A 121,737-nucleotide genomic window follows, 5' to 3' on the forward strand; every position below is an offset into this window, starting at 1 on the left:
CCCCAAAAATGACACCTTCTCCCTTCTATCTAGGGGAGAACACAAAACTTACAATGTGAGCAATTTAGCTGTCTCTGGCTGTAATGAGTGTCTCTGCCCTCCATGATGTTGAAAGGGAACAGCTGCCACTGAGGTGGAGGTGCTAGCTCTTAATGACAGACTTGTTGTGAACCCCAGCGGTTATGCTCCTGACACTCCAGCTGATACAGGGGCCCTGGCATTTAGACTGATGCTTGCGTGGCCATCAGTCACAGTTCCTCTGCCTTGGCTGCCCTGACCCTGTTTACAGCAATCAGTGCAGTTCCCCTTCAGAGCATAGGAGCGTAGGGCAGGGCCCTAAAATCATCTGCACAGCCTATACTGCTGTTTCAGTTCAAATGTAATCCCTGTTTGCATTTGTTTTGATTTGTCTTTTTTAAACACATCATCTCCCCTTTAGCTGTTAGAAATTGGCTGCTGTTTTTTTTTTCTTTTTTTCTTTTTTTTTTTTGACTTGGCTCACTTCTGCTACCGACGAGCACTTAGAGACGACTGGGCCTGAAACAGCTGCTCCTCATTTTGAGAGCTCTCTTGATTTCCCTCAAACACTTTCTCTTTTGTCCCTTGGTAATGCAGCCAAGAAACCGAGCTCAGATTTGAGAAGAGAGGGAGTTAGAGGTGGAGATAGAGAAGCAAGAAGGAGACAGAAAGGAAAAGAATGCAATGGAAAAAGAGCGAAGAAAGTAAGAGACTCAAAAGTAAGACATGCCGTGGAGAGAGAGTGCTGAGGCGGTCGTAAATCACGGACAAAAGGAGAGCACAAGAAAGAGGGCAGCGGAATGAGTGGAGAAGAGGCAGTCAGAGCCACGACGTGAGAGAGTCAAAGACAGTTAAAGAGAGGAGAAAACATTCAAGGAAAAACAAAAAAAAACAAAAGAGAGTGAATGAGTAATGAAGTATGAGGGCCACGGTACTGAAGAAAGAGCAATGAGTGAAGAAAGAGCCACATTGATGAGGCAAGGAAAGACAGAGAAGGATAGATGAAAAATACTTTTTTTTTTCTGAAAAGGCTATTGGCTGTCCTGGATTCTTCTTCATTGCCTAACTACAGAGGAAGCAGAGACAACGCTGTGAGGTCTGAAATAAGTCAGCATGCTGTCTCAGCTAACCCAGCTGTGCTCCTCTCTCTCTCTCTCTTTCTCTGCCTCCCTCCTCCCCCACATCCCGCACTACTCCTTTCCCCAGGAGAAGGGCTGGCATTCAGGGCATGAGGACTGGCTAAATGAACCTTTCCTTCTGCCAGGGAACAACCCATAGCAACTTAAGTCTCTGTGGACCGCTGACCTCCAACCTCTGAAATCTGCTGAGGATAATGATCTCATGAGCTGGAGTGGAGCTTCCAGCAGATGAAAGGTTGAGCTGAATGGGACAGAGAAAGAGAGAGAGAGAGAGAGAGAGAGAGAGAGAGAGAGAGAGACAGACAGACAGAGAGAGAGAGAGAGAGAGAGAATGGAGAAAAAAAGAGCAAGGTGCCTCATGGCAAGTGTTTCTGAGGAGTAATGGCTGGCTTCTAAAGGAAGGGGCTTTTCCAAATGAACTCAAATACAACTCTGAATGTTTCAAACCTTTTGCAACACCAAAAGTTAAAACTAAATGTAAAAATTCCAGCAGGCAGAACAAGTGAGAGCATGCACTGAGTAAGGAAGTGGGTATGGGGCTCATTGTGTTGAAGTGCAATGAAGAGGTACGACATGTGGTGAGTCAGGAGAGAGAGAACTGGGGAAACTTTAAAATCACATATGGTAAAACCCTGAAGCCAAACTGACAAAAAGAAAACACAGTTACAAAATGCGTGAAATACAGGTGCTCACGTGGAAACAGAAGGGTACCTGCTGGAGGACATATTCTGATATTATCGCTTGATCATTGCCAGTAACATGTTTAAAATGGCTTAATGTGAGCAAAGCCCAATATGTGTGATTGCTGGATGCACAGTCCCTCATTAGTATGAAAGACCACACTGAGAATTCCCTTCAGATTCACTTCCAGGACTTGTCCTCTATGACACTGCATCTAATTAAGCTTATCCTGTCCTTCTCTGGCCAACTCTCCATTATGATCTGCAACAATAACTCCAATTAACCTTGAGTGACGCAGGTCATCTGCAAGCTAATCTGTTCAATTGTACACAGACGGCTCCCACACACACGTCAAGTGAAAGGACAGGCTCATAAACAGACCGTCGGCACCGTGACGAGAGATTTTATGGTGATAATGACATTACCGTGGCACAGTAAAACTGCACGGCAACCGATACGAGCATGTACAACTTGAATTATGAGAAGAAAAAAAAACAAAACAAAGGAATTTCTAGGGATTAGGAACCAAATTGAGAAAACATTCTATCTTTTGGTCTGCTGTACTTTATACAGTCAGATAGATCAGTAATGTTTTCCACCAGAAATGACTGATCTGGTTTGCATTTTGCTCAATTTTTAAACTGCAAGCAGGCATGTATGAGCCAAAGTAGACCTCAGTCTTTGGACAAAAGATGCAATTCATAGAGGAAAGCCTCATTGCTATTATTGTTATTATTATTATTTTTCAATGCAAGACTAAAAGCTGACAGAGAAGGTTGAAGGCTGCACCTGTGTCTCAAGGCAATATGTGCTTGCTACTTGTCCTCTTAATTGCTGACAACCATTTCCTGCCTCTATAATCACACCCATAATTTTCTTGTTCAACTGCCTTTAATTTCCCAGGTCAACACAGGCTGCAAGAGCACAATAAAACCCCTCATTTTATTTTTTTTCCTTTGCTGTATTAGAGAGAGAGAGAGGGAGTGTGTGTGTGAGAGAGAGAGGTCAGAGATAGAGAGTGAAAGAGGGACTAGAGGGGCTGAAAGGCTCTGAAATGTCAGAGTCCAGGCTAAATTCCTAAAGGCTTCCTATTGAGATGTCACTTTCGCTACAGTGAGGAGAAGGAATGCTGGGAGGGTCTCTAATCCCTTCTCTTATCTGCAGTTCTCCAGAGGGGCCAACAAGGTCAAGCATCTAATGTCCGGAGCTGGAATAAGAACACAACACATTCCCCGAGGTGTCATTTGAGGGAGGTGAGACTTAACCCCAGAGCAACTAGAGGCTATCAAATACTAAATCATCCTGTCCTATGGGAGTGAATCAGTCACCCATACTAAAATAAATATGAACTACAACAGCATATCTTTGTTTATTCTGTTACATATTTACTGTTGATGAGGGTTATTCTTACAAATGAGTAAATAAAAGATTTAAATATTCATATAGTCCCATACAAAGCAATACAATAAGCTCAGAGTGAGTCTGTTTAAACCTTTCAGGCACCCAAACAAACAAGAACAGCTTAATCTAACCTCGCTGCTTTTTCTGAACAATGATTGACGCAAATGGGTCACTCCCAGCCCAATCCAATACCATCTCTGTCTGATCACCCTGCAGGCTTCAGCAGTCAGAGTAACAGGGCAACAGGGACAACCACACCTTGACCCCAGAAGTGGACAAACCACTCTGCCTCAGCTCAAATCCCCACAGAGAGAACTGACAATGTTTGGGCATAACTTAACAAGATTCAGATTCATCATCAAAACAGAATACAAGCCAGATGAACAGTTAGATTCATTACCAAAACAGAATGCAAGCCATGTTCATAGCAAAGTCATGCTTGTGTATCAGACAAGAGAGGCACATTTAGCACATTTAGGGACAATGGATATTGTTTTCTAAAGGCTACAGAGTTCAAAGTAGTAGTCTAAAGAGGGTTTTGTTTTTTTGTTTTTTTGAGGTCTTTAAACCTAGATTATTCTACATGTTTGCTAAAGAGCATCTTATGTTTATTTAAGATAACACGCATTTTCGTATCTCATATTGCCATACTGTTCCGTGTACATGATATATTTGTTTTATGGGTCTGACACTCATAGAACTACCTCACACTACTATGAAACAAAGAGAACTTTTGTTGAGTATTTGGGAATAACACTGTACCACTGGCAAGACCACCAGTGCACTGAAATTTAGGCATCATCAGCATCAAGATAGTCAAACACAATAAGAGCTTAACTTCTGTTATTTATGTGTAATCAGAGCAACATAAACTCACATAGACTCCGCAGGTCAAGAGTTTAATCAGCCACACACTCATGACCAAGAAACACCCACACAGAAAACTAAAATGTCATGGGAATTACAGATTGTCAGTGGCATGGAGGAAATCTAGGCCACAAATGACAAGATTTCCACTTCACTGCCTGTGTAGAGGAGGAAATGTTGTACAGCCTTATTAAAACACAACTGAAGACGGTTTGAGCAGTGACATTAAGTGAAACTGAGGCAGTTTTAATTTCTCAGACTTAAAAAAAAAAAAAAAAAAATTAGTATGTATCGCCACCAACAGTGAGGGGGAAAAAAACTTGCCAAAATGCTTTTGGACCAGTGAAGGCATGCTCATGACACCCTAGCTCTCACTGTTTTGAATAATGCAGGTTGCAAAACAAAAGATTATTAGACTTAACTGAGGTCATAGCTCCAGTCTTTTTTTTTTTCTCCCTGACAACCAACACCGGCACTGCTCCTACAAACATTTGGCAGGACTTATCAACCTTATGCAACACATTCTATGGGCTATATATACACATACATACATGTATATATGTATGTATATACATTTTTTTTTTTTTTGCATGTCTGTCAAACTTTTTATAAGCATTCTCTGTTTCCCTGGGCAGAGACGAGTTAGAGATGCAGCCAATCACAGCCCTTGTTCAGAGATGACATTCCTCACATTTTCACCCCTGAGGCTTTTCTGCCACTCCTTCTGTTTTCAGGAAATTAAAAATAAAACGTCTAATCCTCACACAGCTTGGCTCAATCGAGCCGAAATAAATGCGTGTATTAATGTAAGCTCTGCCACGACACCTCCATGCAAACAAGATGAGGTGAGATGGAGGGCGCGTTCAAAGCATTTTCTCTCTTGAATTCAAACGCTTTGAAATGGAACCCTTGTGTTAAAAAAAAACAAAAAAAAAAACAGGGTCCACTTAGTTACCATGAGCGACGTAGCATTAGAAGTAAACATCAGGCTGTTTCAAAGTGAGCAAATGCAACTCCTTAGATGTCTGCAAAAATAACATTATAACTCAAAAGAGTCACAGCCAAAAAGCAGAGAAAATATGTTTTGCTTTTTTTCTTTTTAATATTTCATTCCTGGTGTTTGTGCAGAGATTGGGAGCGTCACGGTGTATGGCCAAATCTGTGCCGTGAACACTTCAGTGCTCTAATTTAACATTCGCATTTCAGCTTTCTTTCGCTGTTCTAAATATTGAATGGGTTGTCATCCAACCTTACTTTTACAAAGCAGGTGGAAAGAGGAAGAGGACTAAGGAAGAATCCAGGGGATGAGAGGGAGCGAGAGAGAGGGAGAGAAAGAAAAAGAGAGGACCTAACAAGGGCTGATCCACAGCCCTATTTAAAGTGCTGTTAATCAGACACAAGCATGAGGCTGAGGTGAAGCCCACTTGGATCCCAGTGTGGGTTATGGTGTCAGGTGTCGAGGCAGATGGCTGCATGCTTTTGATAGGTCTTGCCAAGAGGCTTCACTCCTCCCCCGGGCCTCTGTGCTGCTAGGCAGGGAAGGAGAGATCGAGGAGAAACGTTGCAGTGGATGTGGTATCGCTGCAGAGTGTGGAAGTGTTAACGCTGGACTAATTTACACCAGACGTGAACTGATTTCACCTCCTCTGCTGAATTTCCTCTCTTCGTTTTCTCCTAAACAAAACAGATTGTAAGGCTATTACATGCAAATATTTCCAACTTGAGTGTGCAACCCTGATCCCAAGGGGAAGCCAGCAATGCACTACTGAATGCAAAGAACTGTGCCTTTATCATTGTCTGTGTCTAGAGTAAATCACAAAGAACCAGAGACCTTAGCTGTTGTTTTTACCTCACCCAGCTAGGCTAAGATTTTACCGCACCCAATTCAAACAACTGAGCTTATCGTTCCAGTACTAAAAACCAATAGGTCTGACTGTTCACCCCGTGTCTGAGAACCACCCAGACATCACATCACCCAGACTTGCCCTGTGGTGCTTTGACCCAACCTTTTAATCCCATCTCCCCTTGCACAAACAGTTTGTACGGAACACACAGCGAAAATCCAGCAAAAACAATACAGTATGTAACAGGAATAACTGACTGTCTGCGAAACTAAACCTGTTCATCACGTTTTGGTGAAGACAAACTGCTCGACGAGCCTGAGCAAATCGCAAGGTTAGAGACAGGTGATTCATGCAGGATGTCACAAAAGTCAGTGAAGCAGAAGTGTGGTAGACTCCACTAGCTGGCAACAGTTCTTAGAAATGTCTGCTGCGATAAAGGCCAAAGGCTTGCCTTTCTATCGACCTAAAAATCCCGAATCCCTGTATCTCTAAAGTCTTGTGCTGCTGCGAGATGACACATAACCCTCTCCTGCTTCATTTCCACACTTTTGAAGGAAAATGGGGAGAGCAGAAAAAGTAAACAATTTTCTCCACGCCGTTAGAGATGTTCCAGGCAATTACAGAATTCAAACAGCTGAAAAGAATTGCATGAACAAGTTTGGTCTGACCAAAAGTATTGGCAGTTTGACCATATTTCGAGGAAGAATTTCCTTAACGTAAGAATTTAACCACCTTTATAAGTATACGGCAGTCTTCTTTAAATACATTAAATCACTCCTCTCTGCAATTGGATTGGAGGTCATACAGGGGTCTGGACAATTGCCATGAGAGTAGTCCTTCAGGTGCGGGCTTTCCTGGTAGAGACAAAACACATGCGTGCTCACACAAACACACACACAAACACACTTACACAAACACACAAACATGCACACACACACACACACACACACGCACACACACACGCATACACACACATAAAGTAGAATAACTGAGATTGCCTTTGGCCAAGCAATGCAAGGGTGTGGAGGGGCACAGCAATCCCTTCCTGTTTGCTCACAGGGCCACCAAGAAAGGCCTGGCCATCACTTGTCTCAGCAACAGATGGCCATTGCTAATCCCTATCTCAGTCCATGCATTCTCTCTTTAGCTGAGACTAGTGAACAATCCAGTCCCTTTTTACATTTGGCGCCTTCATACCTTTGTATTATTATAGTAACCACATGAATGCACTGTTACTTCTTTTGGGTTTGTCAACATACCAAAACTAGACACACAAACAGCCATAGACACATACATACAAACACACACAGACACAGACACAAACACAGACACACAATCATTCAAATTACCATCGTTGTTTCAAAGTGCTTCATAAAAAGGTAAAAAAAAAAACAAAAAAAAAAACATACATCTTATCAAATATATATATAACAGCCCTCTAAACAGTACAAAACTAAGATTCGATAACCTCTTACTCATCTGCAGACAGCCTGGTTTCCGGATACATCTTTTCCGGAAATTTGTCTAAAAGACGTATCAAATTAGAACTTCAGACAACTGATTTGGGTTAAGATAAAAAGTTAAACGCTTCCGGAGGAAAGAGGTCACACATAAGTCAGAATTTGTTTGGTCTACAGAGGTATACCATGTGAATCCCACTCCCTGAGGGATTCTTTGCTCTTGACCTTGTTTTGAGGAACTTGAACCCTATCAGGCCTTATTTCCCCTCCATTATCTCTTATTATGCAAACTATGCACATAATCTTCCTTAGCAGGCAGGATCCAGGCGGTAACGCATGCTCTGATTGTTCACTCTCCCTAGGGACTGGGAGAAGCACTGAGGGAGTTCTTAATAGGGAGCATTGCCATGAACACAAAACATTATTATTTTAACGTATGTACCACGACAGGCACTAAAATAAATAAAGAGGGCAGATCGGTAGGTTGTGGTCATGAATGACATACTTCAAAGCGTGGACAACAGAGGGGTATAGATCAAACTAATCCCACATTCCTCTGTGTTTCAATTAGGCCTCTTTCTGAAACATCGAATGTCTGGGACCTCGAGGAAGAGAGCAGACGGAAACAGGCAAAAAGACTTTTAATTAGCCAAGCCGCCCCTTGTTAAGACAAGGTGGAAGGCCCCATAGGGTTAACACAAAATGTGCCTCAATGCCGACAGGTGCTTGCCATGACTCAGAGGCAGGGAAATTAATCTACTAACACAAACAAATCGCCTTTCGGCTTGTTGTCTCTCAGGGGTGACAATACAAAGACCATTGATTTTAAACCCCCGCATAAGGAAAGTGCCTTCTACTGGTAGCCCTCTGTCACACATTTGAGCATTTGTCTTTAAAGCCACCCAGAGGGTTGGAAAAGCATTGAGGAAAGACCACACACGGCAGACAGCTATTCTTTCAGTGATTAAAAAAAGATACTCTCTAGATCTAACTAAGCACTGTTCAAATTCATTTTTACTATGCTCTTTGAATAAGTTTTCCAAGAATGTATCTATAACAGTATGCACCTCTAAAAAAAAAAAAAAAAAAAAAAAAAAGCAACAGTTCTATTGATATTCTGATACAAAAAGCAACATAAAATTGTGACCAGGATCCAAAATCTTTGACCCTCTCAATTCATTATAATAATTGTGTTACATTTGTCAGCTTAAAGGTCTGCAAGGATTCAGTAGAATTAAAGCTTTTGCATTTATTAAATCAAATCATTGGAATTAGATTGTTTAATTAGATGTATTATGTCTTGGGGTCCCCTTATGGGATATTTCATACTTTCTCCCTTTCCCTTTCTCTTTAATTCATGGACATAAGGTATACTTGAAGCACTATCTCATCATCTGTGAGGCAAACGTTCTGTTTAGATGACATCCACTTTCAAATGGATCATAACCTTAGCATGGGTGCTGAGGAACACAACACAGTCTGTTTTCTGAATAACTGAGTATTCACCGCAAAGCAGGGGAGAATAGCAAGGGGTACTTGGATGCAAAACAGAGGATCCCCTGCAATTGGGCATCAAAAGAACCATACTGAGGGGAGAAAGTAACCACAGATTTGCTGGGTTGACTGCCAAGATGATGGAGGGAACAGCTGGCTGTCAAGGTTACCACTCAAGAAAAAAAAAGGACCATTTTCTCCAAACCGTTACAAATTGACCAAGACAAATCCATTTCTGACCATAGCGAGGCTCTCAACGCTCTTGAGTAATGAGCACTTGTGGATAATACAGCTCAACGGCAATACTTTATCTCTAAAGTCATTCCTGAATAAATTCTTATAGATCTAGGCTATTTATTGATAAGATATAGATGGTAGTAAGTTGATATATCTGTTAATTTTACAGCTTGTGGCACTTTCAAGTAACCAGTCACACAGGATTTCAGAAACATTTCAGAAAGGTACAATTACAGGCGCACACAAACACCTCAGATTAAAATATGCGGTAAAAGAGAACAGACTGTCTGTTGCATGTCTCGTGATCAAACAAAGGTGTGTTAAATAATCTGTTAGGAGAAAATTAATAACAAACGAGTTGAGTGTGAGTAGGTTCTCCTACCACTCAATTATTTCTCGTTAAGCAAGACTTAAAATCTCTTAAAACTCATAAAAACGTAAACCAGGACGCTATTGTTCTCAGCTTAATTATGTAAAACTGACTAAATCGCATATTCTGTATCGCGAAATGCTAAGATGTTGTTAAAAATACTTTCTGTCCCCTGAGTTGACAACTCCCGCAAACTGTTAAATACGAACCACTGACTAAATCGTCGAACCAGCAGAAAGCTGTGAGGGGTTTCTACAGAAGTTCAACGAAGTTTAACACTATCTCCTAGAACAAAACCAAGGTTCTCTAAATCTAACTCCTAGCTAAGTATAGTATGATTTAATGTTACGTCTCAGAAAGTTGCTGGCAAAGTTCAGCTGGACGCAAAACGGTATAAACGATATGATATACGAACTCTTACCTTGTGGGAAATAAGTTGAAAAGTCCATTATATCCGCACTAATCTTTTGCAAGCCGCAAGTCCGTTCTGGTACTGCAGTCCTCTTAGTCTGAAGTGTTATTTCCACAGTAAGTCGATGTCTACAACGAGCTACCACAACTGAATAATTCACAGTATTCGTTGTGCCGCTGACAGCACCACCGGTAAAAGACCCGCCTCTACTTGACGCTGATTTGCTTACGGATAGCCAGACCTCTCCGACGAAGCTGTTCACTTGCCATCTGTATTGTCCTTTAATGCTTTAAATGTATAGTGTGACAACTGCCCTGTGCTGTAAAGAATTTAGACAAGGTGGTTTATAAATGATAGATCTAATCATTAGATAATTCTAATAATTTTCGGTATCGTTGGTTGGAAAAGTGTTTCGATTCACTATAAAAGAACAGATAGGTGAAGTCGCTTATTTATGTCCTTTGAAAAACACTGAAAATGTAAAGCATGGAATACTTGGGTTTTTCTACTTATGCCTATAACTAGATTTCAGAATTTGTAGTCAGTAAACATTACAGTGTAATTCAGCTATGTAGAATTTTACTAATTAATATTATCACATAGCATCATTTATTACATAAACAATGGCTTTTAATATATTTTTTAAAAATTGTATTTACCAATATGAGCGATTTCATATGCTTGAGTAAAATGTCATGCTATTTTTAGACTCTGACATAAGCGAAGAAGCGATGAGGTAAAAACATTGCCCCACGGCATCCATGTAATGATGAGGCCTGATTGAGGGAGTCAAAGGAAATGTGCTGTCATTGTGCGGGTAAGGCTGTGCATCAAAAGTAAACGGGTGAATGGACTATGAGGGGAGCATTGTAAGCATAAACTGATGCTGTTATCGTTCCGTTTTCTGAAGTTATTTATTTGTTATTTTGTTACACGTACAAAGATTGTGCCCAAAAACGTGTTCAGAGTTATAGCATGTGGCCACAGTTATTCATAATGTATCGTAAAATTAATTACTGATTAAGAATACACACAAACAGTTCCTCACCTCCAAATAACAGCCTGAATTGCAGATATTGCAGTTGCCTGATCTGGCCTTTACAACAGTTATAAAACCTTAATCAAAATTAACATCACTTTCTCTGCCCCTTTCGACAAACTGGAATGTAGTCTGTAAGTGTACTTGTGCACTGATAAAGTTCTGATAAAATGGCAGGTGGGGGTAAAATTTTGGGGGAAATCCATATAATAATGTACACATTAGTATATCTCACTTCAGCCACAGCTATATACAAAATGTGTAGCCCTTCCAAATCTGCACAGTTTTGAAAGTATTCTGGTTTGTCTCACCATTCCACTTCCATAGAGTTTTGGATGCTGCAGACAGTTAATCTTAGTCTAGTCGCAAAGTTTTTCTCATAATGAGCAAAATTATGAAATAAGAGTTTAGAAATAAGATTTTAGATCATTTCTTGTATGACATAAATTAACAAGAGCATTACTTCTTGGTTTCTCACATGTGTTGCTCCTGAGCTCTCTGAGCAATTGGGTTCTGATATGAAGTACCAGTAAGACCAGAAGGCCCTCTGGTGGACTGACAGAAAAATGGCGACAAGTGTAACCTTTTTTTGTCACTTGCCAAATCTCATGATCTCGAAACAGTTAATACAGTACAAGAATGCGGAAACATTCTTGTTTTGCAAATGTGTGATTGTAAAACATTCTTCGGTGAAGACAAGTCCCCGGGTCACCAGTGTTTTTCATGAAGTGCCTTCAGTCCTTGAGTAATCATGACAGATGTTCCTGAAAACAACAGAGGAGTCAGGGAAAGAAGTGCAGTCTGTGACTTTATGACTGTTCTTCTTTTAACGACTCTGATGGTTTTATACGGTGATATAAATGGTGATAGGTTTGTAGATTGTAACAGTTTCTTTCTGTCCAATAATTAGGCTGCTTAGTTTTGCTTCATTGTAAATTTCCCTAATAACTGCACAGGTTATCAGTGTTTCTTAAGTAAAGTAAGCATAGTTTTCCAAATTTTCCAAATCGCTGTTACACATCATTTTGTAGTGAAGCTATCTGTATAGATGCTTTAGTTATCTGTCTAGATTCTTTAGTTATGTTTCATTTTTATTGCTACAGAAATGTATTATGTCGTTATTTTTGAGAGAATGGTTACACATTCTTAAGATATAAAATGAGCAGTACAGTCAACTTTTTTGATACATATCTCCAGTAGATGGGGATATTGGCCAGTGAGAGATATTACACTTCAACATCCTGACAACAGATTGGATCCTTTATTCTAAGCATATAAAGGTTCATTTCTATCTTTAATGAACACCAATATCTTTTATACTGGCAGAGATTGATATAGGCATTGTTACCATAAATTATACAGGGACAGTAATGCTAAACAGCTAAGGGTTCCTAATTATAAAAGGTACAGGGTTGGGAATTTACAGTAAATACTTCATCACTGACTGCATAAACTCAGTGAGAAGAGCAATACCTCACCATGCCTCACCTGTTTTCCCATCCATCATCTCTTTCTCTGTAACCCAGTGCATTACCATTCCAGATGTCTCTCAGTTCCTCCTCATCTTCTTGAAACTGCGAGTGATCAGGCTGAAAGGCGTCTGCCCCATCCGGGGCATTTACCTGGATGCCTGACTCCACTTGAGACCTGGACACTGAACTGCCAGTGCACACTGTGCAGTCTCCATCAGCACAGTCTATGACACGACCAGTCTTGAGGGAGTTTGTAGATGTCTCTAGCCCATTAGATGAACCTTTGATTCCAAATAAATTTGAGGAGTTTTTGAGACCTTGAGCACGTCCGCACATGTGATACACGTGACTTCTGAGATCCTGAATCTTGGTGTGCACACTGAAACACTTGTGATTACATGCTAATCTGGCAGCGTCGGTGATACTGCAAGGGCTATTCAGGCAACAGTGATCCTTGTCGAGTAGATAAGGACCAAGTTCAGTAGCGTGTCCATCACAAGTCTTGATTTTGGTCTGCTGACTGTCAGTGTTTTCCTTATTTTCTTTACAAAAGACTTCAGTATTAGCAAAGATTCTCTTGTGCGTGGTCAGTATCTCACTGTCACTCTGGGTGCTCTCACAGGGAAGATCACCACCTTCAGTTTGTTGTGAACTAAAATTTGTGACTCGATCCAAGTTGCTTATATTCAGTTCATAACAGGCACTTAGATTTAGATGATGTGTTTTCTCTGGTATGCTATGAATGGTTGCCGGATGCATCAGTTCTGACCCCAGAAGAGTCTGGTTTTGAACACTGAAGCACGTTTGTGTTGATGCGGCTTTATGGTGTGAGTCAGAAAATACACTGTTGATCTCCATAGGTCCACATTCCTGTGGTTCACAGTGGTCTGATACATTGGCAGGACTGTGGTATTTTCTGAAATTCTTGGGCAGATTGAAGCTAAGTGTAGACCCCAGAGAAAGGTAAGAGCAGACACTCTTCAATGGTGGACAGGGAGAATCTGTCGACTTTTGGAAGCCATCTCCTAAAACAGGGATTGGGTCTGATTCACTTGGTCTCACAGCACCCATAACCAATGAATTCTTTTTTGCATACCCTTGAAGTTCTCCATGGATTTGGCTTTTCCTCTTCCTACCCTCTATTGGCCATGTGTGACATCTGTGTTTGGTCTTGCCTGATGGGATTGTTGCTATGTCCAAACCATGCAATCCAATAAGGCCAAGTGTGGTGTGCATTTGCAAATTCCTCTTCTGCTTTGTCATTGGTTCATTCAGAGTGATGGGTACATGCATCTGGGACTTAGAGCAGGCAAGTACAGTCTGTGGTGCAGGTATGATACAATTTGAAGAGGTTGAGAGGTTAGAGGAAAGTGAAGGAGATAATGTGGAGACATCAGTAATGTTCTTTTCAGCAGAGTATGCTGGGGTCGTAGACTCTGATACTTTATCTGTCATTTTGTAAAAGTCAGTAACATGTAGGTATGTGCTGACCTGGAGATTACACAAAACAGACAAACAGAACAAATGTTAAATTACATCTAAAGCAACAAAAAGAAAATAAAACATTGTCATGACAAGATATAACAGCTACACACTTATGTGGTTTTATCAAAACCATACGGCATTTAAATGCTTTTAAAAACCAGCTGTGATGGTAATGGCTAGACCATGACTAATCTGATTGCATGCCAAGTTAATAAATCCTACACTCTGGCAAAGGAGACCTTCACACTGCATTCCAGTTCTAATTGCTGCTCAGACCATGGTCCCCATAGTCCACTGGGAGACATTTCAAAGAATGTGACACCATGAAAACACAATTATACAGGAACACAGTATACAAAGCAGGATGCACAGTGCAAAGGACATAGCACTCTGCACTGATGTTAGATCTGTGGACAAGCCCAATACATTCTAAGGAACTGAAGAAAACCTTACCCTATGAGTTGCTTCAGCTGAATCCCCTTCTTCCTCAAGTTTCTGTTGATAATTTCTCCTTGTTAAGTCTTGATTTTGCGCCTGGTTGTTGCATGGTGTCTGTAGCAACTGAACTGTGCTTGAGCTTGGTGAAATTTGTGTCAGTACTTGGTTGTTGTTTGATGACTGCTTATTCTGCATCAGGCTGAAATCTGATGAAAATGGCTTTTGCATTTGGCATAGGCCTGATGACTGTTGCCATTCTTCTTGATACGTGTCTGGGTGCTGTTGAGTTTGACCATCGTTGTTACCTGGTGACTGTTCCCTGTGTACCTGGTTGCAGTTTGGTGACTGTTGCCTCTCTACCTGGTGAGTGATGTAGAACTCTTGATGTTGTACTTGACTGTTGTCAGGTGACAGTTGCCTCTTGTCTTGTTTACTGTTTAGTGACTGTTGCAAATGTATTTGGTTAGTGCTAGGGTCACATTGCCTTTCCTCTTGTCTGTTACCTGGTGATGGTTGCCTATGGACTTGACTGATGGAAGGTGACTCTTCATCAAAACTCAAAACAAGACAGATGCTGCTTCCTAGTGAAGCTGACGGAGGCATGTTAGACTTTAGACACAGTGGGCTCCTCAAAACTCCCATCTCACTTTTGTCTCCAGTTTCTGAAGTTCCTATGTTCTTGCTAGCCTCTGGATTAAGATGAAGTCCCTGAAAAAAAAAAACGATAAGATAAAAAAAAATCTTTTTAGATATCTTATGTTAAAAGTCATGGACAATTACTTAACTGTGGAAACTGAGTCCATTCTGAATACAGCCATGATTTTCAGTCCTTTGTAGAGACTGAAAAACCTACCTCCTGTTGCAGGTTGACATTCTTCCACTCTGCAGCTCTCTTTTGATTTAGCAACTCCCAGTTGACCTTAATCCATCCCAACATGCTTTGTAGTTCATCACTCCTCTCCTTAATCTGAATAGGAGTTTGCAAGGTAATGACAATGCACTTTGTACTCTGAGGATTGTACACTTAAGAAAGAGTGGTTTTAATAAATATGCAATCTTACAGTTTCTGCCAGCTGATGTCCATCATCCAAGAGACTCTGGCCAGCTGATGTAAGTTTATCAATCTCCTCTATTTTCTGTTCTATGCTGTGATCAAGTTCAGATGCTTCATTTTCTGTCAAGTTTAGAGTTTGACTACCAGAGAGGATGCGGGATCGGGTCTCCTCTGTCCAAGCACTGTAAGGCAAGGCAGATGGAGAACAAAAGAGTTGACTGACAAGTCACAGGGGAATTTAAACAATGAAATAGAGATATTCTATTAAAACTAAAGGCACTGCTGTACTGTATGAATTAACAATGATCTCCAGTTGAGGCAAGTATTTTCTACCTACATCATTGCTAGATAGTTCTTGAAATAGTTCTGCAGTTCCTGGAACTTGAACAAGCGCCCTCTATTCTCTGTCATGCTCCGACCCACTTCCTCCCAGGCCTGGAGAATCACTTGAACCTCTTCCTGGAGGAAGGCACACTGCTCTGGAGGAAGAGCTTGTAAATGTGTGGCAAGTCGTTCCAGCTCCTCAACTTCCATCTTATTCACCTCATAGTCCACCTGAAAATATAATATTTACATGTTAGTACAGCCCTAACAGCATTGAATGTAACAAAAGCCAAGAGAGGTTTGAATTTTTCACAAAGAGCTCTTGACGGATCTTTTTAAAGCAAACATCCAGAAGGTACAGTTGAACAGATTGGCAACAAGATACTGCCAACTATGCTGATTGAATTTTGGAACTGGAGAAAGGTGAGTTTAAAAACTGCATAAATAGAAATTGCCAAAAAAAAAAAAGTTTAAAGTTTAAAGGCTTCGTGACCTCCAAATCATCTTGTTGCTCCTGTAATCCATCTAGCCCACTTAAGTCAGGATCACAAAGGACAGCCTTGTCTGTTTCCAAATCCAGTATGTCCATACTGAGCTCAGCACAATGGGAGAGGAGTCGGTTTATGCGCAAAGTCAGGGTAGAGAGCTGGAGAGTAAAAAAAATCATTGAAGACATAACTTGTATGGTATTATATGATATGTTACTTTTCTCTTTCATCTTCTTATAGCACAGATGTCTAAATGATGACAATATAATAACTGATGATGATGACATAATGGATTAAGAGGAACTTCTTGCACTTCTTACAGTAACCAGAATACTTGTATTAGAAATGCACCCCACACACAAATGGTAATGGTGGGAGAAAAAATGAGCAAATAAGTAAGTTTTAAAACAAGTGGGGATGCAGTTTACCAGGTTTGGTATTTCTTTGATGGCTTGATGATGTGTGAGGGAGTATCCTCTTGTCCTGACTGTCTCTGTGACATTATCCAATTCTGAAAACATCTCTGGAGGGTTAGACTTGCAGTCTTGGTTATCCTGATGTTTGGGAAGAATCTGCAATGGTTTTACAGTTTTATGGCTGATGTGATTACTTAATTAATTTCATTCAGTTCAGTCACCTTTAATGACAGCCAGCTCTTTAAATTAAGTGTAATGCAGTGAGTAAGTTCAGGGAATCTTTTCAGTCAACTAATTATATTACACACTAATTAGTGAAAATAAAAAATACTTGAATGAAAATAGGAGTAGCCATACTAATAGCTATAGGACTAAGTAAACAATGCTGTCATCTAAACATGGAATTTAAAAACTTCAAGTGAAATAGTAAGGTATGTTTACCGTCTTCATTTCACAATTATTTTCATTGTTTAAGAGCTCCAGGAACCTTGAAAGCATCCCTGAATCACATGTGTCTATGTCCTCTTGAAGATCTTTGGTTTGCAGAAATTCTGGAGAGTTCTCAGCAGCTTCCTGTCCAATCAAATGATCTTCCCCATTTCCAGTGTCTATGTTTGTTTTATGTCTGTCTCGAAGTGCCTCCCAAATAATTTCCACCTGGTCAAGTAGATCCTCTATCTTGGTGCTGTCCTGGGCCCATACTTGTTTTGAATCAGTTCTGTCCTCCTGAGTCACCATGGCTACACTGTTTCTCAACCACAACAGAGTCTTCATACATATGAAAACAGAAAGGAAATATACAATGAACAATTTGCAGGTGAAGAGAGAGCCTACTTAAACACTTACACTGCCACACACAAAAAAACTGCTGTGTCTGACAAATTATTACCCAAATACAACAGAAAATATCTAATATGTAAATATGATGATATAGCACCTTGTCAGCTTGGGTTGTGGAATCATTCAGCATCTCACAGGATTTCTCTGAGTCCTCATGGAGAGATCTAGTTGTTTCAGTTATCTGGTCATTGCTGTTAAACAAATTCTTTACTGTAAGAGAATCTCTCAAAAGATATATAAAAAGTGAAAAATGTTTATCAAGGTTTTACCTTTTCCAGTCTTTTGTCTTGTTGTCCAGTTTAGTGTAGCTGGACTCTGAGGGTAAACAATAACTCTTTGAGGAACAGTCTTCAATTAGATTCAACTTCTTGAAATCCTGGGAATCTTGAAAACCCTACAGAAAGAAACATATATGAATTTACCCATAATTTTGTTCAAATGTACTTATTTATTTGTTTATTTGTTTGTTTGTTTGAAAGATTTAAACACAATTTCAAAACTCGTAATGCAGTCAACCGGCCTATAAGGTCGTACTGAGCTTTTTGAAAATAAGGCTGCTGACCTCAAATCCTCTGAGTCTGTTTTGCTCTTCTTTAATGTCTTTTCCCATTACGTCACATATTACATGTTCACCACTGCAGTGTGACTCAGTGACTGTGGTCAGAGAATCAGTGTCCTCTTTGGCTGGAGCCAGAAGGGGTTTGGAACACACATCTGCCCTCTGATTCCTGCTGGGTAAGAGCAGACACTAAATCTAGAACGCATGCCAGTGACGCAGAAGAACTACAAATGTTTTGATAGCAGAACGAGAAAAGTTCTTTTATCAAAGTATAGAAATAATGTTTGAGAAACTTCCTGTCTGTCTGTTACTCCCAGTTTTGTCTGCTCCTCATAGACCATTAGATCATCAAACCTTTGATTTTGAGTTCAATGCTCGCGACCTTATATGACAGACAATGTGATAGAACTGTAACACAAAAATGGCAAATTCAAACATAATCCACAGATTAAAGGAAGCGTACAACTGTTTGTCATGTAATGTTCACTTAGCCACCAGTGAAGCTATTGTTTTGGGGGGAAATTCTGGCAGGATATGCAGAGCATGATGTCATCCGTAACTGATGTATTTAGCTCATGGTTTCAGGAAAGCAGGAAAGGATTTTGTTTTGAAAAGGAATGATAAAATCATCATTGAAAAATGCTAGGAAGGGTGTCAGGAGGAGTTTAGGCTGCTGGTTGGGCCACTGGGGTTGGCCATTCTATCAGACCTCTTGGATTGCATTTCTGAAGCAGAAGAAGATATTTTTTTTAGAAAATTCTGGCACAATATCGAATAACTTTGCCTGCTGTCTTTCAAAAAACCCTTTAAATGTAGGTGATATACATGGCTAGACCAAAAGCTAACATGTGCTAATAGACACGAATAAAGTTTTCTGACCAAAAAAGTATAACGATCTGTGCAATTTTCCAATATAGAGCTGGTGTAGTCAAGGTGTACTCTTGCATTCAGTTACTCCAAAACACACTCTGTTAGGCTGAGGTTGATGTCCTGTACTGGACACGGCTCTCTTCAAACCATATGTTAATAGTCCTTGCTTGGTAGTGTGGGACATTTCACTTCACCATAAAAGTTATTACTGTCAGATAACTACAACATCAGACCCAAGGAATCACCTGGAATACTGAGGGAGTATTTAGCAGTCACAGCTCTATATTTTGACCCATGTGTTATTTAAATATGTCATCTGTTATCAGCCGGTGTATTTGTCCCACTCTTATCAGTAGGAGAATCAGCTTGAGACCCATGTTATACTAAAACCATATTAGACTGAGCCAAGCCATGAAATTGTGCAGGTATTATCGCCATCTCTGGGTTCTTTTTTTCAGATTCATCACCATCTCCTCCTCCCCATGCATGCATACCATTGCGGTGCTATCAGCGGTGAACTAATATCCCCCTGTTCACGCTCTACCTGTCTCTCATCACTCCACCATTCCATGCATGTGAGCTGTACTAGACACACATCTGGCAGGGAGCTGAAGCAAAGCCTTTAGCAGATTTACCATATAAATTCCAAAATCTCCCCTATTCATCCATAGTTATTTTAGCAAATGCTCCTGCAGATTATTACAAAGGAGTCAATGCCTGAAAAAGACCTGACATGCTTGAAGCGCTTCTGTTTTATAATACTGTCAGTATTTCTGGAATTTGTTGCTCAAAGTTTTGCAGTTATCTCATAATGAAAACAGTTATTTCTCTCAGTCATTCGAGCCTTTGTGGTGGAGTAAAAGCTGTATCTACAGCTTCCTTTAAAGGCATAAAACAGGAACTAACTGCAGGTTGGGGTTTTAAACAACAGAGTGATATCATATTATCTCATTCAAAGACTATGCTCCTCAGTAACTTAATCTTGACTGGAATCATCTAAAAGATGTTAGCTCTGGCACCAATGTTGAACTATAACATAGCTCCACTCAACTTTCACAAACATGTTATGGACAGAAACATGATGGGTATTACTCTTTCGAGACTTCTGTTAAAACATCTATCTTTTCGAGTAAAACAACAGGGACATAATGCATTTTCTCCTGCTTTTGAAACATAGACAAGTCATCAGTGTCTTGTTTACCGAAGAGACTCCTGGAGAAGAGCCCAACTCTCCTTCACCTCAGCTTGCTTGCGTGTCACTCTAGTGGCCAGGGTAGGGTGGAGGTTCGACAGCCGAGACACAGACTCGTTCAGCATCTGGAAAGAGAGTTGTTGAAGGAGGGGTGGGGTCATGGAAGGAAATGACACAATTCATTTGGAGTCAATTTGTACACTTGGAAGGAAAAATGCCAGTCCTAAAACCTGCAAGACACTGTTAAGAGCAAAGGGGGGAAAAAAAATACTGTTGTAGTTTTCTGGAGCTTGGTTTCAAGGGAAAACCCTAAAAGAGTACTACAGTAATCTCCGAGACTATGTTGTAGTATTTATGACCCTGTCTCAACAAATCATAGCAAAAAATCCATGTTAATAGCGTCAGTGTGTTTCACAGTGGCTGTGGTATTATGCTTACAACATGTATATTAGCATACTCACTCTTATCTGACTGTCTATCTCCATTACTTCTGCATCTTTGCCACTCTCTTGAAAATTCAATGTTGGGAGACAGCTTCTCTATTAACATGTTTTTAAAAGAAAAAGAGAAAGAAAAAAAAGAAATAAATTGTGCATGAACTTAGTGCTTCCTCTAAATCTGTTTCAATAATCAGTTTAACGTTAAACAAATCAGTGGAGCTGAGTCTAATTACCTTGCGAGCAATGGCACTGATGATGTTGTCTGCCAGTTGATAAAAGGAAGAAACATCCAGCGCCAACATGAGATCCTGACGATAATCCCTCAGGAGAGATCGTAACTTCATCCGTCTGTCATAGAGATGAAGATAAAGAATATTAGTGATGAAACCGTCATCATAAATCATTACAGAAATGGGCAAACCCAATGAGGTGAAGAGGAAATTGAGAAAACATTTGTAATGTGGCAAGCCTTACGATTTCTCAATGTGCCCCTTGGCGTTCAGCTTTTCCTCTAATACATCCAACCCCAAAGTGGCGGGGTGAGTCTGCTGTGGCACATCCTGAGAGACATGCAGGATAATAAACAAACTGGTTCTGTATTTTTCATGTGAGGCATATCAAAGGACATTAGTGTAACAATTCAATGAAAGCCCTCATGATAATGAAGCAGTGAGGAGGTTCTTTTACCTGCTTCAAGTCAAGACTTGCTGTCAGTCGAATGAGTGAGTACTCAATGTCTTTGAGGTCTCGTTGTTCGTTCTGCAACACCTCCTCCGGTTGTTGTTGCTGTTGGTGCTGTGAGAATGTTGGGATATTACGGCATTCCCAGCTCAGGTCTTTTATCTTTTTCTTTATCCATGTGTCTGCCTGAGTAATCAGAATACAATTTCAAAACAAATAAATACATCCTAAAACAAGTTCTACAGCCACAAGTTTGAAAATTTACAAAAGCACAGGAAATGAATTTTTGCCTGTTCCTTTAACTCGGCACTATTTATAATGCTGTTGCAGAAAAGCTATAGTTAAGTAACAAGAGTGAATATCTTAGAAGAACAGTGGAAAGTAGAAACTCTATAAAGGTAAAAAAGTATTAAGGCAAACATCCTGGGAAAGTGACCTTTGACGGAGGCAGAATGGTACCCTCATAAATCCATTTATTTCATTACTTTTTTCCCTAGCAAGTACACAAAGTCTTCTCCTAAAACTTCTTGAGAAAAACATGGGAGTTGTTGCATTTCATGGCATGATTTCTGAAACATCACTCTCTTTCTGAACCTATCTCTATCTGTTTCTGTTCTGTAAGCCAGACTTGTTAAGCAACAATGACCTCATGCTATTCATTAAGAGATTAATTATGTTTTTATCTCTCCTAAATCTCTTACATCATGTGATACAACTGTCAAATAGCTCAGTGTAAGCAGTAGAATTTGGTATCCATGGTAACTGAGGTTTGTTAGACCTGCTTAATGTCCGTTGGATGACTATATCAACTGTTTTAGAACATGAGGTACATGAGAAAGAACAGATTATTTAGACAGTTTCCACTGGCAATGAGTAGAGAAGAAAAGACTTTAAGTCCTCACATTTCTGCATCTTTTTAAACATTGGTAAACAATTGAAACTTATTTCAGATATTGCTAAATTCTCTGATACAAGCTACAGAGAATTTAAGGCATATACTCTGAAGTGCACAGCACAATAGGATAAGTCATGCTTTGTGCCTCTTGGCCCACCAACAGTACATGAGCCTAGGGCAGTAAGCGATATTGCCAAAAGGTGATCTCATCTCCAAATAATAACTCCTCATGTTGCCATTCCTGTTCCACCTTTTTTCTGCCTTCTTTACTCCTGCACTGTGTGTACAATGTGAAAGCCTTTTGTTTAAACGGTTGCAAAAGGCAAACATCAAATCTGATGAGCAGTTCTTTACACAGTGAATACTGCAAAGATTTTACCCACAGTTGTGTAGCTTAACGTCCACTAATGATTGTCATAATCCTGTATTTCTGTTGCATGCAGTTTAGAACCTTTGAACAGAAACTCTGTCTTTTTCACCCATTTCCTACTAATGATTCTTAATTAGATTTATTTGACTGATGTAATTCATTCCATGGGGCATCATCAAGTTCAAAGGATAGTCTCAAAGAATGAAACGACCCTCAAGTGGTTTCAATAAGAGAAAGTTTATCAAAAATCACTCTAGTGTCATTAGACTTTCAGCTCCACCATGTCTGATTGCTATTTTCATCTAAATCACTTTCTTCACATCTTGGAGCATGTGAGTAATTTTTTTTGGTGGAAATTACCAGTTCTTCTGGCCTTGCGTAATGAAAGTCTGTCGATGATCTCATCTCTGTGAGTACAGAATGCAGTGCTCTGTAATAATCCACTTTTTCTGGCTTTTCACCAAGAGAAATACGCACTTGTGTTTATTTGTGGCTGTTTTGAGAAACAGCTGCACATAAGATTGTTGCACAGAGAAAGCTACTCAGAAATCTTTTGAAGTTGTTTGCATGAGAAACATCCAGAAGAATTCATTGCATAATGCATAAAAATAAATATGGTGACAACAGACAGAAATATCAATACAGAACTAGGAGCTTTCCCTGGGTAAAGATGTAAAACTGACCTTTCAAATAAAACAACATACAAAACCTCAAACATAAGTTACTAAAGTTACCAGCCATTACCAGCCCCATATGCTTATTTTCTATACACCAAATGGTTTGAACATGTCTGTCATGCAATGGCTCACTAACAAGAGAACATATTGTTCAACATGAAAAACCATTTGTTCAATATGAGAAAATGTGATCTCATACCTCCAGTTGTGCAGTGGAGCTGTCCTCAGTTCTCCCCTCAGAACTGACTGACACTGGAGTTGAACTGAACTTGTCTTTGCTCACACAGTCTGGTGTATCTGAGACATCGTTTTGGTTCTCGTTCTCCGTCTCTGCATTACCACATATTGCTATTTTCCTGATAGATCTGGAGGCTGCTGTTGGGGACACTGAGGTCCCCTCTTCATCAGTACTGTCTTCCTGAAGTTTCTCTACAAGTGGTAGACCGGGATCACTTGCCGACGTTTGTGAATGATCAAGGCAAAGAAACATTTTGTCATTTAGGTTGCTCTTCAGTTTGCCTCCATCCGCAGCAGAGACAGGAGGAATGATATCCACAACATTTGGACATTTTGACTCAGAGGGCACCGATAACTTTGTTCCAATCGTGAAAGGCTGGATCTTCTTCATTGTCCAGTGAGATGCCGATCCTATCTGACGGATATTTCAGAAAAGCATACATATGTAAAACTAAAGCTGCATTTCCTATTGTCCTAGACTTGGTAATATGCAAAGGAAAACTGGTAAGTCTTGTAAAGAGAGACAAGCTGACAAATTATCTATTTAGACAGTCCACTGGTAGTTCAAGGCAAGGTTGCGTGTCCTGTGGCAGGGTCCTGTGGTTCGTCGTGGAAACCAGGGTTACAAACAGGGAAAGGAGGTCTTCCACAGAGTCAACCAACTGCAGATACACAGAGCTGCACATAAGAGGAAAAGTAACTGGCGCAAAGCCTGACTGCACTGTGAGAAAAAAAGAGAGAAGGAAGGAGGAGAAAACGAGGGGGAGTTTTGTTAAAGAGGAGTGAGGTCATCACTTTCAGTCATGGTCTGGGCAAAGTGAGTTAGAGGGAGAGAAGGTTGTAAACTCAGGCTGTAAAAACTTCCTCCCAAAATAAAAAAGCTGCACAGATAAAGCTAAAGTAATATAGAAAAAAAATAACATTCTCCAAGGCTTAGCTCTTTTACTTACAGATTGACAATGAGATAATGCTCAAACTGCTAAGATACATAAACATTTTTGGCTCCCCCCATTCCTCTCTCTCTCTCTCTCTCTCTCTCCCTCTCTCGTCCTTTTTATCTTTCTGCGGCTTTGTGTTCTCCATGACACTTTTTTGAAAGCTAGCAAACACGTTTTATATCTGATCTGATCGTTATTACTTAATGTTTATGATCTTGACGATAAATGTCTGAAATAATTCGGCTCTTAAATGTTTTCTCTTTCGAAGTCAAACTCCAAATGACTATCAAATAAAATACATCTGCTTTAAGATAAGCATGACTCCTCTGCTCTTTGGCCAACAGTTCAGCAGTAAATTTTACGAAGATGTATGCATATGAAGCAGCTATGTGCAACTTTACTAGAAGGTCCATATAATTTAGTTATGTGGTATAGTATCTGGTATGGTTCAACACTCATTGTCTAAATATTTACAGAGCAGCAAGAGGGAAAACATTGCACATTCTGGCTGCAGACTTTGCCTGATTTGAACCATGTGTCCTTTGGAGATGGTGTTGGTGAAGACTACTGTAAGGTACTCGGGTGTGGAAACCATTTTCGTTCATTCCTAGAACACACCATCAATGCTGAACTTCTCTGTGAACCTCACTTTCAAGAATTTCCCAGAAATGCATACAGCTATAGTCACAGTTATAACTAACTGACTCAACACATCTTTCTTTATTTTGTGTTTTAGCTTGTTTTGGCACTGACTTCACATCGAGAATGGAAATTCACAGGCTGATGATTTGATTCAGTGGTAAATAAATGAAAATTTGATAATATTGTGTTGTCCCTTTCTGCATTAGCTCTGGAACAAATATCTTAATGGGTATGAGATTACAGCACTATAAATCACATTCTGAGGTTAAAGCAAATTCTGAGAAAACACTATCAAAACGGGTTCATTTTGAAGTACCTTAATCACATACGAGTGTCAGTAGTAATTTCAGATATACTTCTAATATGACATCTTAAAATTTTAATAAGTGAGTTTCTAAAGCAACATTAGAGATGTAACCTCATCTGGAGGTGGTGAAATAATGGTACCTTAATCGGTAGGTGCATCAGTCACATAAATGGCGAAATGATTTAATATGTTAAAGGGAACTGCAAGTCAAAGACTAATTTGCATGAACAGACTAACAAAACAGCTTCTAAAAACACAAAACAACAAACACGAAAATGACCACAAGACTATATTTATACATTCGTGACACAGTCTCAACAAAAAACACATGCCACTAGTTTTCATGATTGATTTTATAATAGGACTGTCATTCAGAAACTGCTTGTAAACAAGGCAAATTCACAAACAACATATAACATGGTATGGTGAGCAAAAACCCTGAAGTTCTGAGCAGTGTGGCCTAATGAGCAGTCTTTTACTCTTTTCCCTACATCTGGACGGATTTATGGAGAAAACCAATAGAAGCAACTCACACTGCCTGTTCCCAGCTGTTAGACACAGTCAGAGGATCTCTTGTAGCATGGGCCGCCATCTCATAGGAGTTACAGAGGTTATTACTCTGCTCGGTAGAATTACTACCATGGGATACAAAGTTATTTTAGGTGACCAGTTCAGAAGAAGTGATGTTCATCTAAATCACTTCTTTACATCTGGGAGCATGTGAGGAATGTTTTTATGTGGAAATTACTAGTTCTTCTGATCTTGAATAATGAGAGTCAATGATCTCATTTTTATGACTATAGAATGCAATGCTCTGTAATAATTCACTTTTTTCGGCTTTTCAACAAGAGATTTACACACTTGTGTTTATTTGTGGCCATTTTGAGAAAAACCTGCACAGGGAATTGTTGCACAGAGAAAGCCACTCGGAAATCTGTTGAAGGTGTTTGTAGGGGAAATATCCCAAAAAATTCAATGCACAATTCATAAAAATAAGTATGGTGTCAACTGATAGAAATACCAACACAGAATTGGATCTGCTGTAGTGTGGGTCACAGTCTCGTGGGAGGTAGAGTCTTACTCTGCATGATAGGATTACTGCCATAGGAAACAAAGCCATTTTAAGTGAACAGTTGCACCATGTGGCACTAACAATGTTTCCTTATTCTCATTCTGCAGTTAGCATTTTCCCCCTTGTACTCCAGAATGCAGTAAAACACCATGTCCTCACAGATCATCAGATCTAAACATTGTTTAACTTTTATAGGAAATTCTGGAACGTCACATGCAGAACATATTTACATCCTTCATCTCTCAAAGAACTTTCTTTTTTGAATGGTCCAGGATCCAAAAGAAAACAGGTCAAAAACAGGTATAACCCCAATCCAAAACAAACTGAATACTGGAGTACAGGGAAGTCCTTGTACATATTAGTAAATTATTAAATATTGGTTGGTGTTTGCAGCATTTAATTAGTTGAGCCAAATCATTCATTTTACCTTTCTTATATATGAATATCTTTAAAGTTCCTTTTGGGATCGTACAGACAGAGCATAAGGTGTTTGAGTAAGATGCAATGTACCAACTTGATGTTAAATTCCTATTGCAATAGTTCATCATCCTGCCTTCTGCTGACAGCACTTGAGCAAGTGTGAACAAAGAGTTCTGTCACAGACCCTTGGATATTATCTAGTTCTCATACTCAGCCTGTGAAGTAGTTTCACAGTTTTGATGTCAGAACAGTTGGTATTCCTCCTTTTTACTCACCCAGGGTTCTTTAAACTCCCTCTGAAGCATCACAGATTCATTGTTGCTCTGTAGATTCTCCTCAATTTGAAATAACAATAACTATATTTATTTTAGTTCAAAGCAATATTTCTTTTAAGAAAGACCTTTTGGCCAGGTATTGAGTGATTACCATGGGGAATCAGGTTTAACCGTTTGACTGAAACAGTCCTCTGCTCTTCTGTGCTTGAAAAGTCAGGGTATTTCTCTCTCTCTCTGTCTCTCTCTGTCTCTCTCTCTCTCTCTCGTATTCACTCACTTTAAAAACAGTAAGTTCAAAGTTACTGTTAACCAATATCAGACTTCTGAAATTATCCCATTTCATGCATTCCTCTGCTGTTCTGTTCAGTTCTCAAAGTCTTAGTTCTTTTCCTTAAATTAGATGACGCAGTATTGCCCCCCACCGGTGACATAATCAACAACACTGTCTCAAACATATTCCACGTGGAAAAGGAAGAGGAGCTAACTGAATAACAGGCTGGTATTCCGACGATTTGAGGTAACTATTACCACTGTTATATATATATATATATATAATTTTCTTTTCAACGCAGATGTCACATGTAAGGTAAACGATGTACCTGCTGACGTTCTGAGTAAGAGTTATTCGCTAACAATGCAGAAAATTAGGAGGCCTTAACGGAGCACCGGGCTTCGTTTGAGAGCAACCCAGAAAAGGCCCATTGACGTGGGTCTAGATAGTGGTAGACTAGCCAGATGAGTTAGCGCATTTCCATATGTTGAATTCCGGAAACTGCCGGAGGTATAAACAATTATCGTTTTGAATACAGTGAATTTTAAAGTTGAACATGATTGTCACTATTTCCATAATGAATTTAAATTTCCGGATAAGATATATGAAGCAAGTTAGTGGGCAAGTTGTGAGGCACATTTGTGTTTATCGTGTAATGTATTTGTCGCCACCTGTGATGGATTTCCATTTGAGATTAAGGTATTTATCGTGTCGCCATCTGTGTTTGAATTTTCATCAGCGATGGTCCCGAAAAGTTACAGACTGCGCAGAACTAAAAATCCAAAGAAATCAGCAACACTGTCACTTTGTGCGTTCACTTTTTTTCTCGCAGCAATTTGGTCATTCGTAAATGAGACTTCGTACTTTTAATCACATAATGCACATCGTCGCGCCACCTTTACATTTGATGTAACTCTTCTTTTCTCATCTCTCTCTTTTCAGTATCCTTTCATTTACTACATTACTATCTAAGTGGGTGATGGCCTCCAAAAAACAAAAACAAAGTGTTAACGCACTCTCTCGTGGTGCTGGCAAGGACGAGGCTGTCACAGCGACAGCTTTGCCCACGATACAGGGAGATAGTACCGACGACGATGACGACGATTTAGAGATGGAAAGAAACTTTGCTCTATTTAGCAAGAGAAGCGCAATGCAAACGGCGGGGACAGAAGAGGAAAGCAGCGGAGCTGAGGAAGATTCAAGCGATGCTGAGTCCACAGAGGGTGAGGACAAAGGTCAGCCTGATATGGATAAGAATGAGGAAGAGGAGGATGATGGCATCGAAGAAGACAACGATACAGACCCTGCAGAAATGGAAGGGGACTCAGAAAGTGATAATGATGAGGGTGAACCCGTGACCAGTGACAATGACTCTGATGATGCTAACTCTAATTCTCATCAGTCAGAGGGTGACAGTAGTTACGCTCAACTGGAAACAGAAGATGATGTTAAAAGAGGTAGAGTGGTGATTACGAGATACTGAATGAAAATTCATCTGTTACAGAATATGTGATCCTAAGCCTATCATGCAATAGCTTACTGTGTCCAAACCAATGACCTGGACAATCTATTACAACTCATGTGTTGGAAACAAAATAGATCTTGCTAGTGCTTGTCCCATTGTTGTGGAACAAGCTTCTCTTGGTGTCTTGGGCTTATGCTCACCTGTAATGTTGTTGTTTCCAGAGCTCTCCACAATGTCGTTTGAAGAGATCATGAAGCTCCAAAATAAAGTGGGTACTAAAGCGTACAATAAGATAGCTTACGGGCCAACCAAGAACAAGCAGGCACCCAAACCAATGAAGCGACTGAACAAGCACAAGTAATGACACCTTTGTCATCTTTAAATCAAGATTTTTATCATTGCTCTCTTGACAAAATAACTTAATTTCATTTACTACTGTAATATTGTGACATACATGTGTAAGTGGGTAAATGTAAGTCTCTAAGTAGTCTTTTTTCTAACTACTGCCTTTGCATTTTAGGCCCCAGGAGATTTCATCAAAGAAACCTGTTCCATTTCTCAGAAAAGTTGTACCTGTCAAGAAAGCTGTAAGTTTGGATGTCTTATCTCTGTACCAGTGTGTGTCCAACCAGTAGTAAAGTGTGGGTGTTACTGATTTGAATTTTTGTATCATGTTCCCAGGTATCACGAGATCCTCGTTTTGATGACCTCTCTGGTGAATACAAGCCAGAGATTTTCAATCAGACTTATAGATTCATCGATGAAATAAGACAACGAGAAAAACAGGTTTGCATTCAACCCAAAGAATTTCTTAATTAGTATTTGTTTAGATTGGTGTGTTCAATGTTCTTCCATGTTTGTTAAACTCATTATTTAAAGGCCACATATCCCCTGAAATATTCTACCGCAAACATTCATCTGTGTTTCAGATGGTGAAAAAAAGTCTAAAGAAGACGAAATCTGATGCGAAAAGAGAAGAGCTGAGAATGCTGTTGCGACGGATGGTGTGTCTGCGTTAATTTGTGTTTTCTGAGTGAATGACCAGTGTTCGTAGTTCAGACGGGCTCCCGGGTGCGCACGGACAGAGGCTCCTCTAGTCGTATCGCGCGTAACAGTTCTTTGTGTTGGCTTTGCAGGAGAACCAGGAGAGAGAACGTAAACGAAGGGACCAGCAGCAGGAGAAAGAGCTGGCATTTAAGAGAAAACAGAGGGAGCTGGTAGGCAAAGGGCATAGACCATTCTACTTGAAGAAATGTAAGTCTTTCCATCCCTCTTTCCTTTCTTTAGTTATTCATTGTTTTAAGAGGTGTTATTCAGCCCTGTATTGTAGGACTTCCTCTCATCTAAAATTTATTTTTAACTGGAAAAAACTCTAAAGCTTATAGATTCTCGAGTTACAAGCACAAAACAAAGCTTTTAATTCGGTTACTGGCAGTGGTTTGACTTTTGCTTTCTTTTATTTGTTCCTACAAGCTAAAACGCACTCTCATGGTTGATTGATGAGCACAGTTTGGAAAATATTTAACTGGCTAAAAGTCAATTTGTTGATCCTCTCAGGGATATTAGGCAATGGAAAATGCATTTGAGTTTGTCCCAGAGCATTAGCATCTTTGAGTCCATTAAAGAGTCTGGATGAGTTGAATATTGAGGGTTTTTTTTTTTTTTTAATTTATCTTTTTGTTCTGCTCATGCCCTTTTAGCTGACAAGAAGAAACTGGAGCTGGCTGAGAAGTATAGTGAGCTGAAAAAGAGCGGGAAACTGGAGAACTTCCTGAGCAAGAAGAGGAAACGCAATGCCATGAAGGACCGCAGAAAACTGCCAAATCCACACAAGGCATGAATGAATATGGACCAATAAGGCAAATGGGCGTGGCTATGTGCAGGTCAACTGGCCTTTTGTTAGACAGGTTCCTCAGGTTTTTGTCCTCTGTCTGACAATGCTCTATGGAGATAAAGGACTCTGATTATAAAAGGACTCAGACGATCACTTTTTGACAGTATCGCAAAAACTGAAGTGACTCACTGTTGACCTGTTTTTTTGTTGGGGTTTTTTTGAAGGCTTATTGTCTAATTTTTGCCATTTTGTTGTGACTCTCAAAAACAGGAATATGTGGAAAAATTGCTTTTTTATGGACTGTGATATGTTTGAGGAGAAACTGCGTAAACAAGAAGAGGCTCCAGAAAGTTTTGTTCACATTAAATGTTGAAAAGTTTGAAATGTTTGGTGATTGCTGGATGGGATGTAAAGTCTGTGTCTGGTGTTCTGACAATGTTGTCCCTATTGATTCTTGCCTTCTAATGTTTATCGTTGCCATGGCCATGACAGTCCGTGCCTCTGCTCCTCTGAACTGTTTGCTGTGTGTCAACACTGGGTGGAGCTGTTGAATCTTATAATTCAGCTCTATAAAATTCCCCCCAAAGTATTTTAAGAACTTCTCTGTCATTACTCTGAAGAAAGAGAAGCATGTCATTCTAGTTTTAAGAGACCACTGGCTTTGTGTTTGTAAGTGCTGTCTTTTTTTAAAGGCAGTTTTAAGAATATTCTTGTGCAGAAAAAAATCTCTTGAATAATTCTGAAGTGATTTTGTCAAGTGCTCACAGTTTGACTTCTTCCTGCATAATGTCCAGGCTTTCTGCTTGGTTGACAGCCATCTCCAAAGAATCTTTGAACAGTGGTCTGGAGATTTATAAAACATTCTCTCTCATTAGAAATTCCCTCAGGATACAGCACAGTCACATCAGGACGATTAGTCATGGCCAAGGTTAAAGGCCTCAATTAATCTTTAAATTGCATTTACGCTGAATAGATGGAACAAGTGTTGCTATATATCTTCCTAATTTGCTGGGTTTGGTGCAATTACACTCCATTACTTACAACAGTTCTGTGTAATTAATGAACCATGCCAGTTTAGGAAGGGATGTGTTGTGAAGAATTTTTACTCAAACAAAAACGGTTCCCGTCATTAGAACCAGAATGCAGCGTGTTTTGTTTTACAGAGTGATTGTGAGAGTTGGTGAAACTGAATGTTCATTTTTTAGTTTCTCTTTTTTTTTTTAATTCACTTTTGACATAATTACTTTGAAATCAGATGTCCAGTGTAGTCAATACACATTTACAACAATATACATCTTTTCCAGTGGTTGTTATCTTTATTTTCAACATGTTGAGTGATTGAAGTACGGTTTGGTTGAGAACAGAATCCTGCTCCATTAGTCATCGAGGGGTGTCCTTTGATTTTTTTTTTTTAATTTTTAACTAATATATTAATTAAAGTTTAATCAACGTTCACACTACTGGAAAATTTATCATCTGTAGTATTCTGTGTGACCCTTGGAAGAATTTGCCAGCTCTTTCTTTGGCAAGAATGAGGAATTGAGACAAAAGCAGTTCACATTATAAAAGACATCAGTTTTATTTCCTGACGGAAAGGGATTGTTTCATTTCAGCTTGGCCTTCAAGTAATGAAAAATGGATTTCATTGGAATTTCAAAAATGCAATACCTCTTTGTCTCTCAAAACCAAATTTTAAAAGTTTCATTTGAGGTGTCTGACGTTTTCCTCTATTCCTTTAAATTCACTGTGATCCCTAAAACACTTGCAATTGTCAGGGTATATGTAATTATCACAGAACCAGCGTATATGCCTATATGTGTATGCAAAAGAGAAAAACAGACTTACACATTTCCTTTTTGCATGACATCTGTGTCAGTAATTTGTGGTTAAACATTCATAAAAATGCATTCAGTACTTCCATACATTTGCAGTAACACTGGTAGTGCACAGTTGGCAGTTACGTAAAGATGTTACTCTTAAGTCATTCAGTAATCAATAATACCAATTCCCCCCACCAGAAATATTGTCTTCATTGTCTATTCAAGAATTTAGTATTGTGGCAGGCAGTAATAAAGAGGGCCAAACAAAACTGTTTGCAATGATATGTGGAATGGAAAATCTCTATCTGGTCAAATCACATGCTTAAACTTTTTATTCCTTTTGACTCTTAAATAAGTGTAACAACTGCAATTTTAATTGGTTCCTCCATTGATGAGTTATACTAAATACCATTACAGACTTACCTGCCGTGTGACATGAATGTGATATGAATTAAACGTAGAATTGTCGTCAACTGTTTCACATTAATTCAGCTGATAAACTAAAAGTATAGAATTGCCTGAATAGTAATAAACCATTTTCATTAATTAACTCGCCCAGGTATGATATTAGGACAGCTGATGCGTAATGAATAAGTACGTCAAACATCTTTTCTGCCGAGCCCTCTAAAAATTTTAAGTTTCCTTCTCCCCACAAAGTGTTTTTTTGGTTTCAGTTTGTCTGAGAAATTGAGGGAATTTTGAGTACTCCACACAAGGGTTTTACCGCCTAAAGGGTTCTGTGAAAAATGTATGTTGAATGAGTATTGCATTTGCTCTTCTGTTACAGGTTTCATAAAATCTCTTCAGCAGATGGAGAATGGAGTCTTCTGGGTAATTCACAAGGATTGCCATTCCACCTGTACAAAATTGTATGTTGTGGTCCAGTTTTATTGTATAACTGAAATTTTTGAAGCTTCTGTTGTTGAGTAAGCATAGTCTATTGAAATGTGAGGATACACAAATGTTTTTAGTGGCATATCCTTTCAATAGAGACAAATTCATTTCACGAAGACAAACTGATTAATTGCAAAGTTTAACATTTTCACTTTATTGTCATGATATTTTCTAATTTTGAATTTATCATCAAGAGTCATTTCCCCTAGATTATTAAGAGTTATGGTTAGATATATTATTCACTGGTGACAATGAAATTCACATCCAACTGCCAAAATGAAGGAAACACTTGAGTAAGTGAGGCAGGGATACAGTGTACACACACACACATTCATACATACATGCAGATAAGTATGTATATATATATGTGACAACCCTACAATTATTGGCATCAGGGTAAATTTTGTAAATTTTTTTATAGCCACTGCTTAGGTGCAGAAAGAATTTGTCAGTAACAATGGATTGCCCTCCTAATCCCACACTATCATGGCGGAACATTTCCTGGGGCTAAGCTGTTATGTTTTTGCTTTGTTGCTTGTACGGAGGGGCTGGCTGCACCACTAGATTCCAGTTAAAACAAACTTACCAGCCATGAGACATGAATGTAATATGAATTAAATATTCAAGACATATAATGCAATCATAAGCTTGTAAATGCTTAGACATCGACATATAGCATTTCAACACATGGTTTTCACACATGATAACAGGTGAGCGGTAAATGCGTAAAAGTCTTCAAAACCTTTCAATATTAGCTTTTTTATTTAAATATCCAATTTATGAAAACATTTCATTTAATATCTTCCCATCAATTAAACTGACAGTGGACTTGGCAAGGAATGTCAAAAGTGAAGAATAATACAATTTTAATCCTTTTTTTCTTTTTTTTTGCAGGAGCCAGACTGCTCGCTGACAGTTCTGATCTGCCGAGGTCTCTCTAGTCGCCTGAAGGCGACATCAGTCAGGCTTTGGTGGAAAACAAGATGGCTGTGTTTTTGAGTATGCCAACTTTGCTGTCAGAAACTCTGCCAAAAACAACAGGGAACATTTTGACAGTAATGTAACTGACACTGTCCTGCATAACTGTTTATGTTTATGACCGTGAAATATGTGCACTCTCAGGAACAAGCCACGTTTATGTAATCGAATGTCACATGGAAATTATTAAGTACAAAAAAAAAATCAACATCAAGCAGATAGCATACTGGTATCCTCTTGTGTTAAATTTTGTCTTTGCATCAAATTCATCCCATCCTCGCAACCCTGTTGAGATGCTTTGTTCTTTTAGGGCACAAATTTCTCCAACACTTTGTTAGAGTTCTCAGGGGTGGTAAATATTTAGTGATATCCTGTGTATGATAGCTGCCTTGAAGCAAAAATTTCAAAACATTTTCACATGGTTTTCTGGATTTGTATAGTGTGTTGTAGCACGATCTCCACTGGACATTCATGCAGCTCTCAAAGCAACATTTTAAGGTCAAACAGGGAAAAGTATTGGTCCTCTCTAACTCTCTAAGCCCTAGGAAGTTGTCTGTTCTTGTTGGTCTTTTTAGATGTACCCACAAGTGGTGCATGACTTTTGAAGGAGTCACCCAGCTCTGAGTGAAAATAGTGATTTATCTCCACTGTGGCTGTCAATGGGTGCACTCTGTCAACTACCATTACTCTTTTAATTGCCATCATTAGACATTTCAGGAGTTGTCTGAGTTCTTAGTTGAGTGCATTGAACTGTGTTTTGTGAGCAGAGAGGCTAAGGTGGTGCTTGAAATTGCTTCTGATTATCCAGTGAACAACATCTCATCTCATAAGCTTTGACAGCAGGGCTCTCTTGATTGAGTCTTTATTCATTAATAAAGGTGCTCTGACTCACTCTTGCCTGACTGCTCTGCAAAAATACTTAATAAACAAAATGCACACAAAGGTTTAATACCACTCTGATTAATCTGTCGCAACTTAAATGGATTTAAAAACTTTTTCTCTGATCTCTTCTTCAGTCTTGATGTCACAATTAATGAGGCAACAAAACTAATTTTAAAGGACTTGTTACACTGTTCTGGCCCCTGTTTTTCTTCATTCAAAGGTGAATTACTCTCCATTTCATCATTTTCCACATGGAGTTTGTTAATGCTGATTTAGTTTGAATAATCCATTTGTGATACTATGACAGACAGACAGTGCTGGTCTCATTGGTGTCTTGGCATCAAATGTCTTGAAATGGAATTTTGTTGAACGTGATCCGGTAACATCACATCTGTTACTACATTGCATTTGTAATGAGTATGGAGTTACAGGAGGAATGTTGAGAATGAGATCACTTAACCAAGCTACACCAACCTGGCAATTACACCGGATGAGATTATATTTCATTATATTCTATATAGTAAGTCATTTTATTGTACTAATAACAAGTTTGTATCAAAATATCGGACTTGAATCTTTGCCAAGCGATACAGCGCAGGTTCTTCCAAATTACTAGCAGTTTGTGTATTAAATTGTGTGTACCACTGGGGGTAACAAGAGGACTGATCATTTTGGGGAGAAGTATGCCTACAGCTGGGAGATTACTCACTTCATGCAAAGCCATCCAGCACCACACGCGCAACCACACTCAGAAACCACATATCAGTGCAAAACAGGTGACTGGTATTTACAGTCACTTACATGCAGAAATTGAGAGAAACACCGCCATATACTTAGTGCACCGAGCCTGTAGCACATAACCAATACAGAGGCAAAACAGCAGATAACAATATGATACACACCTAAACATGCAAAATATGTTGGCTGATCTAGAAAGATTTCATTACATTAAAACTCCAAGAAAAAAATTGCCACAGATGTCCTGGATAATTGCAGCCCTACCACAACATAGCCCGAAATACCTGAACTAGCTGTGGACACCACAGTCCACAGAAACAGGTCACAGAATATTATCCACAGGGAATCAATGTAAGAACCAGCTCTCGAGTCTACTGCTCTGATCAATGGCTTCCTATTTAAAAAGAAAGGCCAGTTTAGAGTCTATCATCTGATATGTCATTGCTCGCGCCTTCAAACACTAGCTGTAATTTATAGCAGCATCGTCCTGCTCATACTTCAGACAAGCACTTTAAAGTTCTTTTTTTGCTCTTTAAGCGATTCTTTGAGGTAGATAAATATTTGAATACCAAGTGGGATCCAAACAAATTATGGCTGCAGATGGGAACTACAAAGGACTCAAACACAGGAGACCATATCAGTTCGACAAAATGAAATAAATGCGGAAAACAAGCAGTGATATTGTGTCCAGTTTAACTGAAAAGTTGATGGCCTCTGAGATTTGATAAAAATTCCATACAGTGATTTGTTTTTCATTTTTTCCTCCAGTTGCTGTCCAGAAAAGCAGTTCACCAAAAACTCTGACCTGGAATAGGAAGAGGTATAATAATCAGTGTCTCTGCTCTCTCCTTTGATTAAAATCCATAAAATAGACTGTCTCCAAACATATTCAGAAATAAATGTGGATGATGGCTCATTCTATATGTAATGAAACTTGTATGAAGCTGAAAAAAGGTTAGCTTCGGAATTTAGAAAACATATTAATGATGAATGAGATAAGAAGATTTCATCGACCGTTTGATGTCGGCCATGTTCTTCGGACTCCTCTGAGAGGTGGGTCTTTCTTTCATCTTCAGCCAGGATGAGGATTCATTGCATTATGAAAGGAAATCTTTCTGATTATGTTGGATGTGTGGATTCCACCCCCCCCCCCCCCCCCCCCCCCCCAACAGCTGGAAACAGGTGGGGGCTCACTCTCGTTGGCTACACTGGATGCAGAGAGCTCCAGTGCAGTCCTTCTCTTATGCTCTTTAATTGTTTATGAGGATCTCCAGTCATCTGATCTATGCCATACATTATGTCTAACCGATTCTAGGCTTTAAATAGCCAATCATTGCAACTCACTGGAAAGCTGTAGAATTATGTGCAACAAAAAAAGGGAAAGTTAAGTATCTGAGCACCTTTTCCTCACATGTTTGGAGAGCATGAACAGTGTCCCTCCATCATTTCAGAACGTGACTTCTTAGGCACCAAAAGTATAAAAACCATTTGTTCTTTTTGTCTGGAAAAATTCAGAGTGCCAAGAATGTGCAAATGTGCCTTTGCTGATAACACTGAGTTGTTACTTGTTTACCTGTGTATTTGATTCACTTAAGTTGTCAAACAAAGACAAGCAGGCTCCTAAGATGGCTGTGGGAGGTGGGAAATTGCCTGAGGGTTTCATGCTTTCAGTCGTCGTGTAGTGCTCACCTTTTTTCCTCTTTACATGTAAACTCAGTGTGTTATAATTGGCAGCTGAGTGAACGCTACAGTAGCTATGGCAACACAGTGAGTTTCATACAGGAACATTGCAAGAAGTCAGATTGTAAATTTTCCATTTGAATGTTTCATACATGAAACAAAAAACACAATATTACATTTTATGTAATCCTGCTACTTCAAGTGTAAGTGCCTCTGACATTAAACAGAGACAGAAACTTATTTTCAAACACAAAAGTGTCGAAAACGCTCAGCTGATATTGCAATTAATACGTGTTCAAACAACTATCTTTATGCAGCCTTTTACTACCTTAAGAAAAATATTGGTACAATTCTTTGCTTTTCTTATTGATAAATTATCATGAATTACAACGTGGCAAATGGACACTTAACAGGCTCTTGCTTAAGCAATGAGAAATGCGAACAGTGTTGAGCTCTAGATGATTGACATGATTTGATCAAAGCAGTCTCTTAAGTATTTTAACATTATGACAGCCCTCTATACTGTGAACTCATTTTATTTTGAATTTCATTTCCAGTTTGAAAGAATAATAAAATTTGTATTGTTAACAGAGAATATGCTTCCTAACAAGATGTAAAAATTGATCAGAATGGCAAGGTTTTGTCATGTCTTTCTTTGAAGAAATCTTTCCTTTTCACATCGAGCTGAAAAAAAAAGGATATTTGAAAATATGTGGTCACAAACAAGTGTGTAGGTTTGCAAACTTTGAGGATCTTTGGGGAAGTTCAAAGTTTAACACTGACAGATCTGTCCTTGGTTTGTCAGTTTTCTATTTGCTGAATGCATTTTTATCTGGCTGCTCATACATTTTCATTTTCATTACTCAAGCTGAAGTCTGATCATTTTAATTTCTGTTTCTGAGAGGAATACCTCAGCATTTCAAATGGAGTGATGGATGATGACAGAATGTCTGACACACCACAGTATTTTATCAAAGAAACAAATGCCTTATAAAACACATACTCATTTAAATTTATAAAAGATTTACTCTGTTTACATGTCCAGTCACTTAATTCATTGAATAACATATTCAGAGCAAACACTTGTTAGCAGCATATAAATTCACACAGCAAAGCAAATATTGATTGAAAAATGAACTGTACAACACAGCCTCTTTAGGGCATTACACATTATTTCTTACAGCACCTAAATGATGGACATCACAGAGAATAAATGCCTCATTTCACCACTCTCCATTCTAGTTTGGTCCTCCGAGTATCATTTTACACCCGCTAATGTCACTGGCACCACTTTCACACGTAAAACTGATTCTGGGTTGATTTTTATTTCTTTCTTTTCCAGAAATGTTTGAACCACACTGTTAAAAAAGTGTTTGAAAATCTGAAAGTGGTAGACTTTCAGACCACTGTGCCTCAAAACTGAAAATAAATGTTTCCATATCAACGTAATTAATATGATATGACATACATATATATTAAAACCACAGAAATAATAAGACACGGAATGTTTTTTTTTCTCTCGAACACCAAGGATCAAATATCAAATCTCCTTCACACACATTAACATTTTTATACATGCAAGAATAGTGAAACAACTAGTGATTGGGAAATTACCATGAGCCTTCCTTTACCAAACACTGATCATGTTGTTTGATTTATTTGTATCAGATACTTTAATAAATCAGGCCTCAAACATTTCCTTAGATGTTCCTTAGATGTTCCTTCAATGTTTTCTTTTGACCTGAATTGTCACTTTAGTCTTAGAAAATGGGCCTGGGTTGAGCAGCACTGATCTTAGAGCAAATGCTGAGGACATCTAGTCAGTGAGTCTCAGTGCCCTCCAGTCCTTTGTCACGTGTCCTCAGTCTCACTTACCTCTGGCAGTGTGGTCAAATCTTGAATGACTACCTTTGGAGGTATAGTCATACTGACGGAAACAGGCATTGTTGCTGACATTGTAACAGGTACTGTTACAGTTGAACCTTGGGACACAGAGTTCTTGTGGCGTTCCACGCCAGGGGTAGGGGCTGATGTCTCCTGAAGGTGTCTTCGGTACTGCACAAAGCTGCAGATCTTCAGAACGATGGCCAAGATGTTCTTAGCCATAAGTATTCCTGACACACGAGTGTCCCTGTACAGCAACATGTTCCCACCACGGATGAAGAACGTGACGACGTTGATGGTGACCAGACTGAGGATAGGGTAGAGCAACATCTTATGAGGGACTATGTTAACCCCCTGCATGCTTATTTCACTCAGTGACACGCACGGCAGCACTAGAAGCAGGATGTAGCAGTAAAAAAACGTCACACCCTCCACCCACATGGGGAGCCCTATCCTTTGAGGCTCCCATAGATTTGCCTGTACATCCAAAATGTCCAAAAGGTCCACCACCACCCAGAAGAGGCGACTGCGGATCTCCTCCTTTTTCTTGAGCGGTCGCACATACTCCATATGGTCTATAGCAGCCAGGGTGACGTACAGTAACGGCACGCAGACAGACAGCAGCACCGTCAAAGCTTTGCAAGTCAAAGTGTCTACAGAGTCACCAGCTACCTTGTAGTTCTGGTAGATGAAGTACACCTTGATCTCAAGAACAAATATATAAAAGAACCACAGGATCATGGCGTAGCCACGCTTAGCCGTTTGCACTTCGGCGCCAACCCACACTGCTACGTAGCGCAACACAATAAGGAAACAGATATCCCCCACTAAGACCATGATGCAGACTCCGACTTTCCGTGGGCCTTGGTTCTGCTCCACCAGGTAAGCATCAAGTAGAGCCATGCTACTCATGATTAGCACACAGGATAGACAGACATGTGGCTTGTTGGCTGGTGGAGGAGGCACCATGCTGAATGGCATTGGAAAGGCGGTTTATGACACAATTTTTATGTACTGCATAATACTGACTAAGATCAGATAGGATTAAAATGTGCATGAGCAATGACTGATCAAGAGTTTGTAGGTGTGAGAGAATTGGAAAATGTTTCACAGAATAGACTAACACACTGGCAAAACCTTTCACCAATTTAACTGATATATTAGAGAAAACTTTCACTGATTTGACTGATACATTAATGAAACCTTTCACTGACTTGACTGATACGACGGCAATTTTTTTTCACTGATTTGATGGTAACAGTGGGGAAATTTCTTTGTTGGAGCTTCCCCCCTGAGTCCACTCACAAGTATTTCTCTTCTAATGACATTAAGAAAATAGCTTGTCATTGTGACATCTACTGTACTGTCAGCTCCCCACAGAGAGAAGAGAGAGAGAGGGAGAGAGAGAGCAACAGAAAGTGAGAGAGAGCAACAGAGAGAGAGAGAGAGAGAGAGAGAGAGAGAGAGAGAGAGAGAGAGAGAGAAGAGAGAGATCAATGACTCAGTGTTTAGACATGCAACCTTCAACAAAGGATCATATCTCCAGAACTAGACAAACTCTGAAGTAGCGAAACATATCATTTTGTATGACATTTAATTTTCAGTTTGTTAAACAGAAATATCCTCAGTTCCTTCTTCTAGTCCTTTGAATGAATACACAATCACTGTGTGCACTGATTATGAGCTGAGTTGTGTTCATTAATCTGTAATTGCATCATTCACTGGTGGGGTCTTAAATATTTTAAGTAACACGGTAAGCAATAGCCAAGCATGTAAAATTCTGGAGAGGCGCCTCGGAGCATAAAGTACACAGAGGACAGAATCAGCCACATACCCACATCTTTCCTGCTCCAGAGAATCAATCATAGTGATTAGCTGCAATAAATTTTCCATTTGATGCTGATGTGAAATTGCACATCACAGCACTATTCCACTGAGAAAGTGGGAACAGATTGAGACAGCTTGCTCAAATCTAATATTTCCAGTTTGGAAAATGTAATGTGTTCAAATTTGTAATCCGCTGAAACTGAAGCCCAAGGTTGCTGATGTTTGTATTCGTATGAGGAGCGGTGGTAAAGTGGCAAAATAAAAAATCTTCTCTCTTCCTCCTGAATTCCTTCATGTGAATCAATGAAAACAAATGAGAGAGAATGAAAAGTTATTTTTAAAGGTTTTTTTCTTTCAAACAAAACAGTCTCTAATCCAAGGTAAAACCCTCTTTCTTTCATATCAAAGCTTCTTCACCTTTGTAAGCAACCCTTCGTATTAGTGCCAGTCTCTGACTCCTTTGAAAGCAAAGCGTGCTCTTCCTCTTACTCGATATCCGAGGAACGATTTCTTCTCGCAACTGAGCGACTTGAGAGCGAGACCCCTTCCCCCTACCACTCACTCCTCCTTCTCCTCGGTCCTTGGGAGGGCTGATTAGAAGGAGGACAGCCTGGTGGACTACCAACATACCTTCTCCTCCGTGTTCCGCTCCACTCTGCTCCACATTAAACGTTTAAAACTCCAGAACTCCCCAGTGGGTTGAACCAAAGTCTCCTGTAGCTTTGTAACTGTCTCTGCTCGGGATTTGTCTCTCCCCTCCTTCTCTCCTCCTCTTCTTATGTGCACTCATGCATTGGATGTTGAAGAGGCATGCTCAGCAAGTGTAAAACCTAGCTGCAGAGCAAAAAACAGACGTAAAGAGAAGGGATGTGTGTGTGTGTGAGAGAGAGAGAGAAACAGAGGCAGAGACTGAGAGAGAGTATCTGTACGTTTGCGTGTGAGAGAGAGAGAGCGAGCGCAAGAAAGGAGTAGAGCAATGATGCTTTGATTGGTTTCATGGAATCGAATAAAAGCGTAACTTTTGCTGCATTCTGTCAACTGTCAGTCAAATGTAATATGTGCGTCTCTTAAGACTTGACTGTCCTGTGCTTGTCCCGCGGTTTCTCCCTGAGATCAAGGGAGCAGGAGCAATCCCGAGTCTGCTGTCAAAAAGAGAAAAGCTCTGATACTGTAGCCACAAGCCCCGTTAGTACAGTTTCTCAAGTGCATGTACAGCAGCACAGAAACAGAACGAAAGTGTTTGTCTCCTCAGTCGTCAACACTGAAAGACTTTTAAAAGGTAATGTGGTTCATCGTATGCCTCAGATGTTTATACTCCATATATATACATCTGCAATCATTTACATGCTAGAGGCAATTGTTATCTGTGGCCACAACAAGACGTGAAACACGACATCTAACGGAGGGTTAATGATAGGTGACACCTCATTAAAAATGCAGCATGTCCTGTGTCATGATTTCTCTGTTCATCAGACATTATGAGTGTCATTACTTATGCATGACTTCCACTCTAGAATTAACAGGAGGTTAGCTGGGCATAAATAGTTAATGCAAGGATAGGGCTTGGATTCCACCCAGCCCGTACGGTCCGGGGATTTTCCCACACCCCGTTAATTGGACATGTTTGATCACTTATCCTGATCCCTTTCTTTAAAAGCATTTGCCATCAATCTTAAAGCGCCAGAGATTGCCGGTCCTTTTGGAAGACCGCTTGATGTATTGTCCCCTAAATTGACTTTAAAGGCGATTGAGAGTCAGAAACTGTATTTATCTGTCTGCTTGGATGAACAAAGATTGGGAATAATGGAAAAAAGAATACAAAAAACTGTTACAGACTGATACATCTGATCTCGTTTCTTCAATTTCAGTCATGTGCCAGGAAAAACTCTTATGTCTTACCTAAATATTTCTCATCCCACATGATAAATATGTTATTCCAGTGATTTATTTGCAATTATAACTCATCCATTCTGATCAGTTCCATTTTTAAAGGGTACAGCCAGAGTTTTTCAATAGCAAAAGTCTTACACTGAAATAAAGCTTAAATCATGAGTGCACGAGGAAGTCTCAATATTTTTCAAATAGTTTATGAAATCATTCATTTAATTAAGCTTACTGACACATATCAAAAGTAAGAAGTGCCTGTATTTATATTCAAGTGATTATTATTTGCCAAAGCCAATCCATTGTACATTGCCGTTGTATCAAAGCAGAATGCTTTCTGAATTTCAGTTAAATCTAACTCACTTTAATTGTGACCGACATCAACCATTTTCTATTCAGTGCACACAAAGGCTGATGTAATTACAATAATGAAGTGGGAGACACAAATGCAAATTGTAAGGTTCTCAAATCGTATTATATCCAAGAAGCAATAAACTGTGAAGGCAGTAAAACAATTCAAACTCAGCTGGTGGCAGGCATTATAGATATGATTTGGGCATGCAGCAAACTGGATGAAACACTGAAAATCTTTTTTTTTTTTTCCCCCACTGATGTCTTCTTCATTCAAGATGAATTTAATCGCATTTAACCTTACAACCTCACATTAAAATCTCTGTGGAGGTGTTGGACACTACTGAGAGCCGTCTGATACGGTCCCATAGATTCGGTCATGCTCTTTCAATCCTGACTAACGTACAAAGACTTTGTAGTTTGTTTATGTGTATTTGTTACAATAATTTATGCATGACCTGCTAAAATACTGATTTTTTCTTATGAGTGCTGGTGATAGAAATGTAGTGCTCGATTTTTAGTAGAATCTATTTTTTTGTTCTCCTAATGATCTCCAAATGGGTTATTATATTTCTAGCTATGTATAAGTAGTGAGCTGTTACTGTGAATTTTTAGCTCTGGCCTATTTCTTCTTCAGCATGAAGAATTGCCCCCCTGGCAGGGGACCTGTTCCTGGTACCTCATCGCTTTTCTGTGTGGCTCAGTTTTTGCCCCCCAACCAGAAACACATTTTCCAGCAGGTGGTAACCCAGAGCAAGGCATAGTAAAGAATGTCCATTCTTATGGTTGCTTAAATGGGAAGAAGTACCATCTGCTGCTCAGACCATACATACAAAATATGATATTAGACAGTGCTGTCCTCTCTCTCTCTCTCTCTCTCTCTCTCTCTCTCTCTCTCTCTCTCTCTCTCCCTGTGTGCGTGTATACATGTGTGTATCTCATGAACTGTACCTGATGTGATAATATCAATTGCTCTGAAAAGTTAAATGGCTGTTGTTAGGCATGGATGTGTCAGATGTGCACGTGTGACTCAGTGCAGGAACTGAACCTGATGCAGTATATTTGCCATACCACTAGCATTGACCACTCTTCTATATCTTCATTATGTTCTCTGTCTTTATTATGTTCTATAATAGCATATTCCCATCAGTGTTAGTATGTATATGAATGGACTGTCTAACAAATCTCCCTAACAAATCTCCCATGTCAGCTGTGACAATCCGTTAACACATTGGGATATCATCCATACTACTGCTTTTATGTTGAAAATTCTCGTTTGATCTGTTGGTCATCCATGGGCAATGAACTCTGTGTGAAGATTTTATGATATCTGACTAAACGTTGACTACCTGGTTGATTACGGGAGCATTAACCATGATGTGCTGGATGGACACACAAAAAGAAACGGGTCCATCTGTTGAGAGTTAGAGCTGAAGGGAATATGCTGTCCCATACTGTTGTGTAATGCTAGCCAGGCAGCATATTCTGGTCCGCATCAAGCCAATAAACACAATATAGACTGTCAGCAAACATGTCAGGACCTCATAATTATTCCTGTGTAACGAAATATACAATAATTATGGGCATGCGGACATTAGAGAGCCAGTGCATTGAAGCTATATGCAGTCTGTTTTAATGAGCTTTGTTAATTAATCAGACCGAGATTCAAAAAGCCCAGAATCCTCATGAAGCCTGCCTCTGACCCACAAATATGATTTGATTTTTTACCTCCCATCTCTCCAAGTTAATGTTGCCTAAGTTTTATGATGCTAGTATTAAATAGTCATGAGAAGATGTGCTAAAAATGTGTGCAGCAGCATTGGATTAGCCCAATTAATTCAAAGACTCTCTCAGGGCCAAACCCAAGGCAGAAATGCCTCAAACCATGCAGTTGTATTTGCTTAACAGCCCTCTGCTTGCATTAACCCCACACTGTCAGCATTCAACATGGTAGGGATTTTGTGACATTGAGGACAAAACCATGTTGAGAGCAGACATGATGAGACAATTTCCATTGATTAGAGAGTAACTGGAGGTATATGCTGTGTGACCGTATATGTATATGCTGTATATGTGTAAGATGATTATAAATGAAATCCCAAAAAACAATGTGCATTCTTTTTGTTGTATGGATACAACTGAAGACCTGTATTGTTACATTCACGGTCAAATAGTGGGAAATATAGTCTACTCAGAAAAACAATTCTGTCTGGCTTCTCCTGTCTATTAAAAACCCACATTCCTGGGTTGTTTACACATACAGCCTACAGACCAATGAGGGGATTTGAAACCTCAGCGAGAGTAAACCTTGTTGCAAATTGAGTTGATTATACACTCTGCATGCACAATAAAGGCAATATCCTTCGATACATCTGCAGGAAGTTTCCACAATTAATTAACGATGAAAAAAAAAAAAACTTGGTTGGGGTAACGTATTTTAAGTGTTTATTTAAACTATCTGACAATTGCATTGGGTGTATTGCTGCTGCTTACGGCAGTAAGTACACATACATAATCAGCAGTTAGATTCACTGCTTGTAAATCTGGCTCATTAGTTCTCCAGGGATGTCGACTGCCAAAGCCCAAACAGATGTTTACTGAGTGCACGGTCCAAACTCTCCACCATCCACTTTTTCATTCACATCAAAGCCAGGGGGAGAGGAACCTCCCACACATTTGAATATATTTGCATGCTTGCAGAAGCTCTCTAATTTGTGGCAGCTGTTGTTTAAATGGCCCTTGCTGGAGAAAGGGCAAGTGCTCCCAAACTTATGCTGGTTTAAATTGAGTAAATAAAATGACCCTCCCGTCTGGAAGGAAAAAAATCTGACACCCTGTATGCAAATTATTTGTTTTTCGTTTTTGGAAAATTATTTAAGATGATCCTCTTTAGGTGATTGTTCTGAGCTTGTAGGTTTTACCTTCGCTTGGCAAATATGTTCATTCGTGAGAAAAAAAAGACAAAAAGCATCACAACAATGTCGTCCTGTTATATTTTGCGATAGTCCGCAAAATTAAAATTACGTAAGTCATGCCTGTTCGCATTTACACACGTACACATACTCCCCAGTAAAATATCCTACATAGAGTCATTTTCTCTGATGCAGTCCTCTCATTTCAACTGCATTCACGAGAAGGCTTACGAAACTGGCCGCTGTTCTTCATAATCTCCCCCCTTTTGTCCACCGTTATACAAAGCAATCAATTTCTCATACAGCTATATTTGGGGGTATTTAACCATAACAAGATTAGAGTCTGATGTTGTTGCTGCATCCTCAGTCAGTCCAACACGTCCCCTGCAGATTTTCTTCCCTAATTTGCTTGTGACTAATGCCACTTGCCTGTGAGTATTCATGACTAATGGTACTTGGCAGACAAGGCTCTATAATAACTAATCTTTTTAGTTCATTTTTGGTCCTTGTTCAATTACCAGAATGCTTTTTCCTTAAATTTGTTTCAATTTTAAAACACATTTGCTAAAGTAAGACACATATAAAAATCTGTGAGAAGTTATATGGTACATACACACAACCCTTTTATCATACTAAACTACAAGTTGAGCCCAAGTTTACTTTGAAATAAAACACACAACAGGCCTATCAAACACCAATAAATAATTAGTTTAATGTTATTTGTCACATCATAGCTGTACAAAACAAAATAGTTTGGTTTAATTATATCTCATTCTTCCTGTACATAAAATTCAGTGCTCCACATAAACAGATGCATCAACTGTACACTGAGACTTGAGAGATAAATTGGCACAATAAATTGGCATAGCATTGCATCATAAACAGTAGAGGGTGGAACCGTAGCGTGATGACATGTGGCATGCACTACTCATAACCTCAACAGAGCGGCAGGAGAATACTTCAGAGTAGCCTGTAATTGCTTCACAGCTTGGGAATGCTACTTCCACTCCATGCTCCATGCTCTGGTGACTTCTGCCTGCTTTTTCGCTCCCATAGACGTATGGGTCATTCGAAAAGTGACACATGGTGAAGACCGGCCGTTTCATCTCATACCCATGCGCTTTCACTCTTGGGGATGACACACACACACACACACACACACACACACACACACACAGACAGACACACACACACACACACACACACACACAGAGTTTACAGTGTGTAAGAAACACCCACCCGATGTGAGTTGGAGTCCCAAATATCTTTGCAATCCAGAGTATCTTTTTGTTATGTTTTGTACAATAGACTGCGCCTTATGTACCTGACCTTGAGCCCTTCTCGTTGTAATCCCAGAATGCAGAGCTGTTGTGAACCCGTGTAATGCAGAGACAGTGATAAAATATACATGTTAACTGATACTTCACATCATTCAAATGGCACCCTCTGCATACTCATCTTCAGTGCATTCAAAAAACATATTTATTATTTGTTTTGTAGTGTGACACCATGTCAACCACAGGCAAGACTACATTGCTTTAGCTCTAAATGACCTTACTCTTACTTTTTCCTGAATTCCCAGCATAATCCAAAGCTGCTCAGCGACAGAGCTGTTGAGAAAATAAAGTATATCTGCGTATATTAGAAATATTTGTTTCTATTATCATTCGCGGAGCTGAATCTAACAGCCGCTGAAACAAACATCTAAAGAATGTAGTTCAAGGCACAGTACATACAGAACATTGTTATTTCATGTTAAAAAAAAAAATCATGCTCCAACACTGTTTATGAGTCATACACACCATAAAATGACATTCCAGAGAAGTCACTCAGTGTACCACAGTCAGTAGAGAAATTCATTTGAAAAGTCATTAAATTATTCAATACAACATTATTGAGTCAACAAAATGAGAACATGAATCATTCTTTGAAACAAATTTAGCCACGTTTTGTATGAAGTGTAAGTGTAAAATTATATAAATCAATGACCTTCTGATATATCGAAACAACACTGACTAGCCCCAAAATACATAAACACCTGAATCTGACATCCACGGCACACGCATATGCTCACAATATTCCCTTTTCCTTTACTTTCAAGAAGATAGCTGTGCTCCTCAGCTGGACACGATTCAAAGGTAAACCCCAAATCGCCTCCCCCATCCTTTAATTCAAGATCCTTATTCATCGCCTCTTCCTTTTGTGCCCCCGCCCCACAGAAAAGCACACTAAATCCGCCTTTCAGCGCAACTTCTTGCCCCTAAGATTACCATTTCTAATTTACGCCCACTCATCTTATACAATGTATATTCAATTAAATCCTGTCTTTATATGCTCCTCATGCAGAGCAGTGGAGGAGCCCTTTGGAGCCATTGATTGAATTCTTAAGGGGGGGTCTTGGCACGGATGACGCCTCTGGATACAGTTTGAGTTTGCTGTATTGACATCTCCAATCCTCTAAATTGAGATGCATGAAGACTGCTACGCTCTGTATACTGGATTTCTTCATCTTTCTTCTTACACATGCAAGCACCAATCAGTATAATTCAATATGATCAAATGTGCAACAATCAAGTCTTTATTGAAAAGTAAAGGACAGCACAGCATTCTAAGATTGTTCAAAAGCTGAGAAAGCAAGCGCATAATAAACCATACTAATTACAGTGTACAGTCAGCACAACAGCATACACTACATAGAACGGAGTCTGCCATACAACACACAGTGGCAGAAAATCTAAAGTGTTTATCATACAATAGATTGCAATACAAGGAACAATACCCAGTATAGATTCTGCAACAGACAATACAATTTAAACCATACAGCATAACATGCAATGGCAGTTGGGTTAACCCTTTGTTTTGAGCAGTGAGCAAACAGCAACTTTGGTTTAGGGAAATGGCAAGTAAATAAATCGATGTTCCCATAGCCGTTCATCATGCCTACTGCCGGTTATGGTTTGTGCAAGATAGAATCCATTCTAGAACCTGGTGCTCTATACTCTGAGAGAGTGGCACCATCTACCTGCTGTCTACAGAGAAGAAAATATTCTGGGTCTGGGGTCACTGAAAGACCGTATGAACTGTATTCCGTAGATGGCTCTGAAGGAAGACATGGGTAGGTCCTAATAGGTCTTGTCAACTTGTCAGAAAGAGTCCAATTTTTAATGCCTTCTGAAAAGTCGCATGTGGTAATACTGCTGTACCACATAATGGTACCGCCAGTGAGGACACTTTCCATAGTGTTGCGGTAAAAATTCACAAGTCCCTGTTGACTTACATGGCATTTCCTCAAGCACTGCTGAGAGTACAGCTGCTGGGGGTTTTTTTCCCCCCAGAATGGCTCCAAGCAAGGTCTTTTGACATCTGCAACATGAGGAATTTAAAGCAGCTAACAGTTGTCAATATTGCAGCAAAGAGACTGATTAGGGTGGGACTCCCACTCTGCCCACTGAGATCAACAGTAGGTTCTTTAGTTTTGTTAATACTCTTGGCCAGGTTGTTGTCACAGCAACACACTGTCGTCAGTGAATTTGATGATGTGGTTGCGTGGTTTGCTAAACAATCAAAGCTGAGTTCGTCATACTGAGTGTAACAGCTTTAAAAATGTACTCAGATGTATAATGTAAATTTGTCTAAATTCATTTGTAGTGAGTTTAGTGAATGCTGTTTCTTGAGGATTATAGGAAATTCACGGTATGATTTCTACTATTTGAATGACTGCACCGGCTATTCCTTTGAACCCTCCCATCCTAGTCCCCGCCTACACTCAAAAAAAAAAAAAAAAGAGAAAGAAAAACATATAAATGCCACGCAATGGTTGCCATTCATATACATCTCCCTACTTGCATGTAGACTTAGGCACCTACTCACACACTTATATAACCATTCACATAGATATTGTCATAAAGGTCTATATATACCATGTGCCTGTATTAAAGCTGATAGCTCCAGTCCTGGGTGATGATTGGTTAATTCAGTCAGTTACGCTATATTAGAGATATACTGAGGTCAAAGTCCTCTCACCCTGCTGTATTATTGCATGCATTCGTAACTCAGTACAAACAGAATGGTAATAGTTGCATCCAAAATAGAAGCATTTGATAACAGTTACCTCTACACACAATACCTCTCAAGTTTACAATGACTCTCTCAGTTTTGAACATTTGGGAGACATGGCCATGGATAAATGGCCAGATTGATGAGGTGTATGTCATGCTCCAGCACTAAAAAAACAATATGACCAGATTCAACGAACTAAACTCACAAATTCAGTTCAGAAAAAAAGTCATTTCACTGCAATCAGTTCAAACAATATCCATGCATAACTGTTTATTTGACCAGTGCATTTAAATCAGTATTGATTTAAGTCAATTGCAATAAAGACTTTTCATCTGATTAAAACTTAATCCTTTTGGTTTCAGTGGGTTCTGTCTTACACACATAACACTGTGATTTACAACACTCAACATGGCCTCTGATGTGGTGAAAAAAGCCCTTTATAATTCTATATCCACATAAGATATTATGGTCAGTTAGAATTAATGACAATATGTGTTACCATGGATACTACATTCGCACCCAATGAAGGAACAGTGATAGAAACTACTTTTAATGTGGAAATCATCATGAATCATGGCAGTTCTAACACGATAATGTTGGAAGCACTTTTCAATAAGCTGTTTTGACAGCTGCGCTCCTGTGTGTTTTGCATGTATTTTATGATGTGCTATACATACACAGTACATGAAACGTAATAAAGGTTCTATTGTAATATCTCATTTATGTAGATATGACACAGACTGATCACAGCGTCAATCCACGGAATGTGTCACCAACCCTTCTCTTCCAAGCCTGCACTTGCAGTTTGGACATCTGAACTGTTACAAAACTGTGATATGCTAGATTTGAGCAGTATATTTTACTCTCTAATGTAATAGCTCTCTGGTTAAGATACCAAGTTCACTACAATTTCTTCCCTGCTATTTCAAATTCTCCCTGTGTTTACTCTGTGAATGTGGTCTTGTGCACAGACAATTTCATAAGGTATAATGCTAGTTTGCTCTAAGCATGCTGCATCCCTTTCAGCATTTGCTTGTTTTCGTTGAATCATACTATCTTGCTGATTTAGTGTTGATGCAACGTCCATACTTATCCACACCCATACAAATGTTGATACCACATATTCTGTAGGATATTGTAAATTTTGTTGTCTGATGAATGCTGGTATTTACCCGATTCCTATCTCCCCCAACAATGTTTGTTTGGAGTTCTTCCTCCTATTTCTTTCAAATTCTACATACCTCTGCTTAATGATCCTTGGTAATGTAAGAATAATAATTTATTACAAACTGAATAATTAATGAATGGAGCTCTTTAAAATTGCCTTTGTATGTTTGACACCAAATGCAGCTCTTTGCTTCTAGGCAACAGAAGAAACGAGAATGTGGGGATATCGTATATCTGTTTCTGTTGTTTGTAAAACATTGAACTCCTACTAATTAACTGTAAGTAATGAGACCCTACCAACTCAATTCATCAAAAGTGTTCTCTGTCGTGCTGAATAAAATTATAGATTTGTAGGTGTTTCGCTAAGTTGTATGAAATGGTCATTAGAGTAATACCCTCACCCCACACCAATTTTTCAATGTAATTTTTAAACCATTTATTTTCTGAATGAGCATGAGAGACTCTCTTTTTACATGTGTTAGAACTCCGGAGTTAAAATTTAGGATCCTAATTGTCATTTTTGAAGACTGGGTGAGGGTGTTCCCTCCTTTTGTCTATTGGTAATTTGAGTGCCTCTTTTTAGCTACCACATTCCACAGGAAACGACTCATTGTTCTGCCTCACCTCATCTTTTTTATTGGCATTTCATCATGACTAAACTTCCAGTCATGACTGATCTCACACACAAGTCAAAATTAATACAGTTCAGAGCTGCGGCAGAAGACTTCAGGGGCTTCATGTTTGTTAAAGTTGGATGTAGATAAAGTTATTGGGCCTACTCTTACCACCTGGGTTCAAATTTCTGAGTTTCAAGACCAATTTTAAAGGAGACAACTGTGCTAAAGCAAGAACTGTCGCCAGTAAATAGCATACTGAGGTTTTGTCACACCTGACTAGGTGTTTTGCGTGGCAGTTTGTTGATCCAGAAAGATGGCATCATCGACTCACAGACCTGTTTGTTCAGTATGCCAACATGCAAATTAGAGTAATTCTAGAGAATCCAAAATAGCGTAATTAGTCTAAGTATTCCGTTTCCAAAACAGCTGTGTATCAGCATAACACGGAAATTCTAATTTGTCTTTATTTTCTATTTCTTGGGTTCTTGATAGCACTCTTGAGGTTATATACGCATTTTTTTTTATTTGTTCATAAAAATGGAGTAATACATAATATAGCTATCAGACAAGTGTGACATGTTATTAAAGCACATAAACTGCAACATTGATCATGTTTATGCAATACATTAAACAGCAAGTAGAGCATACAATGTTGACAATATTCTATATACCGATATTAGCTTCCAACAGATCTACACACTGCTAAACTTTGGCGGGGTATCTTCAGTTTCACAAACCTCGTCACTGATTGTAAAATGGCTGTACAGTAGGATACTTCCATCACTGTGCTTGTGCTGTGGCTGTGGAGAGGAAGTTGAGGAAGTGGACCTGCACCATGTTCAGAGAAAGTCATTAAGGGCCAGCAGGTTGCTCACCCCCACCCCTCCTCCAACTCAGTGGTACTTGGGCTAGAGCGCTGAGTCAGCCAGAGAAGGGCTTGTTTTATTTATCTTCCCTGTCATCTCCAATCCCATCTCTCCTCACACACCCCACCAAGGCCAGATGTGAAGACCAAAACCCTGCTTGTTCCTGACTGGATGTTATTCTCAGAGTCAGCAACAAGTCACCCTCAGCAACAGAGTGGTATAGTAAACCCATCACCAGTAAATGAGCTATTAACAAATTGGTTTGCTAAATTCAGATGGACCTTAAACTATTTAAATCTATCTGAATAGATATTCTTATACATAATTGTGACTTGAAGCAATATGGAGGAAACAAAGTCGACATACAACAAAATCGATGAATATTGTCTCTGGCCACATTGTATATCTCTTTTAAAATGTTGTATGTAAAATAATTATTGGAGCTGCAATTCAATTCTGTATGTATAAAGAAATAGGATTATTTCCCTTTGTTTAGTGTTATAAAACAGGTTGCTCAACAATAGTGAAAAACTGTATTGAAACTGACATATTTCTCCCATTAGGAAGGTGATACATTTCTGACAGAACAGTGACATTTCATAATGAGGACAAACTACAACCCAGGAAACACCCCTTAGAGAAACCGCAGAATATGCTGGTACATGAAGAAAGAGGGAAAAAACAGCTCTACAGGAGAACTGACAGTCATAACTAAAAGACGTCTCTTAAGCATTACTTAACATTGTTACATAAAATGCAAATCAGTCTGTAGTGACATGCTGGTTGATAATACAAAGTGTCACTGTGCAACATACCTCTTCACTATCAAAGATAATTTGATTTGCTGTGTCTTTTTGAGTTGAACAAAGCAAAATGCTCAACTGAATGACTGTTCACATGGCCAGTGCATCAATAGAAATGAAGTTTTAATTGCACCTAATTTTTTTTTGCCCCATTGATAGTATTTAAGTCAAATACAGTAAAATGAATAAAGAGAGTGAGTTTCTCTCACTTTGAACTTTACGACTGTTTTTTAGTGGGTCTTCCCAATGCATGATTCATCAGAAGCTGTGAACAATGAAAAAGATATTTCTCTTTTGTTCATGTCAAAAATTTTCATAAAATTGAAAATCATCAGAGAAAAAAATTCTGGCCGCTGAATTTCTTTGTGCAGTGTTTTTTTTTTTCCTCTTTCTCTCTCTCTCTCTTTTTCTAAATTTAGAACCAGCCTTGGCCTCATTTAATGGCTTGGTGGAGGCTGTTTCATTGTGCCTACAGCTACCTAGCCCTCCTGGTCCAAAAAGGGTTTAAAATGAGGAGAGTTGGGACTGGTTAATGATCTTTCCACATGGTCATAAGAGAATGAATTAACAACCATCTCAAGAGGTAACTGTCAAATTTGAGGTTTGCCTGTGGCAGTTGCTGAGAAGGAAAGCGCACCCTACTGGTTTACCGGAGCACTGTCTGGATTCAGAATATTCCACATGAACTACAGTGATTTTCTGCTCTCCTTTGGCCAGGCATTGGAATTACATCTGGGGCTTGACCACCAAAATATCGTAATGTGTTCCTAACGGATCCATCTACAGGACATGTGCACAGCAGATGTGACCACACTAGGCAACATTTCTTTATTTTATAAATTATCCACAGCATGCACAGAATCAGAGGTTACTTCTTGGATCCCAGTAATATTAAGTATGTAAAGAGGAGAGAGTGAGACTAAGTGTGTGTATGTGTGTGTGTGAGTATGAAGGAGAGATAAAGAGTGTCAGTGACAGAAAAGGATTAAATTAATTATTAATATCAGACCTGTTGTGATAGCTCTGCTCGCCATGATTACTGAGTGTCATATGATTTTATGATGATGACGATGAAGATATTGATGATTATTGTCATTACTATTACCGTTTTGTTGGCAGCATTTGTAATAATAATAATAATAATAATAATAATAACAATAATAATAATAATAATGCTGTTGTTGTTCATAATGATATTCATATGTTTTAATGTGGCAAAAATACTGCATTATTCAGTGTTGCATTGAACCTGAGAGGACTCTAAACACATTTGGTGAAAGACAATACATTCCATTCTCTTCTGTCTGAAGTAAATATTGAGTGAAAAGTAAGATGTTTTGAAAAATAGTTTAATCGCAAAGCACGTACTCTCCAAGGTGAAAGCTTGTTTTCCTTTAAGGTGCTACATGATTGAGCTCAGTGGGAGGTAGGCATGTCTGTACACGTTATAGGGCATGTTCACAGTCACGCATCCACTTACACAATAATAAAGCACTCACAGTGTATTCCTGCTTTAGTAACCTAATTTTAGATTCTGTACATTTGTTTTGAGACCTATGGAGGGGTTATAACGTTGTATTAACTACTGATTCTACAGACTTTAAATTGATTGCCCTACAGCCTCAAGGGGGCAGTGTAGGTCACAGAATTAAGGAAGTATGCCATTCTTAATTACACTTATTTGAACCGGCTAGAATTAACTGTTCGAAGAAATTGTGTTCTTTAACGAAAAATAAATGAGTTTGTGGACAAACAGGGCATCTGATTTTATCAGAAATAAGGTCACTCGTTTACAGATGAAAGATAGCTATTTGTTTATGCTGTCCCAGTGAACTAGATTAAGAGCGTACGAGACGCCCCTAGCGTTGGATCGTGCTCTGTGTTTTCTCAACTGAAGCTCCACCCCTGACTGTCGCGAATCTGTGTATCTCTTTCCGAGATGTGCCTCAACAAGGGGACGACAGGCGTGTTGGAAGCGGAGACAACAGAGTGAGTAGCAGCTGAAGCCAGCCAGACAGCCTGAGCTGCAATCCTGGAGAGGCGATGATGGCGGCGGCTACAGAGAGAGGAGGGGTTCGAGCCGCCTTCTTGAATCCAGGCAGTGGTAGTGGGGTCGGTGGACCTGCTCCTGCACCCGCCCCAGCTGCACCCGGAGCCATGGCTGGGACTGCAAGTTCGGGTTCGGCGGGCTCGGGTCCCATGCCCGTACCGATGAACCTCTTTGCAACATGGGAAATTGACCGCTCCTCTCCAAGCTGTGTTCCGAGGTACAGTAGATAGACCCACACATTTTGTTTGGAAGTTTGCCTCTTTTGTTGTTTTGAACGTTAGGGGCTACAGTCTTTATTATTTGGTTGTTCTTCTCACAATGGCAAGGGTCCTAATCGTTGTGCATTTCATGTGTAGCAATAACCGAACATGGGTTTCCACAGTTGATTTGAGTATTCTGTTGTGTCACATTCAAAATCCTCATATAAGGTAGCTCTGTCATAATAATTGTGACATGTCTTAACAAAGAATCGTGATCTTTCCTCGTATATTTCATCATTGCACTCACTATCACAAGCCCCAAGTTTTACCAACGGAAACTATTTAAATCGAGTCGTGTTAACCGGTTTCTGCACGTGTTGGCTGTGTTTGTAATATCTGCATAACGACGTGATTTTTCTTTGCCAAACATAATTAATTCCGCTTCTCATGTTCCTTTTGTGACCTATTTTGCATGCTCTTTAAACATACCATTGCTCTCTCTACTCATTCCTTAGCGGTGCCTCACTGTTAGTTTTGCGATTTCAACAGATGCTTAGCCCGAGTGGCATAAATAGATGAATATCATGTGTGACAACGAAATAATATTCGTTCATATGAATGGTTCGTGTTTTTACGATGCCAGTTTGTCAGACAATGTGCGTGATATATGTACATCGTTGAATGGTAACGGAGCCTCATATCAGTCAGTGAAGTTGCCCCGGGAATCGAGCATGTTGTAGTACGATATAGTAATCTTTGTTGTTCCAATAACCCAGAAAGACCACCAGTGTTATAATATATGTCGTTCAGTCTGTAATCAATCTAACCTATATTTATGAATAACTATGATACCATTAGGGATATTTACATTGCGAGCGTGATACCCCGTTGTATTTAAAGGGACGTTACTGATGATCTGCTATCTCGCAGGCTTTCAGAAGCTTCTATGATGCGATAGTCATACTACTTGTTGTAGATCTTGTTCTAAGTCCCTGTGAATCTCAGGACATATCAAGGAGCGCCAAGTCAGACGAAATAAAGTGAGAAAGGAGACAAATACATTTTTCCTTGTTTCAAAATGAGTTAAAGATGCGTTCTGAAAGATTGCAGTTTTACCCTCAAATATATTTGTGCCAGGTTTACACCATCTAGTGACTGAGAACATACATTGTTTTAGGTTTAGACCATTATGTTCTCCAAGCCTCCATCATTAAGCACTGCCTCCGGAGTATTAATGCAGTCATTCTGAAGGCTTTTCTGCATGTCATATCGTACGCTGCAGGACCAATTAAACACCACATGAAGAAACCGCTTAGAGTAATCATTTGCTGCAAAAGTGACAACGGGCTGCTGTCAGCCATAACATTTTATAGAAAGCATTCATTTCAACCAAAAATGGTGAGAGACTAATCTGAGTGTTAATATAATGGTCTAGCTTCATGTCCTTTTGTACTAAGTGTCATACAAGGTTGGTGTCAGAACAATCCGAAGAATGCATGAACTCCCCATTTGCATACCCTTAACCCAGAAAATGTGGAATCCTTCAAAGATCATAATTCCTCTGACCACACAGCCCACTCAGCAACACACCCCTTTGAGTGAACTCTCTTTGCTTAGCTGCTGGATTTGGTTTCGATGTGCTTTCGGCTTTGGGTGTTTGGACTTTTTTGGAGGATTTTTGTTTTGGGGTTTTGCTAATGAAAAGCTGTCCTCTCAGTGTTGCTACTGACTACATTGCTTTCCATGGTTTGCTCAGTGCAGTGAATTACCTTCTTAATAAGGTCTACCGCGGTACGGTGTTGATTCCTAAGGGCCTTGAGGGACAGATTAATCACTGTGGTCTTGATGAGCTTCCCTGGTCTTGGTAAGCAGAGCAGGGGAAAAGAGTTTCCTGTTGGGGAACATTGGAGCTCCCTCAAGGATCTGTGACAAGAGCAGCGGGGGTTTAGGGAACCATGAACAAACATCCATGATAATCGCAGCCCCGATTTTGCCCCAAGAAAAGGTTAAAATTTAATTACCTTTAAATGTCAAGTATGTCTGCTCTTTTTTTCCCCCATATCGTCCTTCCTCTGTTTGAAGGGCTAAAAAAAAATGACATTATGGTCCAGATCTTTACATTATTTTTGTCTGAGGTGACAAAGACCTTCTGAATCTGGATTTAACTTCCGTGAGATTTGCTTAATGAAGGAGTCTGGTCTTATGCTGTATTCGTTTAAGAACAGACAGATCATTCTGAAGCATCTTTTGGTGCAGGCACGCAATGGTGGGACGTGAGACCAGTCACCTCGGCTCCTACTCTGTCTCCTCTTGGAATGAAAAATGACCATAAACACACCCAGGAATAGATCTCGCCTCCAGTAATTAAATGTGCGGCCTGAATCAGGTTAAACAGCCAATAGTACGTCAATTATTCACACAGTTTCATTGAACTTTAATTGGTGGAAGGCAGCTCTGTGTAGGGTCATTATTTCTGATGGAACACCAGTCACTGTTGCTCTGAGAGACATTGCTTTGCTTGGGGCCCATCTCAGAGGTCTGCATGATGGAGAGACCACACAAAATCCAAGCACTAAATGAACTCTGGGTTGCCCACACAGTTTTTGCAAAGGGTATTGGAAATAATTTGAAAATGAATGTAGCATGTAAAGACAATGCAGATGTTCACTGAGATAGCAGATCAATACATTGCCCTATTGGCTGCCAGTACGATTCTGTCTTCACACGGCCCTTTGAGATGTCATTGATTGGATCAGTAACTGTCATGTGTCCTTATTTCCATATGGGCTAAGAGATGACCATCAGAGAGAGCCTGAGTGAAGGAAATGACTTTTTCCCTGTAGAAGGGGTTTATTTATGAGAATCTCTAACATGGGTATTGCAAAAAAAAAAAAAAGAACTCATTGTAATATATCATATGAATGTAGTGTATCAAGCATTCCCTCGAACTGTCTTCATGAGTTTTGGATGAGTGCCTGGTGTTTTCATTATGTTTAGCCAGATATACAAAAGCCTCTATCACATGGTGTGAGTTGTAGTTCAAAAGTAGTAGCGCTTACAGTAGCACAAACATTGGTCAACCAAACCATTGCTTGAACTATTTGTAACATATACATACACATATACATATACATATAACACAATCGAAGGTGAGTTATTACATTCTCAAAAACTTGAAGCATTTGCTTAACCCTTGAGTAGACAAGAACTTATGATCATGTAGCTGATCATGCTAACATGTTGCGTGCCACATGCCAAAACAGAGATGAGTGTATATAAAGCTGATCATCTTTATTACAGAATTAAATAAAATGAGTTGATCAAAAGGTATTTAGTGCTATGTCTTTGATCAAGCTTCCTTATTAAACTCTTTTTAAAGCCATCATCAGTGACTGGTTGTCTGGAATTGATTTTGAGAAATAGGGTAGTCTGTGGACCCCATCTGTGTCATTTTAGCCTGGTCTTCACAAAGCTACACTGGCACTGTTAAATGCTTAGCTTCTGTTAAGCTGTTATTTCCCACACCACTCCCCCCTTACCAACATTATTTGTGAGTATCGCATAGTAAAAAAGTGCAGATTCCTTGCTGCCAGTATTTCTGGATTTTTATGTGGCTTTTTGTGTGGCTTTCCTTCAGCAAATTCACCCCAAATCCCATACGTAAAAGCAGAAGTCTAATTTACCCCCTGTCTAATGTTATTTCCCTTTAGGATAGTTATGACCTGTTTTTTTGTAATAAACATGTTAATACCTGCCTCCTTTGTATAGGTACATGAAAATGTCTTGTCGTGCTGAAAGACTTCATTAAATTTGAATTTAGGCTACTTCTCAAACCAGAGATTTAAAGGTGCAAGACATATTAGTTTTTCTGTGTCAAATAAAGTGATGGTGTCTTATTTAGAACGTGCAAGCATTTTGAGGTAGGCTGCCTGTTGTCGCATAGCCATCCTTTATTTCAAATTTCAGCTGTGAAGAGCTCTGTGTTAGGTTTGAATTTGTGCTGTTGTGACACTATTCACACTTCAGGGTCTCCACTCGTCTGGACTTTAACCACAAGTTTGATTTGTCACTGTAATGTGAGATGTGAGTCAAGCGAGGGCCTGTCTCAGCTCCATGTTGTCACCAGCGCTGTCAGGGACGGAGGAAATGATGAAGTTTACTCATCTACACCAGAGGCATCTGCCATGCTTTCCTCACTGACGTCTCGTTGACAATGTCAAGAACTAAGCTTAGCTTGAGAGCAATCTTGTTGTTTGTTTGTTTGTTTATTTGTGTGTATGTGTGTTGGGAGGATGAGGGTAGTAGTTGAGTAAGTATTTGTGTGTGTGTGTGTGTGTGTGTGTGTGTGTGTGCATGTGCTCTGCTGAGATAGTAGTGTCGGCTGGAGGTTTACGACCGTCTCTCTTTATGCAGCTGTTTCACTGATGGACTGAAAACATTTGGGTGCAGTGTGAAACCCTAATGGGAGCTGCATTGACGCTCTATCTGATGTCAGAGTTCAATGCTGAGCCTCTGTAAGGGTTACTTCTCTGTTGGTAATCAGTTGCGTTGGTAAACTACTTAACTCATCACCAGATTTACAATTAAGACGTAGAAGAATATAGGGAGGTTTGTGTATGAAGGAATCTAGAGCATCAGCCATACATTCTTGTTTTCCTTGGATTTTGTAAATATGTTATTTTTCGCCTCTGATGTTAAATTTAGATATTTATTAGCAAAGCATTTGAAGCAGTCCCTATATCTTCAGTATGTGTACTTTATGTGAAGCCAGCTTTGACATTTTTATGCTGGACTGTTAACGATGTTTACTTATTTGCTTGCATGTTTGTGAGAAACTGAGAGAGGGACAGAGAGAGAAAGAGAGACAGAGAGAGCGAATGTGAGTTGTGAGTAGTTCCAGATATATTCCCTTTTGTTTAAGGAAGCTCTGATAGCCAGTCATTTTTCTATCTCCCTCCCTAACTATCTCCCTCTCTCCCTCATTATCTTTCTGTAAACAAACGGGCAGTATTAGGATATGCATATTGATATTTAGACGTGTCAATTTTGACAGCTCGGCTGATGTGAGCGTAATTTACAATTTGCTGATGTTTTACTCTTCGTTCAAGTCCTTATCTCTTTGTGTTACCATGTGGGCATGAAGCGAGTATGGGATTAAATCAGCCCAGTTTCCACATGAGCCATTTCCTCTACAGGAAGACAGCTCCACGGAGCATCTTCCTGTGGATCTCCCCGTCGGGTCTGTGTGTGCTGAGATCTGTCCCTGCATTCCATCAGAAAGTGAGCACACACACACAAAAACACACACACACACACACACACACACACACACTGCTGTGATCTGACATTCTTTTGAAGAGGAAGGGAGAAACTCACTCCGTTAACAGAGAGTGTGAAACACTGATGGTGAAAAGGAAGTAAGCAGAAGCATGGGAGATGACACAGAGATGCTGGGATTTAAAATCCTGGGCTTACAGTGCATACAGAGAGTTTTCAGACCCTTTCAGGTTTTCCACAGTCTGTTGTGTTTACTATCAACTGTGAGACCTTATATAGACAGGTATGTGCCTTTTCTAATTATTTCCAATGAATTCATCTAGACTCCAATCAAGTTGCAGAAGCATCTCAAGGACGATTGATAGAAGTAGGATGCACCAGAGCTCAATTGCAAGAGTCATGACAAAGGGTCTGAAAACATATGTAAATGGGATATTTCAGTCTTTTATTTTTACTAAATTAACAAAACACTTCAAAAACTTGTTTTTACTTTGTCAGTGTGAAGTATTTTGTGTAGATTGATGAGAAAAAAAATGAATTGAATCCATTGTAAGATGAGTCTGAAACATAACAAAATGTGGAGAACTTGAAAGGGTCTGAAAACTTTCCGTTCACACCGTATGTGTTTGTTGCTGTTGCTTGTGTGTGTGTGTGTGTGCACGCAAGAGTACTTCTCTTTATCATCTCTTCCTCAGTTGTATATTTTTGTCCAAAACAAAAATAGTGGCAAACAGACCCGTATTGGCATGATATTTTTCTCTTCCTTTTTTTTTAGTGAAAGTTGGTGTAGAAAGGCTTGAAGTCACCAGTTACAGTAATATGTTAAGGATGCATTTCAGGTTACAGCATATTTACATGTCAGGCAAACAAGCAGTATCTGTTTACTGTGGAACGACTTCAGTCCTTGACTCAGTGCATTGTTCTGATGCAGCAGTGTGGAAATGATCAGCGCTATCTCTTCTCTACTTGGTGTCCATTCCCTGAGCACACACACATACGCACGCACACTTAAACATGCACACACACACACATGCACAGACACAAACGCATACGCTCACACTCACACTCACACACACGCACACTCAGACACACACAGGGACAGTCCAGACAAGCATGTACGGAAGCTAACACACTAACAAATATGCAAATATCTGCTGTTGCTCGTTTAGGGGTGGTTCACGTGACAGTCTCCTCAGCTGGTGGATGCTGTGTCGTACTCGGAGGCACGTAGCCCTTTACAGATTCCCTAACAGCACTGTCTTTCTCTTTGTCGTCATCCAACCTTTTATGTCCTGTAGATCTGTAGTCATTAGTCGGAGATCTGGGCACTGGGCTTCCTTTTGTTTTGGCCTGGAAACATCTTTCTCTCCCGCTGCTTCAGCATGCGTCCACTCTGTGAAAAATGGCCTGATTTTAAAAGAAAAAAGAGAAAGCCTTCAGTCACTGTAAATGAAATAAAGTATTTTCCATCATTAAAGTGCACTGTGCTAGATACATTGACCCGACACAATGAGCTGTCAATCAGCGGAAATGGAGATAATACCAATCAGTCATGGCGTAGGGCCCTGATACGTCCTCTGTGGGGGGGGTGTGTTTGCCCAAAGGTTCTGATTCAAAATCATCCTCACACAGTTTCATTTCCCTCTCCTTTTGGCCAGGTTATAAACATTAAGATATGCTTATTACGATGGTAGCTCCTCAGCCAGAGATAAAGCTATTGATGTAACGCTATCTTAGCTAGCTTGCACCAAAATCCATCACCCACATATTTGACATATCTGAGAAGCCTGCTCTGTCTTTTCACAACTGTGCGCCACAGTGCGCAATGATTACATGTAGTAATTTGTAGGAATATATTGTAAAATTTTTGAAGGACAAAAGCAAATCAGAGACTTATGATCTTCAGCATGCCATAAGTAGGAGTGGCACAGCCCGTGTCACTTCCTGTGTGAGTCACTTCCTGCCTGCGGGGTGGCACAGGAGTGGCTTGGTTGTTGCCCTGCGGTGTGGCATGAACTTGCCCTTTCACTCAGTGGCAAACACAATGGGTGCTTTTGGCTGAGTCAGCAAATGTTCTGTCACGTTGGTTAAGAAAACCAGTCTCACCAGTCTATACATGTCTCTAATTATGGTCCATAGTTTGCATCGAGAGGCTTTATTTACAGCAGAATCATGGTTTGTGGTGTGGAATTCTCAGTCCTGGACACAGTATGAGTTCTAAGAAGAAAGTTTCCACATACAGCAAATGTAAATTTCTGGTCTCACGCCAGATAACTTGTTTAGTTGTTTGCGTCCTTGCTTGGAGATACTGACTCAATGAAAGACAATACACATATTTGCCACTGTTGATTTGTTTTTTATTTGTGTGTTTCTCTGGTTATTTGTGAAGCACAGACTGTTTTATATGCTTCATTTCACAGAGGATGGGGTCTTTGCTTTCTTCTCTTTGAGCGGTGGATGTCATACGGTAAACTGGGGGTAATATCCACCCATAGAGAAGAACTATACATGTGAGCGTTTGCTGCAGATATAGGAACCCACACCCCCTGTGTGTCCTAATGGTGCACTAAAAGGCATGATTTAACTGGCGTTCTCTCTCAGGCACTAGTTTTAATGGGTAGAGATTGATCAGTCCTAACAGTAATGACTGTTGTTCTTATTTACTCTGAATGAGGCTCATTTTGTTGCCTGTTAATGTGATTTCCTTTAGAGTTAAAGCCCAAAGTGCCACTGGCTTTTGAAGAACCCGGCAAAAGTCAATTCCAGGGCACGTTTTCTCACCGGAACACTGCGCCGTGCTTCTATTGTTCTCCACTGTCTGACGTGTCCAGATGAGAGTGAATGATTCTCTGGTTTTTCCTTTCCTCCAACCTTCCCTCAGTCCCTCCATTCAGGCATTTCCTGTTCAACACTCACTGCCGGCGGCAATGGCAGGCTGGTTGCACATGCGCCACTAGCCGAGCTGAACCTCAACTCCTCTGCTCGTTTAGGTAACAGGATAAGGTCATTTTGATGTTAGGCTCCAAAGATAAGAAGCGCATAAGAACATCACCATGAACATCACGTTAATCCTGACTCAAATTTAATTTAATGAACATGTAATAAATATTTGAGTCCTTTAAAGTGAATATCTTTCAAAGTCACCAAATTCGTTTCTATAAACCATAGCCATCACTGACATTGTGTCTGTATAATATTTGTGACCTAGTCTATGGACAACGCAAGAAGTCAGGACGTTAGTGCAACACTTCAATGACAGGCTAGCGTTATTGTCCTAATGCAGATTATGTTTCTAAACTAACAGTTGTGATATTGTTATATCACACACGAGTTGCATACGTGCCATAACTAAACTAGTACATAATTTACACATTGTGTTATAACACTGTAGCTTGCATACAGAGGCAGAAAGAGTTTGAGGAGTGGAGAGGGCACTCTGTGTGTGTGTGTGTGTGTGTGTGTGTGTGTGTGTGTGTGTGTGTGTGTGTGCGCGCGTGCGTGCGTGTGTGCGCATGTGTGTGTGGGTGATTGTATTGTACTTTCAGTGGGATTACGGTCACGGACTTGGTCGTGCCAACTGAGCACAGTCAAACACATGCAAACACTGAAATAGATTTCATGGAAAAATATGATTGTGTTTTGTTTAAACCCACTGGGTAAACCCTGGCCGTTGGGTAAACACTTGCCTCTCAGTGGCAGTTGTCTGGTCATACTCAGAATGTGTGAAATCTTTGGCAGCGATGAATCACTTGCCATAGCAGGTGCTCAGGAATGCTGCTTCAAGGTCCCCACAATACAGCAATGTTAGTTCTGAACACTAAAAGGCAACAAGACACACATTAGCCAAAACAGCTGTTGTGGAGTTAGGGCATAAATGTGGGAACTGGGCACTGGGAGGCATGTGTTTGTGCCCTCTTAAAATGAAAGCTTCTGATGAATCCTTACATATTCCTCTTGGAGATTAGCCTTCATTTGGGACCTTTATGAACCTTAAAAAGGGGGCTCTTTTAAGAGCATTTTGTTAAAACGTTTTGCTCCTTAAAGTTTAAAAGCTTCTTATGGGAACCCTGGGGATATATATTGCACTGATGAAAAACTGAAAATAAAATATAATATTTTCTAAATTGCAAAAGCTTGCTAAGCATTGCTAAACCCTGTAATTCACTTAACCGTTGTTGTGTATGTAATAGAAAAATTAGTATCAAGGCATTGGTTTTAATGATGTGATATGTTGTCAGTATACTGGAGTGTACTGTTTCATAGTAGTATGCTTTCTTAGAATTAAAACAGTGGTGTCATGGCCTGGATTGCAAATGAGGTTTATGGTCAGGTTAGCGTGTAGCAGTTAACCTATGTGCTAGTTAAGAGCAGTACTGTGGGTGAACCCACTTTCATCAAAGAGACATGTTCCACCGTCACTATGAGCCTTTAGCTCATTTGTTAAGATCTCTGCTTCCTGTCCTGAGATCAGTGGTAGCCTTTAGGTCATTTGTTAAGATTTCTGCTTCCTGTCCTGAGATCAGCGGTAGCCTTTAGGTCATTTGTTAAGATTTCTGAGCACTGTCCTTAGATCAGCAGTTCAAGGCTGACTTGGGGATAAATCTGTAACAGTGGCAGTAACCCTGGAATAAATTGGAATACTGTTGTCTGTCTTTTAATCAGCCCTCAATTGGAGGTTCTTTTAAGAAACCATAAAGAAAGAAACCAAAAGTCAAAGCTGAAAGGTTTCCTCTGGAGTTTCAAATTCTGGAACACAAAAAGCAGTAAACTTTTAACCTTGTATTTTAAGAGTTTGATTTTACTGGACTTAAATAAACTGTGTATTTGAGAGCTTATTACCGAGGCTGCAAATCTTCTTTCTTTAATTTGAAAAGTCTTCAGCCACGAATGGCTGTCAGATCACAGTTTTTATTATGTTTGTCCAAGATTTATGAACTAATCAGGTCTTTCAAGAGCAGACTGGCATGTTGTTATAGATGGTCTAAGAAGGAGAGCGTCTAGTTGTCTGTGAGCCTCAGTGGTCCACCTGGTGAGGGTGGGCTGGATTAGGGGCAGACAAACCCTGGCTCCTGTTCAGAGCCCAGAGAAAGACAGGCGTGGCCAAGGAGCTGCTATAAGCTCCTTAAGGCAGTGGGGGAATCATTTCAGGAAACAACCTGTCTCTTAGCATGCCAAGAATCTGGGAGAGGATTAGTATATGTTTACAATTGAGCAGAGACTGAAAACTATGGTCCAAACAGACAGAGGGAAGAAGGTTTTGTCCACTAACTGTAACATGCCAGCTGTATTCCTAACACTTATTTCATTAGCTGGTCTATATGCAATTTGTAAATATAAAATAGCTCAAGTTTTTTTCACATTTTGTGTAGCCACTGCTCAACTGATTTCCTTCTCCTTTTTTTCAGATTTTTAAACATAATTCTGAGAGCACATGGAACAATGCTTATAAGAGTAGAATATTGATCAGTACTGCATATCTCATGTTAGCGTACGTGTTACAGTAAAATTCTGTTTTATCACTATAGCCTGTTTAGCAGCATGCCCTATATTGCTGTGGTGCTACTGTGTGAAGGCTATGTGCAGACCATCATATATTCCCAGGGCACAGAGAAAGACTGTGTTCTCAGTGTGTATCCTTGGGAGCCCCCTGGGGTGGAGAGGAACTCAATAACACCTCCCGCTCCTTAGCCAATCACAATACAACACTGTCAATGTCCTTCCATTATTTATAGAACACCAGCTAGTCATAATCAGGCCACTGGCTACACTTTATTTGCTGGGGTTACTGTGTGTGTGAGTGTGTGTGTGTGTGTGTGTGTGTGTGTGTGTGTGTGTGTGCGTGTGTGTGTTGGTGTGAGTGTTTGTGTGTGTGTGTGTGTGTGTGTCTGTGTGTTGGTGTGTCTGTGTGTGTGAGAGTTTGTATGTTTGCTTCCAGATTCCTATTTTTGTATGCTTCCAGATTTGTGTTTTTGGTGTTTTCTGTTGCTTCTCATTTGAGTAGTCTCACCCTGCAGGCTACTTTGTGCCTCCAATGTCGGCTTACCCACTCTGGCTTGTATAAATCTAGCTGGACCCTGGGGAATAGAGCCGTGAGTTTCTCTGACCGTCCTTCAGCTTACTCTGTGCTTGATAATCCATGAGGATTGCAGGTGTTTCAGCGGTTAGAGAAAGTTTCGGTGGGTTGTTACATTTGTGTGTGTGTGTGTGTGTGTGTCTTTATATGTAAGTGCGTGTGCATGGACATGCATCATTGAATGCGGATATGAGTGTATCTTTAATGTCCGTCTTTTAATGAATTGTACAGCTAGGTTATCATCTACTCCCTTGGCCAGAATCCCTGAAGAACCACATCAGTGCAATACGGCATTTATGACCACAAAATCTGAGAATGATTGAAGAGAATGTTTGTGTGTAATTTTTAGGCAAACATTGTTGGCTGCTGTGCATGCCTTCACGAGTTTTTTCGACTACCGATATGAACCACAGGATGTGCTGTGTGTTTGTAAGGGAAGGAAGTGAAGTTGTAGAGTTGAGAGAATGCCAGGCCTCGGTTCTCCTGCAGTCAGCGTGCAGCTGTAGGCAGATCAGCTCATAAAACGCTGCCTTAACCACAGTCAGACAGTCAGACAGGTAGCTGCACTGCAGGCCTGATACAGTTCTTTCCACTGTACCTTAACTCCTCACAATATTTGCATCTAAAACTAGTTGTCTTTACTTGAAAATACTGCAGAAATACATGTCAAATTGAAATTATAATTAAGAATCTTTTTTGGTTTGAAGCAAGACAAGATGTTTTATTGTTGTGAAACATTGTACAAGCTCATGATGTTCATGGTATGGATCAGTTGAGAAGTTAATGGATCTGTAAGTTGCTGCATTTCAGTCATTCAGCGGTAGTTTTTTATTTGTTTGTGTTTGTTTGTGTTTTTGTTTTGTTTTGTATTTACCAAAGACTAATCACAAAGGTTGTGTATGAAATGCAAAATGACCACAGAGGTAAATCCATTAAGATATTTGGTTAACATGATATTAATACAGACTGTGAACGCTTCACTATATCCTGCAAAATCTGATTTGAACTTGAAAGTAGTACAAAGTAGTTGAAAGCGAACTCATTGCCTTTAGTTAAGCGATTAAATGTTACATATTTTATGAATTTTCATAGATATGAGGTAAATTACCAGTGTTCATTTGATTTAGTCAAGGAAATATGTTCTCCTGAAGTTAAAGTTTGAGATTTTACAGAATAGCAATTTACTCCTACAGAATATTGACAAAACAGTAATATTTTTATTATTGTAGTACACAAGTATCAGGACTTACCCATAGTCCGATACCACCTACTGATAACAAGAGTGTGATTCTTCCATTCTGTGTTGATATGATTCCACACTATCTAGGACCACTTCTTTCATGCACCTCTCCCATAAACACCAGGGTAACCCAACCTTCAAATATTTTGCTTTCATCCTAGCAGTGCAGTCAAGACAAGAGGGTGTATGTGCAGTTCAACTGTTTGTTCTAATTAAGCAGTTTAGCAGATGCAGGGGTTGGAGTTAGGTGCTCATTATTAATTGTGAGGAGAGAGAGATGAGTTACCAGTATGAATAAAATACAGTTAGGGAGGGGGGGAAGCTCTTGAGTGTTTTTCAAGGAGAAAAGAGGAACTATGATAACATGATAGAGTCACATGCTAACTGTCCATTAAATACAACACAGACACATCTCATATGGAAGACCTGTTTGACGTTACAGCATTTAAACTGTTATTTAAATCACCGAAATAAGGCAACATACATGTGCATAAGCATCATTTGCATACCAAATCACTGAAGTCATCAACTAATGTATCTAACCGCAGCCAGCCCGTCCAAAGTTAAGCCGAACTTTCTCAATCTTCTATATTAATGCTTAAACTAAATGTTTGTACGTGTCATCATGGGGACCAGATCGGTCAGGTGCTCCTCTTCTGCGCGTATAGCACTAATTGAAGTCCTTGTTAGCAGGGACAGGAGCTGGCTTTCGCTCATGGTGAGCAGTGCGCAGCAGACGAAGGCTTACGTAAGACAGACACTCAAGCTGAAGTGTGTGAATAGAACTGCTCAATGCTCTCCAGTGTTTGTGATTTTTTTTTTTTTTTTCCCATGCTCCCTTCGCATGGAATGTCTGGGTCTTTCTACCCACTCTGTTTGGCCTCTCAATGGCTTGCACTGAATAGCTCCAGTCAGGTTGCTACGCTTTGTGCTGAGTTTGCACAAAGTTTCCCCCCTATTCTCTACCAATGCTCCACTCTCTTTGTGTATGTGTGTGTGTGTGTGTGTGTGTGTGTATGTATGTGTGGGTGGGCATCGCAGCGGAAAAGAGATGTTTTTTTGTTGTCATGAATGCAGTTGCATCAAGCATAGTCATATGGTTTGGAGTGTAGAGAGTATACATGTACATGTGGGTACATGCATCTGTACTCTTAGGTTCAATAGAAGTGTGCTCGTAGAATTATACTTTTTGTATGTGTGTATCAGTGAGTGTGACAAACACGGTGAGAATCGCATAGAGAGACTTTGTGTGTCAGTTCTTCTCCAAACAAAATGAAGCAGCGTTCTCAGAACCTTCTCAAACTCCAGTGGGACCCTGGGAACTAGTGATAGAACTCTTTCTTCAGTGGGACACGGGGAACTAATGACAGAACTCTTAAGGGCAAAGACAAGTCAGCGATTGTATCACAGCTTCACTGAAATTTTACAAAGGCTGTCCATGCAAGTTCTCAGACTGTCAGCAACATCAGGACTTAAAAAGCTCTCTTTTAGATCACTGCACCCCAATTTGCCCTCAAGAGCCCCTTGTCCTGCCGGTTTTTGTTCCCACCACGCACAACGAAACCGTATTTAACTAATTAGCTCGTGTATTGAGCTAAAGATAATGGCTCATTTTTGTCATGCTTGCTTGAAACAAATATCTGTGAGACATACGGTTCTCCAGGGTGAGTTGAGTACCTCTGATCTAGACTGACTAGCTCTTAAAGCTATACACAAATCTGAAGACAGAGAAGGTCTTAAGAGTCCTTAGGGCTTTTTTCCAAAATCCCGTCTGTCTTTTTTTTTTTTATTCTTGTTCTTTTTTAGTATTTACTAAATACCTTGTTCTCCACCCTCATGTTAGTCTTTTTGTTGTTGATTCTTTCTGTTCCTTTTCTTTTGACGAATTTCTCTTTGGCCTCTCTTCCCCCTTTTTCTTCTCATCTCCATCTTTTATCATTTCTTATCCCATTCTTTCTTTATTATCTTTTACGTGGGATTGCTTGTGGTTGAAATGTCGGGCTGTAATACATAACGGTCGCCGGTATCTAACGTCTCACACCTCAGCACTGTAGAGAGATGTGGATTTGGCACAGTTACTCACTGAAGGTGTTTTGGCTACCATGCAACTGATGGCACGGTGCCAAAACACCACACGTTTCCTTTTCCATCATTCCCCCGTTGGTCAGGAGAGGGTAGGGCTTCCTTTCCCTGTCAAGAGTACCTCTTGATAATGTTACATCCACACTTAGAAAAAAAAAGTCTGTACATCTCTAAGTCTGTATGCCCTATATTCTGCGCATTCCTGAAACAAAGAATATTGTTTATGGAAATGATAAAGTCCTTTAGCGAGAACCAAAGGTTGTTGTCTTTACGTGTATGGTCTAGCACAAAATCTGGACAATGCACTCCTTTTCTGTTGGATGGATGGAAATCTTCTGCCTATAAAACAGGCACCCACAGTGTGGTGTTGTGAGTAATTTTGGACACAGTCTATCAGTCCCCCAGGAGTTTTTGCAGGTTTGGGCTTTTCATGTGGAAGGTGTAGGATGAAGGGGTCTCAGGTGTTGTGGGTAATGAACACTGTAACAGCTTTGCCTTTCTCTCTCTCTCTCTCTCTCTCTCTCTCTCTTTTCATCTGTGTTGGATAGATTATGCAGTCTCACCCTGAAGAAGCTTATTGTCTTGAAGGAACTGGACCGTGAGCTCAACTCTGTGGTCATCGCTGTCAAGATACAGGTATGACAAAACATTTGTTTCTTTTTCTGTATTTGGTCTTTTTTTTTTTAGTTTGTTTCATCTCACCACAAGCCCAGAGCCACTACAGAAGGCGCCGTGGTAACTGTGGCTTACTGGAGCAGTTGCCAAGGTGACAGCTTGCTCAGTAGGAACAGTGGAGTGAAAGGAATAAGATGGGGTGGTAGGGGGAGGCTAAAGAGAGGCATTGTGGGATATGGAGAGAAGATCATTTTGGAGCGCTCAGAGGCACTCCACATTCCTCACTGGTCGCTTTGGTCATGGGGTGTGTGTGTGTGTGTGTGTGTGTGTGTGTGTGTGTGTGTCAGCAGCTCTGGCGAATCATCTTGGAGATGTCTGAATGGAATTAGATGCAGAAATCAAAGTTTTTTCACTTTTTCGCTTACAATGTACTACCTAAGGACATCCCTAAAATCCTGGTCCACACTTTTCTAGTCAGAGACCACTGTGATCAGATATTAATCAGCAAGCAGAGCTGCGGTAAGATGAGGTGAAGCATTTAACGATTCAAGCGAAAGGTATTGTGGGTGATCTAATACCCTATAGTAAGTCAAATCCTTCTACCCTTAATTTAGAGTGGAAGTCTATTTAAAGCAACCTTCAAGAACACATCAGAACTTTCCAATATAATTTCCTGTAGCCCTGAGGAGACTGACAATAAAGAGTTTTGAAAGTAGTGTTGGAATGAGTTCGACTGAAACGCTGGGTTTTGAGAACGGGTTCACTGAGGGACATAAGTACGAGTTAGACTTAATCCCTGTTATCCACTTAACGTTACTTTGCTGTGTTGTGAGAAAAAAAAGAAAATAAAAAAAAAAGAAAAAGAGTGAAGGTTGAAAGACACAGAGAAGAGAAATCGAATGCGATTAAGAAGAGACGATATGGCTAGCTGTCATCTCTGCCTCGTCTCGATGTCTTCTCTTGGGTTCTCATCGGCCATCAAGTGTCTCGCTAATGCAGCGGTTCCCTGAGGACATGATCATTAGGAGCCTCTCACCGTTACCACGAGGACGAGATTCCTTTTTCTCAGTACAAGAAACCTGTCAGAAAAGCGAAGTTATCGTGTCCTCCGTCCTTGCAAAGCCACAAGGAGAAGTGAAACAAAGGAATCGAAAATCATCAGTTCTTTGGAGGCGAGGCCTGAAAAGATTTAGCATGTGGGTTTTTTTTTACAAATATCATCCCGACAAAAGCGAGAAAGACGAAACGAAGTCACGGGGGACGCTCCAACTGTGTTTATCAGTAATAATGCAAGCTTGTGCTTTTGGCACATGTTGTTCTAATGACTTCAAAGTGCATAGTTCACTAGTTACTCATTCATTGCCATTGTGAATATAAAACCTAATATTTACCCCTGTTTTCTGTTAGCCACAGCAGTTGGAAATGTTTTTTTTTTTTTTTTTTGCTTCTTACCATCCTCAGTCAGACGTTGTCAGCACATTAAAGAGCCTGTTTGATTTGCGATGTCACATTGTCAGGAATTTAAACATTTACACCCTTTGTTTCATCTTTGCCCCTCTCGGCTCTCCCCTCTCAAAGCCAGATGTTTATTCTGGGTAAGGAGATTCAGTGTGTCTGTGTCTGTGAGAGTGAGATGAAAGAGAGGGAGAGAGAGAGAGAAAGAGCGGGAGAGAGCGAGAGAGAGAGAGAGAGTCCCTGGCAGAATAGAACATTAACCACAGTCAGATGAATAGTGACGTTTGGTCCCTGTTGTCTAGTTAGCCTGGCAGTTTCTATCATCAAACTCAAGCACAGATGCCAAAACTGCTGAAGGCTTTCCCAATGGAGACCAAGTTTTCCCAGAGAATTTCAAAGAAGTTACCTTCTTATCCAAGAAAACAGACTCTGAACCCCGGATAAATTCATTTTGAGTCAAGTCACATTTACTCGGCTGGTAACTGTAGGTCTTTATTCTCTTAGGGCTCCAAACGTATCCTGAGGTCTAATGAGTACATGCTCCCTCCCAGTGGCTTGATGGAGACAGACCTGGAGCTCACCTTCTCCCTACAGGTAAAGGAGGACACACTTTGCTCCTAGACGAGTTGCCGTAGAAGACTGTTACTGTAGCTGTACCGCTTTGCTGAAGGTCAGAACCTCTTTCATTGAGGAACTGTATTGTTCTTGTTTTTGCATAAGTGGTTATCTAGATAACTGTAACCACAATGGCTCAGGTTACATACAGTGAAAACACTTCCCAACTCTCATTTCAGAGGATGGACATGACCTGATAACTGCATTTTCTTAAAAAAAAACAAAAAAACAATAACAACTATGCAAATCATGAACTATTATTAGGTAGCCTGTCCTCTGAAATCCTTCACTCGTGTTCACTCGTTTGTCTAGTAGCACTGAAGGAAAATAAAAACCGTCTTCCCTGCACTTCTGACCTAATTTAAAAGGTATCTGAGAAGCAATATCTGACAGGATGAAAGAGAGGTGCAGAAATTGTGTGTGTGTGTGTGTGTGTGTGTGTGCATGCGCGTACGTTTGGGTGATGTAATCTCGCGCTCCGTATTGTAATCTCCCCCACTCATCTTTTTCATCTCTTTCACTCTGTCTGTCTAGTATCCGCACTTTCTGAAGAGGGATGCCAATCGACTGCAAATAATGCTGCAGAGGAGGAAGAGGTACAAGAACCGCACCATTCTTGGCTACAAGACTTTGGCAGTGGGAGTCATCAACATGGCTGAGGTTGGAATAAATTCCCTTGTCCACTCGTTCCAGTCCCGTTTCATACACTGCGTAGGCCTATATTATACAATGTTGTCCCCCTCTTATCAATGTATGCATTATATCAGTGTTTAAGGCAAAGGTGTTTAAGGATTAATTAGCTTCTTCTTAAAACGAACAGTGCAATCTGATTGGGAACAAAACTTGAATGCCTTGATTGAGATGGAATAAGGCTGAATACTGTATGCCCTGGAAAGTGATTCATTATTATCTGGGAAGTCTTCATTATATATCTGTTATGGATTATTAAGGAGCAGCACGTATTCTCTGTCAGCCTAAGGAAAAAATGTATGTGGCAACAACATCTCTGTCAACAAGCTCATGTTAGAAGTAATATAATTGCCTAGTAACCACTTTTAATGAGATGGTCAGGAATTCATGTCTCTTTTGAGATATATGTCATCAGTGAGATTGAACTTATGAACTTAACAACAATTGCTGACCTGAATGCTGCTCTGCAAAATTTTCATGAGTCATTGCAGCCGTAACAGTTGAACTTTGCTGCTTGTCCCTGGCTATTCAGCCAAGTGTAAGTTTCTTCAGCGGGAGCCCACTTAGGCTAATAGTCAGCATCTCTAAGAGATATAGTCCCTTTCACTCTCTGTGCCCCTGCTGGAATTCTGTTCCCTTCTTCACACAAGCCTGGCATTTAGGTATGCGCCTGTGTGTTAGCGTGGGCACGCACACACAGATTCTTTTATCCAGCTCTGACGTTTCCCTAGCGTTTCTGCAAATACCTGCAATTAGTTTCACCATTTCCTCCCCCACAAGTCGCAAGGACCCGGCTGCCAGTACTTCAGTGAAATGACAGAGTGCCCTTCATTTTCAATAGAGATCTAACTACGTTCTAACATAAAACTGTCAAAGCGACCATCATACTAGCACAGGAAATGCTAGGAGTGCTTTCGGGTGGCTCAGCATGAGTCGACCTGGAGATTGATGGGTAATGGAATGCGCCGCTGAAACAGAACGCACAGACGCAAGGTTAGAATTCAGACCAGAGGGTTTTGAAGTCGTCAAGGAGACGCAAAAAAAAGGATGATGTAAAACAAAGGGAAGAAAGGGCAGATGTGTTAAAAAAAAGACTGAGATGCTAATGTTTGGTGTGTGATTTTGCACGTGTGATATTAAATGTGTATTTCTGTGTGTCAAGGTGATGCAGCATCCAACAGATGGGGGCCAGATTCTGGGTCTCCATAGCAACGTTAAAGAGGCTCCAGTACGTGCTGCGGAGCTGAGTGTTTACTCGTTGTCCAGTCAGCCCATTGATCCCGAGGATGGCAGCGGTCAGCCGGAAGCCAAGGCAAAAACATCAGGTGGGCACCAGAACTGAATCACCTTCTCGGGGAAGTTCGCCTAAACTCCCAGAAATCCACTGAAGTGTACTGATTCAACATGATGCTGTCTAAACCTATGTTATTTCATGTCTTTGAAATGAAAGCTAAGCAAGCCTCTCATGAAAGTTTTCCAGCAACAAATAACAATTAACTGGATGTGCTCCTCACATTTTGAAATTGTCAGCCTCGAGATAAAAGTTCTCAGCCGATCAGATTTGGGGCGTATACCCTGACTTTTTAAAAAATATAGCAGTTAATGAGGGTTCTAGTTGACCACACATTACTTTTCCTCAGTGATGCAGTGATGTTTAAATTGTTCAGTTTCTTCAGTTTTTAAACCCTACATATAATGTAGGGTTTAAAAATGTATTTAAAACTTATTTGTCCTCATGTGGGACGTGACTTCCAGTGGGTTTTTGTAGACCACTTTCTTGGCAAGAGAGGTCAAAACTAGTTGGTGACATTATTTATACATGAAATCATATTACATTATGTGTTTATACTGAAGACAATGTGATTATAGCACAACAACAATGAACAGATTATAAATCTGATGATAATATGTTTGATAACATGAAGCAGCCTCAAGAAATTCTAAGTCAAACAGACTATATTTATTTTGGAGGTCTGGTGAGTTTTTGCATTTTAGCGAAGCGTCCAGCTAAAGGTTGTTTTCTAAAGTCAGGTAAGTCAATGGCCAGTATGTACTTATGTAGCATGTCTTCATAAGGGCAAAGACCATTTTTCAAGTGTAGCTGTGATGGCGCTTTTTCCTGACGTTCGTGTTCATACATAGTGAGCATATTCTAATATAATCCAGAGGATACTTCTTAGTCTAATAAATTCACAATATTTGATGAATTGGTCTTGTAGTAAGCTGTTTGTTATAGAGACAGTTGAGCAGAGCTGATTAGCTCAATGCATTAAGCCTTTTCCATGGCTTGTGGGAGTGGGTTTCCCATCATCCATCCAAAGACCGCATCCTTAAAGAGTCCTCCTGTACTCTGACAGATGAGTTTGGCTGCAGTGCATTAATACTGGTGTCACTAAAGGGCAGTGGGGGTGGAGGAGTGGGGGGGGGGGGGTCCATCTGTGCAGTGTTTCGCACTTTAAGAGCTCTTTTGGTCTTGGAGCCATAATGGAGTGTAGTGTTTTGATGAAAAGACCATGAAAAAATACTAAAATTCTGATTGAATTTCCTCAAACATGTGTGTCCTGGAATATCAGTCACTTAGATTATTAGATCTTTCTGAATACACTCAGGGACTCTGCTTTTGCTGTTACAAGCATGATCCATCGAAATTGACGTTCCTGTTCTAGACCCAGGCTTAAACTCAACATTCATGCAATTGCAGCCCATGCTAACTATAGTTTGTTTCATACACAAAACTTGTCCAATAAGAGCATCATATATTTCAAAACAGTGTAAAATATCAGCATTGGTGTAGCGGTATGGTTACACAGATCTGCTAGTTAGCCTGTTAAACACCATAATCGATGTTTAAGAAATTACATTTTTATTTTAAAAAATGGAAGTGTATGTCCAGTGGTCAGTTACCTGTCTACTTGTCTATTACTTGTCACTTGTAATTATGGGCCTCATCAGGAGTGGGCTAACTCTTTTTGTATTGATTTGTTTTTTTGTTTTTTCAGATCGATCTCCTGACATGGATAACTACTCTGAGGATGATGATGATAGCTATTCTTCGGAACAGGAGGCGAGCGATGATGCAGTTCAGGCACAGGTCAGAGCCCTTCCTCAGACATGATGACTACCTTTCTCTTGAAAAAAAAACAAAACAAAAAAAGGAGAAAAAATGTGATAGCTCAAATTCTTAATTGGCTTACAAAATCCAATAAACCACAAATCACTGGTTTGTGATTCTTATCGGCAAAACCCATTAGCTGATTGCTCTCTAAGCACTGTTATATTGCAGCTTAACCACAAACCTCCTGAATCAAACAGGCCTTGTTGTTGCTCTGTTTCAGGACCTGTATGACGAGGACGATGAAGTCCAAAGGAAGCCAAAGAAATCTCGGAGAAAAATGATCAGAACCACCTCTATGACACGGGTAGGGACAGTTTGAACCAAGCCCCAAAGAAGCAGTGAATATCAAAACTGCTGTGAAAGAATCGTGTCTGAAAAGAATGAACGTATACAAAATGCACTTCATGTGCCTTCATACTGTAAAGTGCTTCGAAAAGGCAACAGGAGTAGCCTGCGATGCGGATTAATTGGTGACGGTGTTTTATCTGATGTCCTGTTGACACCTCTCAGAAAGGCCATAGAAGGTGTTTTCTTAATCCTCTCAGACTAAGCCGAGCATAAAGAACTAAATGTCAGCCAGGGATCAGTGTGTCATCTTGTGCAAGACTAATATAGATGACTTTACACTCCAGACAACACAGTCTGTAAACCCACTTGCACCACAGCCGCGCACACAGGAACGAGCCAGGCTTGGCTTGCTTCCCCTAACGCAGCTTCACATTAGAGCTAGTTACATGGATTAGTTTTTGCTAAAAATGCCATTTAAGCGTTCTAGTTCACTTGACTTGGCATGTGGAATAAAGCTGATGTTACACTTTTGCTATGATAAATGGTTAAAAAATGTTAGTTCGTTCGAACATAAATTGACATTTAAACACATGACTTGACTGACTCTTTGACCTCTGGTCACATTATTTTATTCAGTGTTCTAGTTCTGTTCAATCCTGTGTTGTAGATAGTCAATGTTTTATGTTTGACTGCATGTTTTTTACGGTTCCACATCCTGTTAAAATTCCGTCTGCTGAATCTTCTGCAATATTCAGTGTAGCAAGTGCAGACCCATTATTGTGGTATTTTGTCCGATCATTTTTGATTTCTCACCAGTTCTTCCGTTTACATATGCATGCAGCTGAGACAACATGTTTTTTGTTTTTGTCGATGCATTTGTTACTCTCATATAATTCCAACGCTCTTTTCTCCAGCAACCCAACTTCAAGCAGAAGTTTGTTGCCCTTCTGAAGAGGTTCAAAGTATCAGATGAGGTGAGAGCCAGGTCTGCATTCACAGCCAAACCATAAGACGCCTGAGGGGAGGGAGGGGGGGTGGGGGGTGAAGCGTGGAACATGGGAAATGATAGACCATATCTGTTCTACAGAAACCACTGCTATGCTCATACTCTTCCATCGCCACAGCATCGGGCCGTCTCTGAACTGTAGCCCGTACGAAAACACCCCGGAGGGTTAGTGATGACTCTAAAGATATGAAATCTCCCAAATCTATTGGAACTTAAAGTAATAAGCCGCAAGTGCAATAAGAAAACAGAAGATATATTGTCTCAATAAATATTTCACAACAACATTTCAAAGGTAGCCCATTCTCCAGTAAACAGATTGACTGGAGCGTTTGCAACTGCCTGCTTTCTGTTTCCAGGCTGTTGTAATTGGTTTAGGTTTGTTAACCGGCTGCCTTTGCTTTTTTTTTCACCCCTTGACCTTCCTGTGATCCAGCCGTTGCTTGGAAGTACTCCTCTATTGCATTATCCTCCAGGCCTAGAGGAAGTGACCTAAATATATTAGGTCAGTCGAGCTTCAGTTGTTGGGTTCATTGTGAGGACTGCAGGCTAAGACAACACAAGCTAACGGCGATGCTAATTGACTGAGAATATCTCCAGAACTTTTTTGGAGCGCTTGTGAAACCCCTCACGTTTAGCTCCATTCCAGTTTCCCCATCAACATTTTCAGAGAGAAACAGGTGTTTGTGTTCATGCTTGCATTGTACTTGAGTGAGAGTTCTTCTGTTTGCTTAGATGTGCGAACGACTGGGAAGCTTTTCTCTCTGTTTGCACAGTTCCTTTGTCCAGTATCATGTTCTGATATCTTTATTGTTTCAGCGCTGATTCATGCTCGTACTTGATGGCAACAAAATCCATGCTCACGATCAGACTGTCAGATGTGCGAGTTTTATTCGTTTAATTTGTTTAGTCTGTTTTGGACATTGCAATGACAATAATGTTTTTTTTGGCGAAGTTTCCACCATGGAAACGTTAGCCAACATTATGGTTTCCAAGGTTTCAAAGGCTGATGGGAGCTTGTACAGAACACCTGGAGCCTAGTGCTGTGATTGGCAGGCCCGCGTTAAGCGTCTCTCCCTGAACGCCGAGATCATTTTCAAATGTCAATCAACAGCAGCTTCATCACAATGTCCTACAGAAAATCCCTCGACACCGAAATTATAATCAGTTTAGAATTGTTCCTCTCCCAGGAATTAAATTTGTTGGATGATCTACTGCTCCGTTAATCTGTATCTAAATGCCATCACATTTTGATAAACATTTTTACTTTAATGACACTTTTGGTTTGGCATAGTGGTTATTCACAAGACAAATTACAGGGAGAGAAATGGGTTATGTTTGGTGATAAGAAAGCCAAGGAAAGGCAGGAGCAGTCTGAAGTTAATTTACTCTGCGATGGGCTTCGCATCATTTAATTCATCTTCTCTGTATAGACCTGATCATATGTCTTATATCAGATTTCTCAGTCGCATTGTGAAGGTGTTTCTTAACGCTGAGTGCCACAGTCATCTATTTCAGATGACGCTTAGAGCCAGGGCATCAATCTTATGGGATCCCTAGCATTACGTTGAATATGTTAGGTATGTAAGGGAAAAATGCCAAAAAAAAAAAAAAAGTAATGATGTTCTGTTCACACTTTCAGTCTCCAGTGTGTCATTAGTTTCTGTGACAGCAGAAAATGCGTCTCGGTCAGCCATCAGTGACAGGCAGGCAAAGACATGCGTGTGTGTGTGTGTGTGTGTGTGTAAATATCTGTGAGAAATCATGGAATCCTGGTCAGTGTTAAGGCCTGTCAGGTATTCTGGTTGGAGTTCACTCGTTGTTGTCTCCCTCACTGTCAGGCTAGATATCGTGGACTGGGACTATATATACATGTTCTCTCTCTCTCTCTCTCTCTCTCTCTCTCTCATTATTAAAATGAGAGATTGCAACAATGTTTGATAATCAGTGATGGTCAATGATGATGATGATATACAGACAACATAGCGCAGACTGTTAATTCCATTTCACATTTTACACTCTCTGCTCTCAGGTTCTGGACTCAGACCCAGTTGACCCAAACCAAGAGGTGGAGGAGGATTTGGACCTACTTTACGACAGTCTGGAAGTGTATAACCAGAGTGACAGTGGCCCAGAAATGGAAGACAATGAGAGTGTGCTGAGCACACCCAAACCCAAACTCAAGTAAAGACTCATCTCTCATACATCACTAGTACTTTAAAACCCTATTAAAACTCTATTAGAAGGACCATTCAATTCTGAGTGCGCTCCAGTCTTACAATTATCAGTATTCACTCCAGTCGTATAGCAGTGTAATTTGTGCTCTCGCTTTATACATGTCTGTTATATATGGATAAACAGTAGTTTTGCTAATCAGTTGGCTTTTGTATGTAAATGGGTGTTTATTTTTTTTGTACACTTAGACCGTTCTTTGAAGGGATGTCACACTCCAGCTCTCAGACTGAGATCGGCAGTCTGCACAGTCAGAAGAGCCAGCCCAGAGAGCAGTCCTCTACCGTGAGTACCCTCACACCGCTCAGGCTCTCTCCCCAAATAACCATCAGTGACGTTATACACGCCATCACTGAAGGACCGGACGGCCCGAATGAAACCCAGACCCCAAGATGAAAGATGAGAAAACGAAAAATTTTGATCACGGTAGATTGGATTTAAAAAGTGATGGTGACATCACCGTACCAAAGCTTTTTAGGAAAACGTGGACAAGAAGACGGAGCTTTACCCAGCTTTACCTGGCCAGTTTTTTTTTTCCTCAGATAAAATTAGTTAAGGGTTTTTTTTTTTGGGTGTGCGTTCTAACATGTGTATATGTGATGGCACTCTCAGTGGCCGGTGCTCGCTGACTAAGTCTGTGATGTGTGTGTATTTGCAGAGTGGAGATCTACTGACTGTGGAAAAAAACAGAGCAGCAGGAGGGAGATACCCAGATGAGGCCACCGTGGTAGACTCCAATACAGGGGTGAATGTTCAACAGTCTCTTTGTTTTGACAAAAATCGCTCTCTTTCATGTTACGTTCTGTATGTCTGTCTCTTAATTCTTATGCTTTTTCTCTCGCTCAACGTAATATGTCATGTCTAACTATGAAATCTGTTTCCTCTATCTGTTTTTCCCCTTATCTCTCTCACTCCTTTTCTTTTTCTTGCCCTCTCTCCTCCTCGGTCTGTTTTTCCCTCGTTGTAATATATCAGTTCCCATCTGTTTGTTTTCCACTTGGTCAGTTTGATGTAAAAAGAGGCATTTACAGACCCACAAAAGGCCTTGTCTGCCAGCATTGTGCTGAGTGAGCTGGAGTTGTTGTATTCATGCGTGAAGAGGCCATCCACATGTTTGCTATTGTTGCCTCACTGTCTTCTCTCCCGCATCTTTTGCGTCATCCGGGGTTTACTGTTCAGTACCGGAGCACCAAAGGGGGGCTAACAAGGCACTTTCAGAGGATGAATAAAGAATATACGAATGAGAGTGGAACAAGATTGGGGCAAGACAGAGAGAAAAAAAACCCAGAGAGAGAGAGAGAGAGAGAGAGAAACATCTTCTTAAAGCTGATAATCAAAAGCCCTAGTTGAAGGCCAGTGTGATTTTCTATCATTAGAGCTATCACAAAGGCATGTCATTGAGTAAACAAAGAAACGCACAGCCAAATGCACGCTCACGCCGCACACCGACTCACTTCCATGCTGAGTATCATGCAGGCCTCTTCAGGGACATCTGTGACTGTGTTATGATGGTGATTTGTTCCTACAGCCTGCTTACGTGAAGGTTGCTATGGCAACGCATGGATTTATGCATGTTAGAGGGGAAAAAAAAACACTTAAAGAGACATATTTATTTCTTTTGATATATTTTTTTCTCCCCACAGGAGGTGGCAGAAGAAGACACAGCGGTTGGCACGGTGACAAGCGATGCCAACATGAGTTGGGACGTCAGTACAGATAAGCTGGCCAGCACTGTGGGCAAACTCTGCAAGACAGAGTCCCAGACTCACATGTCGCCTAGGTAACGACCGCAGCCTCGCAAATGAAATTGTCTTACAATAACAAATGGGGACAGTGGCTTAGTGGGTTAGGGCTCCACACCAGGAGCTGGAGAATTGCTGGTTCAAATCCCAGCAGGTTGTCTGTGGCCTGATGTTGACTTATAGCGGAGGTGCAGCAAATTATAATATACCTGCCTTTCCTTTGACTGCTGCTGTTGTACCCTTGGGTAAGGCACTTGACCTCAAGCTGTTTGCAGGGATGACATCCCTGCCTCGTTCACTAGCACAACAGCCTAGAAACTGTCCGAGCGTGGTAATTTAAGGGAGGAAGAGAAAGAGAGGGAAGAAAAAAAACCCGGCAAAATGACATATTTTTGGCTATAAAAAAAAACCCACTGCATCTCTGTGTCCCCATTTTATTTATTTAATTATTTTTATCCTTACGTCCCTGTATATTTTTGAATTTCTTTAATTAACTTCATTATTTCTGTAAAGAACTTTACGCTTACTGCTTCTGACTGTCCCTTCCATTTCCCCCTTTGTTTCGTACCTCGCTGGGTTTGTTGGGTCTAGTGAGCTGAGAGGAGTTGTGGGAGCTGCAAGCAGACAGCATATGTTAGTGTTTGCATTGGCGAAGAAACTCATTAAAAAGGGCCAGTCCCCTAGCGACTGGCTAACTCTCCGTAATGAATGTGGAATGCTTCACTGAATAAGTGATAGGAGTCTTTTGGGCTCAGTTTGCTGTATTCCTCTGCTCCTGCCAGAGGTGCTCCCTCTGTGCTTATCTCTAATTAGCTCCTCTAACACGTACCTTTTGTAAAAGACGAATGACTGATCAACCGGTGATCAACTGTTTGTGGAACTTTCTTTAATATGCACCCTGGCTATCAACAGAAGTAGTCAGTCCTCGTTATGTGTCCACAGTAAAACAGAGAACAAACTGCAGAGACGCACACGAAGCACCTCCATGAAGGACAGACAGAACTCCAAGGCCCAGAGTGACAGGACGAGTAGTATTGATAGTGAAACTTCACCAGATTCCAGACTCACTGTACAGGTGTGTGTGTGTGTGTGTGTGTGTGTGAGTGTGTGTGTGCCGCACAGTTGTGGAGGTGGGTGTGTGTATGTGTGTGTGTGTGTGTAGGTGTGTACACTGTGCGAGTGTGTAGGTGGGTGAGTGGGTAGATGGTTGTGTGTGTGTGTGTGTGCGTGTGTGTGTGTGCGCGCGCGCGCGCGCGCGCGTGTGTGTGTGTGTGTGCGCACCGTGCGGGTGTGTAGGTGGGTGAGTGGGTAGAAGGTTGTGTGTGTGTGTGTGTGTGTGTGTGTGTGTGTGTGTGGGTCGGTAGGTGTTTAAGTAGAGTGTATGCAGCAGAATACCAGCTTGCTAGTCTTTTCTCTGCGGGTCCTCTCTCATTTCCTTTTCTTGTCTCAGGTGCCAAGGAAGTCTGTGTATGACCAGCTGAATCAAATCCTCAACTCTGATGAACAGTTGCCTGAGAGTATAATCCTCATCAACACCACAGACTGGCAGGGCCAGGTGTGTGGATATGCATGTGTGTGTGTGGGGGGGGGGAGTGTGTTTGTATTTGTTTGTGCATTAACAAACAGTTCATAGAAGTATTGTCCACATCTCACTCTCTCTCTGTCTCTCTGTCTGTCTATCTCTCTGTCTCTCCCTCTCTTTCTCTCTCTTTCTCTGTGTGTGTGTGTGAGTGTAGCCTTGGTATTAACATGTTCATAAATATGTATGCATAAAATTGCTTATGCGAATGACTGTGCAGGTTGATGTGATTGCAACCTATGTGTGCATATTGTATGAAAAAAAATGTTTATGAATGCACTATATGACCAAAAGGCTACCACAGGCAGGTCTGTGTAGAGCATGGGGTTTGCATGGTTAAAGAGCAGGTGTGACTCTCCCTAAGCCCCCTGGCACCTCCTGGCACCTCCTCCATGTCTCTTCCTGTCCCAGCAGTGTAGCTCTGCTCCCCCATATAAGCTATTACCATCTCTGGATTAACATACTGCTCTCTCTCTCTCCCAGTCCCCATGCACAGAAGAAAAGTCCAAATGGCAAAATTATAAACTGATACATTCCCTAGTTTCTACTGCTCTCAGCTCCACCAGTCTCCCAAAGTGCACTCAGTAATTTATGTAGGCAAGATATTGTTGTAGTAATGTGGTGGTTTATTTGTGCCTCTCTCTCTTGGGGCATTTTTAAAGGCCAGGGTTTTGTACATTTGCATTCATTTGGACAGCACAGAGAATGCTGAAGGTAAGTTGCTTTCTTGCATAAAAGCTGCATGGTCATGCCCTCAACTCAGGCGTGAAGCCACCTACCCCCCCTCGCACCACCCCCCCCCAAAAAAACCCCCAGAGATGCCGAGTTAATTTTATTCACAGCCTTCACCACCTCCCCCGCTCTCTCTCTCTCTCTCTCTCTCTCTCTCTCTCTTTCTCTCTGCTGTCCTCAACTACTTTTTCATCCTTCACTTTCAGTATCTAAATGAGATCCTCCACGAACACAACCAGCCCATAGTTTCCACCATATCCAGTGCTGACGTACAAGCCGCCTTCAATACTATCGTGACAAGAATCCAGCGATTGTGAGCGTCATTCTTCTTCTTACCAAAGCATTTGCCACCAATCTATTCCAGCGCTCTGCCTCAAGACAGAGCCGGTCCAGTCCTTCCTCTAAACACGTCCCTTTTCTGTTTGTGTGTTTGTTTGTTTGTTTGTTTGTTTGTTTTTCCAGCTGTAACTGTAACGCGCAGACACCTCCCACCATTAAAGTGGCGGTGGCAGGGGACCAGAGCTACCTCAGCACTGTCCTCAGGTGCTTTGTGGAGCAACTTGCCAACAAGACGCCTGATTGGCTGAGCTACATCCGTTTCCTTGTCATCCCTGTCGGTGAGCGTCATGTCTCAGGTTTTCGTATTCAGTTGAAATAAGAAAACGGTTTGTTTGTTTGTCTGTCTGTCTGTCTTTTTGTTTGTTTGGGCATTTTCATATTGGTTCATACTGGTGTCTCTTGGTTTCCCCAGGTTGTCATCCTGTGGCAAAATACATCTCATCTTTCGACAGCAAGTTCAACAATGTCTTCATGGACGCGGGCTGGAGGGATGTGTTCAGCAGACTAGAGGCCCCAACATCAGGTAAGAAACGCACTCCAATATTTATATAATACTAATATTATAATAAAATAAAACACTAATAGACAGACTATAAATCTTGTGATGGTGCCAGTGGCAGTAGTAATAGATAGAAAAGCTGTGTCAGTTATAGATATAGTCAGTTAAAGTGTAAAATGTATAGTGTAGCAGTTGAGATGTAATCTGACAACGTGTTTTCTCTCTCTCTGTGTTTTTTACCTCTGTGCTCAGACAACATTGATGTGGCCGGCCGTGTCTCCCAGTACCTGGCAGGAGCCAACCTGTCCCACCAGTTCCCCATCTCAGAAGCCATGCTGACCTACAAACAGAAAAGGTACGGCACCTTCTCTGGAGGTGGAATGCGTGAAAGACTGTTTGTATGAATATGAGTGAGAGAGTGTTCTGGAAAGGGGGTTTGGGGGGTGGGTTTGTTCAAGTGATTGTATGGTGAAATGTGTTTGAGAATTTATATCTGTGTATCACAGTGTATATGATGTGTGTTGAATGTTTCTTTGTGATAAAACCAAAAAAAAAAAAAAAAATTATGAGCAATATCAAGACTTGCTTTAGCTGTTGCCATCTTGTAACAGTATATTTTGCTCTCTAGATCCTCAAAGCTATATCTGATTTTATCAATCAGCTATCAGTTAGCATTCATTTTAGTTCATTCAAGTTATAATCAGCTATTCTCATAACGCTTCAGAGTTTTTGCTCAGAGGCAGCTCTATTACAAAGCAATTTATCTTCTTTTTATAAAATAGACAGAATTTTTTTTGCTGTTGCAATGAAAAGATCAAGTCCACTCATGTTGTGAAGCTATAAAGTAACAGTCAGGAAGATATGGTAACTGTTGTGCTTTGGGTTTCTTTCTCCTTTTTTTCTTTTTGTTTGCACTCAAGGAAGAGAAGTTTGTATTTTGATTTTTACATCAGGTACCTCACTGTTTGTTTGGGTTGACGTCCCCAGTTTGCAATGTGTCTAACACACTCATACTCTATACGTCGTGACCTCACACTTGTCCGTGTCAGTAATTGATTTTGGTGTGTGTGTGTGTGTGAGTGTGTTTTTTTTTCTTTATTCCGTCTGTCTCTTCAGTCTTACTTGGTTAAGTTTTGCCGTGTGGAAATACCCGCTGGTCTTAACAGAGATTCGTGTCTGGTGCAAAGTGTCAAAGGTTCTCTGTTTTTCAACGGTCAGACGCGGAGCAAAAACGCGCTGAGGGTTAAAGAAGGATTAGCAAAACAGTAACTGGGTCATAGAGTTTTCTAAATGGAGTCCAGAGGCTCACTGGGCTATCCTCACCTTAAAGCAGAATTAAGAAGATCTACTTAACAAAAAAAACCCAAAACAAAAGCTTAAAAAAATCTAGTATTTTCATCTGTAAAAGCTTTCTTTAGAATTTAGCATGCTCTCCGACTGACACACACACACACACACTCACACATACACATATGCGCACGCACGCGCACACACACTCACACACTCTCTCTCTCTCTCCCTCTCTCTCTATCTCCCTCTCTCTCTCACTTTCTCTCTCTCGCTCTCTCTCTCTCTTTCTCTCTCTCTTTTCTCCCCCTTTCTCTCTCTGTGAGACACACATTTTAGTACAGAATGTATGAGGTGAGGCTGAGCGTGGACAACAGTGTTGACTGAGCTCTGAATATTAGCCTTGTCAGGCCTCGGCGTTTCCTCAGGGAAGGACAAGTACATAAACAGAAAGGTCACTCAACCAATTACCACTCCACATTAAAAAGAAAAAAAAAAGAAAAGAAAAACAACAGTGAGATAGAGGGATAATAGAAAGATGACTTTAAACCCTCTATAGGTTTCTGTAAACAAGGTCAGAGGAACCAAACAGCTTCTCAAAGTCATTGAACAGTTGTCTTGATGCTACTGTTAATGGGCCATTATATGAATTGCTGGCTGCCCTCTGAGGTGTAACCCTTAATAAAATAAAAACTCACTAAAGTCAGCGCACACTAGACTAGTGCTGAAGTATTTATTGCTTTGCTTCACCCACAGAGATTCATTGGCTAAAAATTCTTGGTTGCCTAGCCACCAGGTGACCAATCACACCAGCTCTAAACACCTCCACATAATCCGCGTTAATAATAAGCAATCATTTTCACAGTCACATTTCTTTTTTGAAAGATTTGAATTTCAATTGCATTCCTTTCCATCAGAACTAGACTAAGCCTCACTACTGCAGGCAGTCAGATGACTGTATAGTGACTGTTTCTTTCATGGTCAGTGTTTGGTTGACTGCTCTGGATTGAATTTCTATGCAGCCCTCCTCCCATTCTTCCCAGTCTTCCCAGCCTTACACCGTGCCAGACCGGCTGAGGTTGTAAGCAGCTATCTCAGCATCCTCACTCATGATCCCACCATGGCATGATCCTTCGCCCTTACAGTGACCTTGTGTCCGTCCACTCTATGGGGGGTGGGTGGGTGTTACCATGTCTCATCCAATCAGATCTGACATGCTCTGGTCGCCCCCACGCACATCGCCCCCCTCACGGATCATCCTCCAACTCACACAAGCACACACACACGCAGACATATTAAGGCTTATGTTGCTTTAATGTTTTATCTACGTTTCCTCTCTGTTTGTCTCTGCAGCCCAGATGAGGATTCCTGTCAGAAGTTTGTACCATTCATTGGGGTAAGGGTTGTTTTTTTTTAGAGAGGAAATGTTCTTAGGCTTTGTCTGGTCTACTGTCTATGCGGATTTATCATCTCTTTATCTCTTGCATCAGTTTGAGTTGATGGATGGCCAGGACTGTCTGAGAGGGGTTAAAGGAAAGATGCAGGAGTGGGAGCTAGGGTTACAGGCAGTTACAGTACAGATTGTGATGTGGATTTACACACTGATGGTGTGGAACTGATAGTGTTTTGTGTCTTACTTGTGTTCCCTCAGTTGGTGAAAGTGGGCATTGTGGAACAAAACCTGTCGACCTCAGGTACAGACACACACACAGACACACACACACACACACACACACACACACACACACACAGACGTGTGATCTGTTTGATTTCTGAAAGGCCTGTCTGATCTTTTCTTTGTCTCTGTAGTGGACTCTGATGATGCCATGGTTGGGAGTGTGAATATGTTGGCATCCCCTCCAGCCCAGACAGGGGGGGCACCCTATGGAAAGGACATGACCTCCACTCCACCCTCCTCCCCCTCTGTCTCTACAGCTCTCTCTGGAGCAGGGTGTGTCTCTCTCTCTCTCTCTCACACACACACACACACACACACACAGACTTCAGAATTCTTTCAATGCTGCTACTTATTAGATAGAGGTCAGTTTACAGCCATTGTTTAGAAGTGAAGTCGTTTATTACCATTGACTGATGTTGCACAGTTGTGGGATTTTAATTGCATTTTTTGGTTGGTGTTTATTTTAACCCTCTTGTCCCTGTGTGTGTGTGTGTGTGTGTGTGTGTGTGTGCGCGTGTCTGTGAATGTGTGTCTTTGTATGTTTGCGTGTGTCTGATTGCACATGGGAATGTGTGTGTCTCTAGTTCTCCAGTGTCAGGTGGAGAGGTGATGGGGTTGCAGGTGGATTACTGGACCTGGCAGGGCACAGAGAAGAAGAAGGAGGGAGAAAAAAGAGACGTAGGGAATAAAAACACGCTGAAGAGCAACTTCCGCTCTCTGCAGGTGTCTCGTATTCCCAACGCGGGGGAACTCACTCCACCTCCTGGCATGGCAATGACTGTCGTCATGAAAGAGAAGAACAAAAAAGGTAAGGAGCACAAGGCTGTCAAAAGCTGACTTTTTAGTAAATTTGACAATGCACTGCCTGCCTTCATCCAGTCACTGAAAAGCTATGTGTGTTAGCGTGTTTGACATTTATGAATATCAGTCATTCCATGTTTTTATGACTAAGAACAGTGTCATCAGTGTTGGCTTTTTTCTCACCATGTTTCATTGTAGAATAGGCCTGAGTTTGAATGATGTGATTTAATGTTCTCTCTCTCTCTCTCTCTCGTTCCCTGTCGCTCAGTCATATTCCTCAGTAAGAAGCCTAAGGAGAAAGAACTGGACTCTAAAAGCCAGGTCATTGATGGCATTAGTCGACTGATCTGTACTGCCAAGCATCAGCATACCATGCTGAGAGGTAATCTGTCTCTCTCTCTCTCTCTCACACACACATGTTGAAAAAGGTATTCACCTATATGTGTGTGTGTGTGCATATATATATATATATATATATACCTATATGTGTGTGTGTATATATATATATATATATATATAATATACACGTGTGTGTGTGTGTGTGTATATATATATATTTACACATATGGTGATGGTGCAGTAAAGCCCCATTCGTGCCATTTCATATGTACACACTCACACTGCAAACATGCTCAAACACACTTTATCAAAGTAACCATAAAAAGATTTGCATATGGCAGTTTTTTTAGTCATTGCATAGGCTATATGTTGCCCCTAGGACATTTTTAATGCACCAGAAGTTGTTTGTGCGATTTATTTTGCACTTGTGATCAAGGAAAATGTGTCTTGGAAGTCGCTTTGAATAAAAACGTCTGCAAAAATGAATGTAAATGCGAACGTGACTAGTTTAATTAAAACACACCTCTGGCATAGCAAGTGACTGCCGAAGTAAAAGAACAGCGAGTGGTTTTTAGTAAGGTATTGTTCTCTGTAGATGGGGTCTTTATTATCCTTAAAGATACCACTCCAAGCTCCCCAATTCAAATACTACTGCGATATGCAATCCTTCCCTCTTGCCAAAATAATGGGAAGCTGGACCAGTCCGGCATTTTTTGTGCAAACCCCAAAGGATGATGGGATGTTAATCACATACTTACCACAAGAACTGCACTTGTGTGGAAGCACCTGCTTTCAGTGTATTTTATATCCATTATTTACTTAAGTATCTCTGTTAATTTGGCAGTCAGCTCTATTTAGGAACGCCGAATGACAAGGATTGCTGTAAGAGAAGCTCACTGCTGCCACCTACTGGTGGGATTGTATGTCGGTTGTATTTAGCTATACACACAGCTGGCATCTGAAAATGAACATCTGAAAATGAACACATCAAACATCTTGACTATTTTAAAAACTCTTGCTATAATTGCCTTTAATTATCTACATCTTCTCTGTCTGTTTTTATGGACGGTTGATGATTTTTTTTCCCCTTTTTTTTTTTTGCTCTGTGAAGTCTCCATTGATGGTGTGGAATGGCATGATGTGAAGTTTTTCCAGTTGGCTGCCCAGTGGCCCACTCATGTAAAGCACTTCCCTGTGGGTATATTCGGCTACACCAAGCCCATGTGACCTGCCAGTGCCATTCCGGAATATTCTCCAGCTCCAGTCTCACGGAATGAGAACAACTCTGTCTGAAGGAAAGGCAAAAGAAAAAGACAGTTTAAATTTTCCTGTGGAAACATTTCTCAGTTCTCAATTCTATTTCATCAGTACGAAATGGATGTTGTTGTTATTGATGTCATTGTCTTTTGAAAACCAGCATAAGGAAATAGTTGTTTGTTAAAGAATATACAGTTTATGCTGCCTTTCTCACCACTGTTCATATGTATTGTGTTTAGAAATGACCATTCAGCAGAAATGGTAGTTTTGTTTTGCACTTTGTTTGGTCACGTTTTATTATTTCTGTGAAATCCTATGTCGGCAACTGTTCCGTGTACAATGTAAAATGTTTGGAAAAGTGTTTAAGTTTGCCTCTTGAAGGAAGGGGGGCAGGGAAAGGGGGGGGGGGCTGGGGTGATGACATTATGTTGATATTTTGGGGTTGTTACACAGGTGGAGCGGGATTACAAAATGTTTTAAGTATTGCTGTGACATGAACAGGGCAGATCATCCCATTGTTGAGGGACGTGTACACTCTGTTTTTTTAAATGAGTGGCTTATATTCTCGATAGAATACTTAATAGCTAATTTTCGCTTGCCTTGTTTTTATTTGAAAGCACAGTGTGAAAGAGAAACTGCATTTTAGTTTGTCTGTAACTGACGTGTATAGAAAAGGGCAGCTTAATCAGCCTGGTGTAATCTAGAACAAAGAGGTCATTTGAGGTTAGCATCATCTGTGCATCGACAAACAAGATATCACATTAGATCCTGTGCCAGCTAAAACTAGCCACATTTGATCATTTTACTGAGAACTTAAAACCTAAGAAAACTCCATATACCAAGGTCTTTTGTGATATAGCAGAGGTCACATTCAGTCCGTATACTTAAAACCACGGAGGTACACCAGTCTGGAAGAAACGAAAACTTTCTTTCTCTCTCACATCAGACCTTTTTCTGTTTGGCAGGCAACAATGGTTGCTGCAGTAACCATACCACAGCCAGCAGGAGAATTAGAAGAGTTCCATCACCTTGTTGTTTGAGTTGTCCAGATACACGGTCCATAAAGTCAGCAAGGGACTGCCATTAAGGGCTTAAGACTAAAGAGAATTGCAGGACCCGGGCAACAAGCACGTTGCTCCGTCCTCTTACTTTTATTTGTGAACTTTATGGTGGATTTATTTTTCTAGTCCCTTTTTATTCTCTGAACTCCCTTTACAAACGTGTCTAACTTGTATTTGATAATGAATTTTTTGCTGTACGCTCTATTTGGTTTTAGGATTAAAGTTACATTTTATACTTTCATTAACAAAGGAAGAAAAAAAAAAGACTGAGTATCTCCATCAGTCTTTTGTTTAGGGATGGAGACTGTGATACAGGGGCAGTATCTAAGTTGTGTAAGTTGCTGTAAGCAGAGGGTTTTTGTCAGAGAGATGTTTTTGTTCCCAGTACTGCAGAATATGCTGGATAGTTAAGAAGTGGAGGGGAAAATGGGAAAGGTGGGTGGCGAAAAGAAGGGGTCTCAAATTGTAGCTTTATCTGTGTGTTCTTTCAGTGTGTGTGTGTGTGTGTGTGTGTGTGTGTGTGTGTGTGTGTGTGTGTGCGTGTGTGTGTGTGTATGTGTTTGTGTCTGTGTGTGTGTGAAACAGCTTGAGGGGGGTCTTCAGTATTGTTTATCCACACTGGGGAATTCAGCCGAAGGGATTTGTGTTATTTTTAAACCAGCTGAGACTGGTATACGCATATATAGGGATTCTGTGTAATCTCATTGTCTGGTATACAATTCTGGAAAGTAGTAGTGATCTCTTTTCATATGTTGTTGTGTATTGAATTGTACAGTTCTTTTTTGTATGCATTGTTTTGAATACAGTAGACCACACACGTGAACCTAGTGAGCCAACGGTAAAGTATATACTCAGCTGTCCCAGTTTATGGCTGTTTTGTTCTGTTCTTAAGCACTACAGTTAAGAAAAATTGAAGAAACTACCCTCCGTTTATGACCAAGAGCAATTGGAAAACTTAAAGAACTCTAACATTTGGCATGTCTTTTTAAAAAAAATATAAATATGCCAATATCTTTGCACAAACCTAATTTTAAGTTATTTGACTTCTGTTTTAAATAGACCATTGAGGTAAGCTTTACTTCATCTTTTTCTTGTTCTGTGTACATACTCATGTATTGTTGTTTTATATACTTTTAATTTTGTTGAACAGTCTTACAAGCAGTTGTGAATACTGAAATAATTTTAACCTTGCCTGCATCATTATTCTTAATTGTTACAGTTATCATTTTGTTTTGTATGATCCTTTTGAAAGGAGTTGACCTCTTTTATAGAAAATTTTGTTTGCAATAAGGTTTTTAAACATTTCACATGTAAACAAGTACAGGAAAAGTAAAGCAGCGTGTTCTGTTTTATGAATGCACAGAGGAATACTTTTGTTTTGCTCTTCTTTGTATTTGATAAATAAATATATGGGAAAATATTCCTCAACTGATGAATAAACAAACTGAAAACAGATTAAAAATAAATACTTTGTTCGCTGTTTAATCTCATTCACGCGTAATATTTCAGGAAGACCGCTGAAGATATACATATTTAAGCGACGGTTTTCTTTTTAGAAGCCTCTTTAGAAATCTGGCGGACATAGTCATGATCATAGGCATCTACAGGCATCCCAAATGTGAAAATAATTGAGTTAATGGACAGTCGTGCTCATTTTATCAGAACGGTAGGCGGCAGTAAAAGAACACTTAATAAGTGTAGTTGTCCATGCTGTTACTACAACAGCTCCGTATCTTTTTTAGAAAATATATATTCTTTCGTATGTACAAAATAGCCTCAATCATAGTCACCCCGCAGCCTTCAAAAAAGTCATTTTCCCCTTTTCTTTCTCTTTTTCTTGTATAATATCTTGAGATATTGACTATAGCTCAATGCAAGAAATGTTCAGAGTGCAGTGAATTATTTCCAAAAATACAGTTAATGAATATGGATAAAATGATATATAATTATATATTCGGCTTCGGTCACACCCAGCACGGGAAAAATCTGAATAAGACGTCATTCCAAGGAAGTCCACGCTGAGCCTAATGGGAGTGTATAGTTCGCTAAGGCAGACATTTTGGATTTAAAAGGGACGCGGATTTAGACAGTTACATTTAGTCCGTCATCAGCGGGTGCGGCTAGTGTTGTTATATGATACATAAGAATACTGTCAAAGGTGGTCGATCACATTGGGCATATGTGGCTGATGGTGGATGGCAAAAGTACGGATCTTTGTGTTTCGCATTAGTGTTGACGGTGTCATTTAGACAGTTGACTGAGCTACGTTACAGTGGTTAGTGGCAGAGGTGCAGCTGTGCAGTTTACCGAATCGACATTAAAGTTACTGACCCACGAGGGAGTGACCGGAACGGGTATGTTAACACTATTCCATCCTGACGTTAAGAATAATAACTCGTGGAATTAAACATGTCAGTGTCAGAAATTCAACATATGCATAACCTGTTTTATACCATGGTACATTTATTTCTGTGGTCATTAAGGTGGAAACTGACAGCCACATGATTTCTTAGTGTTTGCCAATTTTACTGAATGCTGTTAAAACCTCATCCAGTATAATGGAGTGTAGTAGTTGTGCAATCACAAACTGTGCTGTGTGTGTGTGTGTGTGTGTGTGTTTGAGAGAGGGACAGAGAGTTGTGGAGACCAATTATTCTTGATGTTTTGTTCTGTACTGTGCCAAGGTTTTACAATGACAAGGCAAACTCAGAATTTTTATAAGGGCCCTTGTTTGCCTGCTTGTACGCGGTAGAATGTAAGCTGCAGACATTCAAGCGTAAGAAATGACCTATGGACTGAGACATAACACATAACAGTTAACATCAGCAAAAGTGGAGCTTTGACTGTGATAAGAAAAAGATCACCATGCAGGTGAATGACACAGGAATTCTTTACAACATGGATTTTCAGAGACATTCATGTACAGAAATGCAGGTCATTGTATTCGATTGACTGAGCTACTGAAACAAACAGGCCTACTCCTTCATTTAGTTTAAAAGGGAGGCACCACATCAAATTGAGCTAGAGACACTTATTAAGTAACCTGCATGTAGCACAGGTCACGTAAAACAATGCCTGGTCATTCTTGTGATTCTGGTTAAACAGTGAAGCCTTTTAAAGCATGAAACCCTCTTGTTTTGAACTGGATGGTTAAAAGCGGGGAGGAGTGAGTGGTGTTTATAGTTTGACAGTCGTGTATACGAGTGAGATGAACAGAAAGAATTACACTTCTCGGTTAAATCCTACCCGGCATGGATGGCCTTTTATCATTTGGAGCAAGTAAATATCAGCAATCACACTGTTTCAGCTAACCAGGTTTTTCTTTTGATTTTTAATCAGACCTTCTCTGTCAGACCCCCTCCATCACATAGCAAAAATACCCCGCCTTTCAACAGAGATGTTAGATTTGTCCGACCAAAGAAGTTAATTACAGTGGGAGCTGAAGCGTGAAGTTGGTGCTTTTAAATCCTTTTTCTCCCCTGGATATGTCTTCTATCCCATCAGTCTGAGCGATCAAAGAAAAACTCTGAAGGGGTCAGAGAAATTTAAAAAAAAGGATTCGGGGGGGGGGGGGGGGGGGGGGGGGGGGGAGATAAGCCTGTGACTGTTAAAATGCTTCACATTAGGTTGGTGCTCCATGTGATAGTATGGCTGCCCTTGTTTTATTGACCTTCGGATCTAAAGGTTTCATATTTCTGGGATTTTTCAGAGGCGAAGGAAGGCGTGTCACCAGATGCTGTATAAATACGTCTGTATTGAATTTCAGTGTTCTGTCAGTTCGGAGAAGCTGGTTATACGTTTTTGATCCTGTAATATCCTTAATGGCTTTAATGAATAAGATTACATGATGAAGTCAGATGCTTGCTCACACGGGTGGGCCTGTGTCGTAGCCACGGCTCTTTTTTGAACTTATAATTGCCTGTGGCACATGGATAAAATCGCAAAAGAAAATTGTGGAAATAATCATGAAATTAGTCAACAGTCATTTTCTTTATTGTGCACTGTGTGCAGTGCCACACTCGAACCTTAAGGAAATGAAGTTTTATGTTAGTAGGCTATGTTATTGAGTGTATCTCTCTGTTATTTTTTATAATGTAAAATGTATGTCTCACAGCGCTATACCTTATCACCCTCTCTGAAAACATTTTCCATTCCTATTTCCTCCCAGAAAACATTTTCCATTTCTTTTTCCTCTTTGAAAACATTTTCCTTTTTGCTTTGCAGTGACATCTGTTGATTTATTATTTCACTCTTTCTTTCTTTGTCACTGAGCTTCCCATTCTCACATATTTTTGCCCTGCAAAACTTTCATTTTTTTGTTTCTTTAAGTCTTATTATGACACTTGATATAGAGATGCTCTTGATATAGGGATGCTCTCTTCTGGTATGACAGTCTGTCAGGGTTGTCAGGAAAGCAGAGGAAGACAATTATCTGTGGATAGCAACACCTGTGCCAGTGACTTCCTCTCCCATGTCACCCCTTTGTGTGGAGGAGGCAGGATGGCATTGGATATGGTAATGAATCATCTGAATGACTCACCAACTTCAGATTTTCCTAAAAATGTAAGCGCTGAAGTATCATTATACCAGACAAGCAATTACAACACTGGCTCAACAGACCTTAAAACTTTGAAAGAGAGAGAGAGAAAGAGAGAGACTCAGAAATGTATAGATATAATATTCTGTGAAAAGGAAATAACTTGTAGTTAATAGAAGTTCATTTGTCATTTGTGGCCGATGCCCTAATTGCTAGAGGTTCTGTTGAGTTTTGAGCTTTTTCTTACTTCCATGGATGGTTTTTGGGATTTAATGTTTATGCATGATGACATGCCAATATTTGACAGCTGTCTTTACTGTAAATTTATCCTTGAGGATTATCTACTCCCCTCATAAATTCCACAGTCTATGTGTGATATGTTAGCTATTTACTAAATGTTGCTCTGAAGTGGATTAGTTGTTAAACTGTTGTTAGACCAACTTCCAGATTGCCACTTCAAACTATTACATTTAAATTAAAAATAGAAAAATGAAAAATCACCATTTGTAACATCATTTTTTTGGCTGACCATGCTCATAGTATTTGAGGAACAGCGGTGGCAGAATGCAATAATGTCAAGCAGCCGAGTCATTATTTAAATATGAGAGAGGAACACTTTGATGCAGTTCAGTTAACACTGAGACAGTTCAGTGTTTTAAGTCCAATAGTGAATTATTTGTGATTCATCTTTTTACATTCATATTTTCTGGCGTGGAATAAAATCTCTTGGTTTGTAACTTGTAGCTTGTAACATTGACAGAAAAAAGCAACCTTTTTAATTATTGAGGAAATTTATCAGTAAATATTTTACATTAGCACAGATTGAAACATCAGTGTGTCTGATGTTTAGATTCATATCAACACTTAGGCTAAGAGAGATTTCATATGCTGTATGATTTATGGCTTTGCTAACATAAATAGTCTCTCTCGTTCTCCACTACAAAATCTTACTGTTAATATTATGCACAGATGGACTTAAAGTAAGGTTACTTCACCACGACTCAAACCAACCGAAGGTTTAGTTCACGATATTTGTCTGATATGACATGAGCGCCCTGCAAAGAGATGAGAGGCTGAGAGGTGGGGCGAAGAGGGAAAGGATGCCGCAACGTGGAACACCCCGAACCCTCATACATCTTTAATATTCCTGCTGTTTATCATGATCGAGACCTGTTTCTCCATCTCTCTCTCTCTCTCTCTCTCTCTGCTCCCCTGCCTTTAAAAGCCTGTGCTTTCCTGTGCTCTGCATATTGATTCAATTCTGTGTCCTATCCCTGCTTCCTGTCTGTGTTGATTTTCAGCTTTCTTTCATCAGCCAAGCATTACAGTCCCTATTCAGTCAGCTCAGTGTTTTCATGCAAGTAGTGATGCTGCCTTTAAGGTGTCCAGTGTAAATAATTGAGAGAATCTTCTGGTTCTCTCTTGTTCAGTCAGTGCAGATGTCAAACAGTGCCTTTGATTCCTGTGTGATGACATAGCTTTCCTGGCTCCATCTTTAAGCAAAGTGATTTAGGTGTTGCCACTGGAGACTGCTGCGTGTTTTTGTTTTGTTTTTGTTTTTTTCATCACACATTCTCTCACTCAGTGAAGGCCACGAATAAAAGATGTGATGCGATGTTGTCATGGCAGAACTGAAACGGTTTATTCTCAATGACAGGATTTAATGTTTGAGACAAAACATCTCCTGTTGGAACATGAACTCCTCCTGAGTTAAAGCATTAAAATCACACCTCTTTCCAAGAGAGATCAAATCTCACAGTATTAAATCCATCGGCTTTTCAGATCTGTTGAGTAGTTCACAAATAGGAATGCCATGGTCTGTTTACAGTGCATAAACCTCTTATTACACCCAAATAATGCACATGTTTGTGTGTAAAGTGGCTCTAAGAACAGAGAGAATAGGCTGCTGAGTAGTGGGGGAAAAATGAAAAGGCCAGATACGTCAAAGGTTTTCGGTCCGTTCCTGAAGGACCCCCTGCCTTGTACAGTTTTGTTTCAGCCCAGCACTAACACACCTGATTGCGCTGATTATCTGCAGTATCACAGCTGATGGAGCTAATGAAGGGTTTGTTGATTGGTGGAATCAGGTGTACTAGGGCTGGACTGATACAAACATGTACAGAGCCAAGGGTCCCTGTAGAACAGTTTGAAAACCACCGAGATAAGTTGTCCTTCAGGCTCTTAGAGGGCAAAGTAAACGCCAGTAAATACAAAGCCGTTCTTTCTTGCTACAGTAAATCATTATCAGTCCTGATGGAAGTGGTCCTTTCTAAAGCAACAGGCTGAACTTGACTTTGTTATTTTCCAAGTCCTTGCGTTGCCAGTGTTTGGAGGTGAAACTATAACAGTAAGGTAGATTCACAAATTCTACTGTATTACAAACATTTTAAACATAATTATTACTATATTACATGTCTCTCTCTCTCTCTCTCTTGCTTTCTTTCTTTCTTGGCTGGCCCTTGCATGCTGGTGTGTATTGTATCTCAGGTGACATAGCACCTTTGACCTGTAACAGTCTTGCTTACATGTCCTCATAGGCTCTTTGTTTACGCCCTATTTCTGGCTCTCTGTTTCCATGAAGATTTTAAAGCTACAACCAGTCTAATGTTAAGTTACTCTCCCCTCCACAGTATTCCAAATTAGCTGGTATTAGGGAAAACACTTAATGCTACTTGCAAGAGTTTTAACCTTGGATGAATGACTTACTATAATCTGGGAACACTGTTTGTTGTTGTAGTTGTTAAAAGTGTAAGTACAAAGGTGATGTTGGCGATATAACACTAATTTGTGATTTACAGAGTGTTGAATCAGTATGAATTATGGTCAGTGTTGATCCTGTGTGAACTCGGAGGCTTTTGTGCTGATTTGATCATGTGACCACCTCATGTAGGTAGAAGTGTGGGTGTGATTTCTTTTTGATAAGGAGACGTCTTGGGGAATGGATTGAGGATTTTTTCCAAATTCTAGCATTATGTTAAGCCTTGGCAAATTTTACTGTAGTGTCGCCTATCTTTACTGAAGTGCAGTATGTGACTGAAATAAGTAACATGTACAAACTTAAGGAATGCTATCGAATTTAATGAATTCCCCTGGTACATTAGTTTGCACATGCAGATAATTCAGATCCAAAAGGTCAATGTCAGTGATATGTGTTGTTTATTTGCTGAGGAATGAACAACTTTTTTATCTGTATAGTTTTATGCCTGTGGTTTTACTACATTCTAAGCCTATAAAGCTGCTTCCAAAGATTTTGTCAACTACAGTCTTATGTAGAACTTGTCGTATCTGAACTTGACAGTATCTGAAAGCACCACACCGTTTCCCTTGCTTGACCAAGGACAGATTGCTCTATCTTCAAGCCTTTTCTTTCCGCACCCTTGCAGGAATTTCCTGTGGAAGATGTCGACCATGGTGTGTCCTCCTGAAGAGAAACTGGCGAGGCTGTCTCAGGAAGAGATCATCTCTTCTACCAAACTGGTGATCCAAGGTTTGGAAGCCCTGAAGAGCGAGCACAACTCCATCTTACACAGCCTGCGGGAGACCATGCAGTGTCTGAAAAAAGATGAAGAGGGTACTCTGGTCCATGAGAAGACCAGTCTGCTGGACAAGTCTGTGGAGATGATTGAATTGGGTTTGGGTGAGGCACAGGTACGACAGAAGGCTGGGCAGGGTGATGAAGTGGAGATTGGAGATGGGGAAGGGGGTGTAGATCATTCTGTCCCAGGAACGCTTCGGTAGCGACTGTTCGACTCGCTTCTCTTCAAGGGTTTTCTCTAGTGTCTTGTTTAGGGTAAATGAATATGTTTGTTTGGGTTCTGGGCAAAAGCCTGAATCCACTGTGAATCTCAAGTAACATAAACCATTTGACTGGATGATGTTATTTACAAGACATACAAAGGCTGGAAGGTTACCACGGTAAAATAATTTGGTGTTTTAACCAAATACAGCTGCTCTGTCTTAATTAAGTTGTAAAGCAGTTAACATGTCCATCTCCCTTTTCTCACAGTGCAAAGCCACAACAAAAGCATTCTTTTCAATTCTCCTCTTCTTTGCTGCCGCACTGTTGCAGGTGATGATGGCTCTGTCGAGTCACTTGAACGCAGTGGAATCGGAAAAGCAAAAACTGCGAGCTCAGGTGCGCAGGCTATGCCAGGAGAACCAGTGGCTTCGAGACGAGCTGGCCGGCACGCAGCAAAAACTGCAAAAGAGCGAGCAGAATGTAGCTCAACTGGAGGAGGAGAAGAAACACTTGGAGTTCATGAACCAGATCAAGAAGTATGATGAGGATGTCTCACCCACGGTATGGGACACACGCACAAACACGAGAAAAGAGCAAGTGGAGCTTGTTATCTAAAGAGTTTGAAAGCTAGCACAGAGGGCTATGTCTACTTTACCAGTGGCTGGAATATCCACTGCAGTTATTCTAAACCTTTATTGAGAACTGAGAACCTTCCATTTGACTGAGCAGGCAGTTTGTGTGCTAAGTAGCATTGATTTTTCCCAAGACAAATAATGCCAAGCAAATTCTTCCGTTGTAAATGAGGGGGAGACCAGGAGATTCGCATCAGACCAGTAATTTCTGAAGATGGATTAGGCATATAGTCTTTTCCTTATCTAATTAAAGGATGGTTCATGACATGCAGATGGATACTACCTGGTCAAAGCAATAAATGGTGTCATTAATATTCAAAGGTGTAAAACAGACCATTATAGATTTGCAAAAACAATCTAACCTTGAAATGCATGTGATTTGATTACAGAGATTTATGAATTTAAAAAATTTAATTTATAAATTAAATCTTCATTCATTTTGGTAGAAGAATGCCAAAAGAGAGATTTGATAAGACTTTTAATAATGAACAAGAGATCCCGCAGTTTGTGTAAGAAGGAATTTTGTTGTCGACTTCTTTGATCCAGGAAGAGAAAACTGGGGAAGCCCCTAAAGACTCTCTGGACGACCTTTTCCCTAATGATGAAGATGAACATGGACAAGGAAGTAAGCCTTCTCATTTGTGCAGCCAATTGCATTGCATCTAGCGCTCTTACTTTACGCTTGTTATTTATCCGTGGCTATGACTCAATAAACTGATCTTTGCCTCGTTCTGGCACGGTGAATTTAAATTAGTCAAGGGTTTTTTTAATTGCTGATGTCCACTGAACATTTACATCACTCAGTGATGTTTTAACTGATGTCCATTCCATTTATCCACACAACTCTGAGTCTCTCTCACTTACCCTATGCAGTCCAACCACACAACAACAGTGCTGCAGTTGCTGCTGCCCAGCAGGGCGGCTACGAGATCCCTGCCCGCCTCAGGACCCTCCATAACCTGGTGATCCAGTATGCCTCCCAGGGTCGCTATGAGGTAGCTGTGCCCCTGTGCAAACAAGCCCTGGAGGACCTGGAGAAGACCTCCGGCCACGACCATCCGGACGTAGCCACTATGCTCAACATCCTTGCTCTTGTTTATAGGTAGCTAAGAGTGTGTGTGTTCATATGTGTGTGTGTGTGTGTGTGTGTTTGGGGGGAAGGGGACCTGTATTAACATACTTTCTGTTTTACACTGCTGGCTTTTTGTTAAAAAAAAAAAATCCAGGGTTTTAAAACAGTTAAAACACTAGCTTGGAATTGTAATCCTCTGTAATGTTAATCACAGATAAAGACATGTTGGGGGAATTAGGCCTTGGAGAATATGTGTTTTGTCCTCTAACACAGGGACCAGAATAAATACAAAGAAGCTGCTCACTTACTCAATGATGCCTTGTCTATCCGGGAGAAAACTCTGGGCAGAGACCACCCAGCGGTAAGTGTTACCAGGCAAGGGTGGAAATGAATCATCATTCATTATAAAAAGAACAGGTTTTGTATGAAGACATTTCCTAATTTCTGACATGCAGGGACAACATCATAATGTTTAGAGAAGAAACAGCTAACTTGTAACAGAGGCCCCACCTTACAGCCCTCCCCATCAGTCATCTCTGTACTGTTCCCATGGTAACAGCATTTCATGTATTCCCCAGGTGGCGGCAACGCTGAACAACCTGGCAGTGCTGTATGGAAAAAGGGGAAAGTACAAGGAGGCGGAGCCACTGTGCAAAAGGGCTCTGGAGATCAGAGAAAAGGTACCGGGCACCTCCTCCCACTCAGGCTGACGTTAGACTGTTCTTATGTGGTTTCAGAATGTAGATTCATAAATATAACATTTAGAATGTGAATTAAAGAGAAGAACAGGAATGTTACCAAACAGTTTCCATAGCCATTCAAGGAATAACCCTAATCTGCGGCCGTCGCTGTGCCTTTCATTTTCAGGTTTTAGGGCAGGAACACCCCGACGTAGCTAAGCAGTTGAATAATCTGGCTCTGCTGTGCCAGAACCAGAGTAAATATGAGGAGGTGGAGTTTTACTACTGCCGCGCCCTGGAAATCTATGAAAAACGACTCGGACCAGATGACCCCAATGTGGCCAAGACCAAGAACAACCTGGTGCGAGTTCAGTCTACACACACACACACACACACACACGCACGCACACACACGCACACGTGTGTATGTGTACAAACATGCAAATAATCGATGCGATGAGTTATTGGTGACACTTAAGGGCAAATAATCAGGACATAATCAGTGTCCTCTATCATTCAGTTTTCCCTGTGTCTTTGTTCTCTGTTTTCAGGCATCATGTTACCTGAAGCAGGGCAAGTACAAGGAGGCAGAGATTCTATACAAAGAGATTCTCACCCGAGCCCACGAGAAGGAGTTTGGGTCTGTAGATGGTGAGCACTCTCATCCACAATGACAGGATGAGCTTCTAAAGTCTCTTAAAAAGCTTCTGGAACATTCTCTCGTGGTTTTGTTCCCTTCACGGCCTTCCTTCTAGTTCGAGAGCAGTTTTATCATATCACAGAATCATTTCACAGATTGTTATTGTATTCCCCAAGACATTTGTTACCATAGGGGACCAGTGTTTGCAAACATCTCAGTGCAGAAATGTACATCATAGCTGGTAGTTCGCCAGTATGCTAAGATAGCTATGTCTAAATTGAGAAGATGATACATGGGCAATTATTAAAAGTACTGCTGGTCCAGCGTGACTCAAAAACAGTAAGGCCATCTTAGGTGTACTTGCAGTTTACATTTCAAGTTTTAGCAGTGTTTTGTATTGTAACATTTATGGTTACTCAACATGCCAGTAGTTTGTTTTTTAGTCTGTGCTGGTGACCTCATGAGTGACCTAGCTTGGTCTCATGCCTCATTTTCCTTCTTTTGGCTTTTTAGATGTCACCTTTAAAAACAGCACAAATTACCAAGAGAGTGACAAACTGTTGATAAACTGATGGTTTTCCATGTCACTAAAAAACTTGGAATGTAAATGACCTGTGGCAAAGAGGATAGGTCAAGGGGGCTGTGGTACGTTTGAGATCATAATTTTATGGAAAATTATTGCTTAAATAGAATTGTGTATATTACAAATGGTACTGACCACAGAGTGGAATTACACCAGTAAGTGAATGTCAGTCAATGTTTACATTATTTCCATAATAATGACACTAGGACCTTGTAACTGCAGCCTGAGTGGAGACTGTTACATTGCAGTTGTAATTGCATTACGTGTAATAACCAGTGGGTCATTACTGTATGCCATGGGAGCGTAACATTTTTAGTAAGATAAGTGGAACACTGTGCTTACCCATGTATTTATCATTTTAATATAAAATCATTGTATAATGGCACTACCTAAAGTACAGGGCTGGATGTAGCTGTAGTTTTATGATTATGTGAAGGGCTGGAGTGTATCGCACTGTGACTGTAGAGGAGTGCGTGACTGAGGTCAAATATGTGAGTCTGCACCGAAAGCAACCCCCCAGAATGATGAACGGGGGAAATGCTCCTTTTAACAACAAATGTAATGAAAAAAAAAATGTGAATTTGGTCCCTACAATATGAATGTACCATGGTTTGAAAGTGCGGGAATATGTGAGAGAGTGTTGGGTTGTAATAATAACGTTTGCTATTGTGTTTCATCATTTTGTTTTTATTCATTTTTTTTATCTGTGTTTTTGGCTTACTTTGTTTAATAACTGTTTTGTTCCCGTGCACCTTTCATGTCAGCCCCTTTTCTCTGTTGTCACCGCTGACATGCTTCTGTTTTTTTCTACCTTTGATTTCTGTTGTTTGCCATTTATAATCCTGTTTTCTTGTCATAAAATACTTTTTATAAGCGCATCCATCTCTCTTTGTCATACTGAAGTATGAATGTTCTTTTTGTTTTTTACTCCAACTGATAAATCAACTTTTTTTGACCAGAACTTTCTTCTTCAATAAATCAGCAAAGACTTACATCTGATCACTTTTCACTTTGTTGTTGTTTAATTTTTCATTTTTTTCATGTGCACCTGCCTTTCTTTCTAGTTACCAAACCAACAAGCAAAATGACCTCTCACAGAAAAAAAATGACAATACTTAAATAAATGCAACAGTATAATGATTTGGGATGTCTAGAACATGCAGACGTTTGTTAGACGTAATTTTGGAGTCGTCTTGAAAACTATAAAACTACAAAACTATCTTGAAGTTATAAAACACCATCACACAGAACACTTTTCTTTCCCCATCCCCCCATTCTCCTCTTCTCTCTCTTTTGCACTCTTCTTACAGCTGAGAACAAACCCATCTGGATGCATGCTGAGGAAAGGGAAGAGTGCAAAGTAAGTGCTGTGTCAGCAGGGCCTTTTAGGCTCAGTGTGTCTGATGTGTATGGGATTTAATGAGAGAGAGGACAGGAGGAAGGTTGGAACAAGTTTCTATTTGTGAACTAAAGAAGTTCATAAAGGAAGACCTGAGTATAGTCAGTTTTGATGTTGAGTGACAGCTCTGATTCCTTTTATATATATATATATATATATTTTTTTTTTTTTTTTTTCTGCGCTGCATTGCTTTCTCTGTTCATGTACTTGTCTGCTCTCTTTCTCCACTCCCTTTTTCCCCTCTAGGGAAGATATGGAGAGAGCCCTCATTACGGAGAATACGGAGGCTGGTACAAAGCCTGCAAGGTGAACAGGTGAGGAAGCAAGTTCCAATTAAACTGAACTGAAGACACGCATTATGTTTCCCTATACTGCTGTTTCTTCCCACTTAAAACATCCCCAATTCAAACATTTCGCCTTTGCTCTGCGTTCTTGAGTGATCTTCCTGTAAAATGTGACTTTGCTTTTGTTTAGGCCAAGGGAAAATACTGTTACAGTTGTTTTGATACGAAGGACATTTTGACCCCACAGGGAGGTCCAGTTTTGCGTTTAGATTCTGTCCTCTGGGCCGGCGTGGGCTGAATATGAATTGAAAGTGGTGTTTGGGTGTATTTGTGTTGTCTCCACAGCCCCACGGTAAACACCACCCTACGCAACCTCGGAGCTCTCTACCGCCGGCAAGGGAAGACGGAGGCTGCAAATACCCTTGAAGAGTGTGCTATGAGGTCCCGTAAACAGGTCAGTCTCTCTCACTCTCATTCTCACTCTTTCTCTCTCTCTCGCTCTCTCATTCACAAATTCTCTCAGTTTCTCTACCTCACAAGCACACACACTCTTATCCCATAAATCCCTGCGGTAAGGTTCATTATCTCTTGCTATACATTTCTTTGGATCCCAAGGTTCATAACTATTATTGTATATGTGTTTCATCGTATTAATAATACTTGAACTCAACTCTAAACCATAAAAGTGTATTCTTCCCGATCACAGTTATTTACTTGCGGAGTCTCTCTTTCTGGGCGTGTGTGTTTGATGTAGGGAGCTGAGGTCCGTGGTCTGGAGGTGCAGAAGGATACAGACAAAAGGAGGAGCAGGGAGAGTTTGTCCAGTGTGAAGTATGAGTGTGGCTCAGAGGCTGGAGAAGATGGCAGTGTAGAGTGGAATGGGGTAAGTGTTTTTTTTTTTCTCTCTCTTTTAGTCACCATCTCTTTCTCTCCCTCATACACACAGCTGACAGTGACAGCGCACAATTACCCAAATCTGTTTTTTCCCTCGCTCTTGCTACCGCAGAATATACTGCATGACGCTTCCCCCTACCTGGCTTACAGCCTCAGCTCTGGAATTCACATTTTTTTTACTGAGCGATATCACAGCTGTGTAATTATTTAGAGGTGCGACGGACGCATCTGTACTTTCTCTGCAAAGCGGCTCTGATCAGTCACGTCTAATGCCCCTCACCTGGCCCGTCAGGCGATTACGTAGCATGAGAATGGCCTATACCCATTCAGTCACGCTCTGTCTAGTCTGCTCTTTCAGTTGTGGGTGGAATGAATGTAGGATGTTATTGGTAACGCAGCCTGAACCAGTGCCTCGCATTTTGGACCTGCATGACCTCTGAAGACATCTTACCTAAGCTTTCAGTCTTTGTTAAACAACAGCTAGGAAGGTAACAACAGTTTCACCATAGCCACTGTGTGTTTCACAGCACCAACTCTCATGCTATGCCCAGTTCTGAGCTGTCACTGAGGCTGGTTAGATGGTGTTTTATAACAGTCCGCACTCTGCCTGCCTCATTCTTAATGTGTATCCAAACCACATCAATAAAAAAAAAAAAAAAAGCAATTTCTCTTACCGCTGCCATTGCTCTCTGTGTTCTCTACACCTGTTTTCTTTTACAATATTTGCCATCTTGCAACTCAGTCCAAATACCCACCCATGCAATGAATGTTGTCTTGATATAATTTAACAGGTTATTTTAGTCAGTGTGAATATGTACGGATAATGAGATATACAAAGCCACGTATCAAAAGTGTCATATGGGTCATGCTCAGTATTTCAGACTGCATAGAGGAGGTGAAAAAAGGGCAGAACTGCATTGCAGGATGACATAATGTGCCAAAGCAGCTTTGGGTCTTTCTGCCTTCCCCCTCACTCCCATGTCACCACATACTGAGTCATCAGCAGGCACTGTCTTCTTAAATAAGACAGTCTCTTCCAGGCGCAGACTTCTCACTGGGATGCTATTAACTCCTCCGTGGCTTTTGAATCTGGGGTGTTGGTTCTTTACAAACCTTTAATGAGGAGAAATGGTTTTTCTTGTTGTTTTTTTTTAGCAAAGACATTGATTTTAAACAGAACATGAACACGACTGCCAGATGAAAAACTATTGACTGCTTTTTTTTTTTTTAATTGAATGCTATTTGCAATAGTTGTTCAATACCGGTTGTTCCTTAGTTTGATTAGAAGAGTTTTCATTGAGCCTTCATATGAGAGTGGCTCTTGGGTTCTCACTATCCTGGGAAATATCTTACTATAGGACGCTCTGTAATGACTTTTGGGAGCTGTTTGTTGCTGGCCTCTGAGAGGCATTATGAAGGGTATCCATCAGTCTTTTTCACTCTGGTGACAGTAACCACCCTTCAGTGTGTGTCAGTGTTGGGGTTAGTGTAATTAAGAGCTTTTCTTGAAGTCTTTGTGCCTTTCTGTGTGTCTTACTGGTGGTGTTGTTCTCTCTCTCTCTCTCTCTCTCTCTTTCTCTCTCTCTCTTCCTCATCCCTCCCAATTTCTCTCTTTATCTCTGCATTAGGCTTAATCGTCACAATCTCCCTCCTTCTCTACCTGCTCCCTCAACAATCAAATCACAACAGTCAAATCACAGCTGTCAAATCACAGAATCAAAGTGGACGTCTTTGTTGTTTCCCTGCTAAGCTTCTCTCTCATCATGATGTCCAGAGACCGAGCTGTCTGCACTACAGCTTCAAATTCTTTGGCTCAACCGATGGAGTCTCTCTCTCTCTCTCTCTCGCTCTCTCACACACACACACACACACACACACTCTTTCTCCTCCCTTTCTCTGTTTATAAGCCTAATAATAAAAAGATGAAGGATTATTTTATTAAAGTTGTGCACCCTCATGAAAAACTGAAAAATCACTAAGCTATAAAATAATTACACTTACGAGTCAGGTGGATCAGGAGAACTTTTATTATAGTGTTATGGTATGGCAAAACAATATGACCAGTTATACACAACAGTCAACGATTAGAACACAGTAGTCAGACTATTTGCATTGATTTTAATTGCCCTCTTGCAACTGGCATTTTCCATGTCTCTGATTATTTTAACAGAAATCGTACTACCTTGGTGCCTACATTCCCTCAAGATGTCATGTTAAAATATCCTCATTATATGTGTCTGTAATGTATTGATAGTATCTGATGTATAAAAGCCAAAATAGCAATGAAAATGTTTTGTGGTATGGTTACTGTGTGGTCCAAAGTGAAAACATCACACTCATTCTTTTTCTTTATGTTGCAAGAACAAACAGGTGAAGAACTGATTGGATATAAATCTCAGTGATTCTTATAAAACTTAATATAATCCCATAAAACTACAGATATGTTTACATAGCATTTGCCATGCCATTTCTTATTAGTGTTTATGGCTGGTTGACGGGATGTGGAACACATCACAGAATGAGTCTCTTTTTTTTTTTTTTTCTCCCCCTCAGTGGGTTGTGGATGGGTCTTTGACACTCGCTTGGGGATTTTTCACGTTCCCTTTGCTTAGAGAATGCATTTCAATGTGCTTCACAATAGCTCAGTCAAAGCAGCAACTTTTGAGAATGTGCTCTGACTTTAAATCTCGTAATGGATGAAACAGGGGCCGGGTAGCTCCCTTTGTTTACTGAATCTAGCTCAATAAAAGGGAATGCATGCCACTCCAGAAGGCTCCCATTCGGCTCCATGATGCTTTGACTCGCAATATGTACGAATGATGATAATTTGCTGATATCCGCATTTTTGGGGGCTTTTGCTGATTGGCACTACAGCTCCTCACAAAAAAAAAGCTTGTACAGTGTCTGTTTTTCTTTAATGGTTATTGATTTTTACTTTTATTGTGTTTATATTTTTCATTATTTAGAAGTTATAATTTATTGAACATTTTAACACTATGCTGCTGCTTTAATTGTAATCACTAAAGTTTGTCACTTCATTTTTTAATCATTGTAATGTTTATTCTCCAGTCTATTAGACTAGATCGCATCTGTCAAATTCGCACAACAAACTTTAGACTGTACATGATTGTTACCTGTGCACTGCATATCTGTTGTTGCGTAGTGACAAATGACTCCCTTAATTTCATTTGGCACTGTTGCAAATAAAGACTTTCTAATTGTGATATGAACTCTGTCCTTCTCTTCTCTTCTCTTCTCTTCTCTTCTCTTCTCTTCTCTTCTCTTCTCTTCTCTTCTCTTCTCTTCCCCACTCTCTCTCTCCCTCTCTCTCTCTCTCTCTCTCTCTCCCTCTCCCTCTTGCCCTCTTTCTCTCTATCACACACACACACACTCACTGTGCCTTACCTCTCTGTCTCTGTCTTGCATGGGTTAACATTAAGTTTGTTAACATGAGGCCTTCTGCTATACATTGGTATAGTTACTTTGTTCTTCCTTTAGGACCACAGGCAGAGCAGATAATATGTTCTCTGCCTCTTAATTGTAGATTTTGACATAATACAGTGCCCTGTCAGGTCTGTAGTGTCACTTCCTACATGACATATAGCAGTTGCAGCCATATCTCCTGGCAGTGACCAGCAAGCCTCAGGTCTTCGAACATATGATTCAGTTAAACAAAGATCACGCACTAACAGAGCAGTGAAATACGTGTGACTGTATAACTGTATAAATCCCAGTTTAAACCCTTAATGTGGAAAAGTCTGCACTGAAACTGATCCTGGCTCTTCTTACTGAGGCAGTAAATGCGGTTGAGCCACTCCCTTAGAGTGTTTTGTTGAGGCGCTGAGATATCTTCTCCCCTCTGCTGGTAGAATAGTTGCATTACACAGCTGACACTGAAATAGTTTTCCATATGACATGGGATGGTCATGTGTGCTATAAGCCTTTTGTGATAAATATGTTCCATGTGAATAGGACATACTTGTATGAATGTTAGTACAAACTGCATGTCTTGTCTACCATTTCTGTTAGACATCCTCACATGCCTGGGGATGTGTAATTTCTTTTTGTAGACTGTAAGCTGGTGACATTTAAAATGTGAGTGTATAAAAATGTCTCATATTTTTGCGATTCTATTACATTTCTGATTTGGTGACAAATTTATAATTTTGTGTGAGTTTGTAAAATGTGTGTGTGGTCCTACACACTGCCAGTAAGTGCGTGGGGATAGATGATGATTGTCCTGGGTGGCAGTGTGTGTGTGCGTGTGTGTGTATGCATGTGCGTAGTTAGCGGCGGGGTTGTGTGTTTTTATAATGTGTGTGTGTGTGTCTCTACAGGATGGCTCTCTAAGGAGAAGCACTTCTCTAGTGAGGCTGAGGGATGTGCTACGCAAGAGCAGTGAGATGCTAGTGAGAAAGCTCCAAAGCACAGTGCCCACAGAACCTCGCAACCCAAAGTAAGACTACACACATATTTACAAATTTACAACCAAATTACATTTACAAAGAAATTGCAAGCATTTCAGTTATGAGGAAATGGGTCAGAAACCAAGGCTGTTCCATTGTCCTCTCCTAAGATTATGTATGAAGAGATTTGTAGCGCATTAATCCATTTATATGCATGGTTCATTCTGCTACTGCAGCAGTTGTTAATAGCGCTGGCAAATTTAACTGGTGAATCCATCTATTGTTCCGTGGCCAGTTTGAACAATGTTATTGTAAACAAAGCAGGGAATGTGAGCTCGCTGATAAGTCGTGTTCTTGCATAGGCAAAGTAGTTTGTCTTAACAATATAAATTTTACTTTCACTTTTACTGGTCGCTGGACAAAGGTGGTTCTCAAACAAATCTGCAGCACATCAGGCCAAAGGAAAATCAAAATGACACAGAATCATGATTTGAAAGATGCAGTGATTTGGTACATGAGTAATATTTTCTCTGTTTTGTTTTGTGTAGCATGAAGAGAGCTGCTTCACTGAATTATTTAAATAGTGACAAAAATGATGAAGACTCTTTTGAGGTAAGATATGAAGAGAACTCATTAATTATGGCTTAGCAGTCAATTTAAGTCTTAGTGAAGTAGTAGTAGTAAAGTTGTATATATAGGTATGATAAATCAAGTTTCTCTGTCACTATGTAATGCATCTCTGTCGTACTTTCTTTTATCTCTCCCTAACAGGGTACAGGAATGGGCACGAGGCTGAAACAGAGCAGACCGCTGAGCTCCAGCACCGTGGAACTGTACAGTGGACGCTGACAGATCACATGTCACCTTCTGTTTCGCCTTCTGTAACATCCTCTCATACGAGAGCATTTTTATTGGTGCCATGGGGCCATGTTGAGGTTTTAAAGGTCTTTTATCGCTGAAAAATCAGATTTTTGTAATTTAATGTGTGTGTGTGTTTGTGTGTTCCTGCGTGCGTGCTTGCATGTGTGCTTCCATGTGTGCGTGCGTGTGCGTGCGTGCGTGTGTGTGTGTGTGTGTGTGTGTTGGGAGTGTATGCAGGCATGCATGCTTCTGTGTGCATTTAAATGTTTGTCTGTGCTTTTTACATATTAATGATTGATGCTGAAAATACTAAAACACTTGAATGCAAATGCTGCTCTTACTCTTAATTACTCATAGCCAATCAGTGCAAAGACTGCATAATTAAACGAAGAGATCATTTTATGGAATTATTAGTGATCTGATTCTTTTAGCTATGATGTTATGTAGAGACTGGTGTCCTCATGTAAGTAAAACTGGATGTGAAACTATGGCTATCTGTGGTAACCAAGCCCAAAGCAACTGTAACTCAGTACTGTTGTTTATCAGGACAAAGGGGTGTCTCCACCTATTTTTTATTTCCTGTTCATACGCCCGTAGGACATTTCTTTTTGCTTTCATTAATTCATGTTTTCAGCAAGTGTCAAATTAGAGTTGAATTTATATGATAGCTCCGTCATGAATGGGATAAAATCATCATTAATATTTGTGTAAGTGCAGTAGTCATTCATCCGCAATGTTTGATAATACACAGGTAAATCATGTATTCTCTGATAATAGGCTACAACAGAGTCATAGTTTAACCATGCAATATTTAAGCACTGATAAGTTGCACTGTAATTTCTTGTTTGTAAAGGATATTTAATTCTCAGGTAAACAAGTAAGGTACTGTACTCTTTAGACCGTCCTCTACTTTTGAATCAGAATCAACTGATGTAACAATTGCAATAGAAGTGTACTGTAAAACAGTGCTTGGTTCTGTGCAATTTTTGGGAAAACTCAGTTTTATATTGATGACACATCCTTCCACCACTGTAATCAAATCTTTATCCTGTAGAACTTTAGTGGTTTATAACTGTACATTTGGCCTACATTTTGAAAAGGCATAAATATGTCTCTTAACCTATACAACTTTTTTTTATTCACCTGTTTTATGGATGTAACATGCATACATTCATGATGAATAATTAGATTGTTGTTCCTGCACAATTATAAAGTGTTTTTTTTTAATCATTGTACTCAAGTGATATTTGCTCAGGGTTGCTGATTTGAAAAGATTAACCTCAATAAAAATTTTTTCAGTAAAGGTTATCTTCCAACTTTTCATTTCCAAGGAACTCAGAATGAATAGTGCCGCTTTTGTGCGTGGCTTAAATTTTGATAACATTAAGTGTACCTTAATCAATTATTACTTACATTGAAAGGGCAAACCTCTTATTACCTAGATGTGTCATGGTTGCCAGATCCACAAATTATCCCCAACCCGTCCAAGTAGCGTGAAACTACCCAAAAACGAATGTTACACATTACATGCAGTCACAGCATCTGAAGTTCACAGTAAAATATTTACAGACCTTGGAATTACATACCAAATTGTCGATGCAGCCTTATTGAACTCACATTTATTAAAGAATAGAATAAACCACTCACTTAAAATGGATACTTTGTTACCTCGGTTTCACTTTTGACACAAATACCATGATTTGGTCAGTTATAAATACACTGCCACACATTTCCTATAGGCGACTTAGCACGTTTTCAATAAGAATTCTGACCTTTCTTTACCCGTTGCTACGTTTTAAGAGTACAGTACAGTCGTTTGTAAAAAGACGTCCCTGGCAACCCTGAGGTGTGTAAATCCACCACGTGACGAGTTCAGGATGTAGTGCGCAGAAGCGGCATTAGCTCTTCGGTCAACACGACGTTTACACGCACAGTAAGTACGTTCTGTTTTGAGACTACCGAGCGCTCTCCTTAGGTAGGTAAGACGAGAATGTACATAAGATTCAGCAAAATCGATTCTTTCTACTTAAAAAGTGTGAGTCTGGATATAGCGATGATGCTTTATTTTGATGGTATGCCACACAGGAGACTGGTGGGAGCTGTAAATGATTGTTGTTTAATACTCATTTCTGTGCAAAGCTGTTCGCTGGACGTTATTGAAAACCAGAGTTTATTAGTAGCTACGATATAATGCGCAAAGTTAATTGCAGTGATAATTTTGTGTGGTAACTGCCTGCTGTACGGACTTCTGTTTCCGCCTGCGTAATGTGTATTTTCAGCTCTGTGTGTGTGTGTGTATGTGTGTTTTGCCTCGCCTCGAATTGACCTAGTTCTTGATCATGCAGTGCACTGCCAGTGAATGAGTGTGCTGTCGTTGCAGACTCCATCCAGACTACATTTCATCTTCGTCTGTTTTGTGTAAATATTAGGCCCAATTAAAATAGTTTGATGATATGAGTCGTGTGCCAGAGTTTATGTTTCAGATTTCACACACGAAGCCACACAATGTGAAACAAAATAGTTTAGCCATCACATATTGTTCATGAAATCAAGGTAATAATATCTGTAAAGTCACTGCAACAAGCTAAAGTGTGTAAACTTCCTTGTGTTCATTCGTTTTTAACCTGAATGCTGACCTTTGTTCACCCTAAATGATAGGATGTTTATGTGGCTAGGATGTGGGGATTAAACCCTCTTAGAGAAGCCCCCATCCCTCCTTCTACCTTTGTTATGGGAAAAAAAAGATTTAGAAACAATGTCCATAGATATTAACACTTGATTATATTCCAACAGTAATCTTTCCTACAGTGTTGAATTCTTAAAATTGTCCTTGGGATTGTTTACAGACCACACTGACAACAGCCACAATGGCTCTCATCTCCATTGAGGACCTTGAGGAACTGGATGATGAACAGTTTGATGAAGACATCACAGACAACCCTGAGCCAATGGATGACGAGGAGCAGGAGAGGCTGTATGCCCATTGGCAGGCAGTCGCCAGCACCCATCAGGTGTCCGTACCCAGAGGTGCAAGCAACGACATTTTCAACTTTATCATTAAATTACATCTTAGGAGTACTGCGGTCACATGTTTTCTGAGCTGTTCTCTGAGTTGTTTCATGTTCTTTGAGAAAGATTGTTCATCGATGTAATAAGTATTGTTGACATCATCCTCCCCGATTCAGCTCACCATTGCCCTGGCACAGACCCTCTTTGGATTATTGCAGAAACAGGATATAAAAGTGAGTATGAGGTGTTGTCATAATGGGATTTGCATGTCATTTGGACAGAGATGACTGGGCCAATTCAGGAGATGACCAGGAGGAATCAAGAACGGGAACGTGTGCCCTTTGCCACCATTTCCAGTCATGAGAAGGTAATGTGTGTTCCTGCTGGAGGGTCATCTTTTTAATAACACAGACAGCCATATGTTAGTGTTTCGAGTACTTTTTTCTTTTTTTTTTATAGTTTTTTTTTTTTTTTTTTTGAAGGTTGTTAAGTTTCATTTGTGTGTGTGTGTGTGTGTGTCTCATCTGTGTACTTTCCTGTAGCTTGGGGAGATAGTGTATGAGGAGAGAGTGTACCCTCCAGGACACTGGGCCTGTATCACTAAAGGAGAGAAGCTGTATGAGCAGAGCATTTCAATGGGCTTCATGAAACTCATGCGCTTCATTTGCAAAGAGAATTCAGCTGGTAAGACAAGTCCTCCCTGGCTTTACAGTCAGGACAGCCAAACGTGTTACTTATTTACAGACCAAAGTGTCACATTTTGTAGAAAAGACCTCTGTGATTTGGTAACACTGTCAAACTAAATGATGTAAAAATGGCAAAAAGTCTGATGAATTCCACAATGTTATTGCAGAACTTTACAGACCCAACTGGAAACTGGTTAGTAACAGTTTAAAAAAGACATGACAGGATCATAGCTAGTAAATAAACTTTGTTGATCTTCGTCCAACCTATATTTATTGCTGATTCAATCTAAATTTTAGGGTAGAACTTCAAGTTTATCTACGCATACTACCTATGAGTGATCAGCATTTGTCATAACACAAATACACCCAAAACATGAGTAATTTAAGATTAGTCCCAAATTCATTATTTTCTATGAAATAAACATTTCAGTATCATTTGTGAAGTAAAGAAATGAACGGATTCTTCTTGTTATTTTTCCTCAGTGTTGCTTTACTTTGTTTAACCACCATTTCTTCTTCCTGTCTTCAGGTCGTTATTTAGGAATGACTGTTCCTATTCTGAATGAACTTCAGATGCTAGAAGATAGGAGTGGCTTCAGAAAAGAGGTTCTGACAGCATACTATCTTCCTGCTGAATTCCAGGCCAATCCACCTCAGCCCTCAGACCCAGACATAACCATAATACACAGAGGTTCCCTGAGAGTTATCACCCGGTAAATCAGCAGCTGTACCCTATGCCAATTCATGACTTTAAATCTTGTCTTTAGATACTTGCCACACATTGTTAGTGCATATTTCACGGTTATATTAAGACTCCTTACTGGGCTGTGGAAGTAGAGCATACAAATGTTTGTAAATATTTTTCAAATCTGAATTATCATGGTTTGCTGTTGGTATGATAATAATGATTCTGATGATAAGTTGAAGGAGTGGAAGAAACCATAATGTCGTGTCAGTGAAATGGTTCTGAATTGTTTAAGCTATTTACCAGTAAATGAGAATGAATTGTCTATAAAAAAAAAATAATACATGATATATCCATTTGGTTTCACTAGGGTGTTTTTTGGAACCACCACAGAGGAAACTATCATGCGGCAGATTAATCAGTTGTGGGAGTTACTAGGGGAGACAGAGGATGTGCGTCGCGACACCTACACGGTGGCTGTTTACGAAAACCCCGGTGTACCCCATCGCAGAAACGAGATCTGGTTCATACGCCAGGATCCTTAAGAATGACTCAGAACTTCTACCTTTTCTCTAACGCTCAGCCTTCTCCACTTTGGTACCTGATTCACTGCAGTTCATGTACTGTAGCTCATCCTCAAATGAAAAGATGCATATTGTTTTGTTTTTTGTTTTTCCATTGCATATGCTGTATAAACATATAGCATATGTAGTCACACAAGACTGATACATATATATTTGAGAATATATAAATAGTCTCTGATAGTTTGAAGAACACTGACAGAAACTTGACGAAGCAGATTCTTAACTGCATGTAGGATGCATTTAAGCAATGTGCAGAGTGAAACCATTATGCAGTTAAGAAGTATGCTTTCCTCTTTGTCCTGTAAATTACTGAATTCAGTTTCTTCCGTAGTTTAAAAAATGAGTCGTATATTTATATTTAATGTAAATTGTACTGATTACGAAAAGTACATTAATTATAACGTACTCTGTTTGACCACTAGGTGGACAAATGTCTCTTATATTTTGGGATTTTGTCAATGTTTTCAAATTTGATAATCTAGAGTGTAAGGAACCAACAATCCATTATTTTATGGGACCGTTCTAATATAGTCATAAGCATTATTTGTTTGGTAATGCGTTGGATTATTAGATTCTAAATGAAATCACATTAATGATTTAGATGTTTCCCTATAACACATGAAGGGATATTCATACACTTTTGTCACTGCCTTTTCATTCAAAAGTCTGAGAAATACAGTGTGCATGATGTACATTATTTTGAGTTTGGTGACCAAAAAACCCTTTGCTTATTTTTTTTTTTTATATTGGTTTGTTTATATGGTCAAAATTCAGACTGTCATTTACAGATTGCTTCCATTGTACTAGAGTAGCAAATTTATTTCCTCGGAAATTTCTGGAATTGTTTTCTTATGTGTAAATTTTAAATAATGTCTACACATTTTACATTGTTTTTTTTTCCTTTCCAGTGGGGTGGTGCATGTAACATCAGCTGAATGTTACTAAAAATATTTTCCTGAGAACTTCTAAATTGTCAGTATTTCAATGCAATATTTTACAACAGTGGGACTCTACATTTATTTTACAACGTTGGGACTCTACATCTCTTATTTATGTGTACATTAAAAATAAAAAAAAATGAATTTTCATTGTACTTGGATTGTTAGTGTCTTGTTTCTTACAGAGAAGTTTTATTTTGGGTAAAACCCGTTCCTAGTTCAGAACCCAATGTAAAGCAATCTTTTTTTGTTTTTGTTTTTGTTTTTGTTTTGTCTGTGTTTGTTCGTTTTGTGTTTGTTTGTTTGTTTGTCTTCTATTGGCCTCACAAGCTGCCTAAGGTCTTTCAGACATTATCTTTTATTCTTACCTTAACCAATACATCACTAGCAAAACGTCGCTCTTGGTCCATGTATGCAATTCAGACTATATTCGTACTCCCAGGAGCCGTAAGAAAAGTCTTACAGACCTTGTATCCACCTTTACGCCCCGCAAACCCACGATGTTCTTGAACACCGGAAGCTCTCAATCCAAACGGGGGTAATAGAAAAAAGGGGGACACGCTACACACAAGCGCTGCTGAACTTGCTTGCTGGACACACGCAGAAGAAGTTTCGTTGAAGATACCGTATTGGCAGAGGGCCCTTTGTCTCGGCTGCTCGGAGAGAAATAAGCATGGGATTGTTGCCACAACCACTCAAAGCAATAACTATTCAGAAGTAGCGTAGTAGGCTATCGTTGGACTGGAAGACCTTAGCTCTCGACAGAATATTCAGAGGATATACAAAACCGCTAGTATTAGTAATAATCGTGGTTTATACCCATGCATTAACTTTACCGTTGGTTTTAATCGTCGTCTTTCTCCGCTTGTACTTTGTTTAAGTTCAGATATGGGTTTGTTGTCGAGGAAGAACGAACCCCAATACAAAAGACATCCAAAATCGGTGCCGAGAATGTTTAGGCAACGGATGCCGCATTGGGCAGAGATAGCCACAGTTTTCATGGTCTTCACGTTTCTTTGTGAAGGTAAGAACGTACATGTCTTAGGCAAGTGTTACATTTTGTACTTACGACATAATGATTTCTGATTTAAAAAAAAAACATATTACTGATGGCTTAAAAAGTGGATTCTTTTTGACACTGTATTCTATGCTATTTAAGTACACTGTGTGTTGAAGGCTTTTGTTGCCCACCGTTGGGTAGCCTGTGTGCATGGAAGTTTTTTGTCACAAATGGTAGATGTTGATAGGCGGGCAGTAATTCTAACACCGACCTTTTCATCATGAAATAACTCCCTACGTTACGTTTTGCACAGACGAAGTTCACTTTTGCACTGTGTAGGCTTTCAGATTGATCCTAAGCAGGCTCTTTTAGGTTATAGTAGAACTTATTTTCGTTGCCCGTAAGCTCTGTGACATGACTGTTGTACTAGTGAATGGTGCTTAGCGTGAGTAAATTTAAGATTGAAGTACAGTAACCGCATTAGTGTAAACAGATGCGCGAATTTGCATGATTAGAAGGAGTCCGGGAGAAGAGGCGTCGCGCTCTTACCGACTATGTCTGTTTCCCTTCCCTTTTGGGACTTTTTTAATTCAAATATATTACTGTAGTTAAATATATGACTGAAACCATGGTTGGTTACACAATATACACGGTCTACCACTTAGATGCGTCGGCTGTGGAAACCAGGAACTGTTTAATCAACTGTGGACTCCCTGTGTAATCTTGTCTTCTTACTTGTTACAACCTATTAACCTGAAATATTTCCAGATTTCTGAATGCCTCCGCGGGCTTTTCATGAACCTTGCCTGGGGCTCTGAAAGATGGGTGGAATAGGAGCACAACAGCTATGTTCAATAATAAGTAATACATTGATGTGTATGTTACCTTTCATTATTGGATTTGTGAAAGTGGGTTATTTGCTTAGTTGTCTTCTCAAATGTACTTCGAAAGAAGCAGGATAGTAGGAACATAGAGAATGATTCTGTTGCATTGTGTGCATGAGGGATTCCTCCAGGGTCTTTAAAGGAAATTGGACAACATTTGCATGGATGGCTGAAAGATAAAAGGGTTGAGAGCAGAGACACTTCACAGGTACTTGAGGGGCCTGCTTGATCTTTAGAACTTGAGGCAGCCATCTCCTTCTTTTGTTATGGTAATCAGAGACGGTCTGGGAAAAAGACACTCTTATGAGATCCCAAGATAGGTGTGTTCAATTGATGGACCTGTTTTCTGTTCTTTCTCACTTTCTCCCGATCTCTTTCCAATAATTTAAAAATAAATATTAGCACAGTCATCAACTAAGTTCTTAAATAGTGATTACGATCCAAAGACTCTGGAAAATACAGCAGCGACTATTTTACCTCTTTGGTGTCAGCGAGTTTGTTTAGTCTTTTTAAAGCCTAGTATCTACATGTAATGTCAGGAGAGCTAAGGAGTAAAGAGGATAAAAAAAAAAGGTTATAGCTCCCCTTTCTCCGTGTCCTCCCATCAACACCTGTCACTCCTTGATCATATTTTGAATGCTGTTACGTGCCTGAGAGAAAGAGGCAGCTCAGGCCGAAGGGGATGTGTTGATGGAGGAAGCAGCTGCTTGATCCCGGCCTGTGGAGCTCAGTGTCTCCCATGGCACAGAAAGTCTCGCACGACACAGGAGTGGCATTTAGACTAACCCTGTGTTATGTCTCAGAGCACGTTTTTTGGATTAAGATTGGAAGTATGTCACCTTGTGGACAAAGTCAATGGAGAGTTGTTGTTTTTTTTTTTTTTGTGATTTTTTTTTTTTTTTCCCCAGTTGTATAGTGAGAGTCTTAATAGGAGAAGCCTTTGTGATGTCACGTTCATCCTCTCCTCCTTGGTGATCCCCCTCAGGGAGTAATACTGAGCATGAGAAATTTTATAGGACACCTTTTGTATCTGGGTTAGACGGAAATAACAGCCTTGTGTTCATCTAAATATCATTCCATGAATAAAAACTATTTCTGCTTGCCAGCTTCGCTATTTCTCCTCGAGGGGAACTTGTCTTTTTTTAAGAACATGCTGTTTTCCTTATATTAAGGAAACCCAGCAGAGACCATGCTTAAGCATGTCTAAGCTAAAATGTAGTGTGATTAAAACGCTCAGCATGCCCCACAAAAGCCCTGCCATACCAAGTCAGCTGACGTTCGTATTATTTGATCACTGATTTAATTATTCCTGTAATGACGAGCTTTTATAACCCTTAACCAAACTCATAGGGGGTCTGTGCCACTTATTTGGCCAGTGATGAAATGCAGAGACTTGGCATCAAAGGTAGTCGCGTTCATCTTGCGCTTGGCTACAGAAATGTCATCTCCTCTGAAATCGAGCTTCGGTAGTTGAGTTAAACTCTGTTTTATTATGGATACTTACTCTTATGTTTACTGGTGAATCGAGAGCCACATATATTCAGATAATTATCTTTTTTTTTTTTTAAGCTGAAACACCAAATATATGAACATTTTTAGTCTTATTTTCTTCTGTCCGGGCTTTTCTTATCTTCTAAGTTAACTGGTTTGTAGGCTGCCTATAGCTGTGATGGCTTTTTTGGGGGGGGGGGGGGCTTTTTTGTTTCTCCCTAATTTGACATTCCTTTCTTCCTTTCTTTCAAGACAGTCTTACCAAGGAGAGATATTTGGTTCCTCTTTGCTACTGCGAATGTAAAATTTTGTGGCTGTGGTCACCAGTGATGAAGTCTCGAGTGGTCCTGCTCAATCGTGTGGTTAAGAAACATCATTTGGCTGTGGCGTCTTGTCATTTTCCTGTAAAATCGTCATTCGATCCACAGTCAGTCCAAACTACAAGATTAAAGAGACGTTTGTCCAAATGAATGAAACAAACTCCTCACGCTGCATGTG

The 121,737-nt window shown here is 40.1% G+C and overlaps 5 protein-coding genes across 5 annotated transcripts; 4 read left to right on the forward strand and 1 right to left on the reverse strand.

Moving 5' to 3' along the window:
• The first annotated feature begins 27,517 nt into the window (after nt 1-27,517).
• Nucleotides 27,518-31,918, forward strand: rrp36 (ribosomal RNA processing 36). Its single transcript, XM_030771536.1, has 8 exons — nt 27,518-27,571; nt 28,268-28,782; nt 29,012-29,147; nt 29,311-29,377; nt 29,472-29,576; nt 29,720-29,794; nt 29,927-30,044; nt 30,491-31,918. Exons 2-8 carry the CDS (start codon nt 28,305-28,307, stop codon nt 30,628-30,630), a joined length of 1,119 nt encoding a protein of 372 aa, XP_030627396.1. The 5' UTR covers nt 27,518-27,571; nt 28,268-28,304; the 3' UTR covers nt 30,631-31,918.
• Nucleotides 31,919-39,467: 7,549 nt separating this feature from the next.
• On the reverse strand, nt 39,468-40,469 carry tmem264 (transmembrane protein 264). Its single transcript, XM_030772863.1, has one exon. It carries the CDS (start codon nt 40,467-40,469, stop codon nt 39,468-39,470), a length of 1,002 nt encoding a protein of 333 aa, XP_030628723.1.
• A 15,560-nt stretch (nt 40,470-56,029) lies between these two features.
• On the forward strand, nt 56,030-91,144 carry LOC115809320 (phosphofurin acidic cluster sorting protein 2). The gene is made up of 24 exons (XM_030770922.1): nt 56,030-56,253; nt 71,457-71,544; nt 73,483-73,572; nt 74,128-74,253; nt 75,446-75,608; nt 77,283-77,374; nt 77,619-77,702; nt 78,601-78,660; nt 80,722-80,873; nt 81,113-81,206; nt 81,580-81,666; nt 82,565-82,701; nt 83,606-83,738; nt 84,114-84,218; nt 85,181-85,287; nt 85,437-85,591; nt 85,726-85,836; nt 86,065-86,167; nt 88,453-88,495; nt 88,751-88,793; nt 88,909-89,050; nt 89,362-89,585; nt 89,847-89,960; nt 91,029-91,144. Exons 1-24 carry the CDS (start codon nt 56,030-56,032, stop codon nt 91,142-91,144), a joined length of 2,793 nt encoding a protein of 930 aa, XP_030626782.1.
• Nucleotides 91,145-94,336: 3,192 nt separating this feature from the next.
• On the forward strand, nt 94,337-112,125 carry klc4 (kinesin light chain 4). Its single transcript, XM_030770867.1, has 16 exons — nt 94,337-94,589; nt 100,156-100,420; nt 100,842-101,072; nt 101,690-101,768; nt 102,017-102,245; nt 102,489-102,576; nt 102,794-102,895; nt 103,083-103,256; nt 103,447-103,546; nt 105,429-105,478; nt 105,764-105,831; nt 106,147-106,255; nt 106,556-106,684; nt 111,033-111,151; nt 111,650-111,713; nt 111,873-112,125. The coding sequence occupies exons 2-16, from the start codon at nt 100,172-100,174 to the stop codon at nt 111,948-111,950; spliced, it is 1,869 nt and encodes a 622-aa protein (XP_030626727.1). The 5' UTR covers nt 94,337-94,589; nt 100,156-100,171; the 3' UTR covers nt 111,951-112,125.
• A 1,756-nt stretch (nt 112,126-113,881) lies between these two features.
• soul4 (heme-binding protein soul4) lies at nt 113,882-117,960 on the forward strand. Its single transcript, XM_030771725.1, has 6 exons — nt 113,882-113,937; nt 114,809-114,989; nt 115,253-115,338; nt 115,514-115,655; nt 116,187-116,370; nt 116,713-117,960. Exons 2-6 carry the CDS (start codon nt 114,830-114,832, stop codon nt 116,885-116,887), a joined length of 747 nt encoding a protein of 248 aa, XP_030627585.1. The 5' UTR covers nt 113,882-113,937; nt 114,809-114,829; the 3' UTR covers nt 116,888-117,960.
• Nucleotides 117,961-121,737: the final 3,777 nt, after the last annotated feature.

This window comes from Chanos chanos, chromosome 4, assembly GCF_902362185.1.
Source record: "Chanos chanos chromosome 4, fChaCha1.1, whole genome shotgun sequence".
Lineage (NCBI taxonomy): Eukaryota > Metazoa > Chordata > Actinopteri > Gonorynchiformes > Chanidae > Chanos > Chanos chanos.

Bases quoted from the DNA above. Each gene is read 5' to 3' on its own strand.
- rrp36 (XM_030771536.1), top strand. From the start codon at position 28,305: ATGGCCTCCAAAAAACAAAAACAAAGTGTTAACGCACTCTCTCGTGGT. The intron at 29,795-29,926 runs GTGTGTCTGCGT...TTGGCTTTGCAG, and splicing joins GAATGCTGTTGCGACGGATG to GAGAACCAGGAGAGAGAACG. The intron at 30,045-30,490 runs GTAAGTCTTTCC...ATGCCCTTTTAG, and splicing joins ACCATTCTACTTGAAGAAAT to CTGACAAGAAGAAACTGGAG.
- tmem264 (XM_030772863.1), bottom strand. From the start codon at position 40,469: ATGGTGCCTCCTCCACCAGCCAACAAGCCACATGTCTGTCTATCCTGT.
- LOC115809320 (XM_030770922.1), top strand. From the start codon at position 56,030: ATGATGGCGGCGGCTACAGAGAGAGGAGGGGTTCGAGCCGCCTTCTTG. The intron at 77,703-78,600 runs GTAGGGACAGTT...TCTTTTCTCCAG, and splicing joins GAACCACCTCTATGACACGG to CAACCCAACTTCAAGCAGAA. The intron at 89,586-89,846 runs GTAAGGAGCACA...CCTGTCGCTCAG, and splicing joins GAAAGAGAAGAACAAAAAAG to TCATATTCCTCAGTAAGAAG.
- klc4 (XM_030770867.1), top strand. From the start codon at position 100,172: ATGTCGACCATGGTGTGTCCTCCTGAAGAGAAACTGGCGAGGCTGTCT. The intron at 101,073-101,689 runs GTATGGGACACA...TCTTTGATCCAG, and splicing joins ATGAGGATGTCTCACCCACG to GAAGAGAAAACTGGGGAAGC. The intron at 103,257-103,446 runs GTGCGAGTTCAG...CTCTGTTTTCAG, and splicing joins CCAAGACCAAGAACAACCTG to GCATCATGTTACCTGAAGCA.
- soul4 (XM_030771725.1), top strand. From the start codon at position 114,830: ATGGCTCTCATCTCCATTGAGGACCTTGAGGAACTGGATGATGAACAG. The intron at 114,990-115,252 runs GTGCAAGCAACG...TCATTTGGACAG, and splicing joins TCAGGTGTCCGTACCCAGAG to AGATGACTGGGCCAATTCAG. The intron at 115,339-115,513 runs GTAATGTGTGTT...ACTTTCCTGTAG, and splicing joins CCATTTCCAGTCATGAGAAG to CTTGGGGAGATAGTGTATGA.